At 42.3% G+C, this 114,398-nt stretch overlaps 1 protein-coding gene across 1 annotated transcript; it reads left to right on the forward strand.

Annotated features, from left to right (window-relative positions):
- Nucleotides 1-33,472: 33,472 nt before the first annotated feature.
- slc12a1 (solute carrier family 12 member 1) lies at nt 33,473-112,399 on the forward strand. Its single transcript, XM_080216258.1, has 26 exons — nt 33,473-34,027; nt 38,499-38,624; nt 42,993-43,068; nt 49,617-49,712; nt 52,482-52,621; nt 52,738-52,848; nt 52,963-53,074; nt 53,176-53,303; nt 53,387-53,471; nt 57,651-57,802; nt 61,302-61,409; nt 64,515-64,638; nt 67,123-67,224; nt 67,867-68,022; nt 69,834-69,933; nt 71,935-72,046; nt 74,540-74,680; nt 78,261-78,367; nt 84,732-84,814; nt 96,903-97,052; nt 99,979-100,101; nt 101,411-101,522; nt 109,833-109,919; nt 110,812-110,947; nt 111,060-111,127; nt 111,413-112,399. Exons 1-26 carry the CDS (start codon nt 33,659-33,661, stop codon nt 111,546-111,548), a joined length of 3,240 nt encoding a protein of 1,079 aa, XP_080072384.1. The 5' UTR covers nt 33,473-33,658; the 3' UTR covers nt 111,549-112,399.
- Nucleotides 112,400-114,398: the final 1,999 nt, after the last annotated feature.

Consider the following 114,398-nt stretch of genomic DNA (forward strand, 5'->3'; position numbering starts at 1 on the left):
TGGCTCAGTGGTTAGCACTGCTGCCTCAGAGTGCCAAGGACCCAGGTTCGATTCCCAGTTCGGGTCACTGTCTGTGTGGAGTTTGCACATTCTTCCCGTGTCTGCGTGGGTTTCCTCCCACAATCCAAAGATCTGTAGGTTAGGTTGATTGGCTGTGCTAAATTGCCCCTTAGCGTCAGGGGGATTAGCAGGGTAAATATGTGGGGTTACAGGGATAGGGCCTGGGTGGAATTGAGGTCAGTGTAGCCTCGATGGACTGAATGGCCTCCTTCTGCACTGTAGAGATTCTATGATTCAGGCCAGGAACAGGATGCAGAAGGTTAGAGTGCAGCAGATGCCACTACACGGTGCTCACAAAAAGAGATGTGAACTGTCAGAGTATCTGCCAGTTCAATACATTGAGATTCACCTGTTTAAAAAACCCAAAGGGTGGCATTACTTAAGAACAGCCCCAAGTCACAACATTGGTTAAAAGTTTGGAAAAGGTGCCAGAGTTGCTGGATTATAAGAGCCTGGTAGATGGCGTGTGTGGACCTTTCATAAGTGAGATTGCATCCCAGATGCTGGTTGAATTTTAAGCTGGGTTGCACTGGGGAATGGTCACCAGTGGTAAACCTCTTTGGGTCTGTGTTGTGCTTCTTACTATTTAGCATCTTTATTAATGATGAACACAAAGATATTACAACCCAATCGTTTGTTAATGGCTCAGAGGTCTTTGCAGGATTTACATAGAAACATTGGAAATAGGAACAGGAATAGGCCTTCCAGCCCCTTTGAGCCTGCCCCACCATTCATTATGATCAAGCCTGATCGAGGTGGCACAGTGGTCAGCACTGCTGCCCCTCAGCGCCAGGGAACCAGGTTCAATTCCTGGCTTGGGTCACTGTCTGTGCGGAGTTTGCACGTTCTTCCCATGAGTTTTCCCCGGGTGTTCCCCAGCTGCAGGGGCAGAAATATCTTAAAATGAAGTCTTTGCGTAGACTGAAGTAAACAGGGCTACTCATAGACCGATCCTCAAGGACAACACATATCACAACCAGGAGTGACCGTCCCGCGGGCAAACTTCAGGGCACCACCTGCCCTGACAAGACATCGGAGCCACAGGTTGAGGAGGTTAATGTGGAGCCGAATGGGGACCAGGTGAATTAATGACTTCTGTTGTACTCTCTCTCTCTCTAGGGTTCTGTGTGCAGGTCACAAAGCTGTGTCCACCATCCGACCCGTCAGAGGACGTTCTCTGCCCCCCTACCCCCAGAGTTCGCAGACTGTTGAACGTTCCTGATATCTGGGAGTGTCTCAGTATGTCAGCCTCCTGACTGCTGCCTGGATAGGGGGCTTTAAAGTTTATTTATTACTGTCACAAGTAGGCTTACATTAACACTGCGATTAAGTTACTGTGAAAATCCCCTACTCGCCACACTCCGGCGCCTGTTTGGGTTACACTGAGGGAGAATTTAGCGTGGCCAATGCACCTAAGTTTCAGACTGTGGGAGGAAACCGGAGCACCCGGAGGAAACCCACACAGACACAGGGGGAACGTGCAGACTCCACACACAGACAGTCACCTGAGCCGGGAATCGAACCCGGCTCCCTGGGGCTGTGCGGCAGCAGTGCTAACCACTGTGCTCATCCCCCAGGACAGGAACAGGGTCTTCAGCTGCTCTCCACACTCTGTGAGTAGCTGTATCACACAGACTGTCTATTTATTTTAATGTCACAAATAGGCTTACATCAACACTGCAATGAAGTTTGTGTGAAAATCCCCTGGTGCGCACTAACCTGCAGTGTACCAGCCGCACGTTCTGAGAATGACCCTTCCTGCTTGCGAAAGTCTGTATCTGTCTGGAAGGTATTTCAGTGCCCACCTGTGTGCAGTCTATTCCACCCTGTACCTTTGGAAATCCAGCAATGCTGCCAAAGCCTCCGGCTCTTTCAGACAGCCTGGCGCCGTCGTCAGTAAATGAAATGAATTAATCAGCACACCCGGGTCTGCCATCACCTCCATGTACTGGTGTGCAGTCAGCTGTGAGATCCCACACAGATCTCCACGTCAGGCCTGGACAAACCAAGTTCATAAGACATAGGAGCAGAATTAGGCCATTCGGCCCATCGAGCCTGCTCCGCCATTCGATCATGGCTGATATGTTCCTCGTTCCCATTTTCCTGCCTCCTCCCCGTCACCCTTCAACCCCATTCCCAATTAAAAATCTGCCTAACTCCTCCGTAAATTTACTCACTGTCCCAGCATCCCACTTTGGGGAAGCAAATTCCACAGACTCACAATCCTTTGGGAGAAGTAGTTTCTCCTCAACTCTGCTTTAAATTTGCTGCCTCTTATCCTAAGACTATGACCTCTCGTTTTAGGATGTCCCACAAGAGGAAGCATCCGCTCCATGTCTACTTTATCCTCGTCTTTTATCATCTTGCAAACCTCAATTTGATCTCCCCTTATTCTTCTAAATTCCAGAGGGTATCGGCCTAAAAAGTTAAATCTTTCTTCATACAACAAACCCTCATCTCTGGAATCAATCAATGAACCTCCTCTGAACTGCCTCTAATGCCAATACACCTTTCCTCAAATAAGGGGGCCAAAACTCTGCACAATACTCCAGCTGCGGCCTCACCAATATTGCAACAATATTTCCTTACCTTTACATTCTATTCCTTTAGTTATAAACCAACATTCCCTTCGCTTTCTTTATTATCTGCTGTACCTGCAAGCTGGTTTTCTGTGACTCATGAACAAGGACACCCAGATCCCTCTGCACCGGAGCACCCCAAAGTCTCTCCCCGATTAGATAATAAATCGCCTTCCCATTTTTGTGACCAGAATGCATGACCTCACACTTATCCATGTTAAATTCCATCCGCCACATTATGGCCCACTCTCCTATCTATATCCAGTTGTAAGGTTATTTCCTCATTACAACTTATTGTGTCTTCTGCAAATTTGGCAAACGTGGCAAAAATAGTCCAGGGCCACTGAAGACCTGCAACTGGCCACTAGCACTGGGTGCCCACCCACACAGTTGGCTGCAATGTTGGCACCCAATGTTGGTAAGATCGAACAGCCAGTGTCTTGGGAGGCAGTGGCACTCATTGAGTATCTGAGCCACATCGGGTAGACTCTACTGTCTGGATGTTACCTTCTCCTCCCACGCCGGGCTCCCACTCAGCATCAGGTAAGCCAGCATGCTGGGCAAAAACCTGCCCACGTCCAACTGTCCTCCCTTCCTCCTCTCTGAAGGAATTTTGACCCAGCAACAATGAGAGAGGAGGGAGTCTGAACCAGGGTGAATGTGACCCAGAGGACAAGGTCGAGGTAAGAGTGCTACCCTATCCTTATCCTTCTCCTTCAGAAGATTGTAGGGTTGGGAAGTGAAAAAGTTTTGGAGCACTGGGGCCGTGCATCGTGTAGATATGATGTGGAGATGCCAGTGTTGGACTGGGGTGGGCACAGTAAGAAGTCTCACAACACCAGGTTAAAGTTCAACAGGTTTATCTGGAATCACGAGGTTTTGGAACGTTGCTTCTTCATCAGGTGAGTGGGGAAGGAGCAGCGCTCTGAAAGCTGATGATTCCAAATAAATCTGTTGGACTTGAACCTAGTGTTGTGAGACTTCTTACTGTATCCTGTAGATAGTGCACACTGGTGGCACTGCTGCCTCACAGCGCCATGGGACCCGGGTTCAATTCCAGCTTCGGGTGACTGTCAGTGTGGAGTCTACACGTTCTCCCTGTGTCTGCGTGGGTTTCCTCCAATTGTTCCAGTTTCCTCCCACAGTTCAAAGATGTACAGGGTAGGTGGATAGGCCGTGCTAAATTGATCCCTAGTGTCAGGGGACTAGCAGGGTAAATTTGTGGGGTTACGGGGATAAGGCCTGGGTGGGATGGTGATCAGGGCAGACTCGATGGGCTGAATGGCCTCCTTTAGCACTGTAGGGATTCTATGATTCTATGGTGGTGAAGGCAGTAGCTGTTTAAGCTAATATAAAGGGGTCTGATTAATCAGTCTGCTTGATGCTGGAAGGTGTCAAACTTCTTGAACACATCTTGGCAACACCCTGCGGATGCTGGAATCTGAAACCAAAACAGAAAATGCTGGAAAATCCCAGCATCTGTGGAGAGAGAATAGAGCCAACATTTCATATCTGGATGACTCTGTGACGAAGGGTCACCCAGACTCAAAACATTGGTTCTGTTCTCTCTCCGCAGATGCTGTCAGACCTGCTGAGATTTTCCAGTGTTTTCTGTCCTTGTTCAAGCTTCTGGAATACTGTTTCAGCCACGCCCACCCGGGTAGGTGGCAGGAATTCTGTCACCTTCCTGACTTGTGCTTTATAGGTGTTGGAGGGGATTTGGGGGAGCCTGGAGGTGAGACATCACAGATTACCCAGCCTGTGACCAGGATGTGCTTGGTGTTAGTGTTATAATTCTGTCACAGTGAGCTGTAGGTGAGAGCAGTCATTACCAATTGGGGAAAACGAGGGATTACTCTGAAGTATATATAAGGACTGGTCTCCACTTGTGGTGGAAGTGGGAAAGGCCATCTGTGCTCTGTGGAAAGACAGGCTTCGGGTTCCTGAGGGAATCCACTGTAAATTGTAACACTTGGTCCAGTTGAGATGATAGTGAGCCTTAGGTCACTGGTGGTGCCCGATGTTAACACTATTTAATGATCACGGGAGATGGTTGTTGTTAGAGATAATTGCATCAAAATGCCCCATTCAACATGTTATGTCCTTTTGATGACGGTTTTTGCAATAGGAGGCACCAATGGGGAGGTGACGACCTAGTGATATTTTCGCTAGATTATTAATGCAGAAACTCAGCTAACATTCTGGGGACCCGGGTTCGAATCCCGTCACATCAGACGATGGAATTTGAATTCAATAAAATTATCCGGTATTGAGGATCTACTGATGACTATGGAACTGTTGTTGGAAAAACCCACCTGGTTCACTAATGTCCTTTGGGGAAGGAAATCTGCCGTCCTTACCTGGCCTGGCCTACATGTGACCCTGGAGCCACAGCAATGTGGTTGACTCTCAACTGCCCTCTGACCAAGGACCACTCGGGATGGGCAATAAATGGTGGGCCAGCCAGTGACACCCATGTCCCCATGAATGAATAAGAAGTAATTGTCAGCCTCTTGTGTGCTTGAATGTCCTCTTCCTAATATCAACTCAAGTTTGGATCTTATCCAGGTCTTGCTGGAGGGGGGCATATTATTATTATTATTATTATTATTATCTGAAGAATTTTAAATGGAACTTAACGTGAAATAATTAGCCAGCAATCTCACTTATGTCCTGAAGGGAAGGTTATTGATGAAGAATTGGAGATAGACGGGCCTGGAACATTACCCTGAGGACTTGAAGTGATTGGCCGCCAAGAACCGTGGTCAGTTTTTTTTGTCAAGATGTGGAGATAGCGGCGTTGGACTGGGGTAAACACAGAAAGAAGTCTCACAACGCCAGGTTAAAGTCCAAATTTGGTAGTGGCGTTTGCTACCAAATTAACCTGTCGGACTTTAACCTGGTTTGTGAGACGTCTTACAGTTTTTTTGTGCCAGATTTGATGTCAATCGCTGATGGATTATCCCCCGCCTCCACTACCTTTTATCGGGACCCCTTAGTGCCTCACATGTCTGAATGCCACTTTGATGTTGAGGCGTTCATCCTCATCCCACCTCTGGAAGTTGTCGCGTGTCTGTGACGGGAAGATGGGATGAATGGAGCTGGGTGGTCTTGGTAGGAGCTGCTCTTCTGCATTGGTGACCAAATCAATGGATGAGTAAGTCAGTTGAAGATATTGATGACTACTTCTTGTATTACTTGTTGATGATTGAGATAGAGGGCAGATGGTGAAATAACCTTGATCTTTAGAAGGTATCTGGGCTGATTTGCTATACTAGCTACTGCTGTCTCCTAGAGCGTAGTCAAGAGCTTCAAGGGTTAGTGAGGCATTTCCCAGAGCTTCCTCCAAAGCTGGACAAAGGCTTTTTGCTTTGGGTTTGTCTCTCCCAGTAAAATCATAGGGGGTTGATACTGTGTGTAAAATGCACTGTATTAGAACAGAATGGGCTAAACAAATCTATGGTCACTTGCTGTCAGTTATTTTAATGTATATACGTTCATACCCTACTCTGAAAACACCCAATCTTGCCTGATCTCAGAAACTAAGCAGATTCAGGCCTGGTTTGTACTGCAAGGCAGCACGGTGGCACAGTGGTTGGCACTGCTGCCTCACAGCACCAGGGACCCAGGCTCGATTCCCAGCTTGGGTCACTGTCTGTGCAGAGTTCTTCCTATGTCTGCATGGGTTTCCTCCAGGTGTTCCAGTTTCCTCCCACAGTCTGAAAGATGTGCTGGTTAGGTGCATTGGCCATGCTAAATCTGATCTGATTTGATGTAATATTGTCACATGTATTAACATACAGTGAAAAGTATTGTTTCTTGGCATGTTATACAGGCACAACATACCGTTCATAGCGAAGGAAAGGAGAGAGTGAAGGTTGTACTGCTACCGTCATAGCTAGGGTGTAGCTAAAGATCAGCTCAATGCAAGCAAAGCCTGACAGCAGCAGGGAAGAAGCTGTTCTTGAGTCGGTTGGTACGTGATCTCAGACTTTTGTACCTTTTTCCCGAAGGAAGAAGGTGAAGGGGAGAATGTCCAGGGTGCGTGGGGTCCTTAATTATGCTGGCTGCTTTGTCGAGGCAGTGGGAAGTGTAGACAGAGTCAATGGATGGGAGGCTGGTTTGTGTGATGGATTGGGCCACATCCATGACCTTTTGCAGTTCCATTCACAACCTTTCGTTCCACCCCATTTTACTTGAACAGGCACCGGAGAGTGGCGACTAGGGGATTTTCATAGTAACTTCATTGCAGTGTTAATATAAGCCTACTTGTGACACTAATAAAGTAAACTTAAAAAAAATTAAACTTTAAACATTGAGAACAAAATTGTTACTTTGCGCAGATAACAAACTGGCGTGTATATAGAGTTTAATGCAAAAGTGCGTTACAACCAATGCGTCATTTTGTAGTGTAGTCACTGTGCAATATGGGAAACACAATAGCCAATCTGTGCACAGCAAGATCCCACAGAAACCAATCTGATAAATGATTCAGATCATCTGTTTTATTTGAAGGTTTTTCTTTGGTTCAGGAATAAATATTAGACAGGAGACCAGGGAGAAAAAATTTTGCTTTGGGATTCTTTATAATCACCTCTGGAAGCAGACGAGGGCTTGAGTTAATGTGTCGACTGGTAAACAGCACCTCCACTGCACTGCATGGGAATGTGAGCCTCGATTGTGTGAGCCTAAATTAGGTTTGAAGTCATAGTCTGATTCAAATATGATCATATAACCACTGAAATCAGGGTTAATGACAATATAATGTTGGACATACTAGTCACCTCTGCACAGCTGAACTATGTCCCCTGGTTCTAGAATTCTCCACCAGGGGGAGACAATCTTATCCTGTCTGCCCTATCTCTTCCCCTCATAATTTTGTATATCTTTATCAAGTCACCCCTCAGCCTTCTTTGTTCCAAGGAAAATAACCCCAATCTATTTAATCTCTCCCTGTATCTACACTTCTTTAGTCTGGGCAACATTCTTGTGAACCTCCTCTGCAAGGTTAGTGGGTCATTGTTTTTTAACTGGTCGGCGCAACATTGTGGGCCGAAGGGCCTGTTCTGCGCTGTAATGTTCTATGTTCTATGTTCTATGCACTCTCTCCAATGCAATTACATCCTTTCTATAATATGGTGACCAGAACTGCACACAATACTCCATTTGTGGCCTCACCAGTGTTTTATACCATTCAATGTTCTATCCTTACTTTTGCTAATGAAGGACTGCATTCTACACGCCCCCTTTACAACCTTGACTACCTGAACTGCTGCCTCTGATGATTCTTCGACTTTGTAAGATGGTTATGTTTTAAACAGTCTTTATTTTAGTTTTAAGGTAAAATAGAATGCCTGGAATGGGAGGTGGTGTAATGTTGTACGAAGCTCTGACCAATATCCACTATGAGGACAGGAGGCCCAGGTTAACTCCAGGTGTGGGTTTAAACGTCTGGACACAAAGAAAGAAACATCTGGCCTTGCTGTGTATAGAATTCCAGATTCCCAGAATCCGGAAATGGAAGGATTTTGGGAGAGTTGACCCACTGATACAAGAGCCTTGTGAGGTCACTTCGAATTTTCCTGAGATAATTCCGCCGTTTGGGTCTGGATTGCGTTATTAATCTATTTAAGTTTAGTACTTGATAATGAACGGGATTTTCCAGCCATGCTGACCACTGGGATCCTCCAGTCCTGGCAAGAGACGATGGACTTCTGGCTATCGAACCACATCCCCCCAACGAGTTTACCAGGGTGGGAGCCGGAAAAACACAATTTAGCCACATTCCATAATTTAAATTCTACGTGGGATGTGGATTAAATACCTATTCTACTTGTCCCCCTGAAAAGAACTCCATCCTGGTGAGATTTGTTGCACTCCTTTCTTGAAGGTGTCCAGTTCAAAATTATATCTGGGAGTTGGGAGGGGGGCAAGGTGACACAGTGATTAGCACTCCCAGCGCCAGGGACCTGGGTTCAATTCCAATCTCAGGTCACTGTTAGTGTGGAGTTTGCATGTTCTCCCCGTGTCTGTGTGGGTTTCCTCCGGGTGCTCCAGTTTCCTCCCACAGTCCAAAGATGTGCGGGTTGGATTGATTGGCTGTGCTAAATTGCCTCTTAATGTTGAGGGGGAAGCAGGGTGAATATGTGGGGTTATGGGAATAGGGCTTGTGGTCAGTCCAGACTCAATGGGCCAAATATGTTCCTTCTGCACTATAGGGGTTCTATAATTCTATGACTGTTTTTCTACTGAATCCTGGACCACACGAGCTAGTTGAATCCCGTGGACTTGTAAATAGACCAGCACACTTCACACATTTCAATTCTATTGCAGTGAGAATGAATCGAAGAGCGATTTAATCCAGTTATTTTCGTTATTGCTTTTTTGGTGTTTGTCATAATTTCCTGTGACATTTGGGCCAGTCCTAGAGCAGCATCCAATGGGCACGAAATGGATTTGTATTCCCTGGCAGCCTTTTTAAAACAAATTGCTGTCGATTTGTGCTGTGACTCATCTGATGAAGGGGCAGTGCTCCGAAAGCTTGTGATACCAAATAAACCTGTTGGACTTTAACCTGGTGTTGAGAGACTTCTCACTGTATCGATTCGTGCTGTCCGCTAATACAAGCAATTACTTTTTAGTGCCATCCTCCTGGCAGATGATCAATTTTACAGTATTTACAACGATCATTCAGGATAACTCCAAACAAATCCCTCTTGCAGGAAGTGCCTGGTGTACAATAAGTTATTGGATGGATGATCGATTGCACACACTACAGATAGGTTCAGACAAAACAAAGGAGATAGTCATCGATTTCAGGAAGCGTAAAGGAGAACATGCCCCTGTCTACATCAGCGAGGACAAAGTAAAAAGGGTCGAGAGCTTCAAGTTTTTAGGTGTCCAGATCACCAACAACCTGTCCTGGTCGCCTCCATGCCAACACCATAGTTTAGAAAGCCAACCAATGCCTCTACTTTCTCAGAAGACTAAGGCATGTCCACTACGACTCTCACCAACTTTTACAGATGCACCATAGAAAACATTCTTTCTGGTTGTATCACAGCTTGGTCTGGGCTCCTGCTGTGCCCAAGACCACAAGGAACGACAGTGAATGTAGCCCAGTCCATTATGCAAACTAGTCTCCCATCCATTGGCTCTATATTTACCGCTGCCTCTGCAAAGCAGCCAGTCATAATCAAGGGCCCCGCGCACCCCGGACATTCTCTCTTCCACCTTCTTTCTACAGGAAAAAGATACAAAAGTCTGAGGTAATGTACCAGCCAACTCTTCCCTGCTGCCGTCAGACCTTTGGATAAATAATAAATCGAATCAAATCAAGAAATTCAGCCTCCTGTTTCCATTAACCATCCACTTGACAGCTTGTCTGGCCCTGATAAATAGGCGATATTGATTTGATTTGATTTATTACTGTCACATGTTTTGGGATACAGTGAAAAGTCTTGTTTCTTGCACGCTATACAGACAAAGCATACCGTTCATAGAGAAGGAAAAGAGAGAGTGTAGAATGTAGTGTCACGGTCATAGCGAGGGTGTAGAGAAAGATCAACTTAGTGCGAGGTTGGTCCATTCAAAAGTCTGACAGCAGCAGGGAAGAAGCCGTTCTTGAGTCGGTTGGTGCGTGACCTCAGACTTCTGTATCTTTTTCCCAACGGAAGAAGGTGGAAGAGAGAATATCCGGGATGCGTGGAGTCCTTGATTATATTGACTGCTTTTCCAGAGGCAGCAGGAAGTGTAGACAGAGTCAATGGATGGGAGGCTGGTTTGTGTGATGGACTGGGCTTTGTTCACGACCCTTTATAGTTTCTTGCCATCTTGGGCAGAGCAGGAGCCCGTACCAGGGTATTGGGGGAAAAATACCGGAAAAAGCTGGAAAATCTCAGCAGCTCCAAGAGTCATCCTGGCTCGAAACGTTGGTTCTATTCTCTCTCCACAGATGCTGTCAGACCTGCTGAGATTTTCCAGCAACTTCTGTTTTTGTTTCTGATTTCCAGCATCCACAATATTTTGCTTTTATCTTATTGAACAATATTCCAGTTCGGTTTCCAGGGTCAAAGCATCTTCATTGACTGCCTTGTAGGTGGTGAACAGGAGTCAGGAGGTGAGTTACTCTTTTATCTATCAGATAAATAGCATGATCAGCATTAATTTATCTAGATGGTATTGTGGGGTGGTTTTAATCGCGTCGAGCTTCTGCAATTTTACTTGCTGCTTCTCAAGAGTGGAGTGCGGGGTGGAGAAATGGACGGGGTCGATGCAACAACACAGGGATTGTTTTTGTGAAGACCAAGAGCCAGGAGTAGCTGACGTTGCAGGAAAGCAAATTCTGGAACAAAGTAGGTCGGTTTGTGAAATAGGTGAAGTTAAATAGCCTGGAGCAGGTATCTGATGTGAAAGATAAATGGGGGTTGGCTGTAAGAGGAGGGGTTTGCAGCTTGGATGAGTTAGATCAACGGGAATGAAACCTGCACTACTGAAAGCAGAAAAGCTGGAATATCTCAGCGGGTCTGGCAGCATCTGTGAAGAGAGAAACTGGTTAACATTTTGAATACTCTATGACTCCACCCCAGAGTTGCAAATGTGAGGGATTTTACCCGACTGGGGCAGCATGGTGTTTAACACAGCTGCCTCATGACGCCAGGGACCTGGGTTCAATTCCCGACTTGGATCACTGTCTGTGCGGACTCTGCACATTCTCCCCGTCTCTGTGTGGGTTCCCCTGGTGCTCTGTTTTCCTCCCACTCTCAAAGATGTGGGGGTTAGGTTGATTGGCCGTGGTAAATTGTCCCTTTGTGTCAGGGGGACTAGCAGGGTAAATACTATAGGGCTACGGGAATAGATGCTGGGTAGGGTTGTGGTCATTGCAGAGTCAATGGGCTGAATGGCCTCCTTCTGCACAGTAGGGAGTCTATGATTCCATGAAAGAGGAGAGCAACAGGTGGAGCAGAATAGAAGGTCAGAGATAGGTGGGAGCTCAGGAAGGGCCTGAGAAAGAAGTCATGGACACAGGACAAAGAAAGTGTTAATGATAGAGTTAAAGACTAAAGAAGGGTCTAATAGTGGCAGTAAGGTCAGGTAGCAGAATGTGTTAAAAGCTGAAGAATTGTGTTAAATTCAGATGAATATTAGTAAGAAAGTGAAGGAAGCAAAGCAGAGAGGTATGGCAGGAGAGATATGAAGGACAAGGATTGATAGAAAGTAGGATTGATGGCAGGGAGTAGTGAAATAAAAATTCCTGCCAGAAAGGGTACAAGTGAGGAATTGTTCATTGCATGAAAACTCTAAACTTAACATTTAAACCACAAACCTTCCAACTCTCCAGATAGAAATAAAATGGCTAATTTATGTCATTTTCTCCAATAGAAACGAAAAATCTTTGAATACCTTTGAATACTGGTGCAATTATTCTCTTCCCTACAATAATCTCCCCTTCCCTGTGGGTGGCACAGTGGTTAGCACTGCTGCCCCACAGCGCCAGGGACCCCTGTTTGATTCCAGCCTTGGGTCACTGTCTATGGGAATATGCACGTTCTCCCTGTGTCTGCGTGGGTTTCCTCCGGGTGCTCCGGTTTCCTCCCACAGTCCAAAGATATGCAGTTAGGTGCATTAGCCATGCTAAATTGCCTCTTACTATCCAAAAAATGTATAGGTTAGGGGGATTAATGATGCTACATTGCCCCTTAGTATCCCGAGATGAGTAGGTTAGCAGGGTAAATATGTGGGCTAAGATACTCTTTCTGAGAGTTGATACAGACTAGATGGGCTGAATGGCCTCCTTCTGCACTTTAGGAATTCTCAGGATTCTTTTCCCACTCCTGAAGATGGTGACTCAATATTGTAGCCAATTACAGCTTCCCCAATTCTGGCCCAAGTGAGATCAGTTAATTCAGCAGAAACCAGAGGCTGGCACCGTCTTTGTTTGGAAGGCTTGATAAATACACCACCAGGTATCACACACCGAGGCATTGGGAATCCAAACTTAACTGTTCCAATCAAAGCTTGACTGTGGAAACTCTCTTTGCACCCACCCCCTGGCCCCTGTGTCAACAGCAGTATCGATTCCAGTTACTGTACCAGTACACAGCTGGTTATATTGACCCACCTTCCAAGAACTGCGAGGAACTAACTGGTCTTCAGACACCTGACCTGGATTCGTCTGTGTCAGTATTGCTGGTCCAATTTTTAAAGTTATTGTTTTTTTCCCCAGTGCTAATGCACCTTTCATCTTTGCAAAAAATAATCATTTTGTGTTGAGACAGCCCCATCCATTGCTCCATCCCGGCTCCTCTCTCAAATAGAGGAATTTAGAAGAAAATAAAGTCATTCTGTGAGACCAGCTGGCTCCTGGCCAGAAACCTGTTGCCATAATTTTGGCTCCATTATTCAGATTTGTTTCCTTGGCTGGGATTTTCCCCCCAAAAAAGTTCTCCACTATGTGGGAAAATGGGAGTAAATCCCACCAGTTGTTTGAGTGTGATTTCCAGAGTGAATCTCCCATACTCTGTGCATTACAGAGTGCCCCAGTGAGATGCCTTCAATGAGCGGGGCCTATTCCCGCCCGAGAAGCTGGCAGCATAGTGCTGAGTGGGCCATTGCGCACGTGCGATCTCTCAGAACAGAGGTCAGCACATGCGCACTGGCCCCGCATCGCCAGCCTCCACATCGCTGGCCAGCCCCACAATCCCCCCATCACTGGCCTCCTAGGCTTCACGGGGCCAGACCTTTGACTCCCTCCCACACCCACCCTCCCCACCCCCAGCCAGCCCTAATCTCTCCAATCCCATTCTCTTAGACAGTCCCAACCCCACTTCCCTCCCCCAAATCTCGATGACCAGCCACCCTGGCAGTCCGACACCCCCACCCCTGATAATCCCCACCCCCCCCACCAATCCAGCAGCTCCAACCCCCTCTTCCCCTGATGACCAGCTCCATCACCCTCACTCCCTCCCTCTCCCATGGATCCCAATTGTAGAGTGGCAGCGAGTCTCCCCTATCGATTACCCTCCAATAGTCCCCCCTCAGTGAGCCCTATCCCTCTGGTCCCACCCCCTTGGCACTGCTCGATGCTCAGCGGGCAGTGCCAAGGTGCCCCTTGGGCAGTGCCAGGATGCAGTGCTAACTGCTGTGCCACTGTGCCACCCTGCCATGACTTCATTCTTAAACTTTGTCCACTTTGTCCGAAAGAAGTGCTGGGTGGGTGCGTTGGCAATGATAAATTCTCCCTCAGTGTAACCCAAACAGGCACCAGACTGTGGCAGCTAGGGGATTTTCACAGTAAATTCATGACAGTGTGAATGTAAGCCGACTTGTGAGATTAATGAATAAACTTTGAACAAAAATGTTATCGGCCCCTAATCAGATCTTACCAAAAACTTGGCCATCGGTTTTAGGATCATAAGAGAGTACACCCAGAACATGCTGTTAGCAACATTCCATCTTCAACACAAATGAAGCCTCGTTATAAAGATTACAAACTGTTAGCTTATTACACCGAATAACCTCAAAACTGCTCTGTGCCCTTCACGGGACCCCTGCTTAATATGAAATAGAAAGATCTCTCAACATTAAATGAGAAGCCAATTCCATAAGGTAATTGTTTACTCGTGAAACCTTCCTATCTCTTTAAAGCTTTTAAAGTGTTAAAGTGTTGCAAGTAGGCTTACATTAACACCGCAATGAAGTTACTGTAAAAGTCCCTCAGTCGCCACACTCCGGTGCCTGTTTGGGTACACTGAGGGAGAACTTAGCACGGCGAATCCACATAACCAGCATGTCTTTCAGACTGTGGGAGGAAACCAGAGCACCCGGAGGAAACCCATGCAGACACGGGGAGAATGTACAGACTCCACACAGACAGTGACCCAAGCTGGGAACTGAACCCGGCTCCCTGGCACTGTGAGGCAGCAGTGCTAACCACAATGCTGCATCAAGTGGCAACTTCAGTTCCTCTTTGTGTAAACATTGGGGTTAGGAACAATGGGGGTGCCTGAGATGCTTCAAGCCTGCTAACATTAAAAAAGGCAATCTGAGTAATTATTAGATTCCTGCCTGCTCAGGCTGGAGCCCGTGCGAGCTGGATTTATTACCCATCGAAGGGGCAAAGCCCGAAAGCTAATGGCGTTTACTACCAAATAAACCTGTTGGACTTTAACCTGCTGTTGTGAGACTTCTTACTGTGAATGCCAGTGGCACAGGGGGAAGCATTAATTGGCTATTTAAGAGCATCTGACAGGGTGGGCAGGCCAGGGAAAGTGAGTGGGTGAGTGAGTGGATGGGCTGCCTACAAGCTTTCCCACTCCAGACTTAACTGGGGGGAGATGGAGATGTTCCCCATCTCGGAACTCACCTATGGGTGGCAGTAAGGAGTACCCGGCTCTTCATATCTACCCTATCAAACCCTTTAATTGTCTTAAATACTTCAATCAGGTCTCCCCCCAGACTTGCTCTTTCTTGAGAAAATAGCCCCAGTCTGTAAAACCTTCTCTTACAGGTGTGACCTCTCAGTCTTGCTGTCATTCTCTTCGAGGTTTACAACGTGGAAACGGGCCCTTCAGCCCAACTTGTCCATGCCGCCCAGTTTTTACCACTAAGCTAGTCTTGATTGCTAGTGTTTGGCCCATATCCCTCTATATCCATATAACGGTCTAAAGGCTTTTTAAAAGACAAAATTGTACCCACCTCTACTACTGCCTCTGGCAGCTCATTCCAGGCACTCACCACCCTCTGAGTGAAAATATTGCCCCTCTGGACCCTTTTGTATCTCTCCCCTCTCATGTTAAACCTATGCCCTCTAGCTTTAAACCCCCCTATAAAATCATTGTGCCTCAATCACAATTGTTCACCATGTTCCGCGTATGGCCCAACCAGAGTTTGGTAAAGTTTAATTTAATTTCTATTTTTCAGTCCCTCCCTTTAGAAATAATCCTGCACTTTACTTTATTTCAATGACTTTATCAATCTCCATCAATAATTTGACTCGCTGTTCTAACCACCTTCAACACTCGACAAGGGGGTGTACTTCTTTATTCCTGGTATCTCACACTTGCCTATGATGAAGTTAATTTGCCATTGCCATCCCATTCTGTAAGATTATTAATGAATTTTATTTGAGCTCGCACTGCACACCCCAATTTGGTGTCATTTTTTGAAATTGTACTCCCAACTGGAGTTCAATTTGTTTGAGAATAATTGTGTTGGCACCAATTCTTACAGAACACCACTCCCCAATTTCTGCTACCTGTCCTCTGACCTTGGTTATACATCTCCTAGTGATATCTTACTGAACACCTTTAGAGAATCCAAATATTTCTCAGAAGTGAGTAATTTCCACATTGGGGAAGGCGGTGGTGTAACCAGGGACCCAAGCCGGGAATCGAGTCCCAGGCTCCTGGCACTGTGAGGCATCAGTGCTAACCACTGCACCACCATGTCGCCCTCCATGCACTGTTAGCAATGTACATGTATCTTATTCAGGTGAAGTGGTGGAAGGCAAGGCAGTATGAATAAGACCACACTCCATGTTATCCATCAATTAGCCCAAATCTGCTGAAACATAGGTTTTAAATCTGGCCAAAACTATATTTGCATACAGCTCTAACCTTCACTTTTTCAAATTATGGTTCGAGATGGCCTGAGATGAAAGGGTTTTCTCCCAGTTTACAGTGAGTGTGTTGTGGCCCCTGGTCATACATTAGGAGTCATTAAATCACTGACCTGAAATCTGCACTTAAAGCTTTATTCCACATCGGGTGTGGGTGGGGGTGGGGGACATGAATATCTAACGTCCTCCAACAAGGGGTTTGCAGGTTTCAATCGTGATATCTTTTCATCAAAGTTCATCAGGTCAATTCCACAAATTAAAGCTGCTTTGGTGTTAACGTTACTGTGTAATGAAGGTTAAAGAAGCTGGATGTTATGGTACCTGGAGCACATATAGAGAGGGGATAGGGAGGAGGATCCACCCGTGAGCCTGGGCCTGGCCCAGTTGGCCTTTAATAGGTGCAGGCAGCAGATGGTGTTCACCGGCAGGCTTCAGGCCTTCCGCCCACCACCAGTGGGTGCCGTAGGGGCTGGAGTTCGGGTGCATCGTCAACCGAAGGAATTATACTTCAATTATAATTAATTAAGGCAGCACACTGGCACAGTAGTTAACATTGCTGCCTCACAGCACTAGGGAGCCGGGTTCAATTCTGGCCCCGGGTGACTATTTGTGTGGAGTTTGTATATTGTCCCCATGTCAGCATGGGTTCCCTTCAGGTGCTCTGGTTTTCTCCCACAGTCCAAAGATGTGCGGGTTAGGTTGATTGGCCATGCTAAACTAATCCTAGTAGGAGGGGGATTAGCAGGGTAAATGCTTGGGATTATGGGAATAGGGCCTGGGTGAGATTGTGGTTGGTACAGTCTTGATGGGCTGAATGGCCTCCTTCTGTACTGTAGGGATTCTATGATTAATTCTCCTTTAGATGTTTTATTTTAGTTACAGTGCCCGACCAGAGGCTGTCACTCCTGTCATTTTTGTCTAATTTAGTGATTATTGTTTATTATTGAGTATAAATCAGGTTCACAGTAAAAGGGGTCGCCCCCCTGACTGTCTACACCTCTACCACCAATACTTTCATGGCTAGGTGACTTTGGAGAGGGAGCATGTGGTTTCCACCTTCCGCGATTGGTGGGTACCATTGGAACTGAAGGTGTATAATCACCCCAAGAATGATGTTTTGGTCTATTTAAGTTTCCTTTCACACTTTTGATTTTGTTACATTTGCCCCACCAGGGGCTATCACTCCAGCCCTTAGTTAATGTCTTTTAGAATCATAGAATCCTACAGTGCAGAAGGAGGCCATTCGGCCCATTGAGTCTGCACCGACAACAAGCCCACCCAGGCCCTATCCTCGTAATTCCATGCATTTACCCTACAGAGTCCTGTGACACTTAGGGGCAATTTAGCATGACCAATCAACCTAACCAGCACATCTTTGGACTGTGGGAGGAAACCGGAGCACGGAGAAAACCCACACAGACACGGGGAGAATGTACAGACTCCACACAAACTGTGACCTGGAGCCAGAATTGAACTGGCATCCCTAGTGCTGTGAAGGCAACAGTGTTAACTACTGTGCCACCACGCCACCTGTAATATTTTACCATGCCGACTGTAATATTTCACAACTTGGTACCCAAAAATGCAATAACTCAGTCTACATATTACCAGATTGTTTGTTCCATTAACCGAAGTATGTTCAGTGAGTTTTCTCAGTAATGCAATTTTTACTCGTGTGCATTAGGTGTGTATATACTCTAACACGCTACATTTTACACTGGAAACCTCCATATAGCAAAATGTTCCGTTTGTATGAGCATGCATGAGATCTAATGGTGATTTAAGAACAGCTATTTCTGAAAATTAGATACGATATCCCTCTGTGAGTAATAAAATATACATTGAGAACTTAATGAACAGGAACCAAACAGGTCATAGGATTAATAGCACTTTCTCAAACTAAACTATTAACCTGTCAAACACGAATAAAAAGCGAAGGACTGCAATTGAAAATAAATCTGCTGGCAATACACGACATGGTCACTAGATTCTGTCAGGGGTTTAATGTTTTCATGAAAATTTAGGTTTAGCTTTAGGAGACTAAGGAAATTTGATGTGTCAGATACGATTCGCACCAACTTTTATAGATGCACCATAGAAAGCATTCTTTCTGGTTGTATCAGATCTTGGTATGGGCTCCTGCTCTGACCAAGACTGCAAGGAAATCAAAGGGTCATAAATGTAGCCCAGTCCATCATGCAAACCAGCCTCCCATCCATTGACGCTGTCTACACTTCCCGCTGCCTCAGCAAAGCAGCCAGCATAATCAAGGACCCCACGCACCCCGGACATTCTCTCTTCCATCAGGAAAAAGATACAAAAATCTGAGGTCACGTACCAGTGACCCAAGCTGGGAATTGAACCTGGGTCCCTGACGCTATGAGGCAGCAGTCTAACCATTGTGCCACCATGCCACCAATGCAGTCCACCGTTTGTGGGCGTTAAGGACTTTCTTCTGTTGCCTGAGGGATATTCAATTTTAGTTCCTTTGCACTTATGCAATCTTTCATCTCCTGAACTGCAAGAACGGCTAGTAGATGAAGACATTGAAACTATGAGTGATAGATGAGAAGGCAATGAGATGTCATTTGTGGAGAAGTAATTTGGAAGGATTGAGGCAATAAACAATTTCTTTAATGTGGTCACACCCCGGAGGGTAGCTCTTGACTATTACAATATGCAGTGGACACTTGTCTCCGATTTCATTCGCGCTGACATTTTGGCCACCCCTTGTCCGATCGTTGAAGCCTTCTACATGGCAAAATGTCCTCATGATCAAGCAGGATGCCACCCTTCTCCAGATTGGCTCCGTGTCTTTAGAGATAAGTGCCTGGAATGTGCTGCTAAAGGAGTTGGTCGAAGAAGATACAATAGCAACTTCTAAGAGGCATCTTGACAGGTACATGAATAGGTAGGGTGTAACAGGATACAGACCACATAGAGGCAAAAGGTCTTTAACTTAGAACGGCATCATGTGTTGGCATAGGCTTGGTGGGCCAAAGGGACAGCTATACTGTTCTTTGTTCTAAGTACATTTCTCATCACACTTAAGAGACATTATAGCTCACCGGTTGGTAAAATTAGCTCCTTCACACTTTCTCTAACTCCTTTCATTCATGTACAGATCAGGAAAGTGGGCACTCACCTTTTTTAATTGCTTACACTCTCCTGGCGCGACTACCCTCCTCCCCCGACATTTTCCAGGCCTCCCGGGGTTGCCGTCAATGTCCTACCCAGCTTTATCCATATGACCCAGAATTCCCTGACAACACCTTAGTGCTGCCCCAGTGTATCATGGGGCTCTGAATTTTGGGGCCATCGTGTTAAAGGATGGATCTGAGTGTCCACTCCTGTAACCTTTTATTATAATGAAACGCTAAAATAACACTTCTTTTAAAATGTTACCTTTTCAAACTTGTTCTCTGGTAATTAGTCTCCCATTGGCGTCTTGTCTCTGGCTACTGGAGGCTTTCTGGTCAATCAAGGAAGAAAATTGGCTCTATTTCTTGGCCACAGTTTTATTACCGGTTTTAAACTTCAATCAAGGAGCTTAATCAAATATTCTACCAGAGGCGACTGTCGCCTGCTTTTGTTTTTATAACCTAGGTTTTGAAACTCGTGGTGCATTTTCGTTGCCACTTTGTGACCTCTCTGTGAAATGGTGATGTGAACAAGGCGGGGTTGCTGACTCACAGGGAACTGGTTTTAACCGGTGCCTCCAGAGACCGACTCCCTTTCAATGTCATTCGAACCAGTTGGTGGAGTCATGACCAGGGCCAGTGTGATCTGTCTTTTTTTTAATTCATTCATGGGCCATGGGCATCGCTGGCTGGGTCAGCATTTACTTCCCAACCCTCGGTGCTCATGGAGGGCAGTTGAGAGTCATCCACATTGCTGTGGCTCTGGAGTCACATGTAGACCAGGCAGGGTAAGGACGGCACATTTCCTTCCCTAAAGGACATTAGTGAACCAGATGGGTTTTTCCAACAATGTTTTCATGGTCATCAGTAAGTTCTTAATTCCAGATTTGTTTAATTGAATTCAAATTCCACCATCTGCCGTGGCGGAATTCGAACCCAGGTCCCCAGAACATTAGCTGAGTTTTTGGGTTAATAGCCCAGTGATAATACCACAAGACCATCACTCTCCCCTCTGGCACATAGAGCAACCATACAGGCCAGTAAAGCACTCGGCAGTGTGGAAGCTCGTGTTAGTGTTGTTAGTTAAATGTGGCTGTGCTACAAAAACCACCTCAGAATATTGTCAAAAGAAGCAGCGAAACAGCATCGCACACCTAACAGAGGTGACATGGTGGCATAGAGGTTAGCACTGTGGCCTCACAGCGCCAGGGACCTGGGTTTGATTCCCGGCTTAGGTTACTGTGCAGAGTTTGTATATTCTCCCCGTGTCTGCATGGGTTTTCTCCGGGTGCTCGAGTTTCCTCCCATACTCCAAAGATATTTGGGTTGGGTGGATTGTGAGGTTATGCACTTTGGAAAGAGGAATGGGGGCACAGACTATTTTCTAAATGGGGAAATGATTAAGAAATCAGAAACACAAAGGGACTTGGGAGTCATTGTTCAAGATTCTCTTAAGATTAATGTGCCGGTTCAGTTGGCAGTTAGGAAGACAAATGCAATGAAAGTATTCATGTTCGAGAGTGCTAGAATACAAGAGCAGGGATGTACTCCTGAGGCTGAATGAGGCTCCAGTCAGACTCCATTTGGAATATTGTGAGCAGTTTTGGGCCTCGCATCTAAGGAAGGATGTGCTGGCCTTGGAAACAGTCCACAGGAAGTTCACAAGAATGATCCCTGGAATGAAGAGCTTGTTGTATGAGGAACAGTTGAGGACTCTGGGTCTGTACTCGTTTGAGTTTAGAAGGATGAGGGAGACCTTATTGAAACTTACAGGATGCTGCGAGGCCTGGATAGAGTGCATCCGGAGTGAATGCTTCCACTAGTAGGAAAAACTAGAACCAGAGGGCACAACCTCAGGCCAAAGGGACAATCCTTTAAAACAGAGATGAAGAGAAATTTCTTCAGCTGGAGTGTGGTGAATCTGTGGCACTCTTTGCCGCAGAAGGCTGTGGAGGCCAGATCATTGAATGTCTTTAAGACAGAGATAGGTAGGTTCTTGATTAATAAGGGGATCAGGGGTTTTGGGGAAAATTCAGGAGAATGGGGATGAGAAAAAAAAATCAGCTATGATTGAATGGCAGAGCAGACTCGATGGGCCAAGTGGCCTATTTCTGTTCCTGTGTTTCATGGTCTCATGGCCTTATGGTCTTACTGGCCATGCTAAATTGACCCTATTGTCAGGGGGATTAACAGGGTAAATATGTGGGGTTAAAGGAATAGGGCCTGGGTGGGATTGTGATCAGTGCAAACTCGATGGGACAAATGGCCTCATTCTGCACTGCAGGGATTCTATGATTCAGGGACAATTCTTAAGCTCTCTTTTAAGATTAGTATTCCTGAACCGCTCTACACCAACTGGAAACACATTGCAATTTGATCTTATTGCTAAGCTTTCTGTCTAAGTGAGGCAACTGGCTCTCTAAATATAATACAACCCAAAATTAAAACTGGTAACAGATATCTAGAATATTTCCCCAGCACAGCTGGAGATCCATATTTGGATTTTGGTTAAACATACAGGAAGTTGTTAAGGAATTGGATCCCAATTTAATCTCTGAAACCAAGTAACATTAGAACTTCAATAGGAGGCCATTTTACACTGCTCTACATTCACACCAGCTGCAGTATAACTCCAGCCAGAAGAGAATCCAAAATTGGAAAGTGATCAAAGTTAGTCCTCTTTCTAACATCAATAACATCTTGGGGAGTGGTGAGGGGGGAGGGGGTGGTGGGGGAGCAGAAGATAGTGGTAGAGTCAGTGGACTGGTAAAGCAGTGGGCCAGGCTAAATGCTTTGTGGACATGGATTCAAATCCCACCATGGCAGTTGCAGGAATTTACGTGTAATGAATGAAACCTGGAATGGAAAGGCAGTCTCAGTGACAGTGACTATGAAACTGTCATCAACTGTTATTAAAAAAAATCCATCCGGTCCCCTAGTATCCCTCAGGGAAGGAAATCTCTGACCTTACCCAGTCTGGTCTACAGGTGACTCCAGAACCACAGCAATGTCATTTGCTCTTAACTGTCCATCTGAAATAGCCGAGCTAATCATTCAGTTCAAGGGCAATCAGGAATGGGCAACAAATGCTGGCCTTGTCAGACCGCATTTGGAGTATTGTGAGCAGTTTTGGGCTCCATATCTAAGGAAGGATGTGTTGACCTTGGAAAGGGTCCAGAGGAGATTCACAACAATGATCTCTGGAATGAAGAGCTTGTCATGTGAGGAACGGTTGAGGACTCGTTGGAGTTTAGAGGAAGGAATGGGGATCTTATTGAAAGTTACAGGATACTACGAGACCTGGATAGAGTGGATGTGGAGAGGATGTTTTCATTCGTAGGAAAAGCTAGAACCAGAGGGCATAATCTCAGGCTAAAGAGACGATTCTTAGCTCCGAAAGCTAGTGGCTTTTGTTACCAAATAAACCTGCTGGACTTTAACTTGGTGTTGTGAGACTTCTTACTTATGGGGAAAAGGCAGGAGAATAGGGATGAGAAAAATATCAGCCATGATTGAATGGTGGTGCAGACTCAATGGGCCGAGTGGCCTAATTCTGCTCCTATGTCTTATGATCTTTGTCCTTTACCATCTGTTAAACTGGAATCATTTACCAATAGGGACAATATCCATCCCTTTATTTTATCAACCTTTATCAGGTTACCTCTAGGTCTAACTTAGAACCATAGAAGGTTACAGTGCAGAAGGAGGCCATTCAGCCCATCTTGTTCATGCCAGCTCGAGGACACCCAGGTCCCCTTTCTAATACCACATTCCTGCACTTGGCCCATAGCCCTGTAACTTACAACATTAAGATCCAGATATTTTAAAATGAGTTTAGGGTCTCTGCCTCCACCATCAACTCGGGCAGTGAATTCCACACTCTGTGTAAAAAAGTTCTTACTCTCCCTTTACACCGACTGCCACTTACCATGAATCTATATCCCTTGATGTGGAGATGCCAGCGTTGGACTGGGGTAAACACTGTAAGAAATCTCACAACACCAGGTTAAAGTCCAACAGGTTTATTTGGTAGCAAACACCGCTAGCTTTTGGAGCGCTACTCCTGACGAAAGAGCAGCGCTCCGAAAGCTAGTGGTTTTTGCTACCAAATAAACCTGTTGGACTTTATGTTCTTATGTTCTTATGTTCTAACCTGGTGTTGTGAAACTTCTTACTCTAAAATTCTCTGCCAAGGGAAACAATTTTATCCTGTCCACTCCATCTTTCCCCCTCACAATTTTTCCATCAAGTCACCCCTCAGCCTTCTTTATGCCAAGGAAAATAACCTCAACCGATCCAAGATAAAAGCAAAGTACTACAGATGAGGCGATCTGTAATAAGGTCATAGAAAGATGGAAAATCTCAGCAAGTCAGGCAGCGCCAGTGGAGGGAAAAAAAACAGAGTTAACGTGGCGAGTCTGAAAGAGAGATGATCCAGTCCTGGACCTGAACAATTCTGAATTTTGCTAACCTATTCACATTACTTTTTACATGTTACATTTTTTCATTCCAAGGTGGTGCCGGACGAAGGTGACTTCTTGCGAGCTGCGCCCATCTTACCCTCTAATTCTATATTTTACTCTTGTTCTGTGCTTTTAAAACTCTACTGCAAGTATTTTAAACTTGTAACAATGCTTTAATTCAATCCCTTACAGATTTGGCAACCTTATATTGGGCTGATCTTTCTCTATACCCTATCTATGTCTGTAACACTACACTCTGCACCTCTCCTTTCCTTTTCCTTCGTCCGTTTGGCACGGCACTGTGGCAAAGTGGTTAACACTGCTGTCTTACACTGCCGGGGACCCGGGTTCAAACCTGGCCTCAGGTCACTGTCTGTGTGGAGTTTGCTCCAAGTGTCTGCGTGGGTTTCCTCTGGGTGCTCCGGTTTCCTCTCACAGTCCAAAGATGCGCAGGTTGGGTTGATTGGCCATGTTAAATTGACTCTAGTCTCAGGGGGTTAGCAGGGTAAATATGTGGGGTTATGGAAATAGGGCCTAGGTGGGATTGTGGTCAGTGCAGTCTTGATGGGCCAAATGGCCTCCTTCTGCACTGTAGGGATTTTATGAAGAAACGATACTTTTAGCTGTATACTAATAGATGTGACAATAATAAATCATTTTAATGTTAATAATGATGTTCAATATTGAATATCTCTCATCCCTACAGGAGTATAGATTTCTGATATTAATTTAGCAGCTCTGCCCCAACAAGAGAATCAGCTGGAATCTGCCCCATAATATCCTTTTGTGACTCCATTTATTGCTTAGACAGGACTAGAAATGTGTTTGTGATTAATGGCACAATGACACATCAAAGTCCTTTTGGCAACTGTTATCTGTTGCCATCTCCCTTAATTACATGTTAAATGCCCCATGTATAAAATGCTTTCTGTTACTAATCAATCTCTAGAAATGTTTGAAAAAATGACCACCAGTCATTTCTTGGTTCTGTTTCTGTCCTTGGGGATGAACAATCACGATGGCACAGTGGTTAGCACTGCTGTCTCACAGTCCCAGGGGCCAGCTTGGGTCACTGTCTGTGTGGAGTCTGCATGTTCTCCTCGCGTCTGCATGTGTTTCCTCCAGGTGTTCCATTTTCTCCCACACTTCAAAAGACATGCAGGTTAGGATGCATTGGTCATATTAAATTCTCCCTTAGTGTACCCAAACAGGTGTCAGAATGTGGCAACTAAAGGATTTTCACAGTAACTTCATTGCAATGTTAATATAAGCCTACTTGTGACACCAATAAGTGAACTTTAACCTTATGTCATTCCTAATTAGAATTGGTCTCTAATTAATTTCAGGATGTGCCAGATATTTGCAGAGTGTAGGTAACTGCTGAGTTCCAGGATTCTAACCAGGTGACAAAAAGGGAATCTATACAGCCCCTTTGTGAGACAGGTCAGTGGTGTAGTGGGAAACCTGGAGGTGTGGATATTGTAAGAAAATGTGTTGGCCATATCATTTCTGAATCCATCATTGCATTATTTTCCTATATATTAATCACGTGTCCCAAAAATCTGAAAACTATGGATGGGACTTTCGTGCAGCCTGCATATATTTTGTCGCGGTGGAGGGGTCCGGACATTGGTTGGTGGTCTGATCTTCTGGTCAACTATTGTCAACGGGGTTTCCTGTTGAGTGCACCCATTGTGGTTAGGAAAACAGTGATATGGATGCACTGTCACCGGGAACAGAAGTTCCCATTGGCATGAATGGCTGGAAAATTCCAGCCTACGTTTTTTAAATGAAAAATATTAATAATGAGAGGCATTTTAGTTTTTTTATTCATTCGTGGTTCATGGGCATTTTTGATCTGATTTGTTTTATTATTGTCATATGTATTGATATACAGTGAAAAGTATTGTTTGTTGCACACTATGCACAAAGCATACTGTGTATAGCGAAGGAATGGAGAGGGAGCAGAGTGTAGTGTTGAGTCACAGCTAGGGTGAAGAGAATGACAAACTTAGTGTGAGATAGGTCCATTCAGAAGCCTGATGGCAGCAGGAAAGAAGCAGTTCTTGAGTCGGTTGGTACGTGATCTCAGACTTTTGTATCTTTTTCTCGACACAAGAAGGTGGAAGAGAGTATGTCTGGGGTGCATGTGGTTCTTAGTTATGCTGGCTGCTTTGCCGAGGCAGTGGGAAGTATAGACAGAATCAATGGGTGGGAGGCTTGAGTGATGGACTGGGCTTTGTTCACAACTCTTTGTAGTACCTTCATCCCTAGTTACCTGAGGGCAGTTGCAAGTCAACGACATTGCAGTGGCTCTGAAGTCAGATGTAGGCCAGACCAGGTAAAGATGGCAGATTTCCTTCCCTAAAGGACATTAATGAACCAATTGGTTTTTCTGACAATCAACAATGGTTTCATGGTCATCAGTAGACTCTTAATTCCAGATATATTTATTGAATTGTTTCATTGAATTTAAACTCCATCACCTGCCATGGTGAGATTCAAACCTGGTCCCCAGAACATTGGCTGAGTTTCTGGATTAATAATCGAGCGATTTCACACTACATGTAACCCCCACCATTTGACCTGGGCTTGCAAAATCCAACTAACTGTCCTGGGCTTGAGACAATTCACACCTCTTTAACCTGTGATTATTCCCTCTCTCCACTCGCACTGTATGTACCTGTAAAGACTTGATTACCTGCAATGATTCGCACTCCAACCATTATCTTGCAATTGTGCCTGTCTATATATGAACCCAACTCTCCACTCACCTGATGAAGGAGCAAGATTCTGAAAGCTTGTGATTCCAAATAAACCCATTGGACTTTAACCTGGTGTTTTGAGACTGCTTACTGTGTCCATCCCAGTCCAACAGCGGCATCTCTGCATTATCCCTGATAAACTGAGGGAAGCAATCTACCTCCTCCTCAAAAAGTATTCAGTGATCTGCTTCCATCGCCTTCTGAGACAAAGAATTCCAAAGTTGCAAAGCCCTCTGAAAGAGAGGAGAAGAAATCTCTTTGTCTCTGTCCTAAAAGGGCAGCCCTCAATCTTCAAGGTGAACTGTTTTGTAACGTGCTTTTACAAATGTTTTGAATAAAGTATATTTTTTTGGTTGGGGGGGGGAGAAATAGATTTTATTTCAAAATTCAACTCATTTGAGTCAAAGAGGTTGAGCCTGGGTATTAAGTGTTTTGGTTTGAAATTTCCAAAACTCTCAGACCAGGTAGGGGTCATGGGGGTTGAAAGAAAAGCATGCGTGAAATTGGAATGTATATGTCAAGTTAATACCATACTAATTGGCCCGGTGAGAACGCCGGAGGAACTGCGAACCCGTGACTTGACTCCTGTTTTACCCTGCCCACCCTCAAATTACCCCCATGACATTCCAGGAATCCAGCCACAATGGAAAAGGGACGTGTTCAGTCACTGAAATGCGCTTCCAGAAGAGATGTAAATAAGCCAGTGATTAAATCTTTGCAGGGGCTGTAATAACAGTACCCTGCGAGGGACTGCACATTTACAAAAGAGAAAATTGAAGTGTCAAATATTGTTTTTCTTTAATCGGAGCGAGAGAGGGAATAGAACCCTTGAACACACTGAAACTGCACAAGTCAACAAACCCTCAACACTCAAATTGTTCATCCTGCAGAAGGTTCATAGGGACTCAAAATGTTAACTCCCTTTTTCTCTCTTCACATCTCTGCAGAATTTATCCAGCACTTTCTGTTTTTTTCATTATTTCTTATCTTTAACCTCTAATTAAAAGAGAAATTTCAGTGCCAAAGTGTCCAGCCTTTGAATTCTGATTTGATTTATTATTGTTATAGGTATTAACTTACAGCAAAGGTATTGTTTCTTGCACGCTATGCAGTCAAAGCATACTGTTCATAGAGAAGGAAAGGAGAGAGTGCAGAATGTAGTGTTACAGTCATAGCTAGGGTGTAGAGAAACTTAATGCGAGGTAGGTCCATTCAAAAGTCTGATGGCAGCAGGGAAGAAGCTGTTCTTGAGTCGGGTGGTACGTGATGTCAGAGTTTTGTATCTTTTCCCTGATGGGAGAAGGTGAAAGAGAGAATGTCTGGGGTGTGTGGGGTCCTTGATTACACTGGCTGCTTTGCCGAGGTAGTGGCAAGCCTAGACAGAGTCAATGGATGGGAGGCTGGTTTGTGTGATGGATTGGGCTACATTCATGACCTTTTGTAGTTTCTTGCGGTCTTGGGCAGAGCAGGAGCCCAGACCAAGTTGTGATACAACCAGAAGGAATGCTTTCTATAGTGCATCTGTAAAAATTGGTAAGAGTCGTAACTGATATGCCAAATTTCCTTATTCTTCTGAGAAAATAGAAGCATTGGTGGGCTTTCTTAACTATAATGTCGGCACTGGGAGGTGGGGGTGGGGGGAGATACCAGGACAGGTTGTTGATGATCTGGACACTATTGGTGATGTGGACATCTGGAATTTCTGGGGATTAACATTTCCCAGCTGTTGCTATTGGACCATAAAAATTGGTCTGCTTTTGTTGTTCCTACAGCTGGTGTTGTCATCGTAGTCCCCAGAAAAATGAAACATAACAAACCTGGTTATGGGTTTAACATTAGAGTCATCATCTCTCTCCCTGATAAAGGCAAAATACTACAGATGCTGGAAACTGAAACAAAAACAGAAAATTGCTGGAGAATCTCAGCAGGTCTGACAGCATCTGTGGAGAGAGAGAGAGACCATGAAGGGTCATCCAGACTGCAAACATTGGCTCTAGTCTCTCTCCGCAGATGCTATCAGGTCTGCTGATTTTGTCCAACATTTTCTGCTTTTAGAATAGAATCCCCACAGGGCAGAAGGAGGACATTCAGCCCATCGAGTCTGCACCGACCACAATCTCACCCTGCACCTATTCCCGTTAAGCCTCATATCGCAAAACCCCCTGGCACTGGGGGTTACTTTAGCCAATCAACCTCACCCGCCCACCTTTGGAGTGTGGGAGGAAACCCACGCAAACACTGGGTGAACTGCAAACTTCACACAGGCAAAATGACCCCTCGCTGGAATTGAACCCGGGTCCCTGGTGCTATAAGGCAAAAGTGCTAACCACTATGGCACCCAGATCTCTCCCTTTCTGTTTCAGTCCCCGTTTTCATAGAATCTCCAGTGTTTTTGCTAAGCGTTTGTAATTGTTACATTTTCAGAACCTAGCTGAGTTGTAGCGAATTTAATTCATAAAAATTACAATTGCTCTCTCTCTCCCTCCAAATAGTTTTGCTATACTTCACGTCAACACTGTCTCTCGGCTGAATTATCTCAATAAAACCGTGTCTTATGAATCGAAGGCGATTGTAATATTAAATCACATTGTTATATCTGTCCCAGGTTTATATTAAATATTGCGCCACATTCCTCTCTCGGTTTATAAACCCTAAGATTCATTTGATGATCTTTCGCCAGTATTTTCGGATCTCTCCAATACCGCTCAAACAAGAGGTCTTTTTAAAATGTGCAGACAAGAATGATAATATAGTTACAGCTGAAAATACACTCTGGGGCGATGAGGCAGCTACTCTCAGCGGTGTCCCAGACTGTTGATCGGAACCATTCAACACAGACTTCCAGCTATGGAAATAGAATGCAGCATAGCTTTCCAACAATAAATATTTACTGGCACAATAACATTCATAAAACCAGAGAAAATAAAACAATGCCCCCTTTGTAGACTAGGTACACTTCCGCATAATAATACTTTGTATACGTGTGTTTATTGTTTTTGGTATGTAATCGACCCGCACTCCAACTTTCTCACAATATTAATTCGGAGCTACGAACATTTCCAAGTTCCAGGTATGGCCGGGGAACTGCATTATTTGAGTCGAGAAGAAAGTTCTGCTTTGTCCTAGGAAGTGCCATTTGAGATTTAAACAGCTTTAGTAAACGCATTGTGGAATTGTCAGGGAATTTTGGATTTAATCAGGCAAAAACTTCCTTATATCTTTTGAATCACTGAAGGATTGTGTCCATGGGTTGATGAGGAACTGCCTTGGATTTCCTCTACAAAAACAGAGCAGGATATAACATTCCAATGGGGTTGTGTGTGTGTGTTTTGGATCCGTTGTTTTGACTGAATGACAAACATTTCAATTTTTTTTCTCTAGATCTGCGGGGGTTGGTATATCAGGTGGCAAATATCAGAGACAGAGGTGTTAATAACACTCACATCAGCTCCTGTCCCTGAATAAAAGTTTTTGCCGGGGAAACGCTCAAATTCTTTAGAGAGTGAAACAGAGCCGCAATTAATTTATTACACATCTTAAAATTCAAGTACTGGCTGGGGATATTAATCAAACTGTATTAAAGTTGTCAAATACAATGGATCTTAATTTGAAAAATGATCGGTTAAATTGCAATAAAAGTGAGTGCATGAATTTTTATAGGCGTCTGAAGTTACAAATGAGTTTAACTTAAACTTCAGTCAAGATTGCGAAATATATCAAAATATGAAATCACAGTTAGATTAGTGATTCGAGAATTGCAACTATTATTTGAATCGAAGAGAAAGTTCTGCTTTGTCCTAGGAAATACCACGTTCATTTGAGATTTGAACAGTTTTAGTGAACGCATTGTGCAGTTGTCAGGGAATTTTGGATTTAATTTGGGAGAGGGATTATTCCATATTAGAACTCTTGTATGTTCCAGCACATCATTGTTATAATTCGGAGTGCTCTGACTTAAAAAGTGGAGTAAGAAGTCTCACAACACCAGGTTAAAGTCCAACAGGTTAAATAAACCTGTGTTTACCCCAGTCCAACACCAGCACCTCCACATCTTAAAAAGTGGAAAGGAACTCTTTCAAAAGGGAGTTGGATAAATTCTCAAAATGAAACATTTGCAAGAGGATTGGGATGGGTATTGTTGGGGTAAGTGGGATGGCATCATTATTTCCAAGGGCTGGCATATAGATGACAGGCCAAATGGGCTCCTGTATAGTTTTCAATCAGTCTCCCAACATTTCATCCTATTAATGTGAATAGTTCCGCACTTTAAAAACACCTTGGGAAAATACAGTTGATTTGAGTAGATCAATGCATTTTTGGGAAAGCATTAGGAAATTGTGAAATGATAAGCACACATATTATGTAAATGAAAATATTTGACTGGAGATGCTGTACAGTAAAATTAATAGAATTGAGTGCTATTCTCAGTGTGGCTGCTGTGAGAAAATGATCCATTGGTTTAAAATCCACCTGGTTCAATAAAAACCATCACTAAGGTCCTCAGGGAAGGAAATCTGCTGTTATTACCTGATTGGACTTACATGTGACTCCAGTCCCACAGCAGTGTGTTTGAAGTGAGGCTAAGCAAATTCGGCATGCCCCCTACAACTCTCACCAATTTTTACAGATGCACCATAGAAAGCATCCTTTTTGGTTGTATCATAACTTGGTATGGCTCTTGCTCTGACCACAACTGCAAGAAACCACAAAGGGTTGTGAACGTAGCCCAGTCCATCATGCAAACCGCCTCTTGTCCATTTACACAGTCCTAGCGTAGTGGCACAGTAGTTAGCACTGCTGCCTTACAGCACCAGAGACCCAGGTTCAATTCCCAGCTTGGGTCACAGTCTGAGCAGAGTCTATACATTCTCCCCGTGTCTGCATATGTTTCCTCCGGTTGCTTCAGTTTCATCCCACAGTCCAAAGGTTGGGTGCACTGGCCATGCTAAATCCTCCCTTGGTGTACCTGAACAGGTGCCAGAGTGTGGTGACTAGGAGATATTCACAGTAACTTCATTAATGCAAACCTACTTATGGCACTAATAAATAAACTTTAAACGACACTTCTTGCTGCCCTGGAGAAGCAGCCAACACATACAAGGACCCCATGTCTCTTCCACCTTCTTCCATTCAGTGAACATGTATCAACCGACTCAAGAACAGCTTCTTCCCTCTCACCATCAGACTTTTGAATGGGCCTACCTCATATTAAGCTGATCTTTCTCTAGACCCCAGCTATGACTGCAATGCTATATTCTGCACCCTATCCTTTCCTTCTCCCCTACATACTCTATGAACAGTATGTTTTGTTTGTATAGTGCGCAAGAAACAATACTTTTAATTGTACCCCAATACATGTGACAATAATAAACTAAATCAAATCACTGGTCTAGTGGTATTATGGCTGGACTGTTAATCCAGAAACTCAGCTAATGTTTGGGGGACCTGGGTTCAAATACTGCCATGGCAGATGGTGGAATTTGAATTCAATAAAACATACCTGGAAAAATCTACTGATGACTGTGAAATCATTGTCGATTGTTGGAGAAACTCATCTGGTTCACTAGTGTCCTTTAGGGAAGGAAATCTGCTGTCCTTACCTCGTCTGGCCTACATGTGACTCCAGAGCCACAACAATGTGGCTTACTCTCAATTGCCCTCTGAAATAGCCCAGCAAGCCACTCAGTTTATTGTCCATGTCCAGTTGCCCTCAGACAAGGGGATGGGCAAAAAATGCTGGCCAGCCAGCGATGCCCATGTCCTACAAATGAATAAGACAAAATACAATAATTTTTGCTGTATCTCAATACATGTGACAATAATAAATCAAATTAAATTTTGTAACTCTCAGTCACGGCTGTGTAATGGATTGCTGGTTGCTAAGTAACTGAGATTTGATCAAGGGATCAACATGATTAAAATGTTGACTGAGTCACACTTCTTACCAGAATTTTCCAGTCATTCATGCCCCACTGACACCGTGAGGTTGGAGAATTTGGCACTCAGCCAAGTCTCTGCTCACTGCAGCAGGACTGGAGAATGCACAGTGCAACAGTAGTGGACTCGCCAACATTAAGGGCATTTAAACAGTCATTGGATAAACATATAGCTGATATTGGAATAGTGTTGGTAAAATGGGCTTTAGATTGGTTTCACAGGTCGGCGCAACATTGAGAGCCGAAGGGCCTGTACTGCGCTGTCGTGTTCTATGTCCTATGAGTGGCTGGAAAAGTCTGACCATTGTCTCACAGTCAATAACCCCTATGTTATGGACTCAATTCAAGGGCACCCTTTCCCTCCTGTCACACTGGGACAATGGTAGATCCAGCAAACTAACTCTATGCTACTGATATAAAGCAAAATACTGAAAATCCAGCATGATCTGTTAACTAATTTTAACAGGTGTAAATGAGCAAACACCACCAATGAAGCACACTCAGGAAAACAAAACTGGAGTTCTAGCCTGTTACTGACAGATATTTACCACTGAGCTAGTGAGTCTGAAATATGTTAGCAAGCCATTCACATCTTTTACTTTGGCTCGGATAGCTAATTAACATCCTGCAACAAATAACATCAGCATTCGGATAAATTCATAGCTATAATTCTTTTCCAAGTATGCTTTTAGAGCTGGTTTGCAAGCCATTTAGTTCAAGGGCAATTAGGGGATTGGCAACAAGAGGCTGGAGCAGCCGCTCATGCGCATGTCAGAGGCAAGGGGCGCTCTCAGCCAATCAATGGGGGAGGCCGTTGCGCATGCGCAGGTGACGCTTATAAAATGAGCGGGAAAGCGCGTGAGGCGCCCGTTCGCCGGTGACGGAGGGAGAGAGAGGGGGAGAGCGTGAAGGAGCGGCCCTAATAATACTACAGCATCATACAGTATAATACAATAATCGCCCAGGCGTCGAAGGGGATCGGGAGAGGGGTGTCTGGGTGCCTGGAAAGTTGTATTATTTGTGAGTGTGGGGGTGAGCGGAGGCGGTTGACAGGAGCGACGCGCGGCCCAGGCGCCATTTTGTTGCCTCAGGGAGCGATGGAGAGAGATTTTACCCCCGGCTTCCCGGGCGCCGAGGGCGAGGCCGGCGGCCCCTGCAGCCGCTTCCGCGTGAGGCTGGTGGACGAGCCGCCCGAGTACGCGCCGCCACCGTTCGACGGCGGCGAGGACGGCGTGAGCTGCGGGCTCCAGCGCTTGGAGTTCACCCTCCAGAGCCGGGGCGACTCCCTCCGGGCGGACGGCCTCTTCCAGCCCGGCGACTCCCTCAGCAACTCCTACCTGAAGACCTTTGGGCACAACACCGTGGACAGGGTGCCCAGGATCGACTTCTACCGCAACACTGGCAGCTTCAGCGGCGTCAAGATCAATAGACCCTCCCTGGCGGATCTTCATGAAGACTTGAAGAGGGTGAGGGCGAGTTTCCCCCGCTGGGAACGTTAGTTTTTGCACCAGGAACAGTGGTGTTTGCCTCTGAAGGACCCACCATCATGTAAAAAATGATCTCCTTTAAAGTTTATTTATTAGTGTGGCAAATAGGCTTACTTTAACTGCAGTGAAGTTACTGTGAAAATCTTAATTGCCACGCTGTGGTGCCTGTTTGGGCACACTGAGGGGAGAACTAGCATAGTTAATGCACCTAACCAGCACGTCTTCCAGGTGGCACAGTGGTTAGCACTGCTGCATCTTGGCACCAGGGGCCTGCATTTGATTCCTGGCTTGTGAGACTGTCAGCACAATCTCCCTGTGTCTGCATGGATTTTCTCTGGGTGCTCTGGTTTCCTCTCACACTGTGAAAGACTGAAGATCTCACCTAACCAACATGTTTTTTGGACTGTGGAAGGAAACTGGAGCATCTGGAGGAAACACATGCAGACGTGGGGAGAAGGTGCAGACTTTGCGTAGTGACCCAAGCTGGCAATTGAACCCTGGCATTGAGACATCCTGATTCTAATTCTGGCTTTGTGGACTCTGACTCCTAAGCTTTGTCGGTTAACATCTCATTCCAGTGAAGCTGACACCTTTAGTGTATGCTGAGGGTGTGCTGCACTGCTGTTGTTGCTTTGTGGGCAAATTTGTTATTGCATTTTTCTTTAAGGTAAAGTGCATTGGGATATCCTAATGGTAAAAGGTAGTACCTGTATAAAAATACAAGTTTTTCCCTTAAAGGATGTCTGGGTACTGTAATTTCTGTCCCAGCTTGATTGGAAATGTGCAACAATTTAAGATTACCATTACAGCAGTGCTGCCCTCTTCTCATACATGTACCTTGCAAAAAGGTGTATGTTTTGGAACAACTGATAAGCACGGTGAAGATTGGCTCTTCACCTATTCTGAAAGATGCTCTAAGTGTTGGCAATTCATTATCTGTTAGTAGTATCCTCTTGGAGAGGAATCTTTTCTGATGCTAGAATGAAATCCAATGAGCATGTTGTAGCAGTGCACAGCTATTGATTATTTTTCTTGAGGTTTGGCCACTGAATCGTTAGCTGTGTAGATCTTTCTTATCTCACCCACCACACACCCCTTGTATTCCATTGTTATAAACTCCTTTACACATCATCCTTCCTGTAACATCTCATTGTAGTAGCAGAGAGAATAATGTCAGAAAGGGGAATCTGCTATGTCTTCAGTAGGCCATCTGAACTGCCAAGGATCATTGAAGCCATTCAGAGCATACACTACAGATTCGTCTCATACCAAGGATGAAAGATTACAATAACAAGAAATGAAAGATACTGGGACTGTCTCCACTGGAGCAGAGAAGATTGAGGACATTTATTAAAGATTTTTTAAAATTATGAAGGCATTTACACAACTTGACTGCACTCAATTAAGTATACTGTACACATTTATGGTTGCCTTAACAGAAGCAGATGTTGAATCTATAACACTAAAAAAAAAATTTTCCACATAACCGTGATGGGCAACCCCTAATCATTTGGGGCACAAAACATGCTGGCCAGAGTTGGTTCGAATGCTGTATATTTTAGGAAAACAGGTTCAGGAAAGGAGTGCAGTATTAGTGATCAATGCTGGTTCTGCATGGCTCTTTTGGGGTACTAGTAAGCAAGCTTTAGATGCTTTAATCCCCTACTTTTTCTGTAACTGCGTTGTTGCAGATCGTAGCAATTACGTGTGATGTTTCAATTATGATATTATGTGATACTGAAGATGCTGCAGTCATTCTGTTAAGCTAATGTAGCACCAAACAATCCAAATTTTGGAATTGGTGGTCTTGTCTTTCTAAAACTATTATACTTCTGCCTGGCAAAAATATATCTTTTTGCCTCTTTTGATTTATTATTGTTCCATATATTAACATACAGTGAAAAGTATTATTGTATGTTATACAAATGAAGCATACCTGTACACAAGCAAAGAAGGGTTGGAATGTAGTGTTACAGTCATAGCTAGGGTGTATGAAAGATTAGTTTAATATAAAAATTCCATAGATTTCATTGCCACCTTTAAAATGTCTCCTGGATGCTTTTTGAGCACTTTCCATTTCCACGATTATTTATTGGCAACAGCACCACAGTTTTAACATTCATTGATTAATGGCAATCTCCTGTTCCTTTCTTAATAAAGTATTGTCTCCATAAATTGTGTTTAATCAGTGATCACTGGGGAATTTAACCCAGTTAGTCTGCTTTTTATAGGCTTCCCACATTGTAGGGATTCTGTCAGCCCACTGAGGCTGCATTGCCTCTTCTGAAAGAGCTTCCCACCTCGTAACCTTGCACATTCACTATGGCTAATCCACCCAACCAAAACATCTTTGGACATTATCATCGTCAACCTACCTAGTCTACATGTCTTTGGACTGTGGAAGGAAACCCATGCAGACACTGGGAGAAGGTGCAAACTCACACAAACAGTCACCAACACCTGAATCAAATCTGGGTCCCTGGTGCATGAGACAGCAGTGCTAAACACCAGCCTGCTGCCCTTCCAAGATCTAAGATTCTGTCAGCACACTGCTGCAATTTTAAGTCTATTCGTTGGAATTAATGATGAGGGAAGGACCTCACGGAAAACTGGCATTGCATGAACGTCAATGTTTTGAGTGTTATTTTAAGTTCATGGGTGGAGTTGAAATAAGATAATCCAGTTCTTTTCCCAGATGCTATGAGTATTTTCTGTTACTTTAAAGATTTGATTTATTATTGTCATGTATTAACATAGTGGAAAGTATTGTTTCTTGCGCAACATAGAGACAAAGCATACTGTTCATAGAGAAGGAAATGAGTGAGTGTTCAGAGGTATAGTGTGTTACAGTGGTTCTGGTGTGATTAAAAAATATTTTTGAAATGATGAATGAAGCATTGGATGTTCTGTTTGTTTCTGTTAACAGATAAGGTTACATTTTGAGTGCAAGTTGCCTTTTTCTATACATTGAGCCAGAGAAAGTGTCTGAAATGTGCTTAAATTATATAAAAATTAATTCAAAGTGTAACGGATGTGAAGAGCCAGTTCACATGGAGAGCAACTAATACTTGCGGTGTAATTTTTATTTGGAATATGCCAAGTGTTAGCTGATTCTTTATTGAGGAGTTCCAACTGAGGATGACAACAGCAAACATATAGTACCATCAATGCAATAAGATGTTGCAGGGAGTACGACTAAACAAAATTTAACACCAAGGAGATTAAAGAGGTAGTTTTTAAGGAGCATCTTGAAGAAAATAAAGAGGAGTGAAAGGATTTAGAACCCAGCAGCTAAAAATGTGGCCGTCAGTAGTGGAGCGATTTAAAGTGGAAAATATTCAAGCAAATCCAAAGTAGTTGGGCTGAAATATATTGAGGTGGGTGTAGTGGGACTTAAAAAGAAATATGAGAATTTTAATTTTAAGCTATTGCTTAATAGAGTCTTGTATTTCAGCAATTTCAGAAATGTTGGATGAACCGGACTTTGCTGCCCATGACTTGGCTAAGTGTTTGGATATCCTTAACTTTTTTATAGAGGGTGGAAGATCAGGAGTTGGCTAGGCATATGCGGATATAGTCAAGCCTAGATGTAACAAAAGGCATGCGTGAGAGTTTCAGTAGCAGGTGATAAAGGAGACGGATGGAACCAGATTTTGTAGTGGTTGAAATAGGTGGTCTTGGTGACAGTGGATTTGTGGTTGAGGGAGCTTATCTCTGTTAAATATGATATCAAGATTGCGAACTGTCTGATTCATTCTTGGGAGGTGCCCAGGAGATGGATAGAGTTGGTAGCAAGGAAACAGTCTGTGTGGGAAATGAAGGCAATCCCTTCGTGGCCAGGTGTCCCTGGAGAGGGAGCATGCGGTGTCAACAGGTGCAGTTGATGCCTTCCATGCCCGTTGGGCATCGCAGGGGCTGGGGTGCGTTATTGACCCTAATCACATTTTAATTTGACGTTTGTTTCCTTTGTACTTTGGGCTGTTTCTCTTCCTTTTGGGGAGCTGCCCCTTTACTTTAATTTAATTTGAATTTGTTTATTTGGTTTGACCTTAAGAGGTCATGCCTTGTTTCCCCTTTATACTATTATTTTTGTCACTTCAAATTTCTTAAAGTAAACTCCCCATGTCTGCATGGGTTTCCTGTGTGCTCTGCATTCCTCCCACAAGCCAAAGATGTGCAGGTTATTGGCTGTGCTAAATTGCCCCTTAGTGTCAGGGGACTTGCTAGGGTAAATGCATGGTGTTATGGGGCTAGGGCTTAGGTGGGATTGTGGTTGGTGCAGTCTCGATGGGCCAAATGGCCGCCACCTCGTTAGGAATTCTGTAAACCTTTTAAATTGATGTAATAAAATATGTCTCGTGGATAAGTCGTCCTTCAATAGTGGATCAACATTTCCTTTCTAATCTTCCCATGGGATAAAATATTTAGTTGGATATTCATTTTATTTTAGGATATTGTATCTGTTCCTGGCACCGTGGATGGTGTTGCTAATGGCGAAGGTGCACATGAAGGAGGAAGAAAACTTGCAGAGAATAAGGATGAATTGGTGAGATTTGGATGGATCAAGGGTGTGCTGGTAAGGAAATGCTACTGGATCTGAAACATGCTTGCTTATATCAATGTTAGAGTTGTACCATATGCAAAATAATTTGAAGCTCTCTTAAATGTGGGAATAGTTAAATAAGATAGCTCTATTTGCTGTTTTTAATCAGTTTTAAAGCACACACTAAAGTGCAGGTTGTGTATTTGTGTTTTTGGAAAAATGGTACAATTGAATTATCTTATCATCTGATCCACTTACAAAACAGTGGTGATGTTAGATGTGATTTGACGATTGGACAACATTTGCTAAACAATCCTGTTACATCAACATCCATGAGATTGTCAGTGAGGCTGTCTGTTTAGTGCATTTGTGTGTACTGGAAGCTACATATATTAATACACAGGATCATGTTCTTTGCAGACAGAGCCTGTATACTGCTCCTGAAGTGGTAGCTATTCTTTGCCTCAGGGCAATATCTTGACCAATCAAGCTGTCTGGTTTTAAAATTTCAAACTATGCTTGGCAGTTAGCTGTCAGTCAACATTAACTAGTGCATCTGCCATGGCAATACCTCTGCCAATCAGAGGTCTCTTGCCAAACAGTCAGCGTTCTTGCCTCAAATAGTATCAAGTTGTTGATTTCCCTGACATTGGTATTCTTGCACTTTCTTGATGGAATGCAAGATGAAAAGCTTGGGCAAAATATTTTTATTCAGCGATTCTCAAGTTCTGTAGTACCAAATTACAATCTGATTTTAGTCCATTACCATATACTGGAACGTAAGAACTAGGAGTAGGCCATCTGACTGCTTGACCCTGCTCCACCATCCAATACGCTTATGGCTAATCTTTTCGTGGACTCGGCTCCACTTATCTGCCTGCTCAGCATAACCCTTAATTCCTTTACTGTTCAAAAATTTATCTATTCTTTAAAAATGTTCAATGAGGTCGCCTCAACTGCTTCACTGGACATGGAATTCACAGATTTTTATGTTTCCATAAGATCTCCCATAATCTTCTGAATTCCAATGAGTATAGCCCCAGTCTACTCAATCTCTCTTTATAAGCCAACTCTGTCAACTCGAGTCAACCTAGTGAATCTCCTCTGTACCTTTCCCAGTGCCAGCATATCCTTTCTCAAGTAAGGAGACCAAAACTATACACAGTACTCCAGGTGTGGCCTCACCAGCACCCTCTACAGCTGCAACATAACCTTGCTATTTTTAAACTCCATCCTTCTAGCAATGAAGGGCAAAATTCCATTTGCTGCCTTAATTACCTGCTGCACTTGCAAACCAGCTCCTTGTGATTCTTGCACAAGGACACCCAGGTCCCTTTGCACAGCAGCATGCTGCAATTTTTTACCATTAATAATAGTCTATTTTGCTATTATTCTTACCAAAATGGATGACTTCACATTTACCAACATTGTACTCCATCTGCCAGACCCTTGCCCACTCACTTAAACTATCTATATCCCTTTGCAGACTTTAGTGTCCTCTGTACACTTTGCTCTGCCACTCATCTTTTTGTCATCTGAGAATTTTGACACACTACACTTGGTCCCCAACTCCAAATCATTTATGTAAATCGTAAACAATTGCAGTCCCAACACTGATTCCTGAGACGCACCTCTAGTCACTGATCACCAACCAGAAAAGCATGCATTCACCCCCAGTCTTTACTTTGTTAACCAGTCCTCTATCCATGCTAATACATTACCCGTAACAGTGTGCATCTTGTCTTATGCAGCTCTTTGGTGCAGCACCTTGTCAAATACCTTCTGAAAATCCAGATACAGCACATCCACAGGTTCCCCATTGTCCACTGTGCATGTAGTGTTATCAAAGAATTCTGCCAAATTAGTCACACATGACCTGCCCTTCATGAATCCATGCTGCGTCTTACCAATAGGATAGTTTATGTCCAGATGTCTTGCTATTTCTTCCTTAATAGATTCAAGCACTTTCCCTACTGCAGAAGTTAAGCTAACTGGCCTATAGTTACCTGCATTTTATCTACCTCCTTTTTTTAAACAACAGCAACACATTTGTTTTTTTCCAATCTGTGGGAACCACCCCAGAGTCCAGCGAATTTTGGTAAATTACCACTAGTGCATTTGATGTTTTTCCCCCACCATCTCTTTTAGTACCCTGGGATGCATTCCATCAGGGCCAGGAGACTTGTCTACCTTTAGCCCCCATTAGCTTGCCCAACACTTTCTTTCATGGTAGTTTCTAGGTCCCCACCCGCCATAGCTGCCTTGTCACCAATTTTAGGCATGTTATTTGTGTCTTCCACTGAAGACCAACACAAAATACCTGTTCAGTGCCTCAGCCATTTTCTCATTTTCAGTTATTACATCCCCCTTCTTGTCCTCTAAAGGACCAATGTTTACTTTAGTCACTCTGTTTTATGTATTTGCTATCTGTTTTTATATCCTGAACTTGTTTACACTCATCCATCTTACTTTTATTTGTAGCTTTTTTTTCATGGCTTTCTGTTAACCATTAAATATTTCCCAATCCTCTAGTTTCCTACTAATCTTTGCCACATTGTGCCTTTTCTTTCAATTTTATACCCTCCTTTATTTCCTTAGATATCCAAGGCTGATTATCTCTCTCTACAGTCCTTCCTTATCACTGGTATTTAACTTTGCTGAGCACTGTGAAAGATCGCTTTGAAAGTCCTCCACTGTTCCTCATTTGTCCCACCATAAAGTTTTTGCTCCCAGTAATCTTGGCCAATGCCTCCCTCATCCCTTTGTAGTCTCCTTTGTTTAAGCTCAAGACACTGGTATTGGATTTTACCTTCTCACGCTCCATCTGTACTTTAAATTGAACCATATTGCTCCTTCTGAGAGGATGCTTAACTGTAAGATCAATAATCTTTTCTGTCTCATTACATAGGACCAGATCTAGGGATAGCTTGCTCCCTCATAGGTTCCATTATATACTGTCCAAGGAAGCTATCGTGGATGTATTCTATGAACTCCTCCTCAAGGCTGCCTTGATCAACTTGGTTTGACCAGTTCCTATGTAGATTAGGATCCCCAATGATAATTGCTATACCATTTTTACATGCATCAGTTATTTCTTTGTTTATTTCTCGCCCCACCATGATATTATTTGGTGGCCTATAGACTATGCTTATCAGTGACTTTTTCTTCTTTCTTTTTCTAATTTCCAGAAACCCAGTAATGCTTCCCAATATGCACTTATGTCCCATATAGAAACAGAGCTGCTGTTGGCCTTTTCCCTCCAGAGTTCAAGTCTTTCCTGTGAACTAAGGTTCAGTCATGAGCCTGAGTTTACGTTGGCGCTTTATATTGCTAAACTGAAATTGTTTTGTATTTAATTCATAGGATCTGGGCTTCACTGGCTAGGCCAGCATTTATTGTCATAGAATCCCTACAATATAGAAAGAGGCTATTTGACCCATTGAGCCTGCACTGTCAGCAATCCCAGCCAGGCCTGATCTTTGTAGCCTTGCGTATTTACTCTGCTAATTTCCCCTGACACCAAGGGGCAATTTAGCATAACCAATAAACCCAAGCAGACATGGGGAGAATGTGCAAACTCCACACAGTGACCTGAGGCTGAATTGAACCTGGGTCCTTGGTATTGAGGCAGCAGTGCTAACCACTGTGCTGTCCTTAATTACTCTTGAGAATGTGGTGGTGAGCTGCTACCTTGAACCACTAGGTTTACCTACACTGCTGTTAGGGACGGATTTACAGGATTTTGACCCAGTGACAATGAAAGAACGGCTGTATATTTCTTGGGATGGTGGGTGGCTTGGATTGGAGGGGCACTTCTAGATGGTAACATAGAAACTAGAAGCAGGAGCAGGCCATTTGGTCTTTTGAGCTTGCGCCACCATTCATTTTAATCATGGCTGATCTTCAGGTTCAGTATCCTGATTTTCTCTTGATACTGCACTCATCTTTGTCAAGGGCAGTCACACTCAAAAACATGCATTGCAAATTTGCCTTTAGTGATCAGGTTAAGTACCCACATTTTTCAGCTTAATGGCCAATTATGTAGCCACCTTGGCACTGTGTGCTTCTGTGGAATTTCTTTCAAAATCTGTTCTTTACCGATGGCAGTTTTTCATGCGCCATTGTAGAAACTTGATTGAAGGTTAAAGAAGCTGGAAATCTTGAAGTTTAATTAAGGAAAAAGATTACTTGCTCATTTGTATTTTAAATAGTTTATTATTAATGCAGCCTTAAATGCAAGCAGAGGCCCAAAATAGCCCCCAGCTATGGGAAGGGGTATGATTTACAAAAGAACTTTCTGATTCTGTTGGCAGGCAGGCAATGTCCTAGGTTTTTCTTTCAATAATTGTATTTGGAAACCCTTATTGAGCTTTGAAGTTAATTGAATATTTTCTATTCTAGGTACGATGTATGTTGAATATATGGGGTGTGATGCTTTTCATTCGACTTTCATGGATTGTTGGTCAAGCTGGAATAGGTATGCTTGCATAATTTTTAATAACCGCTGCTGTAAAATTTGAGTAACAAAATGGGCTAATGGGCAAAGTATAATCAACAACTTGTAAAGCGCCTTGAATGCAAGGAGCTTCATAAGTTCATTAAAACGAAACATGACATGACTTTGAGCCACGCAAGAAGCTATCCATTCAGATGATTTGGTCAAGAAAATAGGCCGGAATTTTCCAGCTGTTCACGCCCTGCTGCTGCTGAAAATGAGGATGTAGATTTTGGCACCTAGTCAAATAATCTGTTCTCTGCAGTGGGACCAGAGAATTGGTGGCCATACTTGTCTTTTATAATTAAAGTAGGAAAGTGAGGCAGATAGGTATTAGGGGGTGGAATTCCAGAGCTTTTGGTCCATGCCAACTGCAGGCACAGTCACCAATGAAGGAATGGTTTAAAATCAGGAACGCTTAAGGGCAGAATTGGATATATGCAGATGGCTCACAGTTGTGGAACTGGAGGACATTATAAGAGAAGGCGTGGTATAGCCATGTAGTAGTTTGAAAACAAATGATGAGAATTTTAAAATCGAGATGTTTCACTGGGAGCCAGTGTAAGTCTGCCTTTACAGAGGTGATGGGAGAACAGGATTGGTGTGTATCAAGACACAAGCAGCAACATTTTAGATGACCTAGTTTAGAGTGTAGAATTTGGGAGACGAGCCAAGAGTGCTTTGGAATATTCAAGCCTAGACGTAATGAGCAGAAGATGAGCTAATGTGATTGATGTTCCAGAGGTGCAGATAGGTGGTCTTAGTGGTGGCAGGGATATGTAGTCAGAAGCTCATTTCTGGGCATTGTGAACAGACTGATGTAATCTCAAGTTGTTGCCAGTAAAAAAGATGAAGTTGATAGCTAGGAATCAGGTTTGGAACAGTGTTTGGCTTTGGTCTTTCCAATACTTAATTAGTGGAAATTTCTGTTCACCCAGTCCTGGTTGTCAGATGAGCAGAATTGAGAGAATGTTGGTGAAGTAGAGCAGAGTGTCAGCAGCTTGCATGTAGAAACTAAAGCTGTGCTTTTGGGTAATGTCGTTAAAGGGATATCATATAGATGAATGTTGGCTGGAGGTCCAAAGACTGGGAAGAAAAGCTATGCAATATTCTTTGATAAGAATGAAACCAGGTGAGAGTAGCCCCACCAAGCTAGATGACAGTGGAGAGGATGGTCAAAGATCGCAGACAGGCCAAAAAGGATAAGGAGAGATGATTCATCTGTCACAGTTGTAACTTTGATAAAAGCCATGATCTTGGTGGTAGATTGGGGGAGACAGGAGTGACTGGAAGCATTCAAACATGGAGGTACGATAAAGCTGGGAACAGAGGTGACACCACATCATAGACTTTGGAGGAGAAAGGAGGCTAGAAATGGGGAAGCAATTTGCATGTATGGGATTCTTTGAGGAGAGGGACTCTCTCTGAAGAGAGAAAACCCTCAAAAACATGAGGGAGGTAGTTGGGTGGTCAGCAGTCCGAATTTACTCAGTGGTTGGGGTATGGCTGTGATAGTAGAGTTAGACACTTTAGGAACTTTCAAACGATTATTGGATGGGCACGTGGAGCATGCAAGAATGATAGGGAGTGAGATAGCTTGATCTTGGTTTTGGACAAAGCTCGGCACAACATCGAGGGCCGAAGGGCTTGTACTGTGCTGTACTGTTCTGTGTTCTTTGAAATAGGTTTGAGGGAGTAAGGTGGGTCGATAGACAAGGTGAGCCTAGAGAGGGCCTAAGGGGAATGAAACTAGGGAAAGATGCCAGTCCAGAGGATGTGGGGAAACTTTTGATGAAGTTTGGTCTGGTTGGTGACTGGAAGAGAAGGATGCAGCTGTTCAGATGGTCTTGACCTTGCTAACAAATGTTCATGAGCTCCTTGCACTTATTTTTAGTGACGACATGAGAGAGGGATTTAAGATAGTTTGCAGTGCTGGGAAGGAGCCGAGAGCAATCTTCACAGTCCAGGATGGTCCTAGATCATTGAGCACTTTTAGCAGCCAAGAGCAGGACCGAATAATGCATGTATGGCCCAGTGAAATCTGACTAAAGGTGATGGAATCAGTTGTGTGTCATATCGTTCAAGTCTGTGTCCTCTGGATTTAAGGGAGTGATGCTAAGGGGAATGGTCAGAGAGAGAGGGTAATGTTTTATAGGGGACCAGAGACTCAGCTGTGGAGATGAGGGTGCAGCTGAGCAAATCAGTAGCTGCAGAAATGTTGTGATGACTGGAGGACCAAAGGTTGGTTAGTTGAGATTTTGAAAGTGTGGTAATCAGTGAGCTGGGGGATAATATTTTTTTCTCCAGAGATGGAGGGAGGGTTGGATGTGAAAGGAGATTTGGGTGAAGTGATGCAAAGAATGATCAGAGATGACTGTACCTGTGATTGATTTTATGGCTCTAGCATTATGTGAGATGACAGTCAGTGAGTTGAGAAGTTTACATGGAGGGAAGATTTGTACAGGATAAGAAGACATTGAGCTCAAAAAAGAGTTGAGACAGATTAAATTTCAGACGATGGGAAGACAGCAGTGGAGGTGTCTGGAAATTTTTATTGCATTTGGTGAGTGCTGTAGAGAATTTTGCATGGGGGAAGAGGGTAGCAGAGGATGGTATCTGCCACCTCTAAGTGTGTTTTACTATTGGTAAACTACATCAAGTAAGCACTTAGTGTTTACAGCAGAAACTCATTGCTAAGCGTCACCTTCAAGCCCAGTTGAAGTGAATTTTGTTGTAAAGAGTGAGATATGTTAATGCATAAGAGGCTGCCTTAGTAAAATGCCATTTGAATTCACTGCTGGAGCTCTGTCCTGATGGAATTTTTTGTGTCCAGTGAAGCCTTTTTACGTTCAAAGTGCCTAATCTCTGTTGTAGAAATTGGGATAACTGTTATTTTCTTCATTGAGTTGAGTTGGACAGAATGGTGGCACAGTGCCGGGGATCTGGGTTCAATTCTGGCTTCAGATCACTGTCTGTGAAGTTTGCATGTTCTCCGTGTCTGTGGGTTTCTTCCCACAGTCCAAAGATGTACAGGTTAGGTTGATTGGCAATGCTAAATTAACCCTAGTGTCAGGAGATTAGCAGGGCAAATATGTGGGGTTATGGAAATAGGGCTCAGGTTGGTGCAGATTTGATGGGCCAAATGGCCTCCATCTGCACTGTGGGGATTCTGAGTAGAAAATATATCAACAGCAATAAAAGTTTGACATGGTGTTAAAAATGGTCATACCGGTTTAATTTAGACAGCACCATTGTGATGAGCATGTTAATCTGTTCATCAAGAAATATAATCTGACTAAAACACCTGAATTTTGCTTCTAATTTTGTTCTTTTCCTGGTGAAAAGCTTCCATGTTAGTTTTAAAAATCAATATTCTTCAATAATTATCTTTATTCTTTCTATTTGTCTTGCATTATTGAATTTGCTCATTTAAAATGTAAATCAGTTTGAAGGACACAGTAGCACTTACTGCTTTTTAAGTCAAATCTTATTTTGTAGTTAAGTGCATATAGATATTGTGGGAAGAATGTAGGCAATAGAAACATTGCACTTATTTATTCTGGAGTTGCCCTGTTTCTGCCAAAATGTCATTTGTTTTCTGTGCAGCATGTCTTTTGTGCCTTGTTGCTGATCTGTATTAAATGTTAAAACATTTAGTTGCATGCTTTGTCTTTGTCATTAGGCTTCCATGCCCCATTAACTGTCAGATATAACTGTCTTCAGGGTTATTTTTGCTCACCTTTCTGTTAGCTTCAGGTGTGTAAATGGGAGTTGCCCATTTTCTTGGCACAGTTGATAATTTTTTTCACTCTACATTGTTGGTCTAATTGTTTTGTTTGCTACTTATAGAAACAAAGATGTGGAAGTCAAGTATCATATAAAATATCCAGCTTTATTTCTGGCTGGAAATTATTCCACTTGCGCCAACGTAATAGCTGTGGACAACATACTTAATATTGCTTTTGTTTGGTGATAGTCAAAACTTCTGAAAATAACTTCAATGAGATTCAATTTTATTGCATTCTCACTTTACAGCAGTTTACATGTAAATATTTTAGTAAAAAGATTTAATTGCAAACTTTGCGCATGGTGGTTGTGAAAAATTCCTGTTCAGAGACCAATCTGTTATTGCTTTTCCATTTTTCCATCATTGTCATCGGTGTAAAGTATTCTGCCTCTTCAACGTTTCTCACTTAAGTCCATGAAGATGCTCAATTCCATTCACATAGAAAGATGGGACAGGCTAATCTAGGTTACTGATTTCAGTGTTTTTTTTCCCCGTCTTGGGCTTGATCTACATGAACCTGCACATCTCTGGAGTGTGGGAGGAAACCAGAGCACCTAGAGGAAACCCACGTAGACACAGGGAGCATGTGCAAATGCTGCACAAATAGTGACCCAAGCTGAAATCAAACCTGGATCCCTGGTGCAGTGAGGCAGCAGTGTTTACCACTGTGCCACCCTGCAGCCCTCCTTGAGAAAAGACAATGAATGCTGGCTTTGATTACAGTGCTAACCTCTGGAAAATAATTTTAACAAGAACTTTAGTCCAGGAGGATAATTGTATGAGAATTCTTTGGGTCCTCTTGTTTTTAGATGCAGTTCCAAGTAATGATTGGCATAAGACCAGTGTAAACCAGTCTAATCCACTAACTTTGACTTCCATCCTTGTACTATTGTGTGTTTGTACCCTGCTTCAGTCTGTCCGCCATTGGAACACTCATCCATGCCTTTGTCATCATAGATTCAGCTATTCCACTCTTTCCTGGTACCAGTATATTTAAAAGGGAAAATATTTCAATTAATCTGAGGGAATCAGTTGTCCTGCAGTCAATATTGTGATTTTCCTATAATTTATTAACATGGTCTCTTCAATTGATAAGGTCATCTGGCTTTCCAGAGTCACAGCATTGTTTTTACAATTTTTCTGCTGGTCAAATGGAGCAGATGCATCCGTTACAGTTCAGCAGGCCCTGGCCCACTTGCTTGAGCTATTTACTGATTTACAATGGGGACAACTTCTGTTACTAGGAAAAATATAAATATGAAATAGCCCTTGGGAGATGATGTTGCAGTGAGACTTGGTAAAACGGGTTCATCGCTACAGTGTGTACATGGTAAGTTCTTAGTCTCTTACAAACTATTTAGAGAGACGTTTCCCAAGATGATGGAAATCATTGCCAACGCCTTTTAATGGAAAGTTGCACAGTAACTGTGGCAGAGAACTGGCTACAGGTTGCCGGTTTATGGCCAAAGTGTGGATGAACTCTTGAAAATGAGAAAGCATTTTCATAAAACACCTGTGATATTTGTTTATCTCTTTAGTTCCTGTTGTTAACATTAATTGTTTTCTTTATTGCCGCAAATGAACTTCCCAAAAGATGTGTATGCTTTCTATTGGCCTATACTTTCACTTATGAAGAAGGGACTCAAAACCTTGGTGGAGTCACCTCTATGGTACAGGATTGTTTAAGATTGTATGGACACTATATGAATTTATGACTGAGATTACTGGTAGAATATTTGTCAAATGATTGAATATAGACTCTTCATCTGTCAAAATCTGTTGCAAAAGCACCTTAAATCTTTTAAAATTTAAATCCCAGTTAATTTTTTGTTTATATGAGCAACTCATCTCTGAAAAGTCTAGGTGTAGCAAACATGCAGCAGGTTTCAGTTAACTGGTTGTTTGCAGTTAAGACAGCATTCAAAGAGCAAAAAACACAAGTTGATGTTTCAGTTTGATATAACTGCATTTAAATTCATTGTCGACAGGTCTTGGAATTGTTATTATCCTTCTGGCTACTGTAGTAACATCAATTACTGGGTTATCAACCTCTGCTATATCGACAAATGGATGTGTTCGTGGAGGTAATGATTTTAGCTATACTTGGGGCTCCAAAACATGGAATCGATTGATAGGTGTATAGCCTCTTGGCAGCATTTTGCTCTGTCTTGCTATCTGTGCATTTAAGTTCGTCACTATGTTAAGACGGGCCAGTGTTGCCAAGATGACAATTATAAAATCATATTTGCCTGAGTAAGGTAATGGTATTTGGTGTTTTTCATCTACTCTTCAAAGAGCAGCGCAGATGCCTTGTTAAATTTTGGTACATTTCAGCCTTTTGCTCAAGGACAGCATCATTGAGGATTCCTTTCTAACATTTGGTACGTTTCAGGTATTGTTCAAGGAGTGGAACACCAAAAGTTCTTTTCTAATTCTTGGTACATTTCAGGTATTCTGTTCCAAGGATGGGATTATCAAGGATTCCTTTCTAATTGTTTTCTGTTCCAAGGTTGAATTCCTTCCTAATTTTTGGTACATTTCAGGTAGTCTGCTCACAGAGGAGAACATCAAGGATTTTCTTCACATTTTTGGTACGTTTCAGTTGTCTGTTCAAGGACGGGAGCAGCAAAGGTTTCTTTTATAGTTTGTGGTACATTTCAGGTTCCAGCTACCTATACTAACAATTGCTGCATTGATGATTACATGAGAAACATACTTAAGATACATCTGGAATTCTTTACAGGTCTTGGCGTCATCATCGTTTGCCTGAGTACGGTGGTAACTGTTTTAACAGGTATCTCTATGTCAGCCATTTGTACCAATGGAGTTGTTCGAGGAGGTAATGTAAAAAATTCTTCCACTGTTTAGAATGTTTGTGTCACATGAAATAGGTTTAAAGAGTAAATAGTATTGTTGTAGCTAGTGTGTGAGAAAGATGTCATCACATCACTGATTTTAAAAAATTGACTATTTACCCAGATTTTTTTCCTTCATTAAGTTAATTGACAAATTTTAGGGATACTTTAAGGAAGGTAAGTATCAATATAGATTTTTTTCCAAATGTTCCCACAAAACAAAATGTTGCAGGTTTTAACATTTGTAAATACATTACATGCTATTTTGGATAAATTAGATAGATAGACTACAGCATTGTATCTACAAATGCAAAATGAGATCCAGTATTCCCATATAAACTATGTCACTATCAGAATATTTTCTCTTATCCTCATGAATTTAAATTGAGGAGTTCAAGGGGAAGGTAGAAACATTTCTAATACTAAATTATTCATTGCCTCATAAGGTAAAAATAATTCAGAACATGCTCTAAAGAAGAATTATATTGGACTCAAAATGTTAACTGTGGGCTAAATCTTACCAGAAAAAGGCAGTTTTGTTTCTGGTGAGAAAAGTGTTTCTCTCCAGGTAGAACCTTAGAACACTACAGCACAGAAACAGGCCTTTTTGGCCCTTCTTGGCTGTGCCAAACCACTTTTCTGCCTAGTCCCACTGACCTGCACCTGGACCATATCCCTCCACACCTCTCTCATCTTGGGCTTGTACCTGTCCAAGTTTTTCTTAAATGTTAAAAGTGAGCCCGCTTTCACCACTTCATCTGGCAGTTCATTCCACAGTGAGCTGCGATTGGGTCAAAAGTAGGTCATTTTACAGATGTGAAAATAGGTGGTCTTGTTGTTGATGTAGATTTCTGATGAGTTGAAAACTCATGTTGCGATCAAATGTGACACCCAAGATTGTAAACTGACCAGTTTAAGAGGAGAGGAGTGGAGTCAGGAGCTAGGGAATGCCATTTACTTTTGGTTACTGCTCCAATACTTTGAGTCTTCCTGGTATTTACTTGAAGGAAATTTCATCTTATCCAGTAATAGATGTCAGCTAGGCAAACTAATATTTGGCAATAGTGGAGGAATTGAGAGTTAGGAGTGAGGTTGAGTGTTGCTATTGTACACATGAAAACTGATGCCTTTCTTTTGAGTGGTGAGGGGGGCAGCATTTAGATGAAAAATAGGAGGAGGAGACACTAGAGATAATGGTGCAGGATCAGGAAGAGATGCCACTGCAATTGATTTTCTCTTGCTATGTGTTGGATGGATCAGAGGTGAGAGCACTTGCACCCAGCTGTATGACAGTGTAGAAGCATTGGAGGGGAATAGTGTGGTCAACCATAGCAAAATATGTAAACAGTTGAGAAGGATGAAGAGGGACAGTTTGCCTTTGTCACAGTTACAGAAGGTGGACACCCAACTGGAGGGAGTTCTGGGAAAAATGAGAATGATTTTAGGAGGTGATAATGTGTTCTTGGTCTTTGGCATGAAAAGGAAGGATGGCGATGGGACAGTAGTTCGCAAGAAAATGGGGTCGAAAGCCTTTGAGAGATGTTGATGGCAGATTTAAAGGAATGAAGGATAGCACTTGGATATTATACCAATGTGAGGCCAGGAGGGAAAGTTGGGTAGTTAGTATTTTATGGGAATAGGATTTGAGGAAGCTGGACAAGATGAGCTTAGAGGACATAAGATAGAGAAACTAGAGAAAGATGTTGAGCTCATGTCTAGAGCAGATGGGAACATCCAAAAGTTAGACCAGGGGACTGGTGGTGGGTAAATTTGCAGCTGGTCAGATGATCTCAACCTTGTTGGCAATGAAATCCATGAACTCCTTCCAGGGGAGAGGGGTGTAAAAAGACTTCACAGAAGAGGAAGTACTTTGGGAGTTATCTTTGCAGTGCAGGATTGCTCTGGAAGACAGCAATTTTGTCAGACAAATAGAGAAAAGTCTGGTGCAGGATGGTGGTTGAGGAATAATCTAGAATATATTATCTGTAAAGATGGTGAAGTAGATGCAGTACTGCCTTTCAAAAGGGACTTGAATATAATCTTGAAAAGAATGATAATTTTTCAGGATTGTTACAGAAGAGCTGAGGAATGGGAGTTATTAGATAGCTTGTTCAAAGACCTGTACACATCAGCAAAATGGCCTCTTTTTATGATCTATGATTCTTTAATGGAACCTGCAGAGGCATACTTTTTCCTTGGTATAATATGTTAGATCCTCTCAATTTTACTACTTCATTGGTGAGAGCATGAAAAGAGTCTCTGATAATAGTGTGCCTTTAACCATGTGATTGGACCTAAGGTAGCATTTGATGCACTCTCCTAACTGACAGCATCATTAATTCTCTGCACTGTAGTCCATTTATTTGTCTAACCTAGCAAAAAATGGTATTTTTGGAATCTTTATGATAATCCAATCAGCTGCCCAAATGCACTAAGAAGCTTGTGTCCGTTTTCCTGATTGATGCTGAGACTGTAATGGACTTGTTTTGTGTATTTGAAAATTCTTGTTGCAATTTAAAACAAAATTCATGAACATGAAAAATATTTTTGAAAGATTTTGGATTATTCTCAAAACTGAAATTTTAATAAAAAGCAATTTCAATGTCCAATTCATAGTCATTTCCTGAATTTTAGGGTTAAACATATACTGTCATAACTTCAAGGAGCCCTTTCCTTCATTTATAATAATTTGGCACAAACTTATGTTGGCATGTGATTTTAATTTTTATTTCAAATTAACTATTCTGATACAGGTGGTGCCTACTACCTCATATCCAGAAGCCTGGGGCCGGAGTTTGGTGGATCAATTGGTTTAATTTTTTCCTTTGCTAATGCTGTAGCTGTGGCTATGTATGTCGTTGGGTTTGCAGAAACTGTAGTGGATATCTTGAAGGTAATCCATAGTTTATAAAGTAGATAGCTATGTCATCTAGAATTTGTATTGAAATAATTTTGCTTTTTCTAAAATTCTGTCTACATTATTGGCAATAATTTTTCATCCCTTTTCAGGAAAATAATGCTCTCATGGTGGATCCAATCAATGATATACGAATAATAGGTTGCATCACAGTAGTAATCCTGCTTGGTATAACTGTGGCTGGAATGGAATGGGAAACAAAGGTAAGGTTTTAACTGCATTTTTAAAATATTTATCAGTACAGTTTCAGTACAAATGACTTTAACAAATTGTCTTGTCTCAGGTGCATTGATGTAGCTACTTTTGTCTTTTAACAGGCTCAAGTTATTCTTCTGATTATTCTTATTGTTGGTATTGCTAACTTTTTTATTGGGACTGTCATTCCAAGTACCGTTGATAAAAGAAGTAAAGGTTTCTTTAACTACCAAGGCAAGTTCTGTATTTTCTTATTGAATAAATTTGATTGGAGTGAGATTTGCAGTCCAGTTAAATTTGATTTAGCAGTTACTTATAATTTTTAATCCATGCAGCAAACCTATTTGCAGAGAATTTTGGACCATCTTTCAGGGAAGGAGAAGATTTCTTTTCTGTCTTTGCCATTTTTTTCCCAGCTGCTACTGGCATCCTCGCTGGTGCTAACATCTCAGGTGATCTAAAGGTATGTTCCTATTCACTATATTTTGTGCTAAGCTTATTTAATTTATATGACAAAGGTTTCTGACTCAAAACTTCATATTTCAGGATCCACAAGTAGCCATCCCTAAAGGAACGATGTTGGCAATCTTCGTAACAACTTTAACTTATATCGGTGTTGCTATTTGTATAGGTAAGGCATATAACTTGTTCTTGAATATTACTAGATTAAAGACTGAAACAAGAGCACTGGAGATTGTTAATAATAAATACAGGTCAAGGGACTGCTGATAGCAAATGCTGAGCTTCCCAAAGAAAAACTTGAAACAGTTGCCAAATTTTTTTGCAATTTGTACATTGAGGTGGTTTACTGGAATCAGGAAATGTTGTCCCTGACTAGTTGTGATGATTTTATATTAAAGTAAATGCTTATTAAAAGTAAATTTAAAAAACTTAAATACAGGAATAGCTTCACACAGTTGACAGTACTTCAAAACATTTCCAAAAAGATACTCGCTACACTCTGAGCTAACCTTCCCTTTTCTGATGGCAACAGCGCTTACAGATCTTTAAATCTACAGAATTCCAGTAACTTTGCCACAAAATACACAGTTGTTGTTGGGGTGTTCTCTGATGGTGAGAGCAAACTGGAAACCTGGTTCTCCAGATCAAGCCTTGTCCACGCTTTATCCTCTTAGTTATCAGCCACCACGCTATTTACGTGGAGATATTACCAGCCTCCACATTGTTCTCTGGGGACCTGGCCAGCTACCGAGTTGTCTTCTGGCAGACCTAAACAGCTATCCTTTCACACAGTCTTTGGTGTTTTCTTAAATGTATTCCTCCCCTTTGATCTCTCTATCCTATATTGTTTCATATAGTCTCTTAGAAGTTCTGTTTTCCCAGAAGTGATCAAACTTCTTATTTTATAGCTTCTATATTTGAAAAACTAGACTTACCCTATCTTTACCTTGCTTACAGTTTTACACTTTGTGTATGTTCCTCATTGAACTAAAACAATCCACTTCAAAACTACTATTTGTATTTCCAAGCATAAATTATCATTGAAGTTTCTTAAGGTTCATTAACATATCAAAACCACTTAGACATTCTAAGGCCCTTGCAGCCTGTATCTTAATCTATTTACATCAATCACACCCCACTAGCCTGTTTTCCAGTATATAAGAAAAGTGACAGTAATATTACCAAAAGAAAAATGTAATTCCTTGTTTTCCTGATGACCATTACAGCTCACATCATGGCCCAGATTTTCCACTTTTGCATTTGTCAACTTGAATTACATAGAGATGCATCATTCCAGGGAGTGGAACATTGGAATGCAAAGGACCTGCCAAATTTGAAGAGCGAGATCTTACCAAAAAATTCTAAGTGTGGAATGAGCATGAAAATTGGAGAGAATTGCACCCACTTTTTGGGCAAGCTCGCAGACCCCATCTTATGGCAGTTAGGAAACAAAAATGAGGCAGAATGTCATTCTTGCCAGTGGGGAGAGTGTTTGGAGCCTATTCACAGTAAGAAGTCTCACAACACCAGGTTAAAGTCCAACAGGTTTATTTGGTAGTAAACACCACTAGCTCTCGGAACGCTGTTCCTTCCTCACTCACCTAACGAAGGAACAATGTTCCGAAAGCTAGTGGCGTTTGCTACCAAATAAACCTGTTGGACTTTAACCTGGTGTTGTGAGACTTCTTACTGTGTTTACCCCAATCCAACGCCGGCATCTCCACATCTGTTCATGCCAGGAAGCCAACTGCTGAGCTTTAGGGGTGCTATTGCGCATGTGCCTGATTTCCCAGTGCACCGTATAAGATCTATTGCTCCCCACCCCCAGACATTACCACTGCCCCCTTGGGTTAACACCCAGGCTGATCCCCAATGCAGAGCACACTCTCCACCCCCCTGCCCTCTTGGTGTTGCCCAATGGACTGGCACTGCACAAGGGGCATTGTCTGCATCTGCCTCTAACCACCTAGGGGTCTTCAATGGCTTCTGGCCCCACTGGTGAGGCCATCATATTAGGTTCCTGTTGATGGGGACTATATGTAAGGTTGTTGAGGCAAGTGTCCAGGACCCACGGGTCATATTTATATAAGCTAATATCCAAATCAGCCCTGATTTATGCTGGCAGAACCGAACCAATATCAGCAAGAGGTGAGAATCCAGGTATCAACCCGGTGTTTTGTCTCTTGTCCGATCTTACCAGCCTGCTACACCGACTGAATGGAATGACAAGCTGGTAAGATCGTCCCCAGAATTCCTATCATTTCTTTAAAGCTCCATTGCATCCCAGGCAAAAGACCTCAGCCAGGGACTGGGCCAGAACTGGTGAAATATTACTGTGAAATATTAACTTTTTCTGTCCATGGCTCCTGTACAGCCCACTGTTTCCAGTATTGACTACTGATATTTATTTACAATTGCCTGGCTTACCGAAGAAGGGGTGTTGTCATATACTTTAAAGCACATAGTTAGTTCTTTATACTGTAAATTACTACTGCTTAAAGAATTAACTTTTCTTTGATCTGCCGTTCTTAAATTATACTGTCCTGCCACCCTACATTGGTTGGTAAATCCAAAATATGTTAGCACTTCTCTCGAGTTGCTTCCAACATTGTTTTGATGGCAAATTGTATGTAACTATTTAATCATTATGTAGTCTGCAGTCTACATGTTTTGGCATTTGTGTAAATCTGACCATAACAAAACATTTAAAATGATGCTCATTATTGGCTCGTTGTGCGTGATCATATGTTGTAGAATTCTACTAAGAGCAATTGACATTTGAGAATAATGCAATCAGAAGCTTAAGACAAGGTTGGAGCAGAATCATGAGGCATGAATAATTTATACCTGTCAACGGAACCATCTACTTGCATACCAAATTACAAATTAAGATCAGGAGTAGGCCATTAGGCCCCTCGAGCCTGCACTGCCGTTTAATAAAATCATGATTGATTTGATAGTGGCCTCAATGCCACTTTCCTGTCTTCCCCACAATCTTCCACCCTCTTGTCAGTCAAGAATTTGTCAAGTTCAGCCTTCAAAATATTCAATGGCCCTCTTTCCACTGCTCTCTGGGGAAGAATCATTAGATGATCAGTGAACAGTGAGTGTTCTTGAGTTTTGCCCAAAAGATGCCCAGGATCAGGAAGATTCAACCAGACAATTTGATGGATTTCCTTTGTTCATCTATTGCTTCAACTGCAAAAGACTTACACTAGGGCTAAAGCAGAGTGAAGTTAGCTTCATACACGTATCTCCTTTTTTTCATCATTGTTGTAGTTTCTAAACTCTGCACAGTTAAACTTTTAATTTTTTTAAGATTGCAGCTTGTTAACAAACTAACATTTAGTGATTTGGATGCAGTGAAATATTTTGGTTACTGGCTAGCTAGGGTATGGCTTAATCAGAAACCTAGAACTATATGGGCATTTCTGATCATTGTTTTATTAACTCTTGTGGTTTATTAACGACACTAGTTCTCATTCAGTGATATTTTGCCACTGATTCAGAAGATTGTGGTTTCAAGACCACTGAGCATGGTTTCAGCTGAAGCTTCAATTGCGGGCCATAGAATTATGGTTCAGAAAGAGACCTTTCACTCCATTGGGCAGGATTTTTTGGCCTCACTAGTCCTGAAACCATAAAATCTCGCCCAAGGTCAACAGACCTTTTCATTTGCTTGCACCAATTCCTTTATTGGAAGGGGCAGTAAAATTCCAGCCATTGTGTCTGTGCTGGCCAGACTTGAGGGAGTTCTGCCTAGAAGATCAATCTTGGATTAGATGCTCAAACCATGCTTTTATTAGAAGAACAAAAGTTCTGCTGCTGTAGCCAACACTAAGTCTGGTGACCTTGACCAAAGGTTAAATTTATATTTTTTTTATTGTGACCCTTTGCTGTGTGCAAATAAACAACAATATTTGGCTACATGTCAATGCTGGTTAGGTGCATTGGCCATGCTAAATTCTCCCTCAGTGTAACCGAACAGGTGCCAGAGTGTGGCGACTAGGGGATTTTCATAGCAACTTCATTGCAGTGTTAATGTAAACCTACTTGTGACACTAATAAATAAAAAAACTTCATTTTAATTGTGAAAGGCTTTTTAATATCCTGTGGGTGCGAAAGCACTGTCTAAAGAGGCAGCACTACCATCTTCTCAGGGCATTCTCAAAGAATGGGCAATAAATATTGGCTTAGCCAGCCATGCCTGCGTGCCATTAATAAAAGAAAGCAAGTTTATATAAACAAAGTCTCTTCAGGTATAACCTCTTGTAGTTAAACTTCTTTTATCTGAGAATTAAGGTACACGTTTTTAATAGTAAAATCTTTTTGCTTGCTTTCCTTGCAGGTGCTACTGTTGTACGTGATGCTACTGGAAGTATCAATGATACTATCACTTCTTCACTGAACTGTAATGGTTCAGCAGCCTGTATTCTAGGATATGATTTCTCTACCTGTAATGCACAGGTCTGCAATTTTGGTTTAATGAACAACTTCCAGGTAATACTTGTGTGGTCATTTGAACTGAGATGATGGCAATTTTCAACTTTATCTCCAGAGTATAGAATTGGCATTACAAGTCTGGTGTTTATTATAGAAAACAGCCCAAATTTCCTTTCCAGTGGAATCAATGATCATAGTCTAAATTTCAGATGGACAGAGCTTAGGATTTTTTTCTGGTTTAAGAATGAGTTTGGGTGTGATTAGCAATGGCAACTTCTGGAAGAAATGACTTGAATCTATAGGCCAGACCTCTCAGGATAAGAAGAGCCACTGGAGTCCTCCATTCACGTTTTACTAATTTAAATATAAAACCTGTCCCTTATCCTGGGCTTGTTATATACATTGATTTATGCAGACTTGGGGCTTGGTTTGTTCGATCACTTGAATATATTATGGATGCTCAAGATGCCACAGTAGCGCTTGAGCAGGAAGTTGTCTAGGCATTAAAACTAGCATTCCTATCAGTACAACCAAATAAAAACATATTAACTGGACAGTCATTTTATAGGATGTTGCATTGCTGTCAAGGGATAAAGAAGTACATGTGACATCTCGTAACATGAACCTAGGCATGTATGTTTCTGTTTAAAAGACAGACTTGCATTTTTATTGTGCTTTACGTGGCCAATTAGCACCTTTGAACAATAGGGTGGAATCTACAGGCAGGCATCATGGCAGGCATGGGTGGACAATCTTGTGGGAACAGCAAAATACTAAGTGAGGGTGGGAACTTGCAGTCCTGATCATCATGATGTGATAAAGGTAGTTTGCTATTCCTGCCAGAAGCTGCAGGGGAGCCTTTTACATCTCATTGTTGGAATTCATATGAGCCCTTGACTGGAAACCTCCCCCTGCTGGTGAGTCTTCAAGCTGGCCCTGACCAACATGATGCGCACATATCAAGACTTCCCTGAATGGAGACTTAAGGTAGCTTGCAGAGCCTGATAGAGTTGGAAGAGGTGGACCCAAGGACATCACATGGACCAGAAGATGGGTGGAGCATCAATCATGGCTAAAGCATTTAGGACTTGGGATGGCTGGACATCTAGGGCCTGAATCTTGGTTGTTGTGATTGTCTTCCTGTCCTCCACTCCTCCAGACCATGTGAGAGGAGAGGAATGAAGAGGTGGATAAGGCGTGGGAGGCCTAGAAGGGGGACAAGTGAGGTTGAAGTAGAGAGATGCTTGTGGGGTTTGGAATGGGCATGGTAGCGTGATGCATGAGCTATGCTAGAGTGAGGGGCATTTAGTCCTGGGGGACATGGGAGTGAGAAGTGCTTGAGGGAGGGCAGAGGATCAGAGGGAGGGGTCTGGTATTTACTTCTGCGTCCTAGGGCCAAACCAAGGGATTTAGTGATATGGAGGGATGCTGATAGTTAAAGGAGATGGGGGAATCCAATAGAGTAGGAAGGTTATAGTTATGAAATATCATGTGATGGTTGTTTAACTGTTAGCCAAAGGTCACATGAATTTTAGGGTTGGGAAAGACGAGGTTGGGCACTAATACAGTGACAGGTTTGGGCTCCTCTTGAAAGGACACATTCACATTTACGTTTGGAAGTTGAAGGGAAATGGGGATGAGGGGAGCGCTCTAAGGTGAATGTGGGATGGTTCAAGGTGACACTGGGAGGGTAGTTGTTGGGGTTGAGGATGTGGATAACTAAAGGGGGAAGCAGGAGGGAGGTAAACGGTGTTTGAGTGGGCCTTGAGGCACGCTGTCTCCATGGCTGCTTAGAGCCTTGTGATGGTGAAATTGAATGTTGCCCTTAAAACAAAAAGGCATGTGAAGGCAAAGGAGCAGTATGTATGGGAGCTTGTCTCACACAGCTTGCAAGGGCTTGCTCTTTTTTCAGGGGATATAGGCCCAGCCTGGGGTATCCACCAGATAAAAGTCAGGAGCATACAAGCTTAACAACTAAGAATCACAATGAAAGCACATCAAACTGATCAAAGTGTAAGCATAGTCTATTAACTAAAGTGTACCAACATTGAATAATGAAAGTGCGCCCGTGCAGCCACGTGCAATCGAGATTTAATTTTTTGTTGCTCTGCACTGTATCCTGTGCTGCAGATGTCAGGGTAGCAGCTGGTGGAGCCAGTCTGCTGACTATGCCTTGTTGCCTTTGAATTTGGTGGGCATCATCTGTGTCCTCTAAGCCTGGAGGACCTTGATTTATTTGGGGTCTCTTGCTCTGGTGTGGCTGCAGCCTCTGTGGACGTGAGGCAAACTTGAGATCACAAATACAGGGATTCTGATGGATGGCGTAGCCTCAGTCTTCTGTTGAGGTCCCAGTGTGTTTTCCTGCTGCGCCCCCTTCCCTTTTGAGTGTTTGAAGATCTCTCCTTGAGGAGAAGGAGCACCTGGATGGAGGCCATGGTGTCCTATCTACTTCCCACGTAACCATTGCAAAACCTTGTCTATGGAAGCTGCGATTGAGTGCAGGTATCTCTGTTAGAAAGTGGATGTACCTCCGGACAAGGGTCTCCGTGGAGTCTGCCACCTTTGCCGTGGAGGCCTCAGTACACCCATCAGTACCACTTCCATCAGACAGACATGTGCTTCCACCTTAACATGCCATTTTGAATGCCTCTGACATCTCTGCTCCCTCACCTCTTGATGCAATTTGAGCATCCTGTTTTGACCAGTTAGTGGCTCATCTGACACACACTTTGCAGTGCCCTCTTCCCATGTGATCTTCCAAGTACCAGTGAGCTTGACTACCCTGTCTCCTCCAGCTGCAACATAAAATGTCTGTGCCATGCCACAGAATGTGACTTCCAAACTGAACTAGTTCTTAGATTCACCATGGTGTGCCTCTCAGCTGGTAAAGGGCTGCTGTGAAGCCTCTACAAGTGCAATCTTGTCATTGCCCTCATCATCCACCCTCCTCTGTGAGCTGATGGTGGAGTCAGGTATGGGGTCTGGCCCCTCCCTCCCCTTTCTTGGACTTGACATTGCAGGAGGTGAGAGAGAGTGACTGCATGGACTGTCTTTAACGTGACACCATGCACAACTCTTGGATTTCTAGATAGAGACTTCAACCATGTCCAGCCCTGATGCTCCCCTCCTAGGACAGCCTGTGCTCTATATGGTGTGAGCTTTCGGAGTAAAACCGTGTCCCCTCCTGTCTTCTCTCTCACACTTGTCCTGCACAAGGAGAGGATGGTTTGAAAGCACTCTGGATTTAGGTGGCTTTCACATGCTGCCAGTCGACAGCATGGCTCCTGCATGCCATGTGAAAAGCACTACAGCTAGCTTCTTAATTACAGAAGTGATTAAAAAGTTTGCAGTTGGGATTTAGTATTGCATACTGCAGAAATCCTAACTGTTTTGCCAGTAAAGGAACCAAGTGCCAATTTAAAAGACGCATGAAATAACGAAAGTCGTACCATTAATGAAATAAATATATGAATAAATAAAGGATCTACTTAAGAACCGATATGATACCAGGTTATAGAAGGGAAGAGCAATGAGACATTATTTCCTTATTTTGTAGGTCATGAGTATGGTATCTGGTTTTGGGCCCCTCATCACTGCAGGAATCTTTTCAGCCACTCTTTCCTCTGCCCTGGCTTCATTAGTCAGTGCACCCAAAATTTTCCAGGTAAGAAAAAATACAAGTTCAATGTTCAGTGGTAAAATATTTTTCTGAACATCAGTCACTTTTGCTAGTAAATTGTAACCTGGGAATGCATCCTTTTCTTTATAGCAATAGTTAAATTATGACAAGATATGAGACAAGATTATTAGGGGCAGCACAGTGACACAGTGGTTAGCATTGCTGCCTCACAGCACCAGGGACCTGGGTTCAATTCCTGGTTTGGGTCATTGCCTGTGGAGTTTGTGCATTCTCCCTGTGTCTGTGTGAATTTCCTCCCGGCACTGCAGTTTCCTCCTACATTCTGAAAGACATATTGGTTAGATGCATTGACCCAAACAGGTGCCGGAGTGTGGTGATTAGGGGAATTTCACAGTAACTTCACTGCAGTGTTAATGTAAGCCTTGTGACTAACAAATTACTTTTTTTATTCATAAGTGTGATGACTCCATGCCTCTCAATGTATTTGTCATGCTGCTTATGCAGAATCTGTTTTAATAGTCTTTTCTCTTCACACCCTCTAGATAATTTCCTGTAGCTCTCCTTTTGTTGAATAGCAAAATGGCAGACATGGCATGTAGAAGTCCATTCGTTCAGAATTTGGAGTAACCTATCATCAGTGGCAGGCGTGAATTTCAGAGGGGTGCTGTCTGATTTTAGAGGGGCACTTAAAGGGGAGTTCCCCAGTCGGATGATTCAATTAGGAACTCTCTAGAATTTGCAAAATTTACCTGACTTTTGACAGCTATCTTAGCCACTTGGTTAGTGTCCATTTAAAATAATAAAAGACCACTTTCAGAAGTTTCTAAAGGAGCATAGTCATTGTTTAAAGTGATGACTAGGACATGGCTACGCTGAGTGGGATATCTAAAGTACTCTAGTACTTTGCATCAATGTTTACCAAGGAAGAGAACTTTGGCAAAGCTATTGTAAATGAGGAGTTTGTCAGAACATCACAATAAACAAAATTAGAAAAGAGAGTACGAGAAATACTGGCCAGATTTAACTTAAGATTTCACCAGGTCTAGAGAGGTTTCATTCTGGGTTGCTGAGGGAAATGAGGATAGAAATTGTAGTGGTGCTGGCCACAATCTTCCAATTCTTTGATGCAGAAGCATTGGAAGTGTTACATCTTTGTTCAAAAAAGAGAAGGATAATAAACCTGGCAACTACTACTCGCCGAGGGTGGTGAATTTGTGGAACTCGCTGCCCCATAGTGTGGTGAAATCTGAATTGTTGAATGGTTTCAAGGAGAAGATAGATATATTTCTAATAAAAAAAAGGATATGGGAACAGTTAAGGAAGTGGATTGGAGACCAGGGAGAGACCAGCCATGATCTGATTCATGGAGCAGGCTCAAAGGGCTGAATTTGCCAACACTGCTCCTAATTCCTATACTCCTGTATAATTACAGGTAGGTCAGTTTAATGTTGATAGTAAACTTTTAGAAATACTAATCTGGGAGAAAATAATAGCCATTGGTAGAGCTTTGACTAAAAGGAGAGAGTGCAGATTTTCTAAGGCAAATCATGCTTGACTAACTTGCTCTCTCTTGCGCACGCGCTCACACACACTCTGTCTGAATTCCAGTGGAAACAATCCTAACTTACTTAATTATTCCTCATACATCAGCCTGGTAAACCTTTGCTGCACTTCCTCGAGCAAGAACATCTTTCCTCAGAAAAGGATACAAAAACTGCACGCAATGCTCTAGGTGTGGCCTCACCAAGGCCTTGTATAATTGCTGTATACTCAACCTCTTGCAATGAAGGCCAACATGCCAGTTAACCTTTTTTACCACCTGCTGCACCTGCATGCTTACATTCAGTGACTGATGCACAGGACACCCAGGTCCCGCTGCCCAATTTACAGCCATTTCGCTAGCAATCTGCCACCTTGTTTTTGCTTCCAAAGTGAACAACCTCACACTTATCCAAATTCTGCATCTGCCATTGATTTGCCCACTCACCTAACCTGTCCAGATTATTCTGAAGGATCTCTGCATTGTCATCACAGTTCACCCTGCCACCCAACCTGGTATCATCTGCAAACTTTGAGATGTTACATTTTGTTTACCCATCCAAATCATTAATATATATTGTGAATAGCTGGGGTCTCAGCATCAATCCCTGTGGCACCCCACTAGTTACTGCCTGCCAATTTGAAAAGCACCTATTAATTCCTGCTCTCTGTATCCTCTCTGACAACCAGCTTTCCATCATCTCAATACACTTTCCCCAATCCCATGCACTTAATCTTCCATGATTAATCTCTTGTACGGGACTTTGTCATGTTTTCTGAAAGACGGGAAACAAGAGATTTTTTTCCAGACTAGAGGTATCCAGTGGTTTTCCCCAGGGTTAAGTACTAGAATCGTTATTGATTTTAATGTTTTGGTTTTGGGGTAAAGGGCACAATTTTAATTTACAAATTTGGAAATTTGGTAAAAGCGAGGAAGACGATAATAGATTTCAAAGGCATTGACAAGGATGGTTGAATGGGTGGGACAATGACAGAAATTCAACACAAACGTGCGGTGTTGCATTTGGATAGGAAGAGAGACCTGGGGGTGTGCAGAAGTCTCCAAAGGTGGTAGAACAGATGCTGGCCAAGCCAGTGATGCCCGCATTCCATGAAAGTATAGAAGTGTTTCTGTCCACACAAATGGGTTATCTTAACAAAAATTACATTATGCATTGAGTGATAAAATTTATTTTAAATTGAAACTAACAATAGTTACGTGCCCATGTAATCAGAGTAAAGTCTCAAAGATGGAAATCTGAAATATAAACAGAGAATGCTGAAAATACTTGGGCCAGGCTGCGGAGAGAGAAACAAAATAACACTTCAGGTTTGTAATCTATACTCGGTCTGATAAAGGGTCAGTGCTCTCCGTTTCTCTCTGCACAGACACTGCCAGACATGATAGGCATTTCAAACAGCAAAATAACCATTCTTGCCAACTCTCCAAAAAACAATTGTCAAACTGAATGAAACAGAGCGAAAGGGTGGCAATCTGAAATAATTTTTTTTCCTCTTTCCCCTGGATGCTGTTGAGCGCTTGCAGAATTTTCTCTTGATATTGAGTAACTGAGTTTATTGTTCCTACAGGCACTCTGCAAGGATAATATTTACAAGGGGCTGTATTTCTTTGGCAAGGGATATGGGAAGAATAGTGAACCAATTAGGAGCTATATTTTAACCTTCTTTATTGCTGTTGCATTCATTCTGATTGGTAAGTTGATGTGAATTTTTTTTAAGTTTTATCTTTATAAAAAGCTAGGTGATATAAATATCTGTTCATTCAAATATTTTGACTTATAAACAGCCCGTTGGCTCTGGGAATCTCTGGTCTCCGTGAACCAAATGTCTCTCTTTTTGGCACCCATTCCGTGATGCTGAAAAATGATTAGTGATTTTAAAAAAACTCAAATATTCAAAGTACTGTTCTGTTGAATACAATGTTGTATAAAAATTTTAGAAGATTGATACGGCATATGCTTGCTGTTTTTTTTTAAACGCCCCTCAAATTGGGGAACACCAACATCTGAGGACACGAGCCATCTGAATTCAAGATCACCTTCCAGGAATGTTAAAATAAGACATCTAAGTGTCATTCTGCTTTGGCTCCAAACAGGTTGACAATTAATACAAACCAGGAGTGTGGCAAGTTGGTGTAGATCAGGTGTCTAAGCAATCTTTGGCCAATGATATCTTACAAAACAAGTTCTTGAAATATAAGCTCACCAATTTAGATTTGGTTACAGTGATGGTTAGGCAGTTGCAAACACCAAAAAGCCCTCTGTACTGGTAGCTATGACTTTCTCTACAAATATCTCCACTTCATGGGTATGTGGAGATAGCTCTCAATTGAGCTAGTGCTTTGGACGCTCTTTTTACGCTCTTGAAGTTTCATGAAGTTTCTGTCCAGTGGGCAGGATTTTCTGGCTTCATCTGCTGTGGGATCTTTTGTGGGTTCCCCAACAGTGGGATGGGCAAACCATACAAATTGCCATCGACATCAAGATCAGAATAGCGACTTGGATAAAGTACTCATGGAAACCTCAGATGAACATACATCCTGAGAGGGCACCTTGTAGTAGAGTCCTTTGGACACAGATGAATGCATTAATATGAGCTCTGTTCTAGCAACAATACCAGTTTACATAACAACATCTAGGGGTAATTTTGAAAGTTCAAATGCTCAATCATGGGAACCTCTAGGTGTTGATCGAGGGAAGCTAGGAGCATTTTTACCAAAGTCAGTGGAAAACTACTTTCTGGCATCAGCTATCCATCAAGCTACTGGTAGAAGCAATTTGATCACATGTACTGTTAGTGATATGCATTGACATGAATGACTTTGAACTGCCTACATTTATATATGAAAACAGGATTCTGTAACCTTGTGGAGATAACTAGTGATCAAACAGTGTGGACATTTTCAAAATGGCACTGATAAGTTGGAGAATGCTGCTCTCCTCATTGATTGAGTTTGAAAAAAGGCTGCCAATATGCTTATCAGAAGATGAAAGCCATGGCTAATCTAAATTTAAAACCTAAATGGGAACATAAGGCTCAATTGAGACTTAGTGACAAGAAATGGCCTCCTACCCTAGAGATGTGCACTCCCTCCTCCTTCTCCCTCTCCCTCCTCCCAACTTCCCCCAAAATGGCACCTATCCATCCTCACAGAATATAGGTTAAGCTTTCAACAATAGAACTGTAATGTAATTTTGGTTCGTTCCTATAAAATTGAACTGGATAAATACCTGTTAGGAATGTGATTGGTTTGTAGCATTCAATGTACACTCATTATACAGGATGTGATGGTTGCTATGCTTCTGTGTTTAAGGAAATATCTGGAAAATCTAGCCACTATTAAATAGTCAAAAATGTGGGATTGATAAATATTCACTTTTGGGGCCATTTATGTACAGCTTTACTTCAGGAGATTAAATAGTTTTCATGGATTTTATGATAAGGTGGATTGTGCCTGGTAAGGACAGTCTTGGTTATCCATGTATGGATAATTCTTTGTGTGCCTCACTGTAGAAAAGTTTAGGCAGAACACTGCATATGTATGCAGAATAGGATGTGAAAGGTTTTGTAGAAATAATTTAGGATGCTCAGATCTAATGTATTTAAGTGGAACGTAAATTCATCACTATTGGTTTTACATAAGCAACTGAAATGTGAAGAGGTGACTATCTCTAATTCTGCTTATCAAAATTTGAAAACATGCTCTTAATTTGCATATTAACTTGACAGTTCAGTTTAGGAATAGGCCATTTGGTCCTTTTGAGCCAGCTCCACCGTTCATTTTGATAATGGCTCATCGTCGAATTCAATATCCTGATTTTCCCCCCTGTATCCTTTGCTTCCTTTAGCTCCAAGAATTATATCTAATTTCTTCTTGAAATCAGACAATGGTTTGGCCTCAAATAGTGTCTGACCACTCTGGATAAAGAAATTTCTCCTTATCTCAGTTCTAAATCCCTTTATCCTCAAACTATGTTCTGGACTCTTCCATTATTGGGTACGTACTGTGCACAGTCACATTGTGCCCAAAAAAAACTTTGTCACTATTGATAAGATTTGGAGATCAAATGAAAAATGAAGGTGAAAAAAATGTTTGACTTGCATTGTTATGTACTTGACAAAATATATATGTATAAAAAGCAATAAAAACGTAAACACTGACAATTTTCCTTTTTAGCTGAACTGAATACTATTGCTCCTGTTATCTCAAACTTCTTCTTGGCCTCGTATGCACTTATCAACTTTTCATGTTTTCATGCTTCATATTCCAAAACTCCAGGTTAGTGTTTTAATAATCGATTGCAACTGAATAGAAATTTACAAGATCTCCAGTTCTCTTGTCACTAGGCCCTATTTTACCATTTTGATTCTTAAGAGCTGGGTGGACTTGAAACCCACCGCACAACATTACTGATCGCGCCATCGGACTCTAGGCACCTACTTTCTCACTAACTGGTGCACCCAAATTAGATTTTTATGGAGTAAGTCCGCTTTGCACCGATTCTGGATGGGTGAACATGCTGGTAAAGGGGAAAGTGATGGTAACGTTGGGTGTGCAGCCCATTAAGGCAATTTAAAGCGTGCAAATACATTTAAATTGCTGTTGCAATTTGGGCGCGGTCCTGATCATGGCAATTTTCAGGCCTTGGTGAAGCCCGAACCGGTGCAGAGGTGAGTGCAGATTGTGCTACTCACCTCACACCTGACTTTACCAAGTTTTCACAGCTGAAGTCAAGCACAACACAATGGTAAAACCGGGCCCACTATGTAGCCTTTTAATACTGTAGTACTCTTTAAAAAAAAATTAATTTTGTATTTCAGAGTAGTTAACATTTTACATGGTCAGTTATGAAAGATTTTCTCTGTTTAAAATGAACAGAATGTGAAACACTTACTGATGTAATGCCATTTTGTTTATCAGGATGGCGTCCTGCATTTAGATTTTACAACATGTGGGTGTCGCTGCTTGGAACAGTATTATGCTGTGCCGTCATGTTTGTCATCAACTGGTGGGCAGCTGTAATCACAGTTGCAATTGTGTTATTCCTCAATATTTATGTGATTTACAACAAACCAGGTGGGAGTTTTCAAGATATCTTCAGTGAATGTGCAGAAAGTGATGAATTAAGAGTACCTTTCCAAATCAGTTAAAAGTATTTATTAAGCCTAAGTTTTCTGGCTTTACTTAGATTTTCTGGAAAATCTAGGAGAAGAGTTGGAAATGGTGAGCAAGTTCATTCCTGTGATGTGATATTGAGCAATACCTGGAGAAAAGTTAAATACCTCAGTTATTATCCCTGCCCCTCACCTCACAGAAAATTAAAAAATCCTCAAAATATGAAGCCCTAAGTTTCAATTCAGTTAGCAGCTTTTTTCCCTTCTTAAAAGTATGGATACCTATTTGTTTGGAACAACAAAATAAGCCCCATAGTTCTTGATGTGCTTAAAATACACATGCCATAAATTAGAACAGGGACAAAGCACATATTTACCAGAATCAGATAAAGTTGGCAAAAATAAGAAGTTTGTGTTTATAGTGTGAACAGTTTGAATGGTGATTTACTGCAGTTGTGAATTACTTTTAGGAACATTATTATTTTTGGTATTTTGACGACACTGTCTTGGTCTTGAGTCTGAATCCACAGGAGAATTGTGAACCCACTCTTTGGTAAGGGCAGCACAGTAGCATAGTGGTTAGGACTTGCTGCCTCACAGTGCCAGGAACCTGGGTTCAATTCTGGCCTTGGGTCACTGGCTGCGTGGAGTCTCCTCCCCTGCCCCCCGCCCCCCCCCCCAACCCACCCACACACAGTTGGGTTAGGATGACTAGCTATGCTAAATTGCCCCTTACTGTCAGGGTTGTGGGGATAGGGCTGGGGTGGGATTGTTGTCGGCGCAGACTCAGTGGACCCAATGGCTTCCTTCTGCACTGTAGGGATTCTGCCTTCTATCTCAAGGGTTTCATCGGTGGAGGATATACTTTAATGCTATTATAATGGAGGAGGAGTAGAAGAAGGAGAAGAAAAGTTATGCAACATTTAAGGATCACCTAACAACAGGAACCTCCACTGATCCTGTGAGGGTCTTGGTGAGAAGATGTCAATTCAATTGCACATCATCAAAATAGAAATGTTGGAATACTGCTACTTATTGCATGAGAAAGTGCAGCCATGCTGTATGCAAATTGCCACTCGCAATAAAGGTGACCAGTGCAACATCTTTAATAACCTGGAGTAATTCCAGTAGCTGTGGGAAATTTCCTTAAATCAAGCAGGCTGAAGTATGTGACCACTTTATAGGAGAGTTATAAACTTAATTGATTTTGTATCACAACAAGGCAGCAGAGAGACTGGCCCACAACTGGAAAGTGGATGAGAGACATGTCACCTCCTTTGGGAAGATTTGCTGTATTCAGCATCAGTTAGGCACTTAAATGGACAGCAACAGGCCCTCTCTGGGATCAAGGACTCCAGAGGTGGAAATCCTGAAACCAACAGAGCTATTGGTCAATTGGAGGCCAGCAACTGTGCATTACTTGGCAGCAGCAGTGGGAGCAATGGCTACTGGTGGTAATGTGCTTGTCCAGGATCGCCAGGGGACTAAGGCCACAGAAGTGATGGCACAATGGGGTGTGGGAGGGAAATTGGAAAAGGCCTGAGTTTATGCCAGATATGGAAATTAGCTGATCCAAAAGATTGGTGCAGAAGGCTCTCTGGATTATTATTGGTTATAATTCATCTTGGCACCAGTGTGGTGCAGCTCACGTGGAAATTCAGGGCCACAGCGTTTAACCGCAGATGGAAAACCAATTTCTGTATGATAAATCATGAAAATTATTTTGCTTCAGTTTTTAACACTGACTCTTGTTTGAAATACTGTTTGTAACAGAGGTGAATTGGGGCTCTTCAGCACAAGCCATGTCATATGTCACAGCATTACAAGATGCCCTATCACTGACTGGGGTGAATGATCATATTAAGAACTTCAGGTATGAAAGGAACAGTGATTCTTAAACATCAGGTCCTTCATTCTGCAATGTTTCTTCCTATTTTCTTTAACTTCAGCTAGAGATGATAAAGTCCTAGAGAGAGCTGAAAAATTATAACATTAGTTTGGGAAAACTACTGAATTTCAAGGCTGCAATCCAGTAAGCAATGTGCATTCTAGTGAGCCTCCTGGCACATCCAGTAAGAAAGCTTAAAGTTAATAAAAGTCATAGTTGATATTCTGCAACTTTTAAAAATATTTTCTTCAGTTTTTCAGTAACCGACAAACTTAATAGATACTCTTGAGATTTTTCTTAAATTAATTCTGTTAGCAACCTGGAACTGTTATCTTTTTTAATTACCTCTGATCACATTTGAATAAACAGTGCGAGAGGTTGAAGGGATTAGCTGTTGAATAAGCTATTCTTTCCTAGTTTTAAAAAAATCCAACAAAATAATCCATGGAAATGTTGGCAAACATTACCTCAGCAGTTTCTCTGGTACCTGACTATGACTGCAAATGTTGGCGAAATTACAATGTGCAAAAGATGCTATTTGATTAAGTAATTCACTTGAAAAAAGTCACATAAAATTTTGGTCAGGATTGGGGGCAATAGGAAAATATGGGTAAGAACGTTCTGGAACTGTAAGCCTTTTATTTGTTGGTATTAGATGAAACAAATAGTCTTACAATCTGGAAAGTATGAATTTGTGCTGAATAAGATTAATTATGGGGCTAAAGAGAACATAGATGTGCCATAAATAACTTGGCCTATTGCATATGTTGAAAAATTAAGGTGGCATATTGGCCTTTCTAAATTAGGAAAGTAATTGCCAGCATGAAAATATGAACCTGCAACTTCAGGCAAGCAAGAGGTCATGCAAAGTCCATTTGTACTTATTGATAAATAGGTCACGTTTTTGGACAGTTTCAACACTTTAAGTCCACTGTTTAAAATCTGTTTGATATTTCAACTTCTATCTGTCATATGTATGTCCTAGTCTTTATTTGGCTCCCTGTATTTAAAAGATCCCTGCTAATCAGTGCTATTCACTCCTGGTTTACCATCTGAAAAATCATCAATCTGATTGCTCAACATACTGGAATATTTCTGTTCTGGGATGCTAGAACACTTGTATAAATGTGCTAGAATAAAACTGATGTAATAAGGAAAATTGATATCGTAGAACCTGTTAAATATTTGTGTGCAGCTTTTGAAGTCACCAGTGAGCACAGCTTCTTCACCCTACCTGAAATTCTGGGCCATTAACTATTGTCAAGATGGGTTAATCACTACAGTTGTAAGCATTATATAATTGAGGAAATAATGGCTGGGATTTTCTAGGCCAAGTGAACATCCTGTATTGGATGCTAACTCTCATGAGAAGGCCATAATGGGATATGCGCAGGAAAATCTCAATAAAATCTTCCCTGCCTGTGACACAATCAGGGTCGCACCTAATGATGTCATGTGGCAGGAATCGAGTTGTCCACCTCAAGGGTGCAGAGGGCAGTGCAGCTGCCAGTTGGTTAGGGATGTAGCAGGGCATCCTTGCCAGGTTGACATTGCAGGGGTCAGGCAGAGTGCTAGTGATGATAGATGGCGTTTTGTGGGTGTAACGAGGGAAATATTGCTGGTGGTAATGAGGGTGGGGGTTTGTGAGGAATATCCTGTTTCTGGGGGGCCTGTGTCTCAAATTTGAGATTGTTTCTTTGCAGCTGGCCTTGTTGGCATCTTTAGGCCCCACCCCTCAAGAATGACAGTGCTAAACACACCCTCTACTTTTTTGACAAGCCTGAGAACCTGGCTGTTTCTCTGGGGAGAAATATCGGTTTTCAGTCAGAACCTGGCATTTTGACAGTTTTTTGAGGGGATGTTATACTCAATATATTATCTAATGTACTCAAAACATTTTCTGAATGAAAACATTTCTAAGCAATGTGTGTGGGTTCATGACTCTTTCCACAAAAAAAAAATTGTGGTTTCTTCTTCTCCCTGTAGGCCACAGTGTATCGTACTGACGGGATCACCTATGTCTAGGCCAGCCTTGTTGGATTTAACACTTTCTTTCACCAAGAATTTTAGTCTCTGCATCTGTAGTCAAGTATTTACGGTAATTATGATGTGACAGATTTCTATGTGGCGATTTTGATTGCTTTAACTTCTGCAAAGCCAAATGGTCGCAATGGCAGCTAAATGGTCACAGTGGCAGCAAAATGAAGTTTTGGGGATAGATACAAATTATTCTTGTAAACAATCATGCTTCAGTACCTCAACACACTAATAGGACAATTACATCGAATTGCAGTACAAATCTCTTGGAACTGTGGGTACCACTGTCTTACTACTGCCAACAGGTCACCAGTGCTCCCACGTCAGGGGGGCGATGTCTCTGTCAGAGCAGCTTGGACAAAAGCGAGGATTGCTTTATTTGCTCAAATGTTGTACCTGATCTCAAATTATTTCAGACACAGATCTTGCCCAAATAACTTTCAGATGTATGTTGGAGAATGTAAAGGGTCAGTTGACATCTGACAAGAATACTGAACTAGATGGATTCCTTCAGCAAAGCTCAGGTACAGCCACATAAATCGTTCCTGTAACAAGAGACAGTACAAGTCATTTTCAGAAGTAAGATTTCCAAGAGTATACTTCAAGCAAGCTTTTCCTCACATTACACTATTCCCTTGTTACCCTCAAATTCGAGTCAGCTAAAGCTGTGGACAAAGGCACTAAAATTCTTGAATTATTGTACTACAAATCCCACCCTCACCCCCCCTGTACTCTAAAGTTACCTCAAAATTTTCAGACTCTTACAAAAAACTTCAGTAAGACAAGCGTCAAACTTTGTTGTGCACAAAGTATTCACCCCCTGACTTGCTTCATTATACACAAAGTAACTTCTGACCTACTTTGTGTACACAAGATAATCAAAATTTTACTAAAAAGCCAAACTCTCAACTTGGAGATATTACGCGTGGTGAGGTGTGATGATCAGATTGTCTTGATAGGCTTTGTTCTGATGTCTCCGAGTCCCAGACTCGGTCTTGCTGCTGCTTCTGCAGCGCTGCTACCCATGTCTGTGAATCTCCTTGTACAGATGTTCCTGGCACTGATTATGCTTCCAGTCACGTACTTGCATGATGGGCACTAATTAATTTATGCATAAAGTTTATGTTTTGTAATTGTGCATTGATGTACTTGCACAGAAGGTGCTGGAATTGTAGTGATTTTTGCAGGACTCTGATTTCTTCTCTAGTGTTTCAGCAAAGAACCAAGTGGTAGCACGGTCAGCAGGTTAACACTTTAAGGAGAGTTTCTTGACTGATAATGTGAAATTTAAAGTTGCATCAACCTGCAACACATTGTGTAAGGTACAAAATATCGGAGATATTCGCAGAGTACTTGGGTCTGTATTTGATGGAGTTTAAAAGCATGAGGGGGGGATCTTATTGAAACTTGCATTACACTGCAAGGCCTGCATAGAGTGGATGTGGAGAGAATGTTTCCAATAGTAGGAAAAACTAGAATCAGAGGGCACAACCTCAAGCTAAAGGGACAATCTTTTAAAACAGAGATGAGGAGAAATTTCTTCAGCAAGAGTGTGGTGAATCTGTGGAACTCTGCCACAGAAGGCTGTGGAGGCCAGGTCATTGAGTGTCTTTAAGACAGAGATAGATGGGCTCTTGATTAATAGGAGTGTCAGGGGTTATGTGGAAAAGGTAGGAGAATGGAGATGAGAAAACTATCAGCCATGGTTGAATGGTGGAGCAGACTCGATGGGCCATGTGGCCTAATTCTGCTCCTATGTCTTATGGTTTTATTGCTTAAAGATAGTGTAAATAAATATATTACTAATCGGGAAGAGAGGATTATGAGGAATGATTGAAAGTTTGAGGAGTTTTGTAATGAAAAAATGGGGCTGAGGTGACTGAAGATTTGAATACATAAACAGCATTTTAATGTTTATACTTACGATTTTAATTCATGGTTTTCGATGCCAGGCAAGAGAACAGATTTTTCCAGTACAGTTTTTTTGTACAGGTAAAATAATAACATTTGGGAATAACAAGTTAGTGTCAGTGCTACAGCATTATGGCATTACACTCCCAAACACACTCAGGTTTAAACTTTGAAGCATTTGTTGTTGAGCAGAATGGTTTTTTGGCCTTTTCAGATGACAGCAAAAGACAAAGGAATTGCATCATACAATGTATCACATATACAATCCCTGATCTGTGGTAACTTAACTGATCTCAGTTGGGATTGGGTACCACAACTCTTATCAATATTTCTGGATTGGTAAATTGAAAAATTCACTGAGCTCTTACTTCTGAAGGCCACTGGGTGAAAAACTGAAAGCCACGTCAGCTAAACTCTGATGCTGTGAGGCTGAATTTATTTCTTTCAACTACAGGGGGAGGGTGGGGGAAGAGTGTCAGAAGAACTGGTAAGTTAAAGCTTCATCTGTGAAGAGTTTGTACATTATCAAAGTTTGTGGGAAAGTCCTAGAATATCCTGTGTTGAAGTAGAAGTAAAGTTTAGCAATGTGAAAAGTGTCTAGTTAATTTTATCCATATGATCATGTTAATTTTTGTTTTGTTAGGGTTCACGGAAGCAAACAGTAAGTGACATTAACCTGAGCATGGATAAATACCAACAGTGGCTTGCGAAGAACAAAAAAAAAGCCTTCTATGCAGCAGTGGCTGGAGATAATCTGCGTGATGGAGTAAAGTGCTTACTTCAGGTTGTTACTCTAAATCTATCTTATCAGATCCTTAAGATATCAAAGTTAACTGCTGGATGTACTGGCATCCTAGCTGCATGTGATTTGGTTAAACATTTACATTATTAGATTTGCATCAATAAGTAGGTACCAACATGTTTAAATCTATCAATATTCTTCCAAACAAACATCACATTATTTAAAAGGGGCTTAATAATTCTTATCAGGATCATAGAATCCCTGTATTGCAGAAGTAGGCCGCACAGCCTATCAAGTCCGCACTGACGACAATCTCGCCCAGGCCCCAACCCCACAACCCCACTGATACAAAAAGGCAGTTTAGCCAATCAACCTAACCTGCACATCTTTAGAAAACTGGTTTCCAATTGGTTAGTCAACTAAGTTGTTGGTGTTAATGGAATGGGACTGTAAATTGTTTTCAGCATTTCAGTTTGGAATTGGGTATTCCATTGAATTTTGTGGCACACAAATAAGTCCATTTGCCTGGCAGGCTGAAACCATGATCAAGCAGGACAAGGTTAGTGCATTGCACTTGCAGTGTGCTGACACCTGCGATTGTGGCTTGCCTAACCTTGAGTAAAGGATCAAGTTTGCCAGTGATGTTAAACCAAGGCTTTACCTGGTGCAATTTTTCAAAGCCATCTTTGTCTTTTGGCCAAGATTAAGCGTTAGATCAAGCCCAAGATGGGCCTCATCCTGACATCTTGGATCTTCTTTTGCCCCTCGTGGGGACCATGATTGGACTTAATTGGAATTAACTTTCTTGATTAGAAGTGAAGTAAAGCCATTCTCCCCAGTGGGTCTGTGCAGCATCCTGCCTTGTCAGCTCCCTATCAACATACCTTTCTATTCCATTCCTATATCCTTTATGTAGCTATCTGGATTCTTCTGAAACATATCTATGGTATTTGGCTCAACCACTGCATGTGGTAGAGTGTTCGACATCATCACAATCCTGAGTAATTGTTGTCGGTTTCATTGTTGTCTAACATGTTTTATTGGGATTATTTTTGAATAGCAGTCTAGTGATTAGGATAATTGTTAGCCCTCTGGTCAGGGAAATAAGAAGTAGAAAATGAGAAGATGCAGATTGTCAATCACAAGGGACATGGTATGCTTACACAAACTGCTGCCAAATCAGAAGTTTGATGCTAAGAGAAACGAAATGAAAGCAACATTGCATAACAAAGCAATTTATCATCAGAGTGAAACTCATCTCTCTGTCCTAATCAATTCTCTGGAATTACCTTTTCCTCATAAATAAACTTGCATGCTCCCACAAACTATTGCAGTAGGTGTGTTTGACACAGGGATCTCCAAGTTAACAAATATCTTAGTTTACAGAGTTGATGTCATTACACTCGTGCTGCAATTAGACATGGCCTGTGCTGATGAAGAGCACTAAGGGAATTCCATCTGCAACACCTCGATTGGATCCACTCAATTCAATAGGAGGATTGTTGAACAAATGCTAGTGTTCTTCTTGAAGCCAACTTCATGAGTATTCAGACAAAACTGCAAAATCACTTTCAACAGTCTGGACATTTGTGTCTGTCTGGCTGGCTGAAAAGCGTCTCTGCTCCCCAGGTCTTGTTTTCTCAACTCTCAAATGGCCAGTGTTCCAGGGGAGAACTGAAAAAAAACATTTCAAAGACTTGAAGCATGGGCTACTTGGCATTAATGGCATTGCTGCCAGTCATTTAAGATAGCTTAATGGACAAGTTGTTGCCATGTCACAACATAATGAGGCAAATGGGTAGAAGAGAAAGAAGGGAAAGTAAAAGAAGCAAATCCTGCACTCTGGATCCAAATTCCTCATGGGACATTCTGCCCTGTGTACCAAAGATCTGTGGGTTGAGAATTGGCCTGTTCAGTCACATGAAGTCCCAAAGCAGAAACCCATATCCCTGAGTAGACCTCCTCTTCAGTGAGGAACAACAGGCATCATTGTAGTCTTTTTCAGGCTTATTATCTCCTTAATATCTTTAAACAACACATGGTTACTATTGCCCAGATGTTCCTCTACTGATGTTTCTCTAATCTCCTCTGACCTGCATCCCATTCCCAGATTTAGTAGTGAATCCTCTCTCCTTGGACTTGCATGCTGGGTTAAAAAGGAATGCTGTACACATTGTAGGAATTCCATTCTTTTATCTTTTACTACTTACTGGCTGCTTTGAAAACCTCCATAAGTTAGTACATGTTTTTACTCATTTATCTGATTGGTGTTTGCTACATAATTTTAACATTCTTTTGGCTTTGTTGATTACTGTTCTGCATCAGTTGGGCAAGGCAAGAATTCTGGTTGGATTCAAGTTCATTTGGTAAAATCAATCTATTTGTGAAATGCGTTCAATCACTTGTTGTATGGAGCAAGTCATTTTGTTTTTAAAAGTCTGAGTACTGAATATTAGAGGCCACTTCATGTCCAAATAGCTTATTTCCTGTGATTCATCTGATTTTTGTTTAGTTGTCAGCATCAGTAAGGGATAACAATGTCTGCTTGTACTTCTGATAATCAAAGGGCTCCATTTATCTCATTGATTAGTCAGTTGAACTAAGGCAAGAGCTTTTAAGGATTCACCCAGAAGTGATTTTCCCCATTGTTGGAGTTAATATTCTAACCTGCCTCTGGCTAAGAGTTCTACAAGATTCGAACTCCTCTTTGGAGGTGGATTTGCAGAATCAGTTGTGCAGTTTTCCTGGTAGAAAGGAGAATTTGAATAGATGATTGAGCTTTGGCTCATTTCTAATAAAATCGGATGGTGATTGAAGATCTGGTGAGTAATTATGTTCATTTTACTCAGTAAAACACTGATCCTGGTAACAGTTATCAGTTATTGTAAGTAGAACACGTGATTGCTATGATTTGAAAATGGGCCCTTCTCAGTTTAATGAAGATCAGACCGTTTTACTGGATAACCCTTCATTTCCCTTAGATACGTGATTCTTCACCCCTGTGCCATCATGATTCTGTGGTTATTGATTAGTTTTCTCGATTCATCATTAAAAACAACCATGTTTTTACATAACAACAATGTTAGTCTTACCTATCACCCAGAATGTGTAATCTTTGTACTGTTGCTCCACTCCTCAGGAATTCTGTCCCCTGTTTGCAATGTACAAGTTATTCTAATTAATTGATTATTACTTAGATGATTTTTGGTTTGCTGGCTCAGTCATACATTAGGGTGCACTAAAGATAGTGTACACAATTGATTCCAAAAAGCACCACAACTGTCAGCAGTATGTATGTCCTTTCTTAAAAGGGTGAGTATGTGAACACTAGATTAACACTTAAGGAGGACGTCATCCTAAATGATTATTTGTGATAATAAAAAATGCATAAGAAACATGAGAAAACCTATTTACAAATACAAAAATGTTTAAACTCATAGTATGAGATTGAGTGTCATTTATTAACTTTATCTAATTTTTTAATATAAAAATGCAGGTTGTCATGTCAAATGTAAAAAAAACACTGGATAAATTGAGGAAAATAGTATTTTCTTGGTAAAACCTGAAAAGCTTCCACAACATTTATCGTCAATGGACACAATTCTACTTGTTTCCCCACTAGGCTTCTGGATTGGGTCGTATGAAACCTAATACACTGGTGATTGGATACAAAAGAGACTGGCGTACAACTGGTTCTCAAGATGTTGAAAATTATGTTGGAATTTTGCAGTAGGTAGTTCTTGCTATGTTTGATTATAGTGTGATTCTTGACTTTTCATTGAGTTATGTCGGCACATTTTTATCTGATCGAAGAAAAAATTCATCTAAAATCAGACTGTCTTTTAGAGATCTGTTAAATTCTGTTATAGCTGGAGTGGATAACCCTGCATCAGTCCTCAAATCAAACATCAAATTGTTGGTTAGAGCAAAATGTGTCTGGTGTACTGGCTTGTGTTTGACTATTAGTTTGAAAATTTGAATTTTAAACCCAGTCTCTTTGAAAGCAGTTAGTTCACATTTCATTATAGGGTGGTTTACCAAAGTTAAAGCTTATTTATTTGTCACTACAGTGAAGTTACTATGAAAGTTCCCTGGTCTGAGCACTGCTGCCTCTCAGCTCCAGGAACCAGGTTTGATTCCCAGCTTGGTTCACTGTCTGTGTGGAGTTTGCATATTCTCCGTGTCTGTGTGGGTTTTCTCTGGATGCTCCAGTTTCCGCCCACAGTCCAAAGAGGTGCAAGTTAGGTGAATTTGCCGTGCTAAATTCTTCCTCAGTGTACCTGTGCAGGTGCCAGAACGTGGCAACTAGGGGAAATATAACTAACTTCATTGCAGTGTTAATGTAAGCCTATGTGTGATTAATAAATAAACTTGCCGCCTTTTTGGTCGCTGCACTCCAGTGCTTTTCAGGTACACTGAGGGAGAATTTAGCATGGCCAATGCACCTAACCAGCATGTCTATCAGACTGGGAGGAAACCAACGCAGGCATGGAGGATGTGCAAACTGCACACCGTTACCCAAGCTGGGAATCAAATCCAGTTCCCTGGCACCTGAGGCAGCAGTACTAACCACTGTACCACTGTTTCGCCCCATGGAGCATGTAGAGCTATATGCCTTCACTACTGATGCCTTGGCTAAACTTGTCTTCTGGAGGAAATCTTCAGTTGCTTTATGTTGCTTTTTTGCTCCTTTGGGAGGGGAAGTATGAAATTGCATTGTTTGCACAAACTAACATTAGTTACCTGTTTTTCAGTAACTGTGCACTGCAGATTGATTAATCCTACCAGTGACTCCACTGTTGAGATCAAGATGTTCAATTTTTAGCTGTCATTTTCATTGGTTTTGGTAGTACAGGCTTTTCTGTACAAGTTATGCAGCTCAGTGATTTTTGTTGTGAATTTAAACCTCATTATATTCAGTTGGCTGAATATAATGAGTCAAAGCTTTTGTGTTACCACGTTGCCATTTTTTTTTCCCGGCATCCTGCATTACCTGCTCATTCTGTTAAGGGAATTAAGAAGCAGCCCAGTGGTTAGCACTGCTGTCTCTCTGACAGTGACCCAACCTGGAAATCGAACCCGGGTCCCTGGTGCTGTGTGGAGTTGTACATTCTCCCTGTGTTTCCTCCGAGTGCTCTAGCTTCCTTCCAAAGTCCAAAGGTGTGGGTTAGGTGGATTGGCCATACTAAATTGCTCCTTAGTACAGGGGGCTAGCTAGGGTAAATGCAAGGGATTATGGGGACAGGACTTGGGTGGAATTGTGGTTGGTGCAGACTCAATAGGCCAAATGGCCTCCTGTATCGTACGGATTTCAACTGTACAAGTGTCGTGGAGCCTGAGAACAAATATTGATCCTCTCCCCCCCTAACTAAAGCAGTCCTTCTAATCATTTTCACGTAGTGAAGGATTATTTCAGCAGAAAAGTAAGAAATTTATTGTCCCTTCCTTATTCGTTGGATGAAACTAAACCATTAATGATTGCTTCTTTAAGTTTCAGGCATTGCCAGCTAAACTTTTGTTTCCTCTTTGTTAGAGTGACATTTAGGCTTAATGCCCATCATGGCATGGGCTGAAGAAATTATCTTTGCATTCCAGTGCACCATTAGCATATCATTTAACCAAATCTGAACTCATATGTAACAGCCCCAGGGGCTGCCCAGAAAGATGAATCTGGTGGCACTAGAAACAAAGGGTGGAATTTTGAGTCTGCATTAAACAATAGGGTAAACAGCGACAGGCCCAAAACCACGAGAGCCAGGAAATTAAATTCTTCTTGCCAGTGAGACCTTGTTGCCTGGTTTTCCACGGTTTGCTGGTCTCAACCCTTGGAAATTCATTATCATGGTGCTCTGGGTCTCCATGATGTCTGCCACTTAGTGGACTTTACGTAACTGGAGTCCCCCTTGCTGGTGTCTTGGTAATAGCCCCTCAGAGCGATTTGCCTTTCTGAAGTGGCAGCTGAAAGTGAGTGGGAGAGGAGAAATGCACAGAGGGCGACTGTGGATTCCAAAGTAGGATCTGGAGGAACATCAGGCAGTGGTATGTTGGGGACCCTGTCATGGGGTGGTTTGTTGGAGCAGCTTGTGACACAGCCTTCTAGGGAACAGGCTACTCTGGATTTATTGATGTGTAATGAGGCAGACTTGATTAGGGAACTTAAGGTGAAGGAATCCTTAGGGAGCAGTGAGCACAATATGATAGAACTTACCCTGCAATTTGAGGGGCAGAAGCTGGAATCAGGAGTAACAGTATTACAATTAAATAAAGGTAACGACAAAGACATGAGGGAGGAGCTGGCTAGAGTTGATTGGAAAGGGAGCCTAGCAGGGAAGACAGTGGAACTGCAGGAGTTTGAGAGTTATTCAGGAGGCACCGCAGAAATTCATTCCAAGGAGGAGGAAACACTAAGGGGAGGATGAGGCATCCATGGCTAACGAGGGAAGTCAAGGACAACATATAAGTAAAAGAAAAAGCACACAAAGTGGCAAGGATTAGTGGGAAACTTTTAAAAGCGAGCAGAGGACAACTAAAAAAGCAATAAGGGGGGAGAAGATGAAATATGAATGTAAATTAGTTAGTAATATAAAAGAAGATGGGAAGAGTTTTTAATATATAAAAGGTAAGAGAGAGGCAAAAATGGCCATTGGACCACTGGAAAATGAGGCTGGAGAAATAATAGGAAACAAAGCAATGACAGAGAAACTGAATAGTTACTTTGCATCAGTCTTCACAGTGGAAGACACCAATGGAATGCCAGAGCTCCAGGAGTGTCAGGGGGCACAGGTGAGTGTAGTGGCCATCACCAAGGAGAGGGTTCTGGGGAAACTGAAAGGACTGAAGGTGAATAAATCACCTGGACCAGATGGATTACACCCCAGGGTTCTTAAAGCCATAGCTGAGGAAATTGTGGCGGCATTGGTGATGATCTTTCAAGAATCACTGGAGGCTGGGAGGGGTACCAGAGAACTGGAAAGTAGTGAATGTAACACTCTTGTTTAAGAAAGGAGGGAGGCAGCAGATGGGAAGTTATAGGCCAGTTAGCCTGACTTTGATCATTGGCAAGGTTCACTACTAAAGATAAGATTGCAGAGTACTTGGAAGTGCATGATAAATTGGGACCGAGTCGGCACGGCTTTGTCAAGGGGAGGTCATGTCTGAGAAATCTGTTAAAGCTCTTTGAAGAGGTAACACCAATTAGATAAAGGAGAACCAATGAATATGATTTTTTAGATTTCCAGAAGGCCTTTGTCAAGGTTTTGCATAGGAGACTATTAAATAAATTAAGTGCCCATGGTGTTGAGGATAAGATCCTGGCATGGATAGAGGATTGGCTAACTGCCAGAAGGCACAGTGGAAGTAAAGGGATCTTTTTCAGGATGGCACCTGGTGACTAGTGGTGTGCCTCGGGGTCAGTGCTGGGACCACAACATTTCACAATATACATTAATGATTTGGTGGAAGGAGCTAAAGGCATTGTTGCTAAGTTTGCAGATGACAAAGGTATGTAGATGGACAGGTAGTATTGAGGAAACGGGGGCTGCAGAAGGACTTGGACAGGTTAGGAGAGTGGGCAAAGAAGTGGCAGATGCAATACAATGTGGAAAAGTGAGAGGTTATGTAGTTTGGAAGGAGGAATGGAGGCATAGACTATTTTCTAAATGGGAAAATGCTTAGGAAATCAGACACAAAAACCTGGGCGTCATTGTTTAAGATCCTCTTGAGGTTAACGTGCAGGTTCAGTCGGCAGTTAGGAAGCCAAATACATTGTTAGCATTCTTGCCGAGAGGGCTAGAATACAAGAGCAGGGATGTGCTCCTGAGGCTGTATAAGGCTTTGGTCAGACCCCCTTTGGAGTATGGTGAGCAGATTTGGGCTCCATGTTTAAGGAAGGAAAGGGTCCACTGGAGATTCACAAGGATGATCCTTGGAATGAAGAGCTTGTCGTATGAGGAAGAGTTGAGGACTCTGGGTCTGTACTTTTTGGTGTTTAGAAGGATGAGCGGGATCTTATTGAAACTTACACAATACTGCGAGGCCTGGATAGAGTGGACATGGAGAGGATTTTCCACTAGTAGGAGAAACTAGAACCAGGGGGCACAACCTCTGGCTAAAGGGACAACCCTTTAAACCAGAAATGAGGAGGAATTTCTTCAGCCAGTGAGAGATGAATCTGTGGAGCTCTTTGCTGCAGAAGGCTGTGGAGGCCAGGTCATTGAGAGTCTTTAAGATATGGACTGGGAGTCCACATGGACTGGGAGGTCACCTATTGCAGACAATTAGCCCATTAAAGATGCAGTTCCGGTGCCTGGACCAGTCGGGGGGAACCCACTGATGCAGTCCCCAGAGGGTCTCGTGCATCATTGTAGTATGCTGCGCAGTCCAAAACCTGCATAAAAATCGACACATGAGGACAGCCTCAACCGGGATCTTGGGTTCATGTCACACTAAGTGTGGCCCCCATGACTTTCCTGGGCTTGCAAAATCTCACTAACTGTCCTGTCTGGAAACAATCTCTTTAACTAGTGTTTAGCACTCTCTCCACACACTGCCTGTACCTTTAAGACTTGATTACCTGTAAAGACTTGCATTCCAATCATTATTTTGTAAATTAAGTTTGTATCTTTATATGCCCTGTTTGTGAAGAGAACTCCCACTCAACTGACAAAGGAGCAACAAGTGCTCTGAAAGCTAATGGCTTTTACTACCGAATAAACCTGTTGGACTTGAACCTGGCGCTGTGAGGCTTCTTACTGAGTGGAAAGATAGCATGGAGGCCAAAACTCCAGTTCACACCTGGTGCCAATCGGATTGCTGTCCTCCCAGTTCCTTGTTGGCAAAAAAAATGGCTTTGCGCCCAGAAAGGGCACAAAGCTTATCAACATAAAAATGCTGAAATTTGAAAGGATTTACACTTGTTTGACATGGCTGATTCTGACCTCATGTCAGCAAGAATCACTACTGTTCTGTAGTAGCGGAGACCCTGTGCCATGGACATGCTGGAAGATAGAGGGCCATTGAAGCGCTCAGGTGGTAGATGGCATGGATGGACAGTGCCCATTGGGCAGTGCCAGCCTGGCAGTGCCCACCAGACATTGATGTGCCAGGAGCAGTGCTAAGGGAGTGAGGCCAGCATGGAGTTGGGTCTATGGCGCAGGGTATGTATGCACAATGACAGGGCAAGGATGAACTGCCTACTAACAGAATCAAAAGATACAATTTAATCTTTAAGTGAAGCAGGTTGTGCAGATTCTGTGCATCACCCAGTGGACTCAGTTTTTTCACATTTATTCATTTGGGAACAATGCTCCCCATTAGTTGAAGTCACTGCTTCTGTTTTTATTTGCTACATTTCATCAAGTAGATATTTTTAGCATGTGGTTTCAGACTGCTCCAAAGGCAATCTTCACCTCTCAATACCTTAAGGACTCAATGGAGAAAAATTCTTATCACTTTCCATAATAAATCTAGACTTCAGTTTTTTAGATGTACTATATATAGCTAGAGAATTAATTTGACTTAGTAGATCACAGCTATGATATGGAGTACTTGGACATAAAATTCTGTAACACAGTAAACCTTTACCCAAAATTTTTTAAGTTTGTCTTCATATAACTTAATATAAATAATAAAAGTATGAGGTGTTGGTTTGCTGGATGTTTAATGTGTGGTCTAGAATAATGCCAACAGTATGAGGTTTGATCCCCATTTTGGATAAGGTAGGCTCAGGGCCTGCACCCTTCCCTGTAATAAAATTATTGTATAAAGCATAATTGATAACTCTTGAATAATCGAAGAATGAAAGCATATTTTAGTGACAGGATCCAAATTGTGTTTAGCCAATGGTGTGACAGTTGTGTTGGTTTAAATGAGAAATTTAAGTTATGTATTTGAAACTGTTTACCTTTTTAATCTCAGCATAGAGCTTTGTGTGTCTACGGACCATATTGGAAAATCAGACACAAGCCAGTAGGAAATGTGCAGCTGTATGCTTGGAGGATGTGGTTATAATAACTTGGGTCCAGAAAAAAGATGAGTGAAATAAAAGCATATCCATTTTGTCCTTTTGAAGAATGGTATTTGTTTCTGTTTGCAGTGATGCCTTTGATTTTGAATATGGTTTGGTGATTCTCAGGATTAGCCAAGGGCTTGACATCACCCGCATGCTTCAGATTCAAGGTAGGATAAGGCAGTAACCACAATAACTGTCAAAGTAAAAATTAATAAACTACAAATGCTGGAAAGCTAATATATGAAAACTGCTTGGTTGTACAGCGTCTGTGGAGGAAATAAGTTAACATTTCAGTTGTAACCCTTCCTCAGAACTGATCTCTAAGCTGTAAGTCATATAGTAAGTTGAGTTTGCCTTTTCTAAGAAACTCTGATGGTTATGAATAGAATAAAACAATGGCAAATGGAATTTAACCCTGAAGAGTGAGCAGTTTGGGAGGACGAACAAAGCAAGGGAATATGCCATGAACGGCAGGACACTAGGGAGCACAGAGGGACTTGGGGTGCATGTTGAAAGATCCCTGAAGGCAACAGGACAGGTAGATATGGCAGTTAAAAAAGCATGTAGTATACTTGCCTTTATTAGCCAAAACGTTTAATATAAGAGGAGGGAGTTTTATTAAATGCTCATTAGGCCACAGCTAGAGTACTGTGTGCTGTTCTGGTTGCCACACTATAGGAAGGATGTAGAGGAGATTCACCAGGATGTTTCCTAGGCTGGAGTGTTTCAGCTACAAAGAGGTTAGGTTGGGGTTGTTTTCCTTAAAGGCTGGTGGGGGACCTGACTAAGGTGTACAAAAATGAGGATTGTAGAGAAGTAGAAACTTCCCCTCTTGTAGAGGGATTAATAACCAGCGGACATACTTTTGAGGTAAGGAGCAGGAGATTTAGAAGAGGTTTAAGGAAAAGCTTTTTCACTCAAAGGGTGATGGGAATCCGGAACACTCTGCCTGAAAGAGTGACAGAGGCAGGAAACCCTGACAACATTTAAGAAGTTGCTTATTCCTATTTGATGCATGAATGGAAAGGCAATTGTAAGATATGGTTTGGCCAGAAGGGTAATTAGGGTATTAGGTTCAAAAATGAAGCATACAAATTAGCAGGAAGAAGCAAGAGTCCAGAGGATTGGGAGCAGTTAAAATTCAGCAAAGGTAGTCTAAAGGCCTGACTTTACCCATTGCGTTGTGCCCATTTTTGAGTGTGAAAACTTGGTAAAAGTTGGGCATGAGGCAAATAGCGTGATCCGCATTCACGCAGATGCCCACTTTACCAAAGCCTGAAAATGGCCACAATTGGAACCGCACCTGAAATGGGCATGACGTCAATTTAAATGTATTTGCATGCATTTAAATTGACTTACCGAGCTGGACATCCAACCTTTAGTGGCATTTTCCCCCTTTACCATCCATTTGCCCGTCCAGATTTGGCACGAAACAGACATGCTCGGCAAAGGCCTGTTTTGTGCGCTCCAACTTCTGAAGAGGTAAGTTCAGAGCTTCCAGTGGCTCTCGAACTCAGATTGTTTGTAGTTGTGGGGGTGGAGGCCAGATTGTTCTTTGGTTTGGTGGGGGGGTACTACTGCCACTCTGTGGGGGGAAGGGGCCAGGGGGTCGCCATTGGTCTGGGTAGAGGGGTGGTGGATAAGGGTGACAGTTATGTTGTGGGGGTGGGGCGATATCTGTGGGGGCTTTTTGCTCCCAGGCCACTTCATCCACTTTTTCTGGGGGCCATCACTCCTGAACCGTTTTATGTTTTTTGCGGCCCAGGAGTGTTTTCAAATTTCTTTTCCGCTGTGTATGCGCAGTTGAAGGCTGTGATCGGAGTGGCAGCGTTTTGGCTGCGACAAGCCCTGCCACAACATGATTCAGACTCGTGATTTATGTTTCAGGCTGAGTGCAAACAGGGGAGCCTGAGGACAGGTTTCCAAGTCAGATCTGAATTGCACCCAGGTTCAGCATTTAGAGTCAGTGGTAAAATCGCTCTCTAAGGAATTGATTAAGATGAGGAAAATAGAGAATGAAAGTAAGATGGCGGGAAACATAAAAGCTGACTGCAAAAGTTCCTATAGGTATGTAGGAAAAAAAATTGACGAAAGATGTGGTAGGTCCCTTATAGTCAGAAATGGTGAATTCAACAGAGAACAAAGAAGTGACTGACCAACTAACTTCATACTTTGCTTCAGACATAAATAATGTACTGGAAGTTCCAAGAAACACAAGTTTTCGTGAAGGAAATCAGTATTAGAGAAATGGGATTGAAGGCAGATATATCTGCAGGACGTGATGATTGCGTCCCAGGTTACTTAAGGAAGTGGCCTTCGATCATAGATTGGCCATTTTCCAAAATTTTTTGGACTCTGGTCTGGTTCTTACAGATTGGAAGGTAGCTAATGTAAGCCCAGTATTCAAAAAGGAAGGTAGAGAGAAAACGAGGAACTATAGACAAGTGAGCCTAATGTCAGTGCTGGAAAGTCTGTTATCAAGAATTTTATAACTTGGCATTTGGAAGGCAGTGGTATAATCAGTTCCCTGTAAACCAGTGAGCGAGCCTAACATCGGTAATAGCGAAATTGCTAGAATCCATCATCAAGGATTTTGTGGCACAGCATTTGGAAAGTAGTGGTATAGTCAGACAAAGTCAGCATGGGTTTATGATCATGCTTGACAAATCTACTGGAATTCTTTGAAAATTTAACTAGTAGAATTGACCAGGAGAAGCGCTGAATGTGGTTTGTCCTTTGTTGCCAGAGGGATACAGTTTAAAACAGGAAGACTATGTTGTAAGTGTATAAAATGTTGGTGAGGCCACACCTGGAGTACTGTGTACAGTTTTGGTCTCCTTACTTGACAAGGTATATACTGGCACTGGAGGGAGTGCAGAGGAGATTCACTAGGTTGATTCTTGGGGTGAGAGTGTTGGTTTGAGGGGAGACTGAGTAGACTGGGACTATACTCATTGGAATTTAGAAGAATGAGGGGGGAGATCTTATAGAAATATATAAGATGAAGAGATAGATAAGATAGAAGCAGGGAGGTTGCTTCCAATGGTGGATGAAACTAGAACTAGGGGACATAATCTCAGAATGAGGAGGAGCAGATTTAGGACAGAATTGAGGAGAAACTTCTTCCCCAAATGGTTGTGAATCTGTGGAATTCTCTGCCCAATGAAGCAGTTGAAGCTGCCTTCTTGAATGCCTTTTAAGGCAAAGATAGATTTTTTGAGCAGTAAAGGAATTAAGTGTTATGGTGAGCAGGTGGGGAAGTGGAACATTAAAAGATCAGCCTTAATCTTATTGAATGGTGGAGCAGGCTTGAGGGGCCAGATGGCCGACTCTTGCTCCTATTTCGTATGTTATGTTTATTTAGACTTTCAGAAGGCTTTCAACAAGGTCACGTAACATTATTATGTAAAGTTAAAGTGCATGGAATTGTGGGTAGTGTCTTGTGATGGATAAAAAAGTTAGTTAGTTAGCAGACGGGAAGCAAAAAGTTGAAATGAATGAGTCTTTCTGATAGGCAGTGAATGGTGGGATGCCTCAGATCTAGGTCAGGACCCAGCTAATCCCAATATATATAAATGATTTGGATGAGAGAATTAAATGAATTATTTCCACATTTACAGATATGTAGTTGGGTGGGAGAGTGAGCTGTGAGGAGGATGCAGAGATACTTCAACATAATTTAGTTAGGCTGAGTGTTTGGGCAGATGCAGTTTAATGTGAATAAATATTATCCACTTCAGAAGCAGGAATAGGAAGGCAAATTATTTGAGTGTAAATTGAGAGAGGTAGATACTCAGCAAGACCTTGGTGTCATCATGCATTAGTTCAAGAACATAGGAACCCTACAGTGCAGAAAGAGGCCACTTGGTTCAGAGTCTGCACCGACCACAATCCCACCCAGGCCCTACCCCCATATCCCTACATATTTACCTGCTAATCCCTCTAACCTGTGCATCTCAGGACACTAAAGGGCAATTTTTAGCATGGTCAATCCACCTAACCTGCATATCTTTGGACTGTGGGAGGAAATCGGAGCACCTGGAGGAAACCCACACAGACACGAGGAGAACGTGCAAACTCTACACAGACAGTGACCCAGAACCCAGGTCCTCGGAGCTTTGAAGCAGCAGTACTAACCACTGCTACCGTGCCATCTGTTGCTGAAAGTAAGTGTGCAGGTGCAGCAGGCAGAAAAGAAGGCAAATGGTATATTGGCCTTCATTGTGAGAGGATTTGAGTACAGGAAGAGATGTTTTACTGCTACTTTATAGGCCGTTGGTGAGGCCACACCTGGAGTATTGTATATAATTTTTGTCCTTATGGATGATCTTTAGAGGGATTGCAGTGAAGGTTTACCAGGTTGGGATGGCAGGACTGTTGCATGAGGAGAGACTAAATCGGTTAGGGTTGTATTTATTGGCTTTTGGCAGAATGAGAGGGGATCTCATAGAAACTTTTAAAACTCTAACCGGATTAGACAGGGTAGATTCAGAATGTTCCCGGAGGTAGGATAGTCCAGAACTAGGGGTCATAGTTTGAGGATAACGGGTTAAGCTTTTGGGACTGAGGTGAAGATAAATTTCTTCACCCAGAAGGCCATGATGAATACATGGAATTCACTACACAGTAGTTGAGGCCAAAACGTTGAGATTTCACGAAGGAATTAGATATAACGCTTAGGGCTAAAGGCTGGAAAGCCAGAGAATTCCACCCTATGACACTCAATGTGAGTAAATAAAATTCTGGGGTAGATTTTGACCATGTAACAGTGACTTTAATTTGATGAGATATAAATTGAGCTAGCAGTTTACAGTTTGTCAAAATCTGACCTCTTCCTCCTTCAAGCATCATTTGCAAATCATGAGTTTATCTTCAGTTGTGTGTTATACACTGGAAAGGCAGCTTGTGAAGGATAGAATAGTAGTCAGTCTTTGCAGCTGATGAGAATTTATTTAGAGATAAACATTACAGATTATATACCCCCTAATGCCAGTACCATAGGTTTGCTCTGTTCCTATTTATAGGAGCTCAAGTGACTTCCCCAGTCCTAGCAAATAAATAATTAATAACAGGCCTAAGAATCTCATCACAGAAAAAGGTGGTGCTACTAAATACACTAGTATCATCTTGTCCTCTACAAAAATAAGAGGAAATGTGGCATCTGCTTGCCTTTTCCCCTGAAGTTGATGAGTTTTTAACTGTTGGGTCACATTTGGTGGGATTTACTGTTGCCAGGTGAGTTTGAGATATGGGGGTATATCATAGGACCAGGTAGGAGGGCGCAGTGTGGAGATTCTGCTGTTCTCCAGTCAAGTCTAGGGTGGGGAATCTTGTGCGGTCTTCTGTCTAGAGGCCATTCAGGGTCCTTTTGTTTTCAACCAACCAACAGTGGTGTGAGGTGACTTGCCATCCAAGGTTTGCTAGAGGTCTCCTGGGAGGCAGGGATCCCTCATTCAAGGTGCCCGATGGGGAAACTGACTTTGAGTAGGGGTGGGGAGGGATGTAGGAAGCCAGTCTTCTGACCCATCTCTTCTACCATCTCGCTCCGTCTCTCCAAAACAATGTTGACTCCTGTTGAAGGTCCCTCTGTAACACTGGTACTAGTTACTTGCCAGCATAGAATGTCCTGTCACATTAAGCCCCAAAGAGTGCAACTCCCACCTCAGCTGTTGCCAATAACTCTGAGGTGGGATTTGCACTCTTTGGGGCTTAATAAGACAGGACGTTCAATGTTGGCAAGGTAAGTATTTGATTGGAACGTAATATCATTGGGAAAAGCAATGCAGGGCTTTGACTGGTCTCCAGCAGGTGGGCAAGACCAGCATAAAATCCAGCCATTGGTGTTGACATTTATCATGTACACTGCCACCTGCCAATACCTCTACTCAACAATTTTCAAAACCTTGCAGTTCAGGAAGAGGGGCAAGATTTCCTGCAGCAGGACCTCAAAAGGACCTTCCTCAAAGTGTGGGTCCCTGCTTCTTCCAACAGAGCTGCTAGATATGGCAGGCACCTTTCCTGGGAAATAAACTGCAATAACCAGAAAAGTAATACGTTCTTCAGTGTTTAACCTGCCAAGATAGCAGCAAAACCTCTGCCCAATACAGATGACTAAAATAGAGAACAACTAAAATCAAATGGTCCAATAACCACAACCCCATCTTTAAGATATTGTGGATTTTTGAAGCTGGCAGCCTGTGGAATTCCTCCCTCAGTGCCTAATTGACTCCCACCACATGTTAATAAGTTGCATGAATTTGGGTCTCTGATCAGGACGCATTTTGGGTGCGATAAGCGTCACTTGTGTTGAATGGAGCAAAGAAAATTGTGCCTGCAGCTATTTTTAAAGAAAAGCTAAAATAAATTCAAGGCATTTTATTTTTAATAATAAGCTGAAATTTTGGCTTTCATGACTGTACAATACTGCAGTTCTGGGGAAATTCATCATAAAAATATGTCAAAGCTATGAGCAAGAGTGCATCGTGACTAAGTAAGTACCATAATGATAGACCTTAAATCCAGAGCTGTATTCATTGGAACGAAACAGGTTAGGGGAATCCAACTGATGTATTAAACATTTTTAGTTTGAGAGCATAATTAGTGAAAGGTTGATGAATCCATGACAAGAGCATAAACTTGCAGGTTAGAGGATTTATTTAAGTATGAAACACATTAGCATAAGCAAATAATAAAGCTGAGTCAATCAGACCTTTATAGAGACTATGTTAAACATTTGAAAGAAAATTTTTTAACGAAATACGGGGAAGCAGACATCTGTTCTGGTGGATCTAACATCAACACAGGCAAAAAGGGAACAATAGATCTGAAGTTTGTTGTATCATTTCACCCCAAATTGGGTAAGATACTAGGAAAAATTAGGCAGCAAGGCCTTCCACTTAATATTTCTTCCCTTGTTTTTCTGCCCCAGGCCAAATGAGGACCACCACTAGCTGCTTCTTTCCTCCTACAGAGTTTGGGGCCCAATTGTGCTTGCTTCCTCTCCTCCATAGTCCCCAAAAGTTACTCAGAGGTAGCATTGGGCCCCAGATAATAGCAATATTGGCCCCAAATATTGTTGTTGTTTGTCCATTGTCATTGATGAGGACCTCGACACCATTAGTCATTTTGAGGCTGGTTGCGGTGTGTCCGAAGATGACTGATCAGGCCAATTCGGGCATGGAATGTCCTGGCACATATTGGACAGACTTGTGTAGACACTGTAGTTGTTGTGCTAGTGGCTGTGGACTTGCACAGCTTGCGCTTAAGTTGTGCTTCAGCAATATACCTTGCTTCGTAAGCTTGACAGCATTTGTGGATGAGGCCGCAGCAGGTAGGGCGGTTTTGTGCCAGGTGGTTGTGTCTGTCAAGCGGCTTCAGGGAAGCCTTGAGTGTGTCTTTGAAATGTTTCTTCTCGTCTCCATGCGAGTGCCTTCCAGCTGAGTGTTCCCCATAAAGGATCTGCCTGGGTATGCGCTCGTCTGATATACGGATGACATGACCTGCTCACCGGGTCTGTGCTCTCATCAGCAGTATGCGGACTGATGTAGACTTGCTTTAGAGGGAACTTCAGTGTCTGGTACTTTGTCTTGCCATCTGATGTGTAATATTCTGCAAAGACAAATCATGTGGAAATGATTGAGCTGTTCTTCATGCCTTTGCTACACAGTCCATGTTTCACAGGCATAGAGGAGGGTAGAGTGTACCATGGTGCTGTAGACCTTCAGTTGTGTTCTGGGCTGATTCCTCAACGTCCCCATACAGTGGAGCACAGTCTTCCAAAAGCAGACCTTGCCTTTGCTATTCTGCAGTTAATTTCTGTATCAATAGTCACTGCTTGGGAGAGGGTACTACCAAGATAAGTGAACTGGTCCACTGCCTGTAGTTTCTGCCCTTTGCTTGTGATTATGGGTTCTGTGTACAGTGCACAAGGAGCATGCTGGTGCATGACTTTGTTCTTTTTAATGTTGATGGTGAGTCCAAAGTTGTCACAAGCTGTGGAAAATTTGTCCATACTGATTTGCATTTCTGGCTGTGAGCCAGTATACGGGGTGCATTCACTGGCAAAGAGGAAGTCTTTCAGAACAGTCTCCTTCACTTTGGTAATAGCTTGAAGTGTCCTCAGGTTGAAGAGCTTCCCATCTACTCTGTACTTGAGGCTGATTCCAGCAACACTCCTGGAAGGCATCCTTCAGCATGGCAGTAAACATCATGCTGAACAATGTGGGTTCGAGCACACAGCCCTGTTTGATGTCGTTGGTGACTGGGAATGCCTCAGAGGATTGTCCGCCATCCAGTATTCTGGCCATCATGGAACTGGTGTACCCTACAAAGAATGAATTTGGGGGGGGGCAGCCGAACTTTGACATGATCCTCCACAGGCCTTGTTAGCTTAGTGTCGAAGGCTTTCGTGAGGTCAACAAAGGTTTATGTAGAGCTTGCGATTCTGCTCCTGACACTTCTCCTGAAGTTGGCATGCAGCAAAAATCATGTCAATAGTCCTGCGACCTTTGCGGAAGCTACACTGTGTCTCTGGAGCTAGGCCCAGCTCCAGATGAGTGACCAGACGATTTAGCTGGACTCTTGCGACGGCCTTTCCTGTGATGGAGAGCAGTGAGATTCCTCAGTGGTTGTTGCATGCTTGCTGATTTGCCTTTCCTCTTGTAGAGGTGTACAATGGAAGCATCTTTAAGTTCCTGAGGAATGGATCCTTGCTTCCAAAAGGACTGGAACAACTCGGTGAGCTTCTCAATAAATACAGGACCAACAGCTTTGTAGATCTCTGCGCGTATGGCATCTGCCCCTGGGGCATTGCCACTGAATAGCTGGCTGACAACTTTTGTGATTTCGGCTACTACCGGTGGGTTTTCCATGGCGCTGTTGATATCAACCTGTCTATTGCCTCATCGTTAATAGATGACAGGCAGTTGAGGACAGCTTCACAGTGGTCAGCCCATCTCTGCAGGATTTGAGCCCTCTAACGATTTGTACCATCAGTATTCAAGCTGGAGAAATTCCTGAGAGATTGAAGTCTGTAGAGTGTGTTGAGGGCTTCATAGAACCATTTCAAGTCATTTCTGTCAGTGTATCCCTGTATTTCATCTTTGGCGCTCAGCCAGGCATCCTGCATTTTACGCTGTTTATTCTGGATTGTCTTGCAAGCATTGATACACTTGCCCACTCCATGCCTCCCTGTCAGATTGCAGAGTCACACCCTACTCTTGCATTGAAATCGCCAAGCAAGATCAGCTTGTTGGTCCTACTCACTGCTGATAATAGGGCATCTAGTTCTTCGTAGAACTTCTCTTTCATCTCGTCCGGGTTGTTCATTGTGGGGAGCATAGGTGCTGATCAGCGGCTTGACTTCTGTTCTGTAGTGGAAGCTGTAATGTCATAAGCCGGTCGTTCACTTGGGTAGACTATCAAGTTTCCGAACAAGGTGACTCCTGATGGTGAATCTAACTCCAGCATCACAACACTCATCACTGCCGTGGCTGCTCCAGAAAAAAGTGTATCCACCTCCAGTTTCAGTCAACTGACCTATGTTGGCAAGATGAGTTTCACTCAGGGCTGCAATGTCAATGTTGTATCTTGCAAGCTCTTGGGCAACTAAGGCTGTTCTTTCTGGTCTGTCTGCATTAGGGTTGTCCAAAAGCGTGTGCATGTTCCAAGTGTCAATGGTGAGCAGCGTCACCTTGTGTTTTGTTTGTTCGACTGCAAGAAGGGATCCCTGTCAGCCGCGGTAAGCTGGCCTAGGTGTAGTGAAGCAGGCAATGTTTAGGGGCCCTTCCTCATTCTATGGAGGTGAGCAGTGTGTTCCTGAAGAGGGCTGCTCAGTTGCTCGGGTAGATGCTGAGTTTCACTGCTCTTTGGTCAGCAGAAAATGACCATTAGACCTGAGCCGCCTGTGTGTAGGTCTGTGATTACAGCTCCCAGTGTATCCACTCCTGCTTCGTTGCTTGCCCATCGCCACAGGAGTTCAAGGGTTAAATAGGACACTGACGATGATGATGGTGTGGAGACTAGCACTTGATTTGGATTAAAGTGAGGGAGAGTTGCACAGTATCAGCCTCACTTTCTTTTCCCAATTCCCATCTAGATCCAATGGCAAGGCAAGAGTCAGGATGGCTGAGATGGGACTAGACACAGTGGATGACCAGGATGTCTTGTGTCTTGTCCTGCTCTCTGCGGTCCATGACGCTTGCAGACACTGCCACCTTGACCATTGGACCTTCCGTTGGTCTCGTCCGCTTAATCCGCGGGAGTTGTCTTCACATGCTGGGATAGACCCCAAATGTAAATGGAGGGGTCAAGCAGTTGCCTCATCATCCTCTGTTCCCTTACCTACTGAAAGTCTGGGTCTTAGCTGAATCTTTGAGTGGAAAACTTGGGCCCAATTTCAGCCTCCCTAAGTTTGGCATAGTGAGTTCCTGTAATTAATCAGAACAGGTGTTTAATTTATCATAAGAAGGGGATGATAGGGGTGGGAGGAAGCAAAATTCATGTAATTTAGTTGCCCTTACTTGTAATACAGACTCTGTGCACGATTACAAAATGAGTTTGACAGCCAAAGAAATTAAGTTAGTTGCCAAATACAGCCAGACACAGCTGGCTCCAACACACTTCTTACATGGCTTCTAATATTGCCATTTCTTCACTATTCCAGACTTCCTTGTGAGTCATAAAATGCAACCTTGTGAACTATTAAGTACATTGGCAAATGTGTTAGTCAAAGTATAAATTACAAACAAATGTGCAGTGTATAAACTGGTAAGGGAAATTACAGCATAGTGTTCCACTATACAGGTTATCCAATATGGTGAATGTGGGATATAGAGTTGGACTTGTGAATCTCCAAGAGGCAAAGTTCCAGGTCAGATGATTGAGAAATGTTTATATGAAGGCTAGCTGCTATCCCATGGGGAGAGAAGGAAGGTCAAAGCAATGAAGTTGTTCAAAACTGCTCTTGTGTAGCTCATGGCAAAAAAACAAGAGTGACCAAACTAGTTTATTGAATCATTAATAAAATCTGTGGTAAAAACTTTGTGTAATGTTCTGCCTGCCATATGAGATCTTTCTGTTGTAGTGAAGAATTATACTTTCAAAAGTCTTGTTAAACTTTTATTTTTACTTGAATGTGTACAAGTAGACAAAAATGAATGCAGAAGTTTAAATGACTTGTAGGAATTGATCTGGACAATTAAAAACTTGAAGCTCTTGACCCTTTCTACTTTGTCCCCATTGATGTAGACAGTGGCATGTTCTCCTTTATGCTTCCTGAAGTTGATGACCAATCCCCTTCATTTTGTTGAGATTGAGGGAGAGATTATTGTTGCGCACCAGTTCATCAGATTCTGTCTCTTTCCTGTGTTCCGTCTCATCATTGTTTGAGATCCGATCCACTACGGTGGTGTCGTCAGCAAACCTGAAAATTGAATTGGAGGGGAATTTGGCCGCACAGTCATAGGGATACATGGAATATGGTAGGGGGCTGAGAACACAGCGTTGTGGGGCACTGGTGTTGAGGTTGATCATGGAGGAGGTGTTGTTCCCTATTCTTACTGATTGTGGTCAGTGAGTTAGGAGGTTCAGGATCAAGTCGCAGACGGAGTTGCCGAGACACAAACCACAGAGCTTGGAGATGAGTTTCTTGGGAATAATAGTGTTGAAGGCTGAGCTGTAGTAAATAAACAGGAGTCTGACAGATGTCCTTGTTATCTGGGCATTCCAGGGTTGAGTGAGGGCCAGGGCCAGGACCTGTTGTGGTGGTAGGCAAACTGTAGTGGAACCAGGAAGGCTGGAATTGATTCGTGCCATGGCAAATCCTTTTGAAGCACTTCACAATGATGGATGTCAGAGCCACTGGCTATAGATATTAAGGCACGCTGCTTCGTTCCTCTTAGGTACTGGGATGATGGTTGACTTCTTGATGCAGATAGGGATCTCATTGTTGTAAAGAGAGGTCGAAGATATCTGTGAATACCTCCGCCAGCTGATCCGCACAGGATTTGAGTGCACATCCGGGCCAGTCACTTTGTGGATTGATCTTCAAGAAAGCTGCTCTGACATCTGCAATTCATAGAAAATTGAATCTTCTCCTCCCGCTCTCTGTTCTTGGAGTGAGGGGAGAAGAATGTCTTATGCCTTGCCTCCCCCCTCCCCCAGCTGCAAGTGCTTGCTTCTGAGCTATCAACAAGGTAAATCTGCTTAAGATCATATTAATCCCCCTCCTGACACTTTTATTTTGTTATTTCATAGAATTACAGAGGAAGGAACAAGAAAAATTAGCATTGGAAGCTGCTAAAAGAGATGAACAGGAGGATGGAAAACGAAGAATCCGTTCACTGAAATTCTTGAACAAAGCTGTCAAATATAGTAGTAATACAGTAGATGCAAATGCACAAAAAGGTAAAACATATTTGTGTACACAAATACACAATAACATCCAGATCTTCAATTGCACTATCTCCTACCATAAGTGAGAGATTATTGGAATCCCCAAGGAAATGGCCTGAAGACTGATGTTTGCGTCATTTCAATGTCCTGGAGTCACCATGAAATGTAAATTTCGGAAGCTTGTTGTAAAATCTAGTGGTTAACTAGTTGTCATTTTGTACTAGCGTACAGATCATATATTAATCTTCCTCCTGATGTGTTCTCTTGGTATAGGAACATCATAACTCAGTAGTCCATCTGGCCCCTCGAGCCTGCTCCACCATTCAATAACATCATGGCTGATCTTTTCGTGGGTTCAGCTCCACTTACCTGCCCACTCACCATAACCATTGATTCCTTTACTGTTCAAAAAATTATCTATCCTTGCCTTAAAAACATTCAGTGCTTCACTGGGCTGGAATTTCCACAGGTAGCTGACCTTACAACTATTCTCAACTTAAATATTATTGATATACTATGATGAATCATTTGCGTGTTCCCAGCGATTAAAGAGGGTTTATGATGTGGGGTGAGTTGAGGATTCTGAACTTATATTTGTAGGCCAATCCCTTTGAATACAGAGCAGGAAGTTGAATTTTGGCAGATATTAGGGCAACCATCACAGCAGAGTACCATGTTAAATATGCCTTGGTGTTTCCCCAAAATGTCAAATCTGCAGTAAGGCTTACAAATCCTCCATTTTGCTTTAAGCAAAAGGCATGACCTATTCTCCCCATATTGAGGCCAGTAAAAGTTTTTAAACAGTAATTAAAATATCAAATTTGTGTATTAGACACATCTGGCTGGGTGAGGGTAGGCGGAGGGGGAGCCTGCAGGGGCAAGCTAAATTGATTTGTGAGTGAGATCTCCTCCCCTCAGTGCAAAGACATCCCACTCTTGACAGTTGCTGGCCTGAATGCCTGGCAACTCTAGTAGCCTGTCCTTGAAGTATTATGTTGGAAGATGCTATGAGCACTGCTTTGAACCACCGTCTCTGGTCCTTCAGTTTCAGCTCCTTCTGTTAATGAAAGCTACCTTTGGAGCAAGCGCTTGCAGCTGAGTGGGGGGCAAGTCAAATAACTTTACTGTACAGACTCAGACAGGCAAAGTGAGGGAGTCTCCAGGCCCACTAGCTCTGGCGAGAATTGCAGTGGCCCGGAGAATCGGGCATCAACTGAAAAATGGGTTTCGTACTGGTCGCCAAACCCATTCTGATGCTCTTGGTCCACCACGCTGGCCCCAATCATGTTCCTAGCTGGCAGCCTGATAAATATTCAAATTGCCAATTTTCCATCTGATTAGCAGGCTTGAAGCCCAATTCAGGATTTGCATCAGGCAGGATTTGGTACAGGTCCTCAATCTTGGACCTGGCATGCTGGAGCCTGAGAGACTAGGGAGCACCGCCAACACCCTGGCAAAAGGGGCATCATCCCCTCACCCACCACCACTCAGATAACAAGTTATCCCCTCTTCCCATTCCCTCAACTCCCTGCCCCACTCAGACTTCCATTCTGGCAGTCCCCCTCCCCTCTCAGCTTCAGATCCACCTTCAGACCTTGGCAGTGCCATTGGTGTGCTGCCACCTGGCTTGGTTCCTTGGGTAATGAGGGGGAGTCAAGGAGGTAAATCCATTTGTAGAGTGATCATCCTCCATCCTCATCGGTTCTGGGGGTTAGGTGGGGACAAGGGGTTAACCGTACCATTCTCCCCAGGAGAGGGGTCTGATGGCTGGGCTGCACCTTTTAGCCCTGGCAGACCATAATATCATTCCTGCCATAGTGATTGGAGGCAACACTATGATCAACATCTTCATTCTTATCTGTCATCTGTGAGACCAAAGGTCATGGAGAAATGACCAGGCCACAGGGCAGGCTTGAAAAAAAAATCCACAGACTCCATTCTGTGGGGGATTTATGAGTTGGGGACAATTTAAAGATGACTACCTGATGTCAGAAAAGGTGCTAAGGCAGCAGTGCTAACCATTTTGCCACTGTGCTACCCCCATCTTAATGCATTCCATCTGACGGCAGACTAAAACTCAATCAACATACGTCTTTACTGTTAATAACACTTGCTCAGTTTCATAGGTTCCTGGCTTTATTTTGAATCTTCTGAGCTTTTGCATCAATGACGTTGCCTTCAAGTCAAGGTTCATGGATTATGATTGCAAACAATTGAATCGTTGAAGCATGACACTGCCCGTCCATGTTAGTTTTGCTTCAACCTTTTAGCTTGGATCTAAGGAGTTCCCCAACATCACAAGATTAGGGAAGTTAGAAGCATTAGTTCTGAAGCAAGGTGAACTTGGAGGACTTTCGTTTTTTAAAAAAAACTAAATAATAAATGGAATAGGAAACATAAATTCATATCACTACAAGATAAGCAGTGATAATAGGACAAGAGATTAAATGTAGGACACATTCAGAAGACCACAAACATTGATGGCACTAACATTTAAATGACCCTGGGCAGGATCCTCCAGCTTCCCAGCCATGTGTTTCTCAGTGGTGAGAGGCAGCAGGATTTCCTGTTCCTGCCTCTGTCATGGCATTTCCCACTAACTTTGCTGGGAATCCTGTGGGAGAGGGTGTGCAGCTGGCAGGATCAGAGAATCCTAGTGGTGTGAATGGCTGGGGAATTCCGGTCCCTGTCCCTCCCCAGAGCTGGCAAGCAGGAACACTAAGAGTTTACATGTCATGCTCCCTACATGGTGATTTGGGATAGCGTTATGGTTGGGATAGATGGATGGACAGATGTCCTGTCCTAGTATACTTTTGATGTATGGAAATTGCCATTAAAGGCTTTGGAAAAATTCAATAACCTGCTGTCAGATTGCAGTGCTGTTTCTCGGCAGCTTATTATTTGGATGTACAAATACAATTGCTTCTTTTATATTCAGACTATAAAACCAGCTCCGGTCATACTGCAGATTTCAATCAACGCCTGCTGGAAGCTAGCACTCAGTTCCAAAAGAATCAGGGTAAAGGCACAATAGATGTGTGGTGGCTGTTTGATGATGGAGGTATGAAATGATTTTAATGCCTATGAATGTAACATTCTGTAAGGTATGCAGTTTGAAAATTGATAATGCAAGCCTTTTAAATTAATTCATGACCTCAGAGTTACTCCAAACATTTTACAATGGAGTACTTTTGAAATGCAGTCAGCATTTGTATGCAGCAACCTTCGACAAATTGAAATGAAATAAATTACCATATCATCTGTTGGTTAAGGCAGAAATGTTGGCCAGGATACTGGAAGAATTTCCCTGCTTCCCTCAAACAGTGCCCTGGGTCTTTTATGTCCATCCAAGAGGTAAATTGGGTCTTGGTACAATGTCTCTTTGAAAAGAGAGTACAGTACTAACACCATTGCACTGAAGTGCAATACTAGCTCAGTATCGCACTGAAATACCAACCTAGATTATGTGCTCAAATCGGTGGAATGCACCTTGAACCCATGAGCTGGACTTATGGAAGGTCTTCGTGACTGGCAGGAGAGTCAGTGGAAGCCTGTGACACCTTTAGGAAAGACTTGCTGAATTAAGTGTCAGTCTTTCAGTTGACATGCCAGTGGTGGGTTATTCCCAGGATCAAGAAGCCCAGGGGCTGAAGTCCCACTTGCTGAGGGCTGGCACTGTTTTGTACTTGGCAGCTGCAGCCAGCGATACACCCACCTGAGGCTTCAGATTGAGGGAGGAGCCTGGCATAGATAAGTGGTGTTTGGGGTGGGGGAGGGCAGTGGCTTTCAGCAGCCCCCTCCTTTCTCGATGCCAGGTCTCTTGATCAGAAACTTAGTGCTCCCCAACCCCCATCTCCCTCCCCAGAGCTGGCAGGCAGAGATGCTAGAGTTTACATGTCATACTCCCCACATGGTGATTCTCCTGATGATAATTGCCAACTAAAGGGACTCAATTGGTGATAGGGCTTTCCCTAATCAGGGTGGAGATGGGAAAGTGACAGGGTCCCCATCTGCTCCCCTCCTGCCTCATTAAATGCATGCCCTCCTCCGTTTCCAAATGTGCCACGGGAGGGAATTAAATTCTGCCCAATGAATGAATTTTGATTTAGTGTTCATACTCTTGCCTATTTTCAAACTGAAATCTCTAGTAGGATGATGAGAAATGGTTAGGAATATTTAGATATATAAAAGATTTCCTGATGGTCTTTTTGGGTGTTGGCACTATTAGTTTGGGTCCCACATCTAATTCTATAGAATCTAAAATGATTTCAGTTTTTGTTTATGAAAACTTGTATGAAATGAGTAATGTTGCATTAAAATTCAACCCTCCAATTAAATAGGTATTAACCCCAATATCATCACTTCAATAGGTTTGACGATTCTCATTCCCTATCTGTTAACGACACGAAAAAAATGGTGTGGCTGTAAATTGCGTATCTTTATTGGAGGGAAGTTGGACAGTATCAGTGAGGAGAAACGAGCGTAAGTTTTTTTTTAAAAGATCCCTTACACATTAAAATCATTTAGCTATTTTTGCTGCTGATTGCAGTCTTGACTGCTTTTCAGGAACTTTGCAAACTTAATTTTGTGATGTGAATGTTTGTGAATATTGGTACAAAGCTTTAACTGTAATGTTTTAAAGTATTGAAAAATAAATGTCTGCTTTTGAAAAAGAAACGGCAGACATTCACCAGTAAAATCAGTACACTTACCAGCAGCAAATGCATCAGTGTCTTTCATGGTAATGTGCTTATCCGAATATACACGTGTATATAATATAGATGCATTTGAATGCGCACATTGACACTAAAGGGACTCTTCAGGATTTCCCTTTGCGTCAAATTTGAAGTAACAGAATCATAGAGGACTGAAGAAAGTCATTCAGCTCATGCCTGTGCCATCTCTTTGAAACAGCTGTCCTATTAGTTGCATCCTAGTCTTGCCCCATTACCTTGAATTGTTATCTTAGTAATTGCCTAATCTGTGACCTGGTTACTGATCCTCCTGCGAGTTGCTTTGGTTTCTCATTGTTTACACTCAAATCCCTTCATAATTTGGAATATTTCTGCCAAATCTCTCCATAATCTTCTCTGCACCAAAGAGGAAAAACCATAACTTCTCTAGTATTTTCATATGACTAAATATCAACTTCCTTGACCTTCCATTGTCTCTAATTTGTCAGTGCTTGTCTGGAATTCTGTACTTCATGAGCAGAAATTTTCCCCAACTGAATATTGGGAAGACTGAAGCCAGTATCTTTCACACAGAGAACTCTGTTCCCTGACCACTGACTCTGTCCCACTCTCTCTAACTAACTGTCTGAGGCTGAATAAGATCATACGCAAACTTGCTATTTAACCCTAAGATAAAACTTAGAGCTCCCATTGGGTTCATCACCAAGAACACCTACTTTCACTTCTGACATAGCCTGACTCCGCTCATGTTTCAGTTCAACTGCTGAAACTTTCATCCTTGCCTCTGTTATCTAGTTCTGATTATTCCACCGCTCTCCTTGCCGGCTTCCAATATTCTACCTGACATAAACTTGATCTTACTCAAAATACTGTTGCCCACACCTTAACTCATCACTTTGCCCGTGTGCATAATGACTTTAGCTGTGGCAACATTTCAATTTTCATAAACCTGCATAATTTCATCCAATCTTTTCTCTGTAACCCTCTCCATTTCTCTAACGCTGAGATCACCATGCTTCTCCAATCCTCCTTGTGGACCCACAATTTTAATTGTTTCAGCACTGGCAGCCTGGAATTTTCTTCCTTAAACCCTTCCACCTCTCCTCTGCCTTTTTAAGATGCTCTTTAATAGTTACATCTGGCCAAACTTTTGATCATCTGTCATAAGGGATGCGATTTTTCCAAAATAATTCTAAGCACCCAACAGGTGGGAAAATGGGAAGCTTTTCTGCCCTTTGTTTTGGGTGAGTTTAGTGAAATGAATTTATAGCACTCTGTGCAACACAGGCTGTCAGTATAGAGGCCATCGGGTGATGTATGCCATTGGGAAGGCAGGGAGCTAATCCCACTCGAGACTGGCATCAGACTGCTGAAGGGGCCACTGCTCGTAAATCAATCTCCCTGTATTCTGGGAGATTGATTTTTTTCCTGTTTTTGGCATCCCGCTTAAAATTCCTGACGCTACACTACTTGACCAGTGCGGCAGGAAAATCATGCCCAAAATCTTTGTGGCTAGCTCAGCTCACCAGCAGAGGGTCACTTCTTGTGCTGAGTGACTTTGGGATAGTTCATCTAACACTACTTTTTGGCCAAAAGCATGGCTTTGTGTAAAATGTTTCGTAAGATTTTGGTTGTGTTAATTAGTGAATGCAAAACTTCCCCTTTTTAGTTTGATGTATTAATTACCTATTAATTAACACTTCATCTTTTTTACTTTTTCTCACAGGAAAAGTCTTAAAGTCCTGTTCGCTGCTTTATTTGGTCATTTGGTGTAATGCCTTAACTATGTTAGGGAGTTGTAGATTTTAAATAAAAGAAAAGGATATAGTTTGTATAAATTGATGCAAAATAACAAGTTTATTGAAGGAGCTGTTGCCTGTACAGAATAAAAACAAACTAAACAGCAGCCTGAGGAACACGCCAAACGACGTCAGCATCAAATCATGTGACTGGCTCTTAAACCAACCATGCAACAACTAAAATTTATGTTTGGGAAATTAATTTCTTTTGAGAAGTTTTCTCTACAAGGATCATAAGTGTGTTGTAGTCATACTGGTTTGTGTGGTGTTAATATTGTTTAATAACTAAGTACCTTGGGATGCGCCACTTTGTTAAAGGTGTTTATAAATGCATGGGCTGGAACTTTCTGGCCATTCACACTGGTGGGATCTTCTGGTCCTGCCAACAGCACACCCACCTTGGGTTTCCTGACAACAAGTGGTGCATTGAAAGAGAATGACAGCTGCAGGACCAGAAGATCCTACCACCATGAAACACACGGTAGACTGTGTGGTAAATCGTGCTCATGTTGTATACCCTTCTGTCTGCTATCACCTCCTCTGTACCCCTCTCAAGCCTTGACTTCCCTAATGAGTGGTGCTCAGAAGTGAACATGCTATTCTGGTTAAGACCTAATCAGTGTTTTATAAAGGCTTAGTATAATTTATTTGCTTTTATATGCTCTGCCATATATTAAAGGTCACTTTAACCTGGCAGAAAACTGACTGGATCAGATCAGTCAGATTGACTTCACTGGAAAGTAAACAAAACTTTAAAACAAGTGTCTGATCTGATCCCATGTGTTCTTTGCTGGCAGGTTGGGTCAATTACTCCCATTGTTTCAGTTGGTTGCCTTTGAAATAGTCATCCAGAATTGCCTGTTGTAACTGGCATGCAATATGGAATTCTAAACTATGTGATGAATCAGATTTCAGTGTTAATGAATTCAGCTGTGGGAATTTACAGTAGAACACTTCCCTTGTGTCTCAGCCTCCCCATCATTGTACTATGATACTCTGGTCAGAGTGCTCAGACCTCCACCCCCTGCCATCGTTACAAACTTCAGATCCTTTCCCCTGCGCATGCCATCAATACCAAATGTTCCCATCTGCCAGACCTCGCCAGTAGTCCATGCTGTGAAGCACTGAAATTGCCCAGCCTAGAAATTTGACATTGCTCATTTTACAGCATAAAAGATGCCAATATGTCCATCATGCTAATGCGTGCTTGCATTTTGAACTGAAAGTGCCATTTTCACCATTTTGATGTGGGCAGTATCCAGAGGCTTGAATGCAGCTAGCATTCTGAGAAACCAGGTTGCTGTATAGTCCAGCCAGCTGCCCTTAAAGGGAGCACTGGATCACACCACAATAAAAGTGTATTTTTAAAAACAATTTCCAAAAAAGTGGAGATGGGAGCTGCAGAAATCCTCCGGCAGCAATTAACAACCTCGAATTCAAAAGCTCCTTATTGATGCGCAGCCTGGAGACAAATGACCGGCAGCTCTGCAGTTTGTCATTTGGTGTAAATGAAACCCAAAATTAGGAGGGCGTCAGACTTGCTTGTTCCAGCACAGATATCGATCCTTTCAACAATTCACACCACTTCTTAGTGTGAAACAATTTCTAGGCTCCTGTGTCAATTGTACCATCCTCTTTATTGCCTGCAACCCAAACAAACCTCTGGCTTTGCAGTTCCATCCAAACATCTACAGTAAGCCTTGCCTTATCATGGCTGCTTCTTTTGCGGCCATGCCACTAATCTCTATCTTGCTCCTCCACTTCCGGCTGCCAGAGACATAAACCAGAATATCTGGTGGACAGCATTGGCTGGAATCGATCTTGAAATCCTCATGCAAATGAGACCCAAACTTAGGAGGCCCTCAGAGCTATTTGTTCCAGCACAAATATTAATCCTTTCAACAGGTTCGCACCTACTATTGGTGCAAAACTATTTCTAAGCTCCTGCGTCTACCATGCCACTACTCTTTATTGCCTGAAACCCAAACAAACCTGAGTGGTTTTGCAGCTCCAAGCAGCTCATCAGTGAAGAGCTTGGTTACAAGAGATGAGGCAGATATGACTTGCCTCCTAGTCAACTTTGAGAAATTATATTGGTGAATGAGTACTCTAAAGACGCTTGATTTTAGTAACTTTGGAAACCAGGAAGATTTTGAGATTGATCCATTCATTACCTCCGCCGAATGAGCTGATCTAAGCAGGTGGAGTAATACAATTGGCCCTGGCCTAGGGAGGAGAAAATCTGTCAGGATTTCTGCTTTAAGACTCTAGTTACTTGTGTTAAAAGTGATTTATTGATTAAGGTGTGAGCTTGGTTGTGCTGTGTGCCAGAATCAATAAGCCTCCTGATATTTTACTGTCAAGGGACAAAGTGAATAATAAGCAGTAGTGTGCGGTTTCTCAAAGAGCTCAAAGCTCAAAGAAAAGGAAAATTTGCTGGTGCATGTTGTCTCCTCGTACAACTGTATTTATCCCCTCACATAGGCAAATGTTAATTATCCTTATGGTATGACGTTGCTTTTGCTCAGGCTGAGCTATAGAATGTCGGCGAGACTACATCGGGTATTATTGGAGACTTCACTTTCCTTTTGTTTGGATGATCTTCAGTGTTTCAGGAGAAAGAGAGTGGTGATATTTTTACTTCAAATGTAAAGTGGAAGAGAGTTGAAGGTCAAGCTTCAAATTAGCAGCAACTTTCCTCAATAGGTTAGGTCTAGATGTATCTAATTTCAGCTTCTAATGTCCCAAAGGCCAGCTTGTCAAGTCATGTAGCATTTACCAACAAACTGTTAACAACTGTTTTTACAAAAAAGTTGTTTATGCAATCAATATCCACAGACTAATTAACATGCAGTTGTCTGTTACTCAGGCAGTATTGCTGCTGTGTTTTGCTTAACCCATTGGGTTTCTGACTTTTTGACATGGAGAACATACAATCCCTCAGATCAACTTGTAAACAAATGATATACAATCACGAACCTCCATCCTAACTTTGAAAGACAAAGCTTGATTGCCCAAAAGAAACTACCCCTGCCAATGCAGAGAATACCTGTTTACATTAAAATACAGAATGGAAGCAATCCATTAATAAATCATGAAAATTTTAAAATATTAGGATCCTTCTGACTGTTCAGTATTTCTGGTATTCCAAATCTGACCACCGGCAACTTCCTCTTTAAATTCTGGTTTGAAAACCTATGGTCAGACAGAAGTATGTATAAATCTTTAAAAGCAGCGAGCACTTTGAAGGAAGAGATTTTCTGAGAGGGTACTCCTATTAACAGAATGCGAGGTCAGAGATGTATTTTGGGACTTCAAGGAGGGGAGCAGGATCGAGGAATGGGAACGTTTTGGGAGATGGTTCCAAAGAGCAGGATTGAGGCACCAAAGGCTGTTCCAGCCAAAGCAAGGGGAGAATGTCCGACAGGCTAGAGTCAAAGGTCAAGAAGGGACTTCAGCATAAAAACAATGGGATAATTCCCTGAAGAATTTAATTCACTGTCGTTTATTGATGGCAAGTGGAACAGTAGACAGCAGAGCTTTGTCCAAGGTGTAGTTAGGAGTTTGGAGGAAGCAAGCCACAATTGAAGTGCTCCAGTTTAGAAATGATGGAAGTATGGATAGGGTTTTGGTGACAGTGGGATTAAAGTGGGGACCAGTGTGACAACATTGCACAGTTTCAAGCAAGTATCATAAATAGCAAATAGTCAATGCAGTTTAGTTTATTAGTGACACAAGTAGGCTTACATTAACAGTGAAATGAAGTTACTGTTGAGACTCAACTCTGGATTAAATAGAACTGAGGCTGCATCTAATCTTACTCAACCAGAGTAAGCAGTCATGGAGTGGACATAATGGATAGCAAGGATAGAGCTTTTAGCAAGAATCAAAAGCAATAGTTTTGGTTTTCCTAACTTTCAGTTATCGCAAATTTTGGTTTATTCATTACTTAATAACAGGCAGTCTGACTGCATGGAGATAATTAAGGTCAAGGGAAATGCAAGTACAACAGGTCAACCACAGGGTTAGCATGCGATTATAAGGATGAAGTGATGGGAACCAAGGATGGTTCCCTGGGGACTTGCTGGTATTTGGTTAAGTCTTAGTAGAAGCCTTTGCTGGAAACTCATTTACTGCATTGAGAGAGTTCACCCATCCCCATTTAGATGAACCATGGGGAAAAATGGCGCTGATTGACAATGTCAAGCACTGCAGAAAAGTTGAGGAGTGATGATGTATCTGGGTTCCAGGGACAGCAGATATCAGTGGTGATTTGTAGTAGTTGGTGCTCTGGGCAAATGGAAGTAATTCAAACAGGTGAGCACACATCTAGGAGGTAACAACATGTTTAGATGATAACGATTAGAAGGAGCAGAGTTTAAAGTTGGGCTTTTTGATTGTGGCTTTGAAAAACCAAGGGAGAAAATGTGAATAGAATGAATAACTAACAATATCAGTGTAAGGAGCATTAAAGATTACTGAATCAGGAGGGGGCTAGGAAGGAATAAAAGTAAATTTGAAGGCGTTGAAATTGCCAGATTGAAGTTGGCAATGGGGGTGTTGGAAAGTTTCACAAAGTTGTGTGGATTTTCTCTCAGCCAAAAATCCACGAGCTAGATTTTGACTTTAAAGGTAGAATATTTGCAAGAATAGGACTTGAAGCAATTTGTTATTGTTCAAAGATGGATACTTGTGCTGCTAAAGGCACATATGCTTGGCTACTCTTAAAATATATTTGCCTTAGAATGAAATAGAGCACTAGACGAGACATGTATAGTGTCCATCACCCATGAGTTCCTTTTAATAGATGAGGGACTCTCGGCGGACTGACATCAACTTGGGATCTAGGAACATAATATTCTCAAATCCCCCCCCCCCCCCCCCCCCCCCCCCAAAAAATACGTGCATGCACACATGTTTGGAGATAGGGTAGCAATTCGGGTGAGAGTGTGTTGGGACTCTGCTGCCTTCCTGGCCTGGTTGGATAACCTTCCCACTGGAAGTCAGTTTGAGACTTGTGGAAAATTAATATCTACTTAAAGGCCTCATCTCACCCTCATACATTTCATCTTTAACTTGAGGCAAACTGTCCTTTATTAGACCTTTTGCCTTGGCCACCTCTTTTCCCCCAGTAGGATGTTTCCCCTGCTGGTGAGCCTAGAATCAGAGGGTACATTCTCAGATCAAGGGGCAGGCTATTTATGACTGGGGTGGGGAAGATTTGTTTTCACTCGCAAGGTGGTAAGTCTTTGAAATTCTTTACCCCAGAGGGCTTGTGGCATCTCAGTCATTGAGCATGTCCAAAACAGTAATCAGTAGATTTATGGAAAATAATGACACAAAAGGATATGGGGATATGGAAAATGATAAAGGGATATGGGGATAACATGGGGAAGTGGCATAAGAAGTTGATGACCAACTATGATCTGAATGATGGAGCAGGCTCCACTGGCCTACCTCTGCTCCTGTGCTCTCAATTCTGAGGGCCAGCAGAAGCTGCAAAGAGAGATTGGTAAGATTGTGGAATTGGCTACCAGCTGAGAGCTGGGATTTCATGTCAGTAATTTGGTACACTTTGATTAAAAAATGTACTGACTCTTGACAGCAACTGAAACCTTATTTGAGCATGTGCAATGAAGGCAAATGCATTATCAAAAGCAGTGTCTAGACTTAGAATTTAAATAAAAAATCCTTTAGCTGCAACAAATACCAAAGCACAAGTGAATAAAATGGTTTAAGAACAGAGGGCATATGCAAACCAAAGTTATGCTCTGGAGCTTGCATTTGGTTGTTATTTACTTTCCACTGTGACAAACTCCATAGAGCAGTACAGTTGTCTATTCACATGTGGCCTATCTCCATTTCAGTTTCTAGGGTCAGCCAGTGCAGGAAGTGCTCCCTCTTGTGTTCCAATACTAATAGATACAGTATACCTTGGTTTTATGAAAGAACAGAGGGACTTAGTGGATCAGGTTTAAAATGTAGTAAAAGCAGCTCCTGAAGTGGATAAAACCATAAGTTAATGCAATACTTCAATGTAAAGGTATAGAATATGAAAGTTGAGATATATTGACAAGCTTGTATAAACCATGAATGATACAAATTTGGATACATGCAATTTAGGAAGGGTGTTGAAACAATACTAAGTGTATAGTGCAGGTACATAGAATGAGAATTGCTACTTATATGGAGGATAAACACCTATGGAGCAATTGGATTGAACTGTCTGATGCTGCCACCATTTATCTGGTATAGAAATGATAAAGCTTTAAAACATCATTCCTCTTGTTTCTGTACAGAATGGCTGCACTTCTAGGCAAATTCAGGATTCAATGCGCTGACATCAAGGTCATCGGAGACATTAACATGAAACCAAGCAAAGAGAGGTAGGCAGAGTCTGTAACTGTCAAATGAACATTTCTGTATGTTGCTGGCAATCTGCAGCAGCGTGGAACAATAGAATCATAGAACCCTACAGTGCAGAAAGAGGTCTCTCAGCCCATCGAGTCTGCGCCGAACACAATCCCACCCAGGCCCTACCTCCATATCCCTAAAAATAAACCCACTAATCCCTCTAACCTACGCATCCCTGGAGGGGCAATTTCTTAGCATGGCCAATCAAACTAACCAGCACATCTTTGGACTGCGGGAGGAAACTGGAGTACCCACAGGAAACCCACACAGACACAAGGAGAATGTGCAAACTCCACAAAGACAGTGACCCGAGCTGGGAATCGAACCCAGGACCCTGGAGCTGTGAAGCAGCAGTGGTAACCACTGTGCTACCGTGCCGAATATCAATAGTGTTGACGTTCGTGAATCATGGATGGGGTGGTGGGTTCTTGTCACAAATTCCACAGACACAAAAACTAGTAGCTTGTTTCAAAAATGATCATGGATGTATTCCAGGATGGATCTCGCTTTCTATTTGTGTGAAATAATGTTGCAGATGGATTCTGAATTTTACTGAAACAAGCTTTTGAGGGGCATGACAGGGTAGATGCTGAGGGTGCTTGCCCTTGTAGGGGAATCTGGACGTAGGGAATACAGTTTAAAAATAAAAGCATCTCCTATTTAATACAGATGAAAAGGAGTTTCTTCTGAGTTTGATATCTGCAGTAGAAGTTGAAAGTACAGCACTTGGCCAATTTGAAGACTGTTGGATGTGATCACATTGTTGCTATAATTATAACATTTTACTGACCAGACATAGAATACCATTAGTTATGGAATCATTTCTGGCTGCTTTGACTGTTAATTTGAATTGACTGATTGCAGCTGGAAAACATTTGAGGAATTGATTGAACCATACCAACTACATGAGGGTTCTAAGGATCCTGCGACTGCAGAGATCCTGCAGAAAGAATATCCATGGAAAATTACTGATGCTGAACTGGAGAGATTTAAAGAAAAGGTGGGCAGAAAATAGGCTAAAAAATATATAAATAAATATTTCGGACAAAAGATTTCTGAATTATAACATAAATGTACATGTAATTACAATGACTTTTTGTTTTAAATCAAAGACATACCGGCAGGTCAGACTCAATGAACTTCTGCAGGAGAACTCTCGGTCTGCCAATATTATTGTTGTGTGAGTTCTTCTTCTGGATATTACACCTAAATCAACTAATTAGGCACCAATTATAACAAGAACAGTAAGGATTGTTCTTGGTGTTTTAGATAATGTTACATTACAGATTCAGAAGTATAATTGATTCTCCTGGTTTTTTTTAGTGGAGATGGTAGATATGGTTGTCTATACATAGGGAAAGTAATTGTTATAAATTCTGCTTCAGAATTTTTACAAGTATAGTGGCTTCTATTAGCCACATTTGCATTATTAGTGTTTTAAACTTGATTTTCTTTCACCCATTAGGAGTTTGCCAATCGCAAGGAAGGAAGCTGTATCAAGTTACCTTTATATGGCTTGGTTGGAGATTCTTTCCCGAAACCTGCCTCCTGTCATTATGATCCGAGGGAATCAAAAGAATGTTCTGACCTTCTACTCCTAATGGAAAATGGCATGTCAAGGTGACAGCAAATGCCACCTTTGCTGCAACAATTATTTATCACCCAGCATATTTGATAGTTGCTTAGAAAGAGCAACATTTGATTGAAGTAGCAAACAAACTTTATTTTAGTTTCTGATTTCCTGTTCCATTTCACAAATAATGTCACTAGCTAAGTCTTCTAAAATTACACCGTCATATTTGGTCACCGTCATGAACCAGTCTGATTAATAGAACTTTGCAATTTAAGACACTTCTTCAATTACTAATTTTACAAAGATGGAATAACATTCCCTCTTGTGCAGCCATTATATTGAAGGGATAATATACTCATTATAGGTCATTATGTGGATCCTAAATTGTTCAGCCTTAAGATCTTCAAGATCTTAAGATCTGCTGTATTGTTACTTGTTTGATATTCCCACTAACTCAGTCTAAATCAGGGTTTTAGTAGAGGTTTTGACTCAATTATGTAACTTGAGTGTATACACAAGAAGCACAAGTTGAGAAAAGTCTGCCCTTGTCTGACAAACATATATGCACAAGAGTGAACCAGAAGCGTGAAAGCAGAATGTCGTTTAAACCAGATGAGATGTACAGATTTGTGGACGACAGACAGATCAATGAAGAAAGGTGTGCAGAGATGAACAGAATGAAGAGTGGTGTGAAATTTCAGAGACAGGAAGGGCACAAAAATCGGCTGGAATTTGGTGGGATTTCTCACAATATGATAAAAATATTCATGTTGCTGAAATTCAGTGTTTGATTGTAACTTGTGTAAGTAATGTAATCTGCAAACATAAATGGTATTCTTGTGTATGATGAGAGTTGAAATAAATGATAGTAGAATTTAACTTTGTTATCTTTGGTCTTCATCCAAATAGTGGAATTTCACAAAACATGTTCTACCATTTTTGCCAAGGTACTATTTTTTAAATGTTCGCAAAATGATTTTAGATATATTACGGGTGGGATTTTGTGCCCAGCCTGCCATTGGCCAGTGGTGGGATCTTGTGGTCCCATCCTTGTCAATGGATTGCCTGTTAAATGAGCCCCTGGATGCTCAGAAACCCACGATGTGAGAGAGTTGTCATCGGGTCCAGAACGTTTTCTGTGGATGGCTAGAAAACTCTGGCCTATAATTTTAGCCTCCAATCTCTTTGTCCAAGCTTGTATGTTTTTGCCTTCATAAAATATATTGACACACCAGTTTGAAAGTTTTTGAAAAAGTGAGCAAGCTTAAAAATTGGCCAAGAATGTAATTGTGGGGACATGACTTGTGTAAAATTTTGTCCAGGTATCATCTGGAAAGTTTTATAGCACCTAGTTTCTTTGTGTTTGCCAAAGTTTGTGAGTTCAAGCACCGCTCCAGGAGTTGAACAAAAATCTAGGTTAATACTCCAGTGCAGTACTACATAATGCTATCTTATTGGAGATGCCACCCTAGTGTGGCAGCTGTGGCTCAGTTGGTAGCACACTTGTCTCTGAATCACCAGACTGAGTTCAAGTCTCACTCCAAGGTTTTGGAATTAAAGTTGAGGCTGATGCTCCAGCACAGTGCTGAGAAAGCAGCTAAACTGTCAGAAATGTTGTATTTTGTATGAAATGTGAAACCAAGGTCCATCTGCCTGCTGAAGGTAGACGCAAGAGATCCCATAGCATTATTTTAGAGAAGGGCAAGAGAGTTAGCCTCAGGGTCCTGGCCAATGTTTATTCTTCAATCAACACTACGAAGAACAGTTTATCGCATTGTTGTTTGTGGGAGTTTAGTGAGAACAAATTTGCTGCATGGTTTCCTACATTATGACCAAAACCATACTTCAGAAGTACTTGTTATAGTCATAGCTGTTAAGTATTTTGAGACATCAGGTGGTTGTGGAAAGCGCTATATAAATGCAAGTCTTTTTTATTTTCTTTAAACGGAACATGAAACAGAGGCTCTAGCTGTCTGTTCAGATCCCAGAATTCTTTGGAACTCTCCTCCTCAAAGGGCGATGGAAGCAGTCTTTAAATATTTTTAAAGGTAGAGGTATTTAGATTCCTGATAAGCAAGTGGGTGAAAGGTTATTGAATTAGGTTGGGAATGTGGAGTTGAGGTTGCAGTCAGATCAGCCTCAAGGGGCCTACTTTGCTCCTAATTTGTATATTAAAATAAGAGACTTAGGCCAAAAGTCAGTGCCTCATCTGTGGTGTTAGCTCATCTTAAGAAGTCTCAACACCAGGTTAAAGTCTAACAGGTTTATTTGGTAGCACAAGCTTTTGGAGTGTTGCTCCTTCACCTGAAGTGTTGAAACTTCTTACTGTGCCCACCCCAGTCCAACGCTGGCATCTCTGCATCTTAGCTCATCTTGCCATTAACTTTTTCCAAACAGTAACAACCATGCTTCTGACTTCAGAATAATTTGCCTGTGATATAATTCTTTTGAAGAGAAACTTGTTCAGCCCACGTACCTGTCAAACATCATTGTTCAGACAATGCCAAGCAAGAAGAACTGATCGATCTTAGCGTTGTTTCTGAGATCTTGCTTTGCAAATTGCCATTCTTTTCTGCAGCACCATAGTAAAATAGTTCTTGGGTTGCAGGACATTGAGGATTGAGAATGTGTTGAATAATTTCAGATTCTTTTTAAAATGGAATTATATTTTGCTATAATGAATGTTATTCTCAGAATTTCATTTTTAATTTGCTGCTAATTTGAAGTACAAACATTTTGTGAAAGCATCTCTCCCTGAATGTACAATATGTAATTATTTTGTCTGTCTGCACTTCTGTTTGGTTAATGAGTCTGGTTTATGCAGAGGCACATGGAGCAACAGAGATTTGGAGTCTGGGTGGAATCTTCCCAATTCCCA

Source organism: Carcharhinus amblyrhynchos, chromosome 32 (assembly GCF_965287045.1).
Source record: "Carcharhinus amblyrhynchos chromosome 32, sCarAmb.v2.hapA, whole genome shotgun sequence".
Lineage (NCBI taxonomy): Eukaryota > Metazoa > Chordata > Chondrichthyes > Carcharhiniformes > Carcharhinidae > Carcharhinus > Carcharhinus amblyrhynchos.

Coding starts and splice junctions, on each gene's coding strand:
- slc12a1 (XM_080216258.1), top strand. CDS start 33,659: ATGGAGAGAGATTTTACCCCCGGCTTCCCGGGCGCCGAGGGCGAGGCC. Junction 78,368..84,731: donor AATTATGTTGGAATTTTGCA/GTAGGTAGTTCT, acceptor TTCTGTTTGCAG/TGATGCCTTTGATTTTGAAT. Junction 100,102..101,410: donor GTGGCTGTTTGATGATGGAG/GTATGAAATGAT, acceptor TCACTTCAATAG/GTTTGACGATTCTCATTCCC.